The sequence below is a fragment of the Parasteatoda tepidariorum genome, chromosome 1, assembly GCF_043381705.1.
Source record: "Parasteatoda tepidariorum isolate YZ-2023 chromosome 1, CAS_Ptep_4.0, whole genome shotgun sequence".
In the NCBI taxonomy this organism is placed as follows: domain Eukaryota; kingdom Metazoa; phylum Arthropoda; class Arachnida; order Araneae; family Theridiidae; genus Parasteatoda; species Parasteatoda tepidariorum.
Window position 1 is genome coordinate 60,626,187 of NC_092204.1, and position 124,416 is coordinate 60,750,602.

Consider the following 124,416-nt stretch of genomic DNA (forward strand, 5'->3'; position numbering starts at 1 on the left):
TGGATGTAATAATCTTAATTTTTGTTCAGTTATTAAAAAAAAAAAATTTTTTTTTAATTTTAACGGTTTTTTTAACTGTGGAAAAATTTGCATTTTGACAAAATATTAAGGAGAGAGGCACCTCCGATGCTACGCCTATGGCTCTGAGATCTAAAGAGGTAACCCAAACTAAATTACAAACTATGAAGAAGTTTCCAATTTGTTATAATTTGCACAATGTTGTGAGCAGGTGATTTATTACATATTTGCGCAATAAGCTTTATAAAATCGACCAAAAAAAAAAAACTGCCATGTTTCAGATTTAAGTTAATCTTGTATATGTATCACAAGCAACAAGTTTTACCCTAAATATAAAATAACATGTCTAATAAGGCATGGCACAACAAGTGTCGTACTAAATAATATTAAATGTAGGAAGTTTTTTAACGTTATAATATAATGCATGCTTACTTATGTATATGCTTTAATGAAAGTAAAGTTGAAAAGTAAAAATCATATTTAGTTACAGCGTCTCAAAGAGGACACCATTTTCAAGCAAAAAAATAAAGGCAAAAATATGTTTTGAACTGTATTGTTACCTCATCTTATTGCTAGACATTAATGTGGCTCACCTTACCTCACCTTAATACGTTAAATATTAAACATTAAAAATTTATAGCTTACCACAAAATCTGCCTTTTATAGAATATTTTATCTTAGCTAAACAGTAAACTGAAATATTTTTAAAATACATTTATACGATTTTTCTTGAATCAAGTTAATAACTAGTCTGCAAATGTAAATAAACTGTGGTATTCTGTAGTTTAAAATAAAAGTAGAACAGTTTAGAGACTATTGTTAGAAAGAATAACAAGTGCACTGTAAAAAATTCCGGAGGATGCACTGTGAGTGCATCATTCATAAAATCCATTTTTTCTGTAAAATATTATACTGTAATTTTTACAGTAATATTTATTGTAATTTTGAGCCCAATCCATTAGTAGCCGTAAACCCAAAAATTGGGTCGGCTGTTCAACGACAGTTTTTACAATAAAATAAAAAAATTTGAAAAATTAAAAAATAAATAAAAAGATTGACATTTCTAATCTATACCTCAACATTAGAAAATAATCACTTCCATAATAAATATAATTTGAAATTTTTGATCAATGTGATTATAAACCGAAAGCTAATTTTACATGATTTTTACAGAAAACGCAAATATAGAATTAACCCACAACACTACATTTAGGAAACAACCGACTTAATAATCATCTTCTGCAATGTGTATTGAACTATAAAATTTTAAAGTGGAAACGAATTTTCGCATGATCTTTTTTCCAGAAAAAGTAAACATAAAAATTTACCTGTAAAGTTAAATACTTAAAGAATCTTCTTACTGAATCTGGCTTGCTTAAAATGCACCAACCTATTTTAATCAGAAAGTTATTGTAAAAATTACAGTCAATGTAGCGTTAGAAAACAATTTGTTTTATAATGATAAGTTTGCTTTCAAAATATTTTAATTTAATACCAAATCATTTGCTTGTAACAAAAGGAGAAAAATGAGAAGTTCCCACTCTTCTCTTAATATTAGAACCATTTAAATATTTTTGCTGCTTTTTTTACTTGTTTTCAAATGACATTGTTAGAATAGTTTAGACATAGCATACTCTGAAAATTCTAAGTCAGGAAACTCACCCATTTTAACAGAAAAGGTGCAGATATAGTTTGTGTAGGAAACATTTTAATATTTTTTGCCATTGTTTGCAGTCTGTCTGTGTGCAATGTGATTATAAACTGAGTGCTAATTTTGAATGATTTTCATAGAATAAGTCGTCGCACATCGTTCGCAATCGATAAACTGAGTAGTATTTTCGAATAATATTTATAAAAGGGGATCGTCTAACATTAGAAAGCATGTTAAACATCGTTTGCAATATAATTATAAACTCAAAGCTAATCTTGAACAATTCTAAGAGAAAAGATGAATGTTTAGTTTTTCTAAGCATTAAGAAATATTTTAATAAACATCGATAACAATCTGTATTCAATGTGATAATAAACCGAATGCTAATGTAAAATAATTTTTATAAAAATGTATATCTCTAACTTTTGGAAAACTTTAAAAATCGTTTGCAATTTCTATACAATGTGAGTATAAACTAAATGTTAATTTTGAATTACCTACTTTTGAAGAAAAAATGATTGTCTAGCTTGCCTAACATTAGGAAATACTTTAAACATCGTTTGCAATTTGTATGCAATTTGTTTATAAACTGTGTGCCAATTTAGAATTAATTTTATAAAAAAATATGAATATATAGTTCATCCAACATAAAGTAACTTTTTATTAAATCTCGCTTGCAATCTATACGCAATGATACTGAATGCTAAATTTGAATAATTAAAGTTGAAAGTTTGCATTTAAAGTTTGTCTAATATTAGGAAACAACAGCCTAATATCGTTAGCACTTTATAATAAATATAATAATAAATATCGTTTGCACTTTATAGTAATAAATATCGTTTGCACTTTATAATAATAAATATCGTTTGCACTTTATATTCAATATGATTATAATATTCGACACAAGATTTTGATTTTGAAACTTAAATATTATTATGCGAGAACGAAAAAGAAATACATATAACAAAATCAATTCATGTTCCTCAAGACCCTATGGGGGAGAAGACTATATTTAATCCCCATATGTCCTCAATCAGAGAGAGCGATGAAGCATGGTGAATGAAAGTAGGCATCTGACTCCTCCATTTAGAGTCCTAAATTGCCCGATGAATAGTTACAAAATGAAAACAGCAAATGAACGAGGGAACAAACGGGATGACTGACTAAATCAGTTTTGTTTCCCTCCTTTCTTCTCCAACTTCAATGAATTTATGAGCTGCAAGAATAATTTTTTCTAATCCATACGTCGCGCTCCGCACCTGTTTGGACTAAAAGTGTAATTTTAGGATTTTTTTTGCTCGCAATCGTGACTCAACTGGTTATTAAAACAACTGTTCGATACATTGATGAATGCTTTCATAATTAAATTTACTTGGATTTTTTCCATGTTTTTAATGAATTGATTTTTTGAGAGCAGCAGTTGTGTTCAATTCTTAATGCCTTGTTCATATTAACAGCTTGTTAAGCAATAACAAGAAATATGTAGGCCTACTGTTGCAAATAGAATTACGAAATATGTTTCAGTGCTGTTGTTCCGACATTATACAAGGATAACATTATGCAATGCCTTCCATGAATTATTGACTATTATTTCGTTAATCACTTTTAAGAAAGGCTTAGTTTAACAAATTAAGTTTTAAGTATTTGCTAAAAGCACAATATAATGTTTAAAACTATTAAAAAAAATTATAATGTTTATGTAAAAGTCATAAAAATTGGTGAAAGGGTTATACAGTGTGCAAATGATTAGAAATCAGTAAAAGAATTATGTAATGTGCAAATGATTTGAAGCCAGTGAAAGGATTGCAGAATGTGTAAATGATTTAAAGTTATAACATGTTTTAGCCAAAAACATATAAGTGACATGACATCTAAAAATTATCTTTTCTGAAAATGATGTTTCTGCTTCTTATATCACTTATCAAAAAAATATTATTTAGTTTTGAAAATCATATTTTGAAACATTTGTTAAAAAAAATGTTTAAAGTTTAAAAAATAATATTTTTGTGCAAATGATTTGAAGTTATAGAGTGTTAAAATTGACATAAATCATATTGCGAAAAAAAAAGCCTAAATGGCTTGACGGATTTTATAAATGTGTTTAATAAAAGTAAAATTACTTTTTAATGTTGCGATAGTACTTTTTTTAAAAGTTAGGATGTAGATGAATTTTATTTTTACATTTTAAATAAGGAATATATCAAAGATGGTTTTCAAATTTCACATAACTAAAAACAGAGGTTTAAAAATTTAAGCGAAAATTATGTGAAATTGAAATGTTGTATTTTTCCATTCTTTTATAAGCATATTGAGAAGAAAAGTGTGGTCAAAATTACCAGGATATGATAAAATTTATGTGTTTCTGGCTCTATGAGAACGCCAAAAAACCCGGTAATTTTTACCGAAGCTCTTCGGTATGGATTTTAATAAAATTAACAATTAAATATCATTTCATGTGTGTTAAAATTTGCTAATTTTATTATTATACTTTAGTACTTGAGATAAAAACCACTTATCCACGTATACATTTTTATATATTTACTAGCTTACCCGTTCTTCGCGCGGGGCGAATAAAAAATAAGTAAAGAATAAGTAAATCATTTCTGAGAAATACTAAAAAATCAAACTCAAAACTGAAAAGCATATAACAACACAGTTAAAAAACTTGATGGAAGGACCAGGTAAGGAAAATTTCTAGGGCAATTAATAAATCAGAGAAAATAACGAAAAGTGGTTGCATCAATATGGATGTGTTTAATGAAACAGAACTGTTTTTGCCTTCACTTTAATTTTAACATAACTAATCCACATCAGTTTTTAGTATGCTTACATGATTTCTATTTGAAATTAGGCAGTGATAAATAAAATTAAGCAAAGATTTATTTGTCTTGCCTTCTAATAAATTGGTAATAAAATAGTTAGGATACAGCTTTTTTTTCGTTCTGAAAATGTCACTTACATGGTTCTTCCACTAAGTTTTTCAATTAATGTAGCTAAAATAATTTCATTTTTTTTATTTGATATTATATGTCGCACTTTTTGGTGGCTTACGTTATTGAAGTAAGCAAAACTCATTTTTTGCAGTTCATCCCAATAAAATAAAATTCAAATAAGACTTGGCATGACTCTATTGCTCGCAGCCAACAATAGTCAGAATTTACCACTAACACGTAATTTTTTTCAGCACATATGCCTTTGAGGGACCGTAAAACACTTATTTCCTAAGTATTGGTTATAAAACCTGCTTAGCATAGGTGCTGTATTAATAATCACCAAATATATCAAAATAATATTCAGTACCTATATTAGTATATTTGGTACTGGTTACATAAACCTTCAAAATTTGAAATTTGTGAGAAATACATTTGTCAATGACAGCCAACTAAAACCTAATCTTTCTTTGAAAAAACTGAATTCTGATTAGAACTTGATAAGAATTTTGGAGCATGACTATTTCTCTACCTGACTTTTAATTTGCTGTTAAAATATTTAGAAGTAGTGGTGGAACAAAGTTCCTTTAATTTCTAATTCATTAAAATATTTATACACTATCTTTATAACTGAAGAAAATATTTTCTGAATCTACAGAACCAGTTGTAGAATTCTTATCAACTGCACCAATTGCCATATTACCAATAGTGCATATTGCCGTCAGTAGTACACAATAACTAAACCTCATCCATGAATGGCGATTTTCTACGGTTTTCCGAAGATTTTCTAATAACCTTTTCTCCTTTAACTTTGCTCTTAACTACATAGCTTTTTTTTTCAATTAATAAATATTGTAAATATTAATAAAGCATAAGTGTCAATAATAATATGGTGATTTTATGCGGCTCACCAAAAGGAATAAGTATTTTGCCTCCATTATTTTTACTTTATTTATTTGATTACGTTTCTACAATTGTTTTATTTAAGCTTAGTCATATTGCTGAACTTTATAGTTATTCGATCCATAATAAATTAATTACAAACCTCATTTTCCGGATTTAGGAGCGTTTTCTGAAATATTTTTATTTCTTATGTTAGTCTGCAACTTCACTGAAAAATTATTCCAAAAACTCAAAAGTTTGCTAAAATGTTACAGTTACGATGTTTTTAAGTGTATTGTAACCTAATTTATATGCTAATTTAACTTATTTAATTAGATTATTATTTTATTTCAATTGTTTATTTGTTTGCTTTCTTTACACTTAAGAGAGAGAATTAATATTAATAAATTTCCGGTCCTATCCTGTTTTTGGTGTACATGGGAGAATATTTTACTGACCCCTTTCTTTGTTCCATTTTTACCGACTGAGTCCCAATTAAGAGGTATATGATAACCTATGACTAGATAGGTCTAAATGTGTTGGTAGAGCATTAGAGTTCCCCATTTTAATTCAAGATTGATGAAAAATATTTTAGTTTTTTGGTTGGATTTCTACTCTTAACTTAAGGTGATTGATTTTTGACTTTTAAGGGATGGGTTTTTGTAGCATAGCAAAAAAGAAAGGATTGCTAGAAATGAGAAAGAGAATTTTGAGGAGTTAAGTCGGTTAATCGAAAGTTAAAACAAAAGTTAAAAAATAATCAAAGCAAAGAGTGTGAGTATATTAAAATAAAAGAAAGAAAATAACGTAATGGTGTAAGATGATCTTCGCAGATATAGAACTAATCATTCTCTATTTAAACTTCTCAACTCATGTTTTCTTTTTAAGAATTATAATTTAGTGTATATATAAGCAATATAAATTTGATATTTTCTCCTTTCTTGGGATTGATTAAAATTGAAATAAAATGTATATTATTTCCTTTTGTGAAGTGAAATTTTTACGTAATCTTTTATTTTAACCACATGTACTTGCACGGCTGGCTACGGGATAGTATTCATTATGGTTGCATAACAAATACTAAAGGAATTCTGACATTAAAAGCTAGAAAGAAGAAATTAAAGAATTTATTTGAAAAATGCTACATAACAGGCTTTTTACAATAGAAAGAAAGAAAAAGAATATCAAAATATGTTGACATCCTTCCACAGTATGCCATTTTTATTTTGAATTTTCTTATTGGCTGTTTCATTCTTTATTTACATATTGCTCCACTGAACTATAAACTATAGAGCTTTCTAATACCACGAATCTATTTCTAAGAATTTGTAAGTTAAATATATATAAATCACAAAAATCCTGTTTAAAATAAAAGAAACGGTACTCTTTTCCAACTCCCAACTCGCGCCCATGTTTTATTTTTGTTTCACTTCAGTTAATGTTTTGACTCGCATGCGTGCTCGCTTAACGCGTCGCTAAGAACGACGCGTGCAGCCTGCTGGTATCATCAGTTATTAAATTAACTTAGCGTTTCAGACAAATGGAGGGGATGATTCAATGGTTGTGTAATGGTCAATTACTGGCACTAAATGATGACCAGAGAACTTCTTTTTTTCCTTACAACCCATTATTTTCTCAGCATCGTCAGGTGCAGAGATTTTTTTCCCTTCACCTTTTGTATCCATAAGGTATGACATGTGGTTAACTGGGGATAGAAAGTAGGGTTTCATGGTTGGAAAATTCCCTTCTTTTTTTCAAATCTGTTTTGTGTTGAAACTCTTATATTTGTACTAAAAATTTTATTTATCATATTATTTCAGGAAATCTTTTAAGTCCTTGTTTTTAAGTTTTCAAGTTAATGGTATTTGCGTACGTAAACATTTATATTTGTTTATATAAACTGCGGAAATTTCTTCGGAAGATTTCTTCAGAAGATAATAGGTTTATGAGAGTAAATATAAAGGGGAAAAAACGAAAGAAACAAAGAAAGGATATGTGATGCTTAATTAACTATGCTTCTCGGAACTTTATTTACCCCAATTTCTCAAGAAGGTAGTCAAAACTTAAAGTCTAGATATTAAATATTTACAATTTTGTCTTACTTTTGACGTCAATTTTCTTCTCTATTCCAATCGAAGTATTTTGCATTTCCCGTAAAAACGCAGGATGGCTTTTTTATATATTTGTAAATGAAGTTTTCCCTTCTTATTTAACCTTTGCCAAAAAAGGAAGTAAAATTCGAAGAAAAAATATGTGTAAGTAAATGAGATAACGAAGTGATTTTTTTATTCTTAAAGTAAAATATTTTACTAACACTACTAAATATTGTGCTGCTTTGAATATATATATATATACATACATACTACATTACATATTGTTTATGCAAAGCTTGAAAGAAAGAAAAAAAAAATTTGAGAAATTTTTATTTAATTTATTTTTCTTATTATCAATAACCAGCAGGCTACACGCGTCGTGTTTCTGCTTATTTATTACTGAATTTTATTAAGGCAGAGGGTGCGTTTCTTCTTTTTCAGAGACGCCATCTATAGCTAAGAATACGACTTCAGCCACAGATACACGTCACAACCCATTTAAAAGGGTGAACCCATTCATACATTCATTCATTCATGCACACATAGTAACTTTGACCTGAACAACTCAGTACCACCAGAGGTATTGAAAAAGTAAAGTATATATATGTATATACAAAGCTTTAAAGATTGAAAGAACAGAATAATTTTAGGCCATTTCATTTGGTGCATTTTTCTTTTTATCAGATTTAGTTTACAATTTGCCAAACTTTGAACCTTAAAATTAGGTATTAATAATTGAATAATGCATTGTTGTTAAATTTACATATTTTAAAACTTTTAATAATTTACTTCTAATTTCTGTACTATTTTTTTAATCGTTTTTTTTTCTAAAGAATGAAAATGGACTAAAATTTTTTATCTTTAGTTGCATTTCAACGGACAAGTTTGGCCAATACATTCTTTTTTCTTACTTCAAGTTTAACAGTAAAGTTTTAATAATTCCAGAATTAATCATCGAATGTTGAATTTTTTTTTTAGTCCATTGTACTCCTTGTACAGTTTTTTACACACCTTTGTGATTTTTGAAGCTTTTAGTTTTTCCGCAGCAAAACAAGATGTAACATATACACACAGATGAGCACCCGAAACATCTTCTGTACTTACGATTTTATAATATAAAGAGATAGTTAAAAATGACCTTTTCTTGTGAAATCTTTATTTCAATCAAAATAAAGATTTTCAATATACATTATTCAATTTTCTTTGAAATGAATATTTTGAATTAAAACTAATGATTAAAGTAAATTGAATCTCTCTCAGAATACCTTTGAGTTCCAGAATTTGATTTAGTCTGAGATAAAAACAACCTTCAACATATGTTTAGTATGCAACATAATCAGTTTTATTCATAAATTACTCATTCTTGGAATATTTTTGATTTAAGCATCATTTGTTCTGGATCAAAAATTCGAGCAACTTTCAAAAGTATAATGCTAGTTGCTGAAACTTGGGCTCGCGTTTTACACTACGTTTGAAGAATTGAAATAGGAAAAAAGTTGCAGGGGGGAAAAAAACGTAAAGATACACCTTTTTTAACATTTTTAACCAAATTTTTAAAATTGATTCGAAATATTTTTAGTAGTATATTTATTCAATCTGAAATAAATCATAAAAGGAAAGAAAAAAAAAAGATAGATATAAGAGTTTTACTAATTAATTTTTCTTCCCTGTTTGCTCTTCCAAGAATGCTTCAAAGATTGCTGCTGCCATCTATTGTAATAAATAAAAACTATTTATTTATTTGGTTAAAATGCTTAAAAGTATTACCATATTGCATTACTTTTTGTAATGGTATTTGAAATAGCAAATTTCAATGTTACGTTTCAAATAACTCAAGTTTTTAGATTGTCTTATTTTTTTTTTTTGCTGTCTTAATTCTTGATAATTTAATTATTGTAATTTTAATATTTTTGCAAAAATTCCGCTCGCATTGTGTAAGTAAAATATTAAAATTGGAAAAATATATATAAATTACACGAAATAAACATTTATAGCACAGACCATAATAATGTGAAAGAAAACTACAAATAACAAAAAAGCGTGCTTAACCTCGCTTTATTTTTTAACACTTCGTGGTTTGAAAATTTTCAAACTTCCGAAATTGGAAAAACTGTAATTTTTATCATTGTTAAGCTGATTTTGACGATTTTTTTTCTCTATTTCGGGATAGGTAACTTTTAGTTTTGTGGTTATCAATGTTGGCTCCAAAGCAGCAGAGCCGTCGAAGGCGGCGCAGCCAGTCATATCCACAGGGCAACCCGTCCGAAACCGATTTCTTTTTTTACTAAAAATCATAAATATATCAATTTAAGAAAAAAAAATTCTTTGCGTTTTTGTCTATAGATAGTTGCCATACTGGTCAGGAATAATATTTGTTAGACGAGCATAACACGCAGAATAAAAATGAAGGGGGGAAAACAATACTCTTAAACGTAATTTGTCAAATAGAGGGGATTCAATTTATCGACTATGTCAACTTTCATCTATTAAAAGGTACCTCTGGTGCAATCAAGTTAGCATGTCTTATATACTAGTGATTTGTTATTTAATATTTGTAGTGGTAGTTACGCCACATTACTCTCCTTTTAGAATTTTATTTGTGATAGAATTCGACGAATGGATAACACTAGTTGATCATGCTGTCTTAATAATTTATATTAATTTTGCTCATTATATTTTTTTTTCTTCATTTTTTTTTTTTTGTTTTTTTTTGTTTGTTTGTAGCAATTCTCTCATTATAGCATTTCGCTCATTATATTTTTTTTCTTCACTTTCTTGTTTGTTTTTTATTGACCGGGAAACTTAGTTTACTTCACCGGATTTTTTTTCCTTTTCATTTTTCTATGAGCAGTATATTTTTAAGCAAATCAACTGTTTAAAGTGGATCATTCATCGAAATTGACATGCTCTTCTCACGTCCGGGTCACCAATGAAGGGGTTTATTTATCGTCCATGTCAACCTTCTTCTATCAAAAGGTACCTCAAGATGCAATCAAGTTAACATGTCTTATATACTAGTGATTTGTTATTTAATATTTGTAGTGATAGTTAAGCCACAAAATATTATTTTGAATTTTATATATTGTCTAAGCCTAAATCGTTAATGCCTATAGACTTTAGTGAAATATAACTAGTAGCTGTAGGGGCTGAAATTAGACATACGACAGGAACTTTAAAAGAAGCTTTAGTGACTGACAATAGACATGCGACAGGAACTTTGAAAGAAGCTTTGATTAGATATACGACAGTGATGGCTGATATTTGACATATGACTGTGGAGCAAAGGCGGCTTGGGCGCGGTGATGACCACATTACCACAATTATGTGGAATCTTAACCTCCATGACCAATTTGGCCCAAAACAGGCTATTGCGCGGATGTTTTTTTTAAATTTTATGTGTACTTTTAATGGTAAAACTAACACTCTTTTTCGAAAAGAGAAAAAAAAAGCTCTCTATGTGTGTAATTGTTATAACGCCATAATATTAATTGACTTTTCTTTTCAGAAACAATCAAGTTGTGAGTATAATGTTAGAGAACAGAAGCTTTGAGCGTTATAGAAGAGCAGAAATTTTTTTCTTTCTTTTTCCTCTTTCAGCTAAACATAGGCGTAGCGTCGAGAAGAGAGCACATGGCTCCTCAATAATTTTTCAAATCTTCAACATTATTTAAAAGTTATTTATTTTAAAGCCAGAAAATTTTTCTGTTTACTTAATGTAAGATTAATAATTTTGGATAGTTTATAGGTAAGTCAATGTAATAATTCTTTAAAAATTCAAATTTCCAAACTGAAATTTCATAACATTTTATTGTCTAAATGAAACAACACAATAAATGAATATGATATGTATATTTACAATGAAAAGAAATATTTACATGCATATGTGTATTTACAAGATTTTATGCTGATTTCCTTACAATGAATTTTTCAAGAACACAAAAATAAACAAATCTAAAGTTATCAATACTTTTAAACAACGTTAATTCTTTCTTTTTCAGCGATTCATTAACCAATTCTTACAAGAAAAATAAAATAATTACATTTTCGCCATCCCCCTTAAATTCGTCAGACATCACTAAGTAGTACAATATCTGTTTTAAAAATTTAAATCAATATCTATTTTAAAACTTTATTTTAAACAACTGAAATGAATTATCTAGATTATTAATACTTTTTTAAAGTTTGGCACGTATAAGAATGTTTTATCTTCTAGGGGTAGGTACAAAATTCTTTATCTAATTTGCATGTGAAACGATGCGCACTTTCAAGAAAACGTTCCCAAAAGATGACTCATTTTGGAAATCAGCTGCAGAATATAATTAGGTGAGGACCAGCATAAAGATTAAATAAAAAGTTAAATTGAATCAGTATTTGCTAACTCTCAGTTGCAATGTGTGATCAAAAAGCTTTCTTGTACCGAGTCGTTTTTAAAACATGAGCTCTTTGAGTAAATTTGATTTATGAAAATATTGTTAGCAAATAATTATGCAATTTTATGAAATGTTTGTTAATTTGCTGTACGTGCTGTTCTCAACAGCTATTATGTACTTCAAAACAAGATTAAAGACAATTATTAAATTATACAATATAAATAAAAATGTGAGAATTTAAATTCAAGCAAAACGAAATCTAAAGATAAACATGTTAGCAAAAACAGCACTTCATCAGGGGACACACCGCCTTGCCAACATGCTGATGCCGTTTTGGCTAACATGCGCATTTTTAGATTTCGTTTTGCTTGCATTTAAATTCTCCCATTTTTATTTATATCGTTTAAGTAACACAATTTTGGTTGCAGCTGCTTTTTAGCGCTTTCCCATTTTGATTTACAGCTTTTAAATTAAATTTTGTTCTTAATTTTTGTTTAATTCTATTTTCATACTTTGATCAACGAGTCTCCAAAATCACGAATTCGCCACCTTATCAATCAGCTCTTTCGTGGCAACGATACAATCTTAATTCCATGTATTATTCTCTAAAATATTCCAAAGGGTTTAAAATACAGAATGCAAATATAAAGTAATATTTACACCCAAATGGATGCTGATTTGTAAGATTGAGTTATATATCTCATTACACGACATTGATAAAAATTAGATGCAATCTAATTGTAAATAAATGATACAGGTTCTGTTCAAGCAACGGCGGCTACTTCCATAGGAAACCATGGACTTTGTAAATGACCATTAACCACATAGATGGGCGGAGTTGACTCTTCAGCAAATTTTTGGTACTTGTAGAACTTCTTTGGCTTTTCAGATTTCTCTACATTATTACTTTCTGATGGTACACGTCCATAGGGGAATGATCTGACAGGTACTCGACCAGAAGGTGTTCTTCCATCGGGTATGATGTTCTCAACTCCATAGATGGAAGCATCGTAGTCGGATGGGGGATCAGCAATCATCAGAACATCAGCGGGATTGGGCATATCCATTCCTGGCTCGTTGGTTTTGATGGCTGCCCGAAACCCTAGTTCGTCGGCTATGTACTTGACCTCACGGTGTTGGCCATAATTATCGATGTAGCCATATGAACCGTGGACTTTTCCCAATCCATCGCTAATTTCCGATCTCCATTGATCGCCGTCTTTGTCATGAACTTCATAACCAAATGTATAAGGTTTGGGGATCTAAAGAAATTTAAAGATATAATTTTTTTAAAAACAAAATGCCTTTTACTTTACTTTGAGCTTTTTTTTTAATAATAATTGTACTGGCATATCGAAAATATAAATAACTATAAAAGTACAGAAAATAATTGAATTCTTTCAAAGGTGTTTCTAAGCTACCTTAAGCTTTATTGAAAACTTTTTTACAATAACTGAAACTCGTGCAATTTTTAAAAAAATTTTTTTAGAAAAACTAGTATGTTTGTTCGTGAGGTAAGAAATTATAACCGTCGTTGAACAGACGACCCAATTTCGAGTTTACGACTACCAATGTTCAACTCCGTAGCTTTTTTTTTAATATATATACCCGTCGTTGAACACCGTACCTTTGTAATTGTGAACCCAATCCAGAAGACAAGGGAACGTCTAGATCAAGCATTGGGATAAAGTTGTCTTCGTGGAGGACTTTTTCATGGCACTAACCTGCATTTGCGTTATATGAAGAGGAAAACCACGAAAATCTCCCATGGACAGCCTGATGGCAAGGGGACTCTAACCCATGATCCATCTGCAACTAAGGATATTTTTATGACAGCACTGTTGTCGGTGCGAACCGGGTGCGGAATTCGTATCGACTAAGCATGACTAACATCAAACCCGGGTCACCTCGTTGGAAGGAGAGCTCTCTATCCCCTGAGCCACCACGGCTATGGGGTAAGATAGAAAAAAGTAAAACTAATATTCATAGTGCCCAAAATAAAAATATTGCACTGTGAAAAACTAGAGTCCAAATGATCGTATTACGTACTGAGATGCACTATATGGTTCCATAGATACAACTAAAGTATCTTAATGCTGACTATAACTTAAATTACAAAATCAGACATAAAACACAGTAATCTCTGAGAAAAGCAAGATAGCTTGCTTTTACCGTATTCAGATAATTGACCTTTAAAATCTAACTAGGGACAGTCTCAGTACCTTTGAAGTTGGTGAATCGATAGAGAAAAGTAAAAATAAAAAGTAATCTTATGAATGCAAAATGTGCCCATGTGGAAAAAAAAAAGACATAGATCTACATTCTTAATGAGATTAGTGAGTTTAAGATCAACCAAACCAATCCGAAAAGGGGTGTACAGTTTAAACCAAAGTTAAAGTTCAAGACATCAAAAAATGTTTGGCCATCACAAAATAGGTCATCAATGACCTCAAGGTTACAGAAGTAATTCCAACGAAGGGAAACCCTCGGAACAGCGAACAATCAAAGAGTCAACTCAGAGTATAAAAGAATAAAAATTTTAAAAAGTAAAAAAAAAAAAAAGTATAAAAAATGTTCAACGGATCTTAAAATATCTTAAAGAGTGTATTGGATTTATTTATCGACTGCGTCAACCTTCATCTATCAAAAGGTACCTCTTGATAGAATCAAGTCAACATGTCTTATAGAATAGTGAATTGGTATTTAATATTTATAATGGTATAGTTAAGCCACATTACTCCCCTTCCAGAATTTTATCTGTGATTGAATTCGATGAACAGTTTCCACTAGTTGATTCATGCTGTTTTTCTTCTTCTTCTTTTTTTATTTCCTTTTGCTCATTTTATTTTTTCTTTTCTTCATTTTCTGTTTATAGCATTTCGCTCATTATTTATTTATTTATTTTCAATATTGTTTATTGACCCGGAAACTTTATTTACTTCTCCTTTTTTTTGGGGGGGGGGGCAGTATTTTTTTAAGCAAATCAACTATTTAATGCGGACCAGCCATCAATGATGGCAAGTTCATATCATGTCCTCAGGTCACCATTATTGGAATTTATTTATCGACTACGTCAACCCTCATCTATCAGAATGCACCTCTTGATAGAATCAAGTTAATATACACTAGTGAATTGGTATTTAATATTTATAGTGGTAGTTACGCCACAAGTAAAAGAAAGTAAAAATAAGTAAAATAGTCTATTAAAAGTTCCAGAGTCACCTTTCAAGGTAAAATGCTACTCGGAGTAAAATATTCTAAGGTATACTAAACTTTCTCTGGGTAAGGTATAATCCAAATAAGATAGAAGACAAAAGCAAGGGTGCTGAAATCCTCTAAAATTCATAATTTCATTTTGGGTTAAAAGGTTAGGTTTTTTATTTTATTTATTTATTTATTTTTCTTTTTATAAATAAAAATTCGTAAATGAATTTCGGAAACCAACATGCTAACAAAAAAACATTTTTAAAAAATATAAGTAGATAGTTAAACGAGTACGTAATTCAACAAACTATGAAGGTAATAAAACTAACAACTTACTAAATCTTCAGCTGTTAACGAAGAAATCTCAGGAATCACGGCTGAAAATAAAATGAACAGCAACTAAAAAGAAAAAAAAATATGATACTTAATTTTATAACACAGTGAAGATTTCTGAAATTTTCTTTAATTTAAGCCATTTATTGTAATATTATCTATTATTTAGTGTTTTTTAACGTAAATCAGCGAAATTTTATTGAATTCACCAGTTTTATAGATTTCGTTTAGTCATGTAATAATAAAAGTTTCGTAGCTTAAAGTTATTTTTGTAAAAGGATTTTATAAAAATAATCTGACGAAAGCAAATTTATTTTGAAAAAAAAAAATAAATAACTTTTACTTTGAAAGAAACTTTTTTNTATATAGATGTCGTTTAGTCATGTAATAATAAAAGTTTCGTAGCTTAAAGTTATTTTTGTAAAAGGATTTTATAAAAATAATCTGACGAAAGCAAATTTATTTTGAAAAAAAAAAAATAACTTTTACTTTGAAAGAAACTTTTTTTTTACTTTGGTAAAAATAATAGAATTTTAATTAATTAATAAAAATGAAATAGATGAAGATAAATGCAAGATGATAAGATGTTATGTAATATTCATTTCACAAAATAAGTAATAGGATAATGTATCCCGATTGATAAAATATTTTTTTTAAAAAGTTAAGTTGATTAAAAGAGAGCTTTAAAATTAAGTTGATATATCTAAATTATTAAAACCACATCCATCTGCAATCAGTTAATTTCAAATGATAAATTGTTAATTTGTAGCATAAAAAACCCCATACAATCTACACACTATTTAACAAATACGCTTTAAAATATAAGCAGAAAATATATTCAAATCAATTAAAAAATATTAAAAAAACTTTTTAGGTCAGAACCCCATTTGTGTGTCCAAGTTATCGCAAATGATTTTAAACAGCTGATTATTTATTTATACGTTCATAAAACTTACAGCAACTACAATATCAAAAATAAAATCGAATGTAATAAAACCTTGATAAGTAATTAATTGTAAACACTTTATAAAAGTTTTTAAGTTGTTTTTTGCATCAAAATAATTTTAGTTTTTCGTGTCTAGTTTGATTTCATATTTTTTCCAAAGAGTCTATCATTTTATAGGAATTCGTGCTCCTGCGTTCGACTCAATTTTTTCTTATAAATATTTGTTCTAATAAAACTATTAAAGAAGATTTTTGTTATCATAGCACAACATTTTTTTTTAAAAATACTACTTTTTAACTACTAAATGAGTGTTAGAAATAAAAAATTATATAATACAATTTCTTGTGTATTTAAAGTATATCTATAGTCATTTGATTTAAAAACCTTTGGAATTCATAGAATTAGGATTCATGTTGTAATAAATTTGCATAAACTGAATTAAAAATTGTGTTGATTTACCAAATAATTCCATTTAATATTCACCATGTTTAATACATAATCCATTTAATTGATCTCATATGAAATACATGCTTCATTTTTCAGGCATTCATTTTATTTAAAATTGCGCTATTTGTTTTTTTTTTTTTTAATTATTTGCATAAAACTGCGATAAGCTAAACTTTATACTTCTTAAAATTTCATATACTTTCAGTCCTTTATTCATTAAAACCAACGAGCTAGAAAAAAAATATTTGTTTGTTAAAAAGAAAAACAACGTGAGTAAAACAGAAATCAAGTACAGTAAAGGACAAACTATAGTTTCAGTTCTCTAGACAAGAACCTTCCTCAGTGTCACCAAAACATACCTCAGTGTCAAAACAAATTTAGATTGAGAACAAGAACCTTTGTCAGAGCTTAAACACCAAAACATAGACACTAGGGTAGGTTCTTGTTTCTAGAACCGAAACTCTGGTATGCCCATTACTGTGCTAGATTTGTGCTTTATTCACGTTGTTTTTCACTTTAGTCTATGTAGCACGAAGTATACCTTATCCTTTTAGATATTCTGGTATGAACTTGCTTATTAACACGTTATTTTTATTGATGGTATCATTACAGAAAAGTGCAAATCGAACATCATGTCACATTATTTTCTTCTAACAATCTTGAACCTCTGTGTTTTTAAAGTGAACATGAATGAATCGGCCAATGTACCTTTCTTTTCTTAATAGAAAAATTCTTTTAAGAAAGGAACATGAAAAGATTATTTTTAGAAATCCCAATTAAATGTGACTTTTTTTTACTACCGTGCCTTTTATTCCTCTTCTATTTAAAACAATATTATCAATAACATCAATAGCTATTGCCCACTATTACACTTAAGTCTTTTTATTGCTATTTTAACGTTAAATATATGTATATATTTGCTTTAAATGACGGAATCGCTATAATAGCAATTTTACCATAAACTATCGTTATAACAGACTTTTACTGCACTTTGTACTTTTTAAGCTACAAAATATAATTAGTACAATAATCAATGAAAAATATCTTTAAAACTATTTCTTCTTTAGCTATTACTTAATATCAAAGCAATCAAAATATAATAAATAAAATAAAACAGTATATTTCCAAATTTGCTAGTAATTTTTTCAACAGAATTATTTATTGTAAAAAGAATGAAGGTACACATATTTATGAAATAAATTTCTGTAGTTTTAATAAAAAAAAAAACGGAATAGAATGACAAGTATAAGTAAACCTCAGATATTGCCACAAATTAAATCATTTATAAAAAAAAAATTTCGTCGTTTGAAAAAAAATTCGTAAACAAATAAATAAATAAAAACACCGAGATGACAGGTTAAACCTCAAATGTATTTAATGGCGTTTTAGGTACGTGTAAATTGGTAAACTTACTTGAAGTTCCATTATTCCACAGAGCAAAGGCAGACGATTTCAAACGAGAGATGAAAATTCAAAACTGAAAATGAAAACGATTCGTTAGATGTATTTAGTCTTTAAATAGACATTCTTCCTGCTCCAATGGCCACACACGTTTAGTTGACTGATAGTGACGCCCTTGGCAGTGGAAAGGATTAAAATATGAAGTGGTTGTTGTCACTGTGAATTTAAGGAAACGACTACATTTTGGAAACAGATGAAATATGACTGAGAAGTTCATTGCTATGCGTAGTTTTACACATGGTTGCATTTAAGAGAAAGTAGTATTAGTTCTCAACAGGTAGTACGTTTAGACTTATAATGTCAGAGAGTGTGTAAATACCTTTCCCTTTCTAATAAAAGCCGCGGGGAAATAAAAGTAAACTACTCAAAAATAATGATACTATTGCGTTATTATGCTATCATTAAAATCCATTCAATATCGTACTTTTTTATTTCAGCAAACGGGACAGTAAAATAGCCAAGAGTTTCATATCGTAACCTATCTTTTTAACTTTCGCCAAGGAAGTTTTTTTTGGGTTTTTCTGTAATTCAGTGTAATATAAATTGAGTTGAAAATAGTAATTTATCACTGCGTCAGTTAAAAAGCGATTTGTGACACTATTTTGGTATAACCATTTCTAAGTTTCCTCATAATAAAAACACAATTATTCAAATTATTCATGATAACTCCATATATTGGAGAGAAATAAAATTGTGTCGATCAATGATTATGATCAAAGATTTGACGGAAGGCTATGATTTTGCATATGGAATGTCCCGTAATTTTGTATTCATGAAAGTTGCTTTAAAACATACAAGTTGCCTTAAATTGAAAATCTGTTTCCTTTCTCAAAATGCATAAAAATGCCATGATCTAAGGAAAATCGAAGATCCAAGATATAAATTTCATAAAGAAAAATAAAACAAAGTAAATAATGAACAAATTTCAATGAGTAAAAAATAAATAAAACAAAACAAACATTTATCATGGTTCCAGAAAATTAAAGTCATGGCTAAGATATTCACTATTGATATCCACTATAGGTGAATGAATCCACTATTTAGTATACTCATATTTTTTCCTAAGTTATTAAAAGAATTTTTTATATCAAACTTAAATTTTCCTTTTTTCAAAATTTAAGTTAAATTAAAAAAAAATTAGGTTATTGTAGTTTATTTACGTCGCATTAGAGCTGCACAATGGACTATTGGCGATGGTCTAAGAAACATCCCTGAAGATGATTCGAAGACATGTTATCACAATTTTGATCCTCTGCGGAGGGGATAAATTTTTTTAGGTTCTTCAAGGTAAACATGTATATAATTTGAAAATTAGGTACTAGCCAACATTCCATGCGCAATTTGGTAATGGCATAGAATTACATTATGTTATGACTAGAACACATGAACCGAATCTTAGGCTTACAGGTTTCGCTTGTTTTTTCTCATTTTTTAAACACTTTTCATTTTTAAAAATTTAACCCCCTGTGCAAGTTTGTACAAAAGTTTCTTTTCTCAGTACAATTTATTTTCTGCAAATTACTAGTAGATGTCTGCATTTGGTAATTAAAATTTAGATTAATCTCATAAGACCTTTTCTTCTTTTTTTTTTTTTTTAAGTTTTCAAAGTCTATTGCCCATAAACACCACCGCTTTGTAGAGGAAAATTCAAGACTCTGGTCAATGAAATTCAGTCACATTTTTGCATAACAGATCATTTGAAATTTTTGACAAAATAGTGCACTGGATTTATATATAAGTCAAAATATAAGTGCTAAACCACACTGGCCATTTACCCAATATGCTATTAGGTACATAAACCTATATTAAATAAATAAAAAATAATTATAAAAAATATTTGTGTTTTCCTTGAAATTACTTGTGTGAGCTTTGCGACACCCTGAAATATTTTAGAATTAATATTTTTTCAAAAATTAAATATTTTTAAAATTAGAACTTTAATACCCAGTTGATCTCAAACTAAATTCATTTGATTCAGAAGCTCATTTAAAAAAAATTTTTAGAGGCATATTCCTCAAGGTCTAAGGCTATTTTTTATCTAGTAATGATATGTTAAAATATTTCTTGGATAGAGATTGATTTATAAATAGAAGAGCTTTTTTTCATGTGAATGTAGAAGGGATTTTCAAAATTCTACCACTCGCGACAATTGGCCATAAAAGTGAACTTCTCTGCCTATAAAAAAGTGAATCTATTCATTTTGTGTTTAGAACTACAAACAGGACCCGGCATAGTAATCTCGGGGCCCTGGGCACAAAATCGCTTGGGGGCTCTCTAAAAGAGTCGATAAGCTTCAGTTAACATGCATAGTTTTTAATCATAGAATCAAAATATATAATTTTTTCCACAAAGGCAAATTGTAAACAACGTGAAGCCTAATTTAGAAGTACATCATACACAAATTCAAAATTACATTTCATTTGCCTAAACTATGAAGATGAAAAAATACTAAAATAAAATTAATTTTCAATATATCTATTAAAATTTTAATGTTATAAAAATTAATTTTAATATATNATATATATATATATATGGCAAATGGCATCCCATCGACATTTAAAAATACGAAATTAGTGGTAAGTTCACTTGCCACGGCCTTATAAAGGGTTACTAAATGTTTTACTATTTTAAAAAGTTCTAGTTTCTACTCCGTAAATTGCTTTCGCATCAACCCGCGTGTTAAACGCTTTTAGTTTTCGTATTCGAAATAGCAATAAAAGGCGATCTATTAAAAGAGTAAATTAACACCAGTTTCAAGCGAGACAAATCTTAATTTTATAACTCTTTATTAAGGAAAAGGTGAAAGCATAGCAAACAACGAAAGTGTAATTTATCAACGGGTTGTATCTTAGGCTTTCATTATCCCCACAAGCGTGTCGGCTATTCTCTCAAAATAGCATCCTTTCAACATCATCTTGATCCGCTTTATTAACTTAGAAGGTTAGGACGAGTTAGTCAAGTAAAAGATCTTTTTCCGCTACTTATGAAGAAGATGGAAAAAAAATCGAACAAATTTCATGCGGTTTTTAAGGAGGGTTCAAAGACCAGAAAGCAATGAGGGGAATATGCCATTATTTGCCCACGAAATTGTCATATTCTCATTCTGTCCCCTTCCTCCTGATCTCAGCAACTATGCTGGACTTCTGGCATCCCATATTCATGGAAATTAAATGTGTATTGAAGTTCGAGAACATATTTTCATTGATATGTTTCATCATCAATAAAATATTTTTGTAGAACTCTTTTTTATGACCGGTGTTGAGCAGCGAACCCAATTCTGAGTTAACGACTTAGAATGTTCCACTACGTGATATTGTAATTTTGAAAACCCAGAAGACAAGGGAACTCCTGGATCAAGTATTAAGCCTTCGTGGAGGACTTTTTTTATGGAACTAACGCATTTGCGCTTCATGAAGAAAGATACCACGGAATTCTCCCGTGGTTAGCCCGACGGCAAGGAGATTCTAACCCATGAACCGACAAAAATTAAGGATATTTTTCGTAATCACTGTGGTCGCTGTGAGCCAAGAGAATTCGTATCAACCAGACCAGCCACTGCTGGGAATTTGACTTTCACGTCAGAGGGAGGTGAATTAGGCAGCATCCTTCGATACCGCGCACAAAAAAAGGCCGCCACCCAGTTAGAATTTGAAATATAAAGCGCGGTATTTATATTTTCTATGATTTTTCTGACAAAATGATGCGAATATAATTCCGTAATCAACAGTCTGTGATAAGGAATTAAATAGTGAACAGTTTTAAATTTTTAAAAGGATCTTTGTTTTAATGCTATTAGTTATAAAGTGATTTTTTTAGCGTCACCCATATCGGTGTTCATCAATTTAAATCAAAATAAAATTAGATTTAAAAAAATCTATAAACTGAGAAATGTGTGGTTTTAAATAACTAACTCAAAACCACAAATTGCATAATTTCATTGCTTTAAAGTACTGAGGAAGAATTCATAGAAGTTCTAAAAATTATCAAGCATAATAATGCACTATGCCTTTCGTCTAATAATACTAATATTTCGACTAATACTAATACTACTAATTATATTCTGTCTAATAATACTACTCGTATATCATCAAAAGTTTACTAAGCACAAAAAATATCGAGAAAATGCGAATTAAAAATTTAATTTAAAATCCAAGATGGCGAGAGTAGAGGCCTCTTAAACACTGTACTTACGATTTATCGAACAAAATTACACACCACAATGTACTTAATAGATAACAAGTTTTAGATTAACATAAGTAATTTTATTATTTGTTACAAACTCAATTTTCTAAAAGGGGGCATTAATTAGGTAATTTTTTTTTAAAAATTCAAAAATGAATCATTAAATACTCAGATTAAAAAAGATTGAATTTTTTTTTAATAAATTAGCAAATCATGTTATAAAATAATTTTCTATCTTTAGCAAAAATAACGAAATGAATAAATAGTTTTTTTTAGGAAATTTCGTAAAATAAAAACCAGTTTATTTTTTAAAGGCCCCGTATTCAAGCTTTCATTTGATAGACCCCACATCCTCAGTCCGTTCTTAAGTTTTCGGATACTAAAAAACACACACACACACACACAAAAAAAAATTTAAAATGTTTCAAACGATTTCCTATAATGCGTTAAAAATATCCGCGCAAATTTCAAATTCTTAAAACTTTTACGCAAAATGTTGAAAATAAAATACTTAAATGGATTATTAAAAAATAAAAAACACTATTTCAATGGAACGACCCATCGAACAGCTGTAGAATTGTATATACAAACTTTATAAATATACAGGCGTTCCGTGATAACGTCTCTTAATAATCTTTGCAAACAATTAAAAATTAATTAGGTATGAAAATGGTAGTGAAAGTTATATTGTGTAAAACACCATGGGTACTCTCTCCCACTATATTAATTTACTCACAAGTTGTTAAATATTTCTTTGACACTACTATCTCGCTGAACATAGCACGTACATTTGACGAAATATCAAATGTTCACACCACCACATTTGACGTCATAAATATTCATTTTTTGAACGTTAAATTTGTAAGCCTGATCAGAGACTACCAGCTCACTCGCTTCTGAAAAACACTTTTGGATTAATATTATCTTGCATTTACGTTACATAAAACAAACCTCTCATGGTTAGCCCGAAGGCATTCGGAATTCTATCAGTGGGGATATCTTATCAGCACAACATAGTCACCAAAGGTTATTGCACTTTAAAACTTATTTTATAAAATTTCCTTTCTCTTTCTCACTGAATTCATGGGATTACGTAGTTCAAGTATCTACCCTTAAATAAGCTAATTAATTTGTACATATTTTAAGTTAGTAAATCAGACAAAAAATCCTCTAAACATGGGGGGGGGGAGCAAAGCAGTTGCCACAGTCTAAAAAAAAGAGAAAGATAATTTCGTGCAAAATATAATTTTCAAAAATTATTTATAATTCTTTACAGTATAATTTAATAATGAAAATGCTTGAATTTAAAAAGTACACAAATATTTTTCTCATTTGAAATTTAAAATAAGCAATATCAAATTAAAAACGTAAAATTTGAATAAAATAGGTCGAATGATTGAGCAAGTAAAACTCAATCAAGTATTGCTTTTAAATATTCACTTCTCAAGAACTATTCTTCCGATTCTGCCCAAATTTCGAATATTGTCGTTGAAAATTTATAGTTCAAAATGAGCTAAAACTTGTATATTTTGCAATTCAAACTCTTTCAAACATTATTAAATTGTTTAGTAAATTGAATAGTAAATTGAATAGTAAAATAAGATATAATTTTAAAAAAAAAATAATAGAAAACTGCTTTATTTTCGAATAAACGAGTTTATTATATTTGTGCATCAATTTTTTAATCATTTTAATACTTTCTAAAATATATATGGCGATATATAAAAAAAAGAGAAATTAACCACTAATCAACATAAATTAACATTAAAGAGAGATCAACATTAATCGAATTTTCAACCAAGCTCCTGATCTCTTAATAAATAAAAATCTAATGTACCATAATACAGCTGCTGAATACTATATTGTCTCACAAACAAAGGTAGTTAATAATTAAAATCTTATAGTTAAAATTTAAAACAACCACAACGTATTTAAAAAAACAACCTTTATTTAATTATCTGAATTAAAATTTTCCAAAAACACAACACACAAGTATAAATTAGTACATCCTAAAACATTTAAATATATGCCACAAAACAAAATACTGAGCGTATCAAAATCACAGTCACAAAGCAAATGAAAGTTGAAATCGAAACTTCCACTCATATGGAAACGTGCAGCATAAAAACAGATTCATAAAGTTTCATTACAATATAATAATTGATGATTAAATGCTACAAAAATGCAATAAAGCTAAAAAATAAGACATTCCTGCACTTATCAATTAAAAACTCTTGACTAAAAACAACATTAGAGACTACATTAGTTTTCTTGATAATAGCTTTATAATTATGAAACAGAATGGCTCAAATTAGACAACTTCCGCTACATTTTCCTATGAGATGTATAATATTCTGAAAAGCATTTACTTTGCCAGAAAAGTAAATTAGAAACAGTAGCAGAATTTCTATAAATATTGGGACTTTTGGCAATAAAAAACTAAATAAATGTACTAAATTAAAATTTTGCTATACTAAAAAAAAAAGAAAATATATACCTAGAATGTCCCATATCCGTATCGTCGAGATTTCAGCAAGTTTGGGAAAATAGACTTTTCTTAACAATAAGTTTTTAAGGTAAACAAAGATCAAAACATGCATTATTTAATTAAAAAAAATAACGAATGGAAGATAATTAACGGTAATTCAATACCATAACGTTCTCTTGTAGTTGAAATGATCTTTGGTTAACTAAGAAGTGTTTTGTGATTTTCTTTAGTTAACTAAGATTGATATATACAGGGAATAAAAAAAGTTAGGAAACGGTCAAATATCTCAAGAAATATTCAAAAAAGTGAAAACTTTAAAGGTATTCAATGATATAGAACTCAATCTTTCACCCGCAATCCCTTAAGGCGAGGTGGTGGGAGCAGCTTTGACATTTTAAATATGAGCTTGTATATTTTATAGCAAAATTCAGATTCTCCAGGAAAAAGTAACTCTATTTGAGTCTTAGTTTCATGCATTTTGCTTCACAGATGGCGCTGTAACCAAGAAAAATTAAATAGGGTACAAGCTGTTTAAAATGGCAAATTTCAAAATCCATCAAGTTAAGAAGATAAAAATAGATACGTTTAAAAAAAATTTATCTTTTTTTTTTGGACAAAAAAATACCGAATTTTAATTTATTTATTTAGCAATCTGATAGGTCTCTAGTTACCAACATTTTAAACAGTTTGCAGCCTATTTTAATTTTCTCCGTTACAGCGGCACCTGTAAAGCAAAATGCATAAACCTACAACTAAAATAAAGTTACTTTTTCTTGGAGAATTCGAATCTGGAATAAGAAAAAGGGGTTCATATTTAAGATTTCAAAGCTGTCCCCAGCCCCACAAGGGGATGGGGGTGAAAGATAGAGTTTAGATCAATTCTTGAAGTAAATTTAATAAGCAATGAACAGAATTGTGAGTAGAGTTTTTAATGGAAACATTTATAATTTAAAGGGAAACAAAGAGCGTCTCATAATATTCTTTTCTGATAGTAAAAAAAAAATTTTTTTTTTACTAATTCCTTTTTTAACGCATTGCAAATAAATAAATAAATAAAGATGAAAAGAAATGTATGCATTTTGTTTGTTAAAAAAGTGGGAAAAAATAGTCAAATAGATGTTTATAAACCAACATCCGGATATGGAACTTAGTAGTATATAATATAAAAATGCATTTTATATAATTTGAAATGAACAAAGCTTCTAACTTTTAGAAGACTTATTTATTCAATGACAGTAGCATACAATTCCATTTTATTTAAATATCAAAGTTTTATTTGTTAAGTTGTTAATTAGTTATAAAGTTGTTAATTTATTCAAAACAGATTAATGATAGTAAAAAGTTTATTTGACTTTTTACATTGTACCTACTCAAATAAATTATAGTATTGTAATGTATGTTCATAACGAAAGAAATGTTTTTACTTGCCCATATATAGCCATGTATAATATGTTATTTTATTTACTATTAGGTATTGTTATTTAAAAAAAATTTAAATAAATAATTTTTTGTAATAAATAGAATTTACTGTTTTTAAAATCGAAGAAATATCATGATGTGCAAATGTCAACATGTGAAAGATTATTTCATCATTACTGTAATGAAAAACAAAATTGCGTTGATGCTGAAAATTTCCACATTAATAGCCATCAACATATAAACAGCGCAGTTGTAAACATGTTGATGACGATCTTTCAAATTATGATGATTAGATTATGACAACAAGAAGACCTCAAAGGAAATCATAGAGAAATTTGAATAATTTGCAGTCATTGTATACTTGTAACTTTTTGATTTCCCACTTTATTCCATGAGCATATTAAAATTAATTGCAAAATTTAATCTTCATGATTATTTCTTCTACACTCTGAGGAGTTATTCGATGAATCCATGCTATCACGATCACGTATTGATGCTTGTAAGGCGATTGGACTCATCCACTCTTGAGGCAAACATTGTTGTAAAAAAGGAATACAAGAACTAAAGTAAGCTAATCTATTCACCCAAGATGGAATATCTTGCCCACAAAGTATCTGTAGGAAAATCAAATTAAAAACCAAACTTTAATTTAATATCGTTAATTCATATATAAAACCTGTTAATCAGTAAACAAATGAGGTTGAAATTAAGTTAAAAATCAAAGTTTAAAAAATTAACAAAATACTTTTTTAATAAAAAAAAACATAAAGGTAAAAAAAATACTTAGCAACCTATATATTTTAATAATGAACATTAAAATTAGGGTGATTAGAACAATGCAAAACAATTTTTATGATTAAATTATCCCATAGAAAATCATATTGAAATTTGAATAATTTGCAGCCAATGGTATAAACTTTTTGGTTAGAATATTTAATAATAATAGGAAATTTAATCTTCGTGTTTGTTTCTTGTAGACTCGGAGGAGTTATTTGGTGAATCCATGCTATCATGTATTGATGCTTGCAAGACAATTGATCTCATCCATTCTTGAGGCAAACATTGTTGTATAAACGGAATGCAAGAGCTAAAGTAAGCTACTCTATTCACCCAAGATGGAATATCTTGCCCACAAAGTATCTACAGAAAAATAAAATTAAAAACCGAAATTTAATTTAAGATAACAAGTTCAAAGAAAGAGCCTGTTACAAGTAAGTTAATTTTAAGAAGGATTAAAAAAAGGGGTTGTAACACAAAAATAAATAAGATCTCCGGCAATGTTTGATTACTGAAATCTGTCTTTTTTTTGTGATTTGGTAAAGTGATCAATTAACACAAGATGGCAACTAAATATTGCTACATTCAATATAATTCAAACTTATTTTACTGTTCAAGAAATTTCTTATCCACTTGTTTATTCAAGTGCTAACTTTTAAATACTTCAGACTGTTCATTTTTAGATATTTAATCTAAAATTATAAAGATGATTAAAACAAAAAAATAAGATGATTTAACAAATTTTGATCTTTAAAATTTTAGAGCAGTTAAAATTTCCTGGTTTAAATGGAAGTTAAATCCTACATTTATTAAATCAAATGAACAGGCTAAAAGCAATGGTAAAATAATTAGGAGAAATTCTTAATGTTACTTGCATAAAAAGAACTCCAAAAATGTATTATTAACTTATAGTTAATTATTACTATCACGATATGAAACTGATATAACCTTCAAAAAACCCAACTGTGATCATTGTTTTCAAAGATTAAAAAGAAACATAAAATTATATTATTTGCAATCCGTTATTTGATTTTAATCCTTTGTCTACATTAAAGAGCCAGACACTTAATCGCAATTTTAGACCAAGAATGAATATCATAACTCAGACTCAAAGTCACAGTTCAGGCCAAAAATAAATATGAATCAAGAGTCTATTACTGACCATATAATTTCAATTGATTTATTCCTTCTGAACATAATATTTCATTTCTAAGAAGTAAGGTATCTGGAATGTTAATTACCAGCTATAATATTTTTTATTGAAAATAATTAAGCTTTGGTTAAAGGAAATTTATTAAAAAAAATACATTCTTAAATATGTCAAAAATCAAATAAACATGCTAAAACATTCATTAAATAATCCCAAGAAAATGAAGTGGTAAGACATTACATGTTTAAAAAACTCCATTGCTTCAAAAATGTACAGATAGAAGATAACAATCCACATGTTTTAAGCGCTCAAAAATAGGCACCCATTTTAAAGATTTGCCAAATGCGAATGATAAGAGACAAAAGTGATTTCAATTGTAAAATGTAAAGTTGCCAATGAAAAAAGTGAGAAACAAAACTAGAGAATCCTCAGAAGCTGAGTAAAAAACTCAGTAACCTTTTATTCCCTCTTGGCTACTGAGGTTTTCCTAGTTTTGTTTCCATTTTTATCTTCCATTTTTTTATTGACAACTTTACATTTTACATTTAAAATCACTTTTCTTTCTTCTCATTCGTATCTTTCAAATCTTAAGATGGAGACCTATTTTTGAGGGCTTGTAAAATGTCGACTGTTATTTCCATTAAGTAAATTTTTGAAGCAAATTAAATTTTTTTAATCAGGTAATGCTAAAATGTTATTAAAAGCTATTTTCTATTTTGTACGAAAAAAGGTGGAAAGGTAGCAACAGTCTGGTTAGCCTACATGCATGTATGTTTCTCCTAAAAAATATCTAAGTATAAGTATATTTATCTAAGTATTAATTATACTTATATTTTATCTATTGTACAGATGGTTGTTTATTGAATATATATAACAGATGTCTGGAATAATAAAATTCAGTCACTAAGTTTTATCTTTGAAAAAATTATTAAAATTCTTTATTTTCTGAAGTTTCCATATTGATTAAATTGATTTATTGATGATGCATAATAAAAAACAGCTATATACCCCTAACAAGTACTAACCATAAAATTACATCGTGCAAAAAATCTGGGTTTGAAAACTAGGGTTAAAATTGAAAAGTATAGTAAGTAAAAAAAAAAACTATTATATACTATTAAGGAAAAATTGTCTTCAAACAATCACAAAATGGATTTTCAAAGCAATTGGGATACAGGCCAAAGAAGAGTTTTTTTGAGTCTGTGTATCTAGTTTCAAATTTTCTCAGAAAATAAAATTTAAATCACTAATTAGTGAAAAAATTTATTTATTATTTTCCAAATACATAATGTAATTTTTATACTTATCTCAACGAGTTTTTGAATTAATAATATTCTTATACATTTCTTATAAACTCATTATATGTAAAAGAGTTTGCCATGACATAAAAAAACAGACATATCAACTTGATAAACATAACAGAAGTGTATATTTTGATTCATTAGAGCAGAAGTTTTTTTTATTTTTTTTATTGAAAGTATCATATTTGTTATATTCAAAAATGCAATGTATTTTGGGAAAGAAAATTTATTTTAAGTGCAACATCAGAGTGAAAAATTTGAGAAACACTAAAATTGAGTTATGGATTAGAAGTAATGTAAAATTTAAAAAAAAAAAAAATCTTTTTAATATTGCTGGTATTAAAAAATGAAATAAAAAGATCAAATTGTTAAATTCAATCAATGAGTAAAAATTTATTGAAATTAAATAACGCTAGCAAATCTCAGCCTCTCTTAATGAGACTAATTTTTTTTTTTTTTCAAATATAAAATAATAAAGAGTTTAACGAAAAGGTTAACAAACAACATTGTACTTATTTCGTTACCTCCAATTTGATATTACTTTGTTAGAGCATAATTTCCCAGGCTAGACAGTTAGATGAAAAAGAAAAAAGAGGCTTTAATTGCTATTAGCGATAAATTATAGTTCAAAACTTTCAGAAAGCACATAAGACAAAAAAAAAATTTCTGATTATTCAACAACAATAAGTTATAAAAGTTTTTGAAACATACAATATGCAATATCATACCGTAGTTAATCGTCCACAAAAATTATTGCAATTCTTATTCATTAAATGATAGCCATCTCCTTTGAATTCTTTTCCCAGCTCTTCAATTACACGACGAACTTCTCTTTCAGTAAACTCTGTATAACCAATCAGTATGGCTTCCCTAACAATAGAATTAGTTTTCATTAATAAACAATATGCAAAATTTTTGTATCTATTATCACAAAATTTCAAATATCACAAAATTATTTCTATTATCACAAAAACCAAATGTGGTTGATTTTTATTAATAAATCCCAAAAATTTTTTCTAATACTAGTCGAATGAAACATTATAAAAAATCACAAATGTAATACATACATGACTGAAGAAGATCAAAATAGCAACTTTTTAATTTTTAACATGGTAACTTAGTTAATTTTCTTCTAAAGTTAAACATTCACATAAATACGTTTTTTATTTCTGAAATTGATGAAATGCATTCAGCTTTTTTTTTAATAATCTAATTTTAAATTTCCATATATCACATCAATAGAAAATATGTTATAGTAAAGTAAATTTCCTCATTAACTGCAAAATTAAATGATACAATAACCAGAGGTAAATAAAAACTGCAGAGATAAATGGCTAAAAAATATAACTTGTATTGCCATGTTGGAACTTATCTTATTTGTTGTTGGCATTCATTTCTTAAATATGTTATCACTGAAAAAAAATCTCTTTAAAATTAACAATAAAAAAGTAATAAACACATTATAAAAAATCCTATTATATTAGAATATTAGGGGACAAAAATAAATAAGATATAAATAGTTATAATATTGAAAATGTTAACAGAGCCATATCAATCATTCCATCAGCCTATTTAGCCTACACCCACAACTTCATTGTTAAATAAATATCTAATTTAATATAATTAGAATAATCTAAGTAGTCATAACATACTTTATTGAGATACAAAGGTATTTTACATTAACTTTCTTCAAACATATGAAAATGTATCATTTACTTTCTACCAATTAACAAATAAAAGAAAATAAATTAACTAAGCTGCATTCTTATAATGTTCCCCCACATCATTAAGGTTCTTTTCAATGCTCAAAAGAAATAGAAATTTAGTACCTAATCAATATCCTGTAGATATAATTAATAAAGTGTAATAATTTAACAGACCTGAATTTAAAATGATCACCTAGGTCACCAGCATCTCGAGGAACTATTTCAAATATCCCAGAAAAATTAAAGGGATGGCCTCCATATGCAAATTCTGAAAAGAGAGTGAAAATTTTGAGAAAAAACTATGGATTTTTTTCCAGCCAAATTACATACCTACTGAAAAGTAATAACTTTATAAGATTTTATTTTTCATGAAAAACGGGAATATTACAAATTTAAATTTATTGAATTATTACTTTGAGTACTTAAGTCTCTCTAACATGTGCATTGAGAAAAGGGACTTTTGATGTACGATTTCAATGATCATCCGAGTCTTGTTATAATTCATTTTATTAATATATTAATTAGATTTGTCTTACTATCTATAGTGCTTAGAGTTTCAAAAATGTTTATCATTGTTTTGCTGTTTTAGGTAACGGTAAAGCCTATTGGTAATTTTATTTTATTTATAAATCAGTTAATGCACCTGAAAAATATTTTTTTATCATTTTTTTAAAATTATTTCTATTAGTAAACAAAATTTTATCTAAAATAATAAATTTAATCTGATTACAAAATTCTATATAATATTAGTACCTACTTAAAAAAGTGAAAATTTAAAAGTGATTTTCATAGGGACCATCTAATTATAAAATAAATAAATAAATCATCGGAATACTACTCAGAGTATCTAAGTCTAGAATTAGGAAAAATGAGTTAATGAAATGCTTGTCACTTTTGGGGGGGGGGGTGGAGAAAGGAAAAGTCAAAGGTGAAGCTATTCATATAGACTCAGATTTTTTCCCCAAGAAAGATAAAAGGCAATTCAACAACTTTAATACATTAATTTACATTTTTAATCCTTAGCTTGGTGACTATTGGTAGTTACATCCAAAAAATATATAATGTTTTTCATGGAAATAGCAAGAAATTTTCATGCAAAACTTTGATAGTTATTTTCCTTAAAAATACTGAAGAAAGAACAAATATAAAAATGAGCTTGAAGAAGAAAATAGCAATACATATTCTCTCTCTCTCTTGATATATATAATTTTTTTTTTAATAAAACGGTATTTAAACATTTTTTCCTTTAATTACTAACATTAAAAGATGAAAGACACTTTTAAAGTGAAAGAAAATTCAAATATATATGTAATATTTTAAAATATAAGAAACAAAAAAAAAAATTTATAGAATATCTCTATAAATTTTTAAAAGTTTTTTAAGTGAAGACCTAGCTTCTTTAACTGAAACTAAATTTGTAAAATCAATAAACTTCTAAGAGATGTAAAAAAAAAACGTTTCAAGATATGCATCAAAATAGATGGTAAAATTGTATAAGAAAAAAATCCATCTTAAGTTACTTTTTGTTAAAGGAGCAAGAATTTCTACTTCACTCATTAAATTTCTTAAAAAATAACATGGGTAGAAACAAGTTTTGTAACTAAAGAAAGCAAGCAAGAAATTCTAGGTCAAATAATAATAAGTTAACTTTTATTTTGTAAAATAATCTGTTCTGTTTAATAGAACCAAAAAGTTCTTACGTCGTGAGCTGCCCTTTTTTTTCAGCTTGTAATTTTTAAAACACTCACTATTTCTCATACAATTTAGACAACATTACAAAACATCCTCTACCTTCCTACATTCCAAAAACCATGCAAACCTCATGAGCCACCTGAGGGAAAAGATTCCTAAAAGACTATACAACACAAGTTTTCCTCCAGGTATAATATGGTTCACATGGACTTAAGAATACAAAAAAGTAAAGGATGATCTAGAATGGCGTTAAGAATGTGAGGCAAACGCTACAAGATTTTTAAAACCCCAAATTGGAACAAGGTACCAGTTCATTGCCTAAAATAAATTCATAACTATATGCAAAAATAAAGAGCAAAAACTGTTAAAAAATTAAACGGAATATCCCATTAAGTAATATATTTAAGTTATAAATATATTCTGTTCTCTGCATAATTGAAAGACATTTTTATATCCTTATTAAAATTTAAAAACATTATTTTAAGAAATAATTAAAGTAAATGAAAACAATTTTATGGCAACATACCAATATCATGAACTTCAACTCCTGAATGAAACACACCGATTCCTAAAGGTGCTGTATAGTCATTTGTCCAGTACTGAAATAATTTAATCAAATTTAATCAATCCAGTACTGAAAAACAAAGTAGATATATTTTGCTATTATGAAATTTTTTCATTAAATCAATATTAATCTACATAATGAAAATAAAAAGAAATTAATAAACAAAATTTCTACTAAAAATGTAATGTTTTAAAAATGAATTCAAGAATAAGAACGTTAATCCATGAAGATCAAGGGAGAAGAATGATTTATGCCCATTTTTCACAAAAATAATGATTTTTCTAACCATTTGTTGCATTTTCAGGACTACTAGGTTTCAACAAATCAATACTTTAAAAAATTAGTTTTCTTTGAGAGTTATTATACAATGAGGGTGGGCAATGCTGAGGAAAATGGTTCCAGACTGCCTTGAAATTTGTTTTTCTCAGAATGAATTCATACACATAAACCGTTCTTCTCCATTGATCTTCACATATTGTCAAAAATACTCTAGAATACTTTTCATTACATTAAAAATTAGAAAAAATAAAATTTTAATTAATTTTCAGAAAAAAAATTTATAAATAAATTAAAATTAAGAAAAAAAAGGAATAAAAAAAAATTAAGGGCAGTTAGTAATGTGGAAATGATTTTTTGTCTGTAACTAACTATACTTTGTTCAGTGAGCACTGAAAGCGAAGATAAACAAAGCTATCTGACACTTGACATAACCTTAGGCTGATTCACACCAAGGTTATGACAAACAACATTAATCTGGCTATTGGTCAATAAGGAAAGAATCAACAATTCACCAATGAACTAGCAGAAGCAGGTAATGTTAGCAATAAATGGAAAACCTTTACGCTTGTTTCCACTATCAATTTTCACTGTAAGTATAATACAGAGATCTCTCTACAAATATAAAAGGGCAAGGTGATTTTTAAAAAACAAGGGCACGTTCACTATTAAAGGACACTAATATCGCTAATTATATTAACTATATCTAGCCAGATTGTTGCCTTTAAAGCCAAATTAGAAATACTAAAATAAATTTGAAATACTTAAATAATTTGCAATAGTTATGGTAATCTGAAGTTTCAGGTTTCTGTGCTACTGCATTCTCTTTTCTAATAATTGCTTTATGTAAAATTTCAGATAGAAAAACAAAAGACTAAGTATTTTATTTTATAACCCTCATAAAATGGTAGACCCAATTTTGAGTTTACAACTTCCAACCAACTCCCTAGCCTTGTAATTTTGAACCCAATCCAGAAGACAAGGGAACTCCAGGATCAAGTATTGTGAGTAATTTTTCTCTTGTGGAGAACTTTTTGATAGATTTAGTCCACTTTTGCCTTACATGGCGAAGGAAACTGCGAAAACCTTTGGTTAACTTGAAACAGTTAGCCCGATGGCAAAGAGATTCTAACCCATGTACCAATCTAAAACGTTGGATAATTCATGACAGCACTGTGGTTGGTGCAAACTGGGCACGGAATTCATAACAACCAGCCATTGAGGGGATTTGAATCGGGTTCACCTCGTTAGGAGGCTAATGCTCTATCCCCTCAGTCACCACAGTGCAGTCCTTAAATATTTTATTTTATAATCATCGTGGAACAGCTGACCAAATTTTCAATTTATGACTACCAGTGTTCAATTCCGGCCTGCGAGAATTTAAAAGATAAAACATCACAGAAGGAAACCAACTTGATGGGTAGAAACTATTAGCAACGTTTAAAAATTTCAACATTCTACATATTTTCGTTTTTAAATTTCTATAAGTTTAGAATTTCTTTGGCACCTTACCATTTGTGGTTGGCAAAATTAGGTACTGACATAGAAATATCCATATTTTTTCAATAATAAATATTTGGACCGTTTCAGGAAGGAGGGAGTATAAAAAGATGTTAGAGTTATTATTGCAAAAAGTAGCTAATATAAGTACTTAGATAATCGACTTATTGTAACTATATAAATACCTCACAACTTAATATATGTCATGTTAAATATAGAAAAATTATTAATGCTTAAAAAACATTTGATTAATCGTGTTTCTAAATTAATTTAAATAACTTCAACTATTTCTAACCCTGTATTATTTTAAAATACCATAATTCAGTTTAAATGAAGTTTAAGAAATAGAAATTAATACCACTATGTTTACATAAGTATAATCCCGCGTGCAGAAGCAAAGTTAGTTATACGGAAAAAAAACTGTTTGATTAAATTGAATAATCAGCAACTGAATAATAACATTTATACTTAAAAATTGCAAGCATTTCTATTTTTCGAAATGAACTGCACTCGTACATATGGAAATTGAAAATTCCCAAAGTTCTCAAAAAATAATGCACAAAATATTAAGCAATATAATTATAGTACATACCATATCGTACACGTTTAATATTACTGGACTGCTAGGCATTCTACTCAAGCAATGAAAAAAAAATGGATTACAAGGTTGTCAGCATAAGAATGTATTATTTTTGATAAGAAATTAATAAATTATTGGCAAATAAAAAATATTTTAATCTATAGCCTCATAAAGACGATAAATGATACTAATCATTTTATACATTAATTTATAAAAGTTTATAAAAGAACAAACTAAAATATCGTGAACATTAGAAGTTCAAAGTCGTACAAAAACCCATCAAAATGTCAACAATAAACAAAAACTACATGTGTTGTTGCCAATAAAATTTTATATCTAACTTTTATTTAATCTCAAACCACATAGCAAATTTTGTACAGATGGCGCTAAAATCTTTAAAAAACAGATGCCAAAGATGAATGCAATGCATGCATAAAAGATTTTTTAACTTTAATTAATCTCATCAATAAACCACATTAATGGAGATTAATTTCATGAACTTTCATAGAATAAAATATAATTAGCTTCATGCAATTAACATGAGCATTATTGAATTAATAATATCACATTTTATTTATAATTAGTTGTTGTAAATAACACTTAAAAGTATTAATGAAAAATGCATTTTTCGAAAGTTATATTCTAACAAAAAATTAAATTTGAATCATTAATTAATTTATAATTAATTAATAAACTAATTTGTGATTAATTAACAAATAATTAATTTGGATTTATTTATAAAATAATGTATTAAATTTGTGAATTAATAGAGTATCTTTAGAGTTAAATAATACATTTTAATTAAATAAAATATGTGTTCGATTGAATTCCTTTGTAGTCGCTTAACACAATAGTCATAATTATAAATTGTTTTACTGTTCATTAAAATAAAGAAAAATTGTACCGTGCATGTTTTGAATGGTATTGCTTCGTTGATTCCAGATACTCCAACTAAATAAATAAAAAAATGTGGAATTGATTTATTAACAATTTATCTTGTACTTGAGTGAGTTTTGAAACCTAACAAAAATAAAACATTATCACTAAATCAAAATATATACATTTATTTGACTTTTACAGATCCAAAACTATTGAATGGGTAGTCACGTATATCCGAAGGTTCAGTAAATATTGGAGAAATAAAGTGTCAATAGGATGGTTATTTTTGAGGTATTGGATATTGCTTCGTCATCGCTAGTTTGATATTGGATATAGCTTAAATAAACTCAAAAGCTGAAGTTTTGGAGTTGTCTCTACGCTTTTGCGTCTGCAAGACACAAGTTGTTTCCCACAACCTTTTCCACTTCTTTTTTGAAATTTGACCAATGGTTCAAGCAAAACAGATATTCAAGAATGCCAGACTAATTTTTCAAACAGAAAACAAAATTTAGCAAATTTTATTAAAAATTTAAACAATTAGATATTGCAATGAATTTTTATAAAAAATATTGATGTTAAAAACGTTAATAATAACTTTCACTTTGGCCTAATAGCAAAATTTTTAAAGCAAATTTTTTTTATGTTGTTGAACAGTAATGAAAATTGTGTTATTATATAAATAAGAACTTGATCTTATTTTACAAATTGCTAATTTATTCGTCCTAAATAATGCAATATCACATTATAGGTAGTAAATTTAATTCATTACTATTTTCATAGTTGTTGTTGGTTGTTGTTAATTTACGTCGCACTAGAGCTGCACAATGGGCTATTGGCGACGGTCTGGGAAACATCCCGGAGGATGATCCGAAGACATGTGATCCTCTGCGGAGGGGATGGCACCTCCGCTTCGGTAGCCCGACGACCTGCGCGCGAAGTCGAGCACTTTACGGTAGCACAGTTTAACGAGGACCAATACCGCACACCCTCGGTCCCTACGCAGACTGATCCAAGTGGTCACCCACCCGCACACTGACCGCAGTCAGTGATGCTTGACTTCGGTGATCTGCTGGGAACCGTGTCTTAACGATCAGTCCACTGCGGGACCTATTTTCTTAGAATAAATGCCATGAACCCTATTTGTAAAAACTGATTAAAATATTATTGATATTTACATAAAAACCCCAGAAGAATTTTTTAAAACTTTGTTTTAAGTTGCTACATTGTCAAAGTGAAATTTCCGCTGTCTCACCCATGTGTGAAATAGATAAACAATGTAAAGGCATTGAACCAAAAAGATAAAACTGTAACTAATATAAAGAACTAATTGCTTGTGAAAAAAAAATTCTGAAGAGGTCAGATATAATGGAGAAAGGCCATCTTAGTAATAAAGATAAGACTGCAACCATAGATAGTAAAAGATAATGATAACTTTTATAGATTCTTCTGAGAAGTAACGGAATTCATTTCAGAGAATGATGCTTTGATACAAGCTATATAAATAATTTATTAAAAACTACTTGTTTTAAGTTAAAAGTTTCTCAAAATTTGTGCATTATTAAAAAATTGCATTATATACATATAGTTCTAATCAAATTTGAAAAATAAAAGGATTTTAAGTACAAAATCTAAGTTTTCTAGTGATGGTTCCAGTTGGAATAGGAAATAATTTGATATACTAGACTTATTAAAAATAATACGATTTAGAGATTATTAAGTTTAAACACAGAAGCACAGCAATTATACACAAAAACTATGATATAATATCACCACTTATTATTTTACCATTTAATATGGAATTAAAGTAATATATTCTAAGTATTAATTACATGCCCTTTTCTCCCTGTGTCGAGCTAATCCAATGTCGCAAGTGCAATGATGAGCCAACTCGTTACCAGTCAGCTGTGTTTGGGCATGAAAAGACAATTTAACACATCATCTGTCAATGATTTAAAGTGTCAAAGTAATATAAAAAATGTTCTAAAAATGCTTCCGGAAGATTATAAAAAATGCGAATGAAAAATATATATGCCAGCATTTATGTTAGCTTACTAACTTCACAGAAAAATTAAAAAATTGAAATTGATAATTATCTAGTGATGCATAACAATATCCAGTTGTAATATATTAAGCCAATTTTGTTAAAAAAAAATCAATTTTTTCAACATATGTGCACAGAATGTTCGTTGGTTTTAGTTTCACAATTTCACGTTTAGTTTTTTTTAACATATAACTTTTTAAGAATTATATACTTTTGCTTGCAATTTTGTCCATTAAAATTTAGAATACATTTTATCAAATTGAATATCTAATGATTGCTGAGTTTTATATAATTTAAAATATAGAATATAATAAATGCAAGATTAGTCATTTACTGAATGTAAAATAATGCCTTAATTACAGAAATTATCCATAAATAATTTATTTTAATATGATGATTTCATTATTCCTCCAAGTATAAAAGACAAATTTTTTTATTTATGAAGTAATACTATGTTCCAGAAATTTAAGACCAAAGGAAAAAGAATTGTCAACAGCAAGATCAAATACAGATGATTATTCATTTATTTATAAATTGTTACAATAAATACATATTCAACAAAAGGAAAGGCAAAAAAATTATTCAACAACTAAGCAAAAAATAAATAAATAAAAGTAACATCATGAAAGTAATTTATTAAAACATATATACAAGAAGATACATCAATTTATTAGTTAAAACACTTAGTCACTGTCACTGCCAAAGATTTCTTCCTCATCTCTCTTATTTTGATCTTCATTCTCATTTTCAGCTTCACTTTCACTACTAGAGGAGGAAGAAGATGAGGACGATGATGATGATTTGGAACTTGAAGAGGAAGCTGCTTGTTGAGTTTCTGTTTCCTTCTGTTCTTCATTATCTGAATCCTCTTCCATCTTTTCATCTTTTTGGTTTTCAGTTTCTGCTTCACTTTCACTGGAAGCTGAGCCTTCTGTTAAATATATAATAATTTGCATTAATAGAAGCTCACTCAGGAATTAATAGAATTGTATTAGTAAAAAATTAAGAGTGACAGGAAAAACTGTAGAAATATTTGAAAAACAATTAAACTTTTTTAAAACTACATGCTCATTATTGGTTAGGGTTGTCAATGAATGCCCGGTTGTACTAGTGGCTTGCAGATTATTAATATTTTGATGTCCTGCTGAATCTTGTAATTCAGTTAGACAAGACAATGAAAAACATCATAGAATGACATTTCAAATGGTAACTGGTAGTACAAAATTAGTAGATGATACTAATGAGAATAACAAATGAGCCTGATTATAGTGTTTGTTTATTAATTTCTTAAGACCGAAATAATAAAACACAAAACTTATTAATGAAAAATAAACGAAAAATTCGGTCAACAAAACAGGGGTGCTACTCAAGGCAAAAAATAAAATTCCCTGACTTTTTCAGGACTTCCAGATATATTTCAAAAAGACAATGAATTCTAATATCTTAGTATTTACAAGCAGCGCTACGGAAAAAAAACATATAGAACTATAAAAAAAATTATATTTTACACTTAAACATCATATTATGTATTTTAATTTAATTAAAAATAAACTTCCTTTTTCACGGCGAATGGGAAAAATAAAGCTCTTACGCAGGTAATGTGTTACTTAAGAATTGTTAGCACTAACATTACAGACTTGGTATTCACCAAATCAAATTAAACTGAAAACTTAGTACATTACACTAAAATTATTGTTATATCCCCACCTACTAAAACATTTCTTTCACTTTATTACATTATAAAGCATACATGTGGCCCAACAGGGAATTTTGAATTCATTTATGAGGCTCCGTGACGCGAAAGATAGAAGAACCCTACGATAGTTTCTGTTTACAATGCATTTTTACAATGAATGTTTGAAATAACTAAATATCTAGTAATATTATTTTGAATTAAATTTAAACGTATAAAGCAATACTTAAAGTACATAATGTTCAACTAAGTAAACTACTAAGGAGGAATTATTATGTTACTTAACAAAACTATATTTTCAATACTGTAAGGTTACAAAACATTGCTCCAATGTGTTCTTTCAAAAAATCATGTCCTGTATATTTTATATACTATTATAAATATTAATTTTCCCACAGTGCCTAAAAATTACCTATCTAAATTCTATAAAATTATTGAGCAAAAGCAAGGATAGGGCATAAATTTAAAACTTGTGATGCATTTTCATTACTTGAAAAAGTTGATTAAAAAAAGTTATTGCAGAAATAGATTAACTAAGTATTTAAAGCGTCTTTATAGTTACACTTTTTACAACTGATGACAAAGTGTCAGAAAACAACAAATTTTACTGGTTATTATTTTTTTAACATTACTAATTATTAATTTTTATTATTAATTCTTTTAAGCACTCTACATTTGATCAGTAAATCAGGGATAATATATTAAAGAGATACAGTCGAACCCTATAATAATAATAACTTCTGATTTAACTTGAAGTCGGATTTAAAGAGGAAATCAAAAATACTTGGTTGGTACAATGTTTAGTCCATTGGAACATAGCTCACTTTTAAAGAACAAACCCCAGATTTAGCAAGCAATATTTTTGTAGTTCATAAAATTTCTACAAATGACAACCTCTCAAGCGCAAGTAATCTCTAGTAGGAAAACTCTGTAAAACTATAACACTCAGAAGAAAATTGTATGCTTGTGATAAATCCTAAATCCAGGTTACTTAATTTTTTTTCTCCGAAAGTATGGGTGAAAATTACTATTTTGTATTGGACTATGAGTTTTATTTTAAGAAAAATAGCACAACAAAGAGACAATAAGACGGTTCAATCAAAGCACATTAACTAACTCACTAATTTTTGTATTGTATGGAAATAAGAATTTTTTATAATTGCATGAATTTCTCAGGACCCCGCATTTTACGAGCACTTGGTTAGAATAAGAAAATAGTGTGGTCCCTTTACACTCATTGTAAGCGAGTCCGACTGTATATTATTATTACATAAAAACAAATTCAAATTTTAATGCTTGATTTTCTTGCTAACATTAAAATGTCAATTACATTGTTTCATTTCCAAAAAAGAAAAAAATAATAGTTTTAATTAAATAATGTTTTAAAAGATTTTTACATTGAAATTTCAACTCTTTTTTCAATTTTTCTAATATTAATATCAAACCTTTCTCTTTCTCTTCTTCTTCATTTTCTTCTTCAGCTTCATTTTCTCCTTCTTCATTCTCTTCAGCCTCATTTTCTTCTTCTTCATCCTCTTTTTCATTGTTAGCTTGAGTTTCTTCTTCTTCCTCCTCCTCTTCCTCTTGTGGTGGTTCTAATTGTAACATTCTTAATTCCTGAGGCAAAGAAAAATAAAAATGATTGATTTGATAAAAAAAAAACAAAAAAACATTGTCTTAATGCTTTATTGAAATTTAATCTTTAACTAACAATCAATATGAAAAAGTGAACCATGAAACAAATTTAAAAGCAAATGCTACAAAAGTTTTAAAAATAAGACAGAATGAATACATAAAACAAAATATATAAAATATGTTGGACTCAGCCTTTCATCCCTTCAGTGGGTCGATAAAATGAGTACCAAGCATGCTTAAGGACAAAACACAGTTTTTTCCCCGTTTGGCTGACTTCCCAACCGGAACATTTGCTCTTGCATCCCAGAGCCTAAGGTCAAGAAAACTAAGATGGGCACAGTAGACCTTGGCCCTCTTTGGGCTGTCACGCCCCTGAGAACTATATTATAGAAGATAACTAATCATCCACATTTAATCCTCTCTTAAATAGTGCGATAAAAAAAAACAAATTACTCAAATTTGGATTCTAACAAATGTTTTATAAACCTCTTTGTAATCATTTAATTGTACCAATATTAAAACTTTACTCATATTTATTTAAAATAATTATGAATTTTAGTAGTAGTAGTCCGGACAAAGCTTGAAGGCTTTTGTATCCCCCCACTCACACAGTCAATTATATTTATAATTTACTAAATTATAATTTACAAAATTCTTCTGATTATTTTTTAAATGATTAAATTCAGCTTAACTACATTCCTACTTTATAACTGAATAAAAAACAGCCATATTTTAATCGTTTACGCATTTCCATTTCACTTTTTTCTTAGTAAAGTAAAGGGATACATTTTTCTCCTTCTTCTATTTAGTGATAGGCATGTGCAATGCATTACCCCTACCTCATTGTAAATCAAAGAGAAAATTAAATCAGCATGCCACTCCTTTATGTTTGAGTGACAGAAGCTTATCAGAAAAACAATGATTCTTTCACACACAGGGGAAAATAAAACATTCATATCTTTCCTGGTCCTTCTCAATCTAAAGATATTCAAGGTCACAGAAGAAATATTAAAGTTTTCTCTAAACAATCCTGAAGAAAAATAGTCCCCTCCCCACATTCTCCTCCACTCAACTTCAAGGATGAGCCAGTTTCCGTTTCCCCCCTCAATTGTTCTAGTTTAAACAGAGCAAAATTTTTCCCAGTTTTCTGGATATGTGAAAAATGGTTCCATGCAATAACATAATGAGTTGTTAAGATAACTTAATTTTAAAAACATTAAATTTAAAAAAATTTTCACAGCCCCTTTACAAGGGGGTTGCAGAAAACAAAATTTTGGCTTTTAAGTAATTCAATGTAATTACTTGTTATATAAGTCAGTAATAAGATATTTATTCCTTTTTTCAAAAATAAAAATAAAAAAATTTTAAAACAAATCAATGCGTGACACTTTTGAATTGAAAACCTTTTGCAGTTTGCACATTTTGTCTCCTTCAATAAAATAAAATTGGAGTAGATTTTCAAACTTATGGGAGAAAAATTATTGTTATTATTTGTTAACTGTGCAAAAACTATTCCCATATTTAATTATTAAATAAGTCCAAGTATATTTGTTTTGAAAATGTTTCAGTTTAAAAAAAAAATTTCTTAAAAGGAAATTAAAAGTTTATCAAAAATTTACATTTTTTTTACTCTTTAAATAATTAGTGTCAATATGAATGTAGAACAAAAGTATCTCTACATTTTAGAATTGAAATTAAATAATCTTTTTCAAAGTTTTTGCAATTAGTTGGAAGAAAAAGTTAATTTCTTTTGTCAGTCAAATAGTTTTATTTAATTAATTTTTGATTAAAAGCCTGAGGAATCCTAGTATATAAATATTAAAAAATTGAGCACTTAAATCGGTAAATTATTAGGTTTTCTTTTCAACATTAAAACCCCCTAATAAATTAAAAAGCAGGTGGATTTCATATATGAAATAATGACTATATATCAATAAAATGTTAGTATGAATGCAATTTAATTTAATAAATTGATTTGATAAAAAACATTGTTTTATTGAAATGTGTTATCAACATAACGTATGCCATTATCCGAAACTGTATTTTAGATATTTGTTTATCAATATTATAATTAATGAATACAGATTTGCTAATATTAGTAAATTATACTCTATTGTAGTGCTACAAATAAATCTACATTCATTGTTAAAACAATAAAAACTTTATTTTAGCACTGACAAAGAAAATTGAACAGTAAAATACCTGTGTCTTAAACTCTACTTCATTTAATGTTCTATGCCTAACCACTAATTTTGAGTTGGAGTTTGGTTGTACACCTGGTTTTAGTCTTCTCTTATTCAAACGAACTCTAAAAAATAATAAAATAAAAAAAATAAACAACACAAAACAATGTAAATGTTTTGAATTTAACAGAAAATAATTGTTTGTTATAACCTCTATATTTTTTTAAGTAAACACTCACCTAGTTTCTAACTCATTATAAAATACTTTGTTTTCTCGAAAAACAAAAAAATAGTTTTCTTCATAACCTTTGGAAGCTTTGTTTTTCACATTCCAATTGTACTCTCTAGCCATTTTGTATTCATAGCTGCAAAATCAAAAGAAAACAGTGACTAAAAAGTGAAAAAATAATGGAAGTAAACAGATTTGAGAAGCAAAAATCTGAAATGTAATAATTTATTTTAATCTAGATGCAAAGATCTGTTTTTGCTGTAAAGAATTGCATGATGCCGTTAAAAATTTGTGTATTGAACTATTGAACTCAATATTGTGTTCAATAGTTCTAAATAGATTTTAGAACATTGCAAAGAAAAGATTTAGAAATTATTATTTCCTTTGTAACTAATTATTATGAAAACTAGAACTTATTCATTTACAACAAACATAAAAAAATATATACTTTTATTGATGCCAATGATACTTAATTAATTTAGATAATAGATGCATATTGAAAAAAAAAAGCAGTAGACTATGTACTAAAAAGCAAAATTAATAGTGTAAAAGGGAGGAACTGTAAAAAATTGCCATGCTATTATTGACATCAATGAAGCTGTATTAATGATACTAATATATATTAAAAGTATATATTAGTATCATTAAAGTTAAAAATTAACCTATGTGCAAAAAAGCAAAGCTAATAGAGAAAAGGCACTTATTGGTTTTCGGGAGTGTAATTAATTTTAGTGATATGTACTACTGGTATTATGGTATTATACTATTATGGTATTAGATTATATTACAGGTATTACAGTTTTAATAAGAATTTTACAATGGATTTTCCATAGTTTCGGAAAACATTTTTTCCAGTGGAAGCAAAGATAGTGTATTAATATTTTAATTAAAAGAACTTTTTTTCACCACTACTTATAAATATTTTAAACAGTATGTTAAGGGTCAGATAGAGAAACAGCCGTAGCCTTTTGAATGATTAAGTCTGACTAGTTTTGAAAAATTGCATTTTATAATTTCTGTAACATTTCCGGTAATTTTAATTTTATACGATTATTATTATTATTCATATTCCTTGTGCAATTCTTAACACATATTTAGCTCTAATGGTTATATTGTTTCTTCGGTCACCCTCAGTCACTAGGGGGATACTCTGCGGCAAATGAAATTATTGCCAAGCCAGAATAAAAATAACGAACCTTAGAGCAGAATGACCAGATGATCAGAACGTTTTTTCCACTGTGGCAGTGAACATGAAAAGTAAAGCAATAAAGTTTTGTTCTTTGCCAAGAATGTGATTTTTTTTAAAGAGCAAAATGCTCACTTTGTTAAATCTTTAAAAGACAATCTAATATGGAATATTATTTAATTATCCATAATAAGATTCTAAAACTGGAACAGAATAGAATAGTGTAAAATTCTGAGAAATTTTCTCCACTCATGTTGAATTTATAAAATGATGTGTGAACAGGTTTGATATTCAAAGTGGTTTTATTATTGAGATTTGTATTTAAATTTGCACATAATTTTATCATTCATAAGAATTTTCTGTATTTTAGAAATTCTACAAAGTCGCAAGCCATAAATCAACTTAAGGAAATTAATAAGTGATATAAATAAAATAAAGGGGTTTAGAGTGTTATATTCTATTTCTTACATCTTCAGCTAAAGGTAAAAGGATTTATACATTGAATAGTAAATGGCATAAGCCATATTGTAAACAGTAGAAGTATAGTAACAATACAGGATTGCATGTTCTTTAAACTTGGACACGTATATAAATCGGAAATAACACAGAAGTCTGATTACAAAATTTAACCCTTAGCATCATTTGTCCTGAGCTTTATGGGGTGCTCAATCCATGGTTTAAATTACATACGATATTGCAAATTAGTAAGCATAAATCTCAAATCAACTATTTGCCTTAAACATTTATAGTTTGTTACCCCAGAGTTTCTAAAGACTTTTTCTACTTGAGATGACTTCGCACAGAAAACTTTTATACAAATGCAAATTTTTTAATGAAGTATGTTGTAGTCATAGATCATATGTTTAAGATTGACATTATGGTGCTTGTAATTACATTCTTTTAATCCAATAGAAGCCTCTATTCTGGCCAGGTGATAAAAATTTCAGTAATAATCAAGTTCATGTGATGCATAGAAAATATGATAACTTTTTTTTCTATCATATCATTTTGATGTGATTTATGATAAAAATAATTTATCACCTAAGTCTTTCAGTGAATTTCAAAAAAGGATTTTCTTTAAATTGCCTCGTTTACCCCATTTAATTCAAAAAAACTATTAGATTTTGCTGGCGAAGATGGAGTAAACTTAGTGTTATATTCAGCTTTATTTTATAAAATTCAGTGCTTGATCTTAGAAATTTTTTTACGAAATCATAGAAATTTTTTTGTTAAAACTATTTTAATTACAAAGAAATAAAAAAATAATTATGAGGAAAAATATTTCTAAGTTTTCAGTAGAAAAAAAAGTTTAAAAAAAAAATCTGAGATATTGAAATTATTTCAGCCAATACGAATTTCATTTCTGAAAATACTAAAGTTCTATATAGAAACATATTTTTTTTTTCGTAGCAAACAAAAACTTTGTAACTTCATGGAGAAAGGAAAAAATTCTAACAACTAAATTTCAGAAGCCTCCTGCTTCTTACATTGCAAAATATTAGATTATTAAAAATGTTTCTCATGACAATACAACATGGACACAGTATTTAAGAAGCTCTGAATAAAATGATTTAAAACTTACAAATCTTCGTCATCATATTCAACTTCATTTTCAGCATCTCTTTTTCTTTTTTTCATAGTTTCTTCAGTTGGCAAGAAATAGGCAACAAACTGCTCTCCTTTTTCATCCATTACACCTCTAAAAGAAAGAGTTTTATTCTTTAAAATTTTTACTTTATTTTTCATTAACATATACAGCCAAAAAAACTGATATAGAAAAAAAATACTACTTAATAGCCACATTAATATTTTTAGCAATGTAAAGATAAATAAATATTAAGTATTAAGTAAAGAATTCAAAATATTAAAGCAATTAAAAATAATAATAATACATACTATGGAAAAACGCAGTTAGCAGCAGTGAGCCCAAAAGGAATTAAACCAATGAGACAATTGAAAAAATTGGAAAATATGACAACCAAAGCTGATGTCTTCAGGGGGTACCAGCCTTGGATGTCATAAAAGCAAAATCTTTTCTATCGAGAAAGCAAGAAAAAATTCTAAAATTGCTACCCCTGAAGACGCCAGCTTTAGTTGTCATATTTTCCAATTTTTTTCATTGTCTTATTTAAATGATATTTTTTATAATTGGTATAATAATATAGTACACCAATGTAGAAATAAAAATCAAGGAGTTGACATTAAAACTAAAATGGAAATAACACTTAGCGTACTAATGCATGTTATTCTGGTACTCACAATGCATTAACCAGAAAGAAAAAAAAGACTAATAAACATTAGGCTTAAGCTGACTGATCTTTTTATCTAAGAACTTTATTTGAAGCAAAAAAACATGAAAATTGTACCTAATCATAGCTTGCGACATTTCTTCTGTCATTGTGCTGGCAACTGGTTCTGCATCAAATATGACTTGGGCAAAAGGATAACGCCAAAGCTGGAAGATTTAACAACATAAAGTAGTAAGCTTTAATAATGTCACAATTTTTACACTTAAAAAAGAACACAAGACAATAATAAAAAATATATATATTTCTGCAATTCTAAAAGAAATATATATTCCGCAATTCTAAAAACATATGTTATATAGTTTCGTATAATGTATAAAGTAAAAAAAAAAATTGGTATCAAGAGATTTGCCACTGTTGATACCAAATTTTTCTTTTTGGAAGGGTTTTTTAATTTTGCGTAATTGTAATTTTCATAACTTTTGGAACTCATAAGCTACTTTATGAAGGAAAATAAAAAATTTTATTCAGGGTTTCCAGTTAATTACAATAAAAAAAAATTCCTTGTTATTTTCTTCTAGGTATATTAGTTAAATTCAAACATAATTCCAAATCATATTTTATCAATGCAATTTTTCATGATTTTTTTTAAATTTAGTTTTAGTTTTAAACATTAGATTTTGTGAGCAATGAAATAACACTTAGTAAGGATATCATAAAAAAGTTTTACTGAAATGCAGAATTTTTACAATGAATAATTGTAATAAATGCTAGAATTATTTAACTAAAATTTCAAAATTTGATTACTGTTAATGACTGTTCTAATATTGGTTGTTTTCCAGATATGCAGTTGAAATTTTTAGGTTTTCGTGAAAAAAATTAAATTTTTTGTCACTATTCCCTGATTTTAAAAGTCCTAACTTACTGATGTGATCTGAACTTTCTGATCTATGGGAACCCTGCTACTAATTTAATTTGCCAATGAAGACATTTTTAATGGATGAATTGAGATCCAATTACTTATTTATTATTTTTCGACCACGCAAATCCAATACAATGGAGATGAACAGTTTCAAAATATTCCATAAATCTTGCTAGTACAGTGAAAAACTGAGAAATCATTCATAAAATTAATTTTTGCGCACTATGTCCGCCATCACTAGGACCTTCTGAAATACTTCTTCAATTAAAAACACAAGTTTTTGATAAAGAATTATTAAACCCAATTTGAAATATCTAATAGAAGGTCATTCCCTAATTTTAATTTGTAAAATTGCTTTCTGTAAGATTTCGTTTGTCAGCTTTTCACATCATAACTTAACTAATTTAGAATAATAATAAGAAAGATTATTCATAGTAAATGTTTCAACCATTGTGGTATGTAACAAAGTCATAAGAAATTTTTTTTGAAGAGTATCAGGTTAAGTTTTGAGTTATCAATTTATAATGAGATAATTATGTAAACTTCAATCAAACATTTTAACTCTTCCTTGGATTTCTTTTTACTAAAACAACAATAGATTGTACAGTTTATTAAAAAAAAACATTAAAAACAATTAGAATAGAAATATTCTATCTTAATTTACAGAATAGAAATATTCTATCTTAATTTACAGACAAATATGCAATTCTCTCACTCTTTTTAAAATATCCAAAAATATTTGATAATCTACAATATTGTTTAATGAATTAATTTTAAAGAAATATTTATTTCAAAATATGGCAAATATTATACCAAAAAAGAAGTAAATTGAATAAATATTTGCTCAATCACTATATTACTTAATGATTGTCGTCCTATAAAAGAAGGCAGTCATTTAGTAATATATGTGTAGTCATTAAGTAATATATATGTAGGCATTAAGTAATTTATAGTAGTATGTGAGAAGGCATTTCACAAATGTTTTTATCAAAATAACACAGATTTTGGTAAACACTGTCACTTAGAAAATATATTTGGTTTCTCAAATTACTTAATTTTGCTGCAGCTGCAGTATCATATAATACATATTGTGAAAGAAAAATGAAAATAGCATAAATGGGAGATACTTCCTTCTTGCTTAGAATGGCAAACAGAAGTAAAGTATGACAGTACAATAGCAAAATCAACCATTAACAATTAAAAACATACAGCATAAATTAAAAATTATATTCCGTATCTACCACTTGGTTTATATGTTACTATGTAAGTATTTGAAGAAAAAAAATTTAAAAAATCACCACAAAGTGAATGATACCATAAGAATATAAACATAAATTTTACCTGAAAGTCTGCAAAAACTGGAAGGCTCTCAACAGCATGAACATTTGGCTTGCTATAATGTTCAGTAATCTATAATAATAATAACTTTTCAGAAAAATATTAAAATGGCAAAAAAAAAATATCTTCAATTGAATAATTTTTTTAAAACTGGGTTTAAAAGCCTGCAATTAAAGCTTTTAAAAAAATAACAGATTTTAAATAGCTTTATAGCTTAAGTTGAAATTGTATCAAGTTTTTATCAATTACTTCTATCTTTATTTCATCACAAAAGAAAAACAGGAGGTTAAAAAATTAAAATTAATTATACAATACTGAGGTATAATAACAAATTGGGGTCTGTTAAAGAAAATTCTGGGTACATAAACAGACCATTCCAGAATTATTTCATAGTAAAAGTGGATCTTTAACAAAATATATTTTAAAAAATGACCCTTTTCAATTTAATTCATTTTAGAAAAAGAGCCTGTAACAATTTTTTCTTTGAAGAACACAGCATTATACATCATTACTCTGCATGTAGCAGAAGAGGAGATAATTCCTGTGCGAAACGTTATACTTATTATTTGTAACAAATATTAAATAAACTTATTACTAATAATTTAATTTAAAAAAACTTTTCCAATAGTTTATTTACTCTTATTTTAAACTGGAATTTTTATTTTAGAGGGAACTAAATAGCCATGATGATACCAAACCATAGGTTATGACAACATGACAGCATAATGGCATGCCCCATGTCTTAAATATTACAAAAAGAATCTTTTTTATTCTCCTTATTTTTTCAACTAAGGCATTTTTTGTTTTGGTATGTTTGGAACTACTATGATAAAATGTTAGAGCAATGTAATAATAAATTAATTCAACTGAAAATGTAACTCTTTTCATCGTTAAATATTATTTATTATTATTTTTCTTCATTTATGTGTAAAAAAAAATTAATAATAATACATTCTACAAAAAGTCTTAAAAAATCCCTGCAAATATATTATTCAAAATTATAAATTTTCTGTGTTTATGAAAAGGTTAAAAACTGCTAGATAAACATGGAGAAACACACAACTCTGAATCTCATGAACAAAACCAGGAACATTTATATTTTTAAACATTAAATTAAATATGGGAAAAGGATAAAGTAATTATCTTATAACACCAGGCTTATTTTAAACGAAACAAAATAAAAATTAATCAGAAAGATAGAGTGAAAGAAGTCTAAAAAAGAAGAAGAAAATTTTTTTTTTAAAAAAACTAAATTACAAAGGGAAACATAACACATTACAGTATAAACTTACAGGAACTTTAGCATCTGAAAATGTTTTGTTGATAGCAGCAATTTGACTCTCTCTATCCATGTATAAGTTCTCTTCCTTAAACAGTTTTTTAACATTATACCCAACTCTAAAAAAAAACATACATTTTAAAATTAAAAATAAAACACACACAACAATAAAACTGCTAAACATAATATGTACAACCTTCAAAGCACATTATAAAATGCATCAAAGTTACATTACAGGGGTCTGTCTAGGTTTTTCTGAGAGGTACCTATTTTGTGAAAATTTAGCCATAATTCGTGAAAATTTAAAATTATATTAAAAAATCAATACAAAAATATGGTAAAAATATGGATTTATCATTTCTTATGGGATACAAAAATAAAATTTTCAGAAAAAGTATTTAGTGAAATTTCCTAAAGTTGGAATTTATGAAAGTACCGCTAAATGGTAGTAAATTTGGCCTACACAGACCCCTGGATTAGCAAAATATCTGTTATTATTTAAAAAAAGAAAGAAAAAAGAAGCATGTTTTACTGCTAAAAAATATTCACAATTAGCAAAACCTATAAGATAAATAGAACTATAAGAATTATATCTATAAGATTAATAGTACAGTAACACATAACACAGTAAAGCCTCGATAATCTGAGTTCTGTAAAATTATGCTGGCGAGAATACAGGAGTGTTATCAGTCCCTTAACATTGCGAAAAAGAACCACTACGGTGGAGGTGTTCTGGGTAGCATCATTGCATACCAACCTTCATGTGAATGCAACCGACACATTTTTATCTTTAAAATTATCTTGCAATAATTTTATTGCAAAAATTATCTCGTTGTAATATTCTTGTTATAAGTTGTATTTTATAAACACTGGTTTTATGATACTAGGCTTTCTTTAATATAAATATGTAGAACAACAAAAACCATTTAGTTGCAGGCAATACATACATATATTGTTATGATACTAAAACAATATAAGAATCCAAGTTAGCCAGATGATTTTTTACACATGAATCTTTTGTTAAAAGCATTATTTAAATAAACTGAATTAAAATGAGGGGCAGTACTTACGTTTTTAGAAAGTAATACAAGAAATAATTTATTGTCATAAGTATATGTTTTATTGCTTCTCAAAGTATTCTCCTGCAGCATTGATACATCTTTGCATTTGAATAAACTAAATCAATTTTCAAAGCATTTATGCATTCCGAACATGGCACAGCAAAAACGTGGCATTTGTTAGCTGCAACTGTCTCTTCCCGGTTGTTGAAATGTAGACCATGCTTTTTATTTTTTATAAAAGGAAATAAAAAGAAGTCATTTAGTGCTAAGTCTGGAGAATAAGGACAATGAGAACATGGACATGGACAATATCATCAATTTGATTTTTTCATGCTTCAAATAATCTATAGTTAACGAAGCTTTGCGTAAGCTTGTATTGTCTTGGTGCAAAATGATGCAACATTTTGAATTGTTTTTTCTTACCTCTGCAACTATTTCCGGCAAGCAAATTGTGGTATACCAAAGAGCATTGATTGTTCTATGATCTTCTAAAGGAATGGATGCAACATTTACTGAAAAAAGAAGCAATAATTGTTTTGGAAGCACTCCTTGAACGAACAACTCTTGGAGGCTTAGGGTCATCTAAAAACACCCAGAGTGGATTGTTGTTTTGTTACCAGTTCATAGGAATAAATCCAGGTTTCGTCACGTGTTATGATATCATACACGTTTTGAGGCACCCGAGATTTTTAGATTTTCTTGGCACCATTTTAAAGAGCGTCCTTTTGAGCTTGAGATAAATTGTGGGGGATCCATTGAGAACACATCTTTTTCACCTTTAAATGATCATGTAAAATTGAATGTACGTGGATCCTCGAAATGTTCAAAGATGTTTCGATTTCATCATATGTCATGTGACGATCAGAAGCAATTAGTTTTCTCACAGCTTCAATGCTTTTGCGAGTCACAGCACGTTTTGGTCAAGCCTCTCAAACATTGCCCCCGAGATCTTTACGACCTTGGGAGAATTCTTTAAGCCAGTTGTAAATAGTTGCTTTCGATGGTGCTTCACTACCAAACATCGATTTCCCTTCATCATCACACTGTTTCTGTGTCAAACCTTGCTGTAAGTCATAAAAAATCATGGCTCTGAATCCTTTTGACATAACTCCGTAACTACTTAACACTATGTTTTTTGAATAATCACAGTAAATAAAATTTCACAGCTTTTAATGTTCCAAAAACGCAGACGATCAATGTTTGAATTTTAATAAAAATGGTTTGCACTGAAAGTAGCTGTGCTTTTGTTGCCAGATTCTAAAATTTTAAGTACTTACCCTCATATTCTTAGAACTTCGAAATAATATAACCTGTTAAACTACTTGAAAATAAATGTAAAATATTTGATAAGATAAAACAAAAACTCATTTTTCTAAATATCACAAAACATGGATAAAAAAGATATAACTATAAATTACTTTGTTTCTGTTTTCTCATTAAGATTTCCATATCTGTTGAACTCATTAGAGATATATTCTGTCTTTTTTAACCAGGGTACTGCTTTATTATGATGACGTGATCTAAATATAAAAAGTGATACGAGTTATAAACAAAATTACAATATTTAAAATACAAGAATTAGAGTATCTTTCGTTTCTTGGTTTTCTTAAATTCACATTCAATATGAAATTGTGTTAAATTAGAGCTAAAATTATAAAAAGCTTTCAGAAATATTTAATAAGTTACTTTATTTCAAATACAATATGTAATATCAATTTTAACAATTTTATAAGGTCATACCAACAATCACGAAACATACAAGAAGGTTAAAACCATCTTTGCATAAGTTTTCTGATTAATGTATACTCATAGTTTGATTATTATTATTCAGTTTACAGTAATTTATTTATAAAAGCATGTATATTAATAAAAAATTTTAAAGCTTTCATTTGCAACGAAAATGTAAGTTTAATACTGTATATTTTGATCAATTATGAAATTTGGGATAACTTTTAAATCTTGGGAGTTACCCAAAATTAAACTGATATAAAACTTTTATAGCTAACAATAAAAAAAATGTCAAACTTTGTGAAATTAAAGATTAAAAAAGTATTAAAAGATTTTTTTTTTCTGCGTGAAATTCCTTTTAGATAAATCAGTTTTTGTATTTGGGTCAATTACTTCAACTACTTCTAAAGATTAACATTTTTGAAAGCTGGTTTAAACAATTTTTCAGGAATTATTCTATGTTTTACTTCAAAAAGAATTTGACTTATTCTATGTAATCATTATACATTTGAACAACAAGCAAATTTGCATAATCATGCAAGAAATTAAGCAACTAACTGTTATTTTAAAGCTTTTGTGATTAAAGCAGTTAAAAAAATCTTCTATGGGTCACAGACATTGGCTTAAAAATAAATCAAAGGAATGATAAACAAAATAATATTGCACTAGCTTAAGTACATTAAATGCAAAATATGTAATGCATAATAGGTAAGTTAAAATGCATATTAAGTTTGTAATTTACTTAATTTTTTTGAAATAACAAATTACAAGTACTCGTTATTAAAAATTTTAAGAACTTCTTAAAGAATTTCTATATTGCATTATAAATCATGCATTAGCATACATCAATTTCATAATGATTTTAAGATGAATGTTTTAAAACTGTTCAACCTTTTAGAATCTTGTGGAGTTAAAGCATCTTCTTCCAATAACCTTTCATCATCAGGATGAAGAGTGGCTAGAAATATTTAAGATAATATAACAAAGTAAAATACTTTTCAACATAAGATAATAGCAACAAAACTTATTAGCTAAAATTTAGATTTCATCTTTAGAACAAAACAATACATTCTAAACTGATCAGGATCATATAGAAATTTGATCATGAACACAAAATACGATGTTTGATATGAAATCGCGAAAATACATATCCTGATGTAAGACTTAAATCGTGTGAATACGATGAGCATTAAAATGATTGTTGTAGTGACACCGTTAGTACAAAATGTTTGTAATTAAATTTGATAATTTTTATTAATATGTATTTAAGTTTTAACTTAAACAATATTTCAGGTGGGGTAGCAGGCATGGGAATTTTCTATAGACAGTTTAAGTGTCCAACAAGGAATAATGACTGTAGCTTTATAACTTTTTATTAGACACATTAGTTGCGCGGGGGTCTAATCAATGACTTATAAATATATTTATGGGTATGGATATTCAAGATGGTTTGCTAAGGAATTAAGGAAAAGAATATAGGTTAAGGTTTCAAGGAGGCTTAGAAAAAGAGTGATCATCAGTTGAAAAATGGCTTTGTAAGGTGAAAAGATGGTTTTCATAAATGTTAAGTTAAAGATGCTGTTGAAAAGCTTAAAAAAGTGAAGTATATTTTTTAGTATGTGACTATATATAATGTTTTGAAATATGTGGAACATTTGTTTACGTGTGAAATTTAACGAAATATTAAACAACAAATGTGGCATTATTTTCTGATGTATTTGCAAAGGAGACTCCCTCCTGATGGGATCATTTTGTGAGAGTCATTTTGTTCTTTATTGTTTACCCTATTGTCCAACTATTGGCTTGCAATATTATTTAGTATTTTATTTACTCTAAATAGTATTTTATTTACTCTGTGTTTATTTCTTATCAAGCCTTATTCACATCACCTTAATCCAACATCAAATATGACCTGGGTAATTATTTATTATTTTGTAGTAAATGCTTGGTAATTTTTGTTTAAGATTTGTATTAGCATAGCACAAGATACATTTATCTATTCTACAACTACCCCTACAATATATGGTGATTTTTAAATCACGTAAATATGAATTGTAATGCTTGATTTTAAAGTTGCATGAATGTGCAAAGTTTATAGGTAAATGAAATGCAATTGATGTGGGGACCCAGAGATAGCAAGTGTGACTCGTAAGTTGAGAACAAAACGTCGTTAATCATGTAAATATTAATCACAATGAATATTCGCAAATACAACAGACGATTTTAAAACTCCAAGAAACATAACATATGGTGCCAAAACAAAATGCATACACAAAAATTAAGATTATTGCAATGTCAAGAAAATATTGTTGTCATAGATAAGAGAAAATGAAACTTTTCTTGAAGATTGCAGATTTTTCACAGTTTAGCTAGTTTTGTTTTCAAAGTTAGTTTCAATTTCTTTAAGCATTTGTGCAGTTTGAAGAAAAATGTTGTAAGAAAGTATAAAATAAATGGTTATGTCGCTAAATGTTGCAAGAAGTAGTTTTCAAGCTCATTCTTACAGCTGTATTATCCCTGTTATTAATGAGTAAACAAAATTTAAATATACTTTCTTTAATATTTAAAACAACAAATCTTGATAATATATAAATTTTTTTAATAATGGATCGTAGAATAAATTTGATATAAATTTTAATATATTTTTCTTAAGTTAAGAAATTCAGATAAAAATAATTGCAACAATCTTAATATTTTTCAAACATAATATTGTTATCAAGCATATTTATTAAGACTTTTAATTAAAAATATAAGATGCACNCACAATTAAAACTTTTAAAAAAATAACAGATTTTAAATAACTTTATAACTTAAGTTGAAATTGTATCAAGTTTTTATCAATTACTTTTATCTTTATTTCATCACAGAAGAAAAACAGGGGGCTAAAAAATTAAAAAAAATTATAGAATACCGAGGTATAATAACAAATTGGGATCTGTTAAAGAAGCATTTGGGTACATAAACAGACCATTCCAGAATTATTTCATAGTAAAAGTGGATCATTAACAAAATATATTTTAAAAACTGACCTTTTTTAATTTTATTCATTTTAGAAAAAGAGCCCTTAACAATTCTTTCTTTGAAAAACACAGCATTATATATCATTACTCTGCATGTAGCAGAAGAGGAGATAATTGCTGTGCTGAATGTTATATTTATTATTTGTAACGAATATTAAATAAACTTATTACTAACAATTTAATTTCAAAAAACTTTTCCAATAGTTTATTTACTCTTATTTTAAACTCAAATTTTTATTTTAGAGGGAACTAAATAGCCATGATGATACCAAACCATAGGTTATGACAACATGACAGCATAATGGCATGCCCCATGTCTTAAATATTACAAAAAGAATCTTTTTTATTCTCCTTATTTTTTCAACTAAGGCATTTTTTGTTTTGGTATGTTTGGAACTACTATGATAAAATGTTAGAGCAATGTAATAATAAATTAATTCAACTGAAAATGTAACTCTTTTCATCGTTAAATATTATTTATTATTATTTTTCTTCATTTATGTGTAAAAAAAAATTAATAATAATACATTCTACAAAAAGTCTTAAAAAATCCCTGCAAATATATTATTCAAAATTATAAATTTTCTGTGTTTATGAAAAGGTTAAAAACTGCTAGATAAACATGGAGAAACACACAACTCTGAATCTCATGAACAAAACCAGGAACATTTATATTTTTAAACATTAAATTAAATATGGGAAAAGGATAAAGTAATTATCTTATAACACCAGGCTTATTTTAAACGAAACAAAATAAAAATTAATCAGAAAGATAGAGTGAAAGAAGTCTAAAAAAGAAGAAGAAAATTTTTTTTTTAAAAAAACTAAATTACAAAGGGAAACATAACACATTACAATATAAACTTACAGGAACTTTAGCATCTGAAAATGTTTTGTTGATAGCAGCAATTTGACTCTCTCTATCCATGTATAAGTTCTCTTCCTTAAACAGTTTTTTAACATTGTACCCAACTCTGAAAAAAACATAAATTTTAAAATTAAAAAAAACCACACACAACAATAAAACTGCTAAACATAATAAGTACAACCTTCAAAGCACATTATAAAATGCATCAAAGTTACATTACAGGGGTCTGTCTAGGTTTTTCTGAGAGGTACCTATTTTGTGAAAATTTAGACATAATTCGTGAAAATTAAAAATTATATTAAAAAATCAACACAAAAATACGGTAAAAATATGGATTTATAATTTCTTATGGGATACAAAAATAAAATTTTTAGAAAAAGCATTTAGTGAAATTTCCTAAAGTTGGAATTTGTGAAAGTACCACTAAATGGTAGTAAATTTGGCCTGGACAGACCCCTGCATTAGCAAAATATCTGTTATTATTTAAAAAAAGAAGCACGTTTTAATGCTAAAAAATATTCACAATTAGCAAAACCTATAAGATAAATAGAACTATAAGAATTATATCTATAAGATTAATAGAACAGTAACACATAATACAGTAAAGACTCGATAATCTGAGTTCTGTAAAATTATGCTGGCGAGAATACGGGAGTTGTTATCAGTCCCTTAACATTGTGAAAAAGAACCACTATGGTCGAGGTGGTCTGGGTAGCATCATTGCATACCAACCTTCATGTGAATGCAACAACATATTTTTATCTTTAAAATTATCTTGCAATAATTTTATTGCAAAAATTATCTTGTTGTAATATTCTTTTTATAAGTTTTATTTTATAAACACTGGTTTTATGATACTACACTTTTTTTAATATGAATATGTAGAACAACAAAAACTATTTAGTTGCAGGTAATACATACGTATATTGTTATGATACTAAAACAATATAAGAATCCAAGTTAGCCAGATGATATTTTACACATGAATCTTTTGTTAAAAGCATTATTTAAATAAATTGAATTAAAATGAGGGACAGTACTCACATTTTTAGAAAGTAATACAAGAAATGATTAAGTATATGTTTTATTGCTTCTCAAAGTATTCTCCTGCAGCATTGATACATTTTTGCATTTGAATAAACTAAATCAATTTTCAAAACATTTACGCATTCTGAACATGGCACAGCAAAAACGTGGCATTTGTTAGCTGCAACTGTCTCTTCTGGGTTGTTAAAATCTTTATGACCTTGGGTTGTTGAGATCTTTACGACCTTGGGAAAATTCTTTAAACCAGTTGTAAATTGTTGCTGCCGATGGTGCTTCACAACCAAACATCGATTTCACTCTATCACTACACCGTTTCTGTATCAAACCTTGTTGTAAGTCATAAAAAACCATGGCTCTGAATGTTTTTGGCCTAACTCTGTAATTACTTAACACTATGTTTTTTGAATAATCACAGTAAATAGAATTTCACAGCTTCTAATGTTCTATCAATGTTTGAATTTTTAAAAAAATTGCCTGCACTGAAAGTAGCTATGTTTTTGTTGCCAGATTCTAAAATTTTAAGTACTTACCCTCGTATTCCTAGAACTACGAAATAATATAACCTGTTAAACTACTTGAAAATAAATGCAAAATATTTGATAACATTAAAAAAAACCTAATTTTTCTAGACATCACAAAACATGGATAAAAAAAGATATAACTATAAATTACTTTGTTTCTGTTTTCTCATTAAGATTTCCATATCTGTTGAACTCATTAGAGATATATTCTGTCTTTTTTAACCAGGGTACTGCTTTATTATGATGACGTGATCTGAAAATAAAAAGTGATGAGAGTTATAAACAAAATTCCAATATTTAAAATACATGAATTACAGTATTTTTCTTTTCTTTTTTTTTTAAAAAAACCCCACCTTTATGAAACTGGGTTCAATTAGAACTAAAATTATTCAGTTTAGAAAGAGCTTTCAGAAATATTTAATAAGTTACTCTATTTCAAAGACAATATGTAATATCCATTTTAACAATTTTATAATGTCATACCAACAACCACGAAACATACAAGAAGGTTAACTTTGCGTAACTTTTGTGATTAATGTATACTCATAGTTTGATTATTATTATTATTCAATTTACAGTACCTAATTCATTTATAAAAGCATGCATATTTATAAAGAAATTTAAAGCTTTCATTTGTAACAAAAATGTAAGTTTAATACTGTATATTTTGATCAATTATGAAATTAGGGACTATTTTTAAATCATGGGAATTATCCAAAATTAAACTGATATAAAACTTTTTATAACTAACAATAAAATATTTTTTCAAACTTCTTGAAATTAAAGATTAAAAAAGTATTTCATCCTTTTTTTTGCTTTTTTTTTTTTTTTGCATGAAACTACTTTTAGGTAAGTCAGTTTTTGTATTTGTGTCAATTACTCCATTATTTCTAGAGACTAACATTTTTGAAAGCTGATTTAAGCAATTTTTCATGAATTATTCTATGTTTTACTTTAAAAAGAGTTTGACTTATTCTGTATGATCATTATATATTTAAACAACAAGCAAATTTACATAATCATGCAAGAAATTATGTAACCAACTGTTATTTTAAAGCTTTTGTGATTAAAGCAATTAGAGACATTTTTTGTGGGTCACAGACATTGTCTAAAAAATAAAACAAAGGAGTGATAAACAAAATAAGATTGCACTAGCTTAAATGCATTAAATACAAAATATGTAATGCATAAGTTAAAATGCATATTAAGTTTGCAAATTACTTAATTTTTTTGAAATAACAAATTACAAGTACTCATTATTAAAAATTTTAAGAACTTCTTAAAGAATTTCATTATTGCATAATAAATCATGCATTAGCATACATCAGTTTCAATTTCATAATGATTTAAAGATGAATGTTTGAAAACTGTTCAACCTTTTAGAATCTTGTGGAGTTAAAGCATCTTCTTCCAATAACCTCTCATCATCAGGATGAAGAGTGGCTAAAAATAGTTAAGACAATAAAACAAAGTAAAACACTTTTCAGCATAAGATAATAGCAACAAAACATATTAGCTAAAATTTAGTTTTTATCTTTAGAACAAAACAATACATTCTAAACTGATCAGGATCATATAGAAATTTCATCAAGTACACGAAATAGGATGTTTGATATGAAATCGCGAAAATACAAATCCTGATGTAGAACTTAAATTGTGTGAATACGATGAGCATTTTTTAAAAACTGGAACATGAATCGTATTGTTTGATTTTAAAATTGCATTAATACGATTGTCGTAGTGACATGGTTAGTACAAAATGTTTGTAATTGAATTTGATATTTTTTATTAATATGTATTTAAGTTTTAACTTAAACATTATTTCAGGTGGGGGTAACCTTTTATTAGACACATTAGTTGCATGGGGATCTAAAATACCCTTCATTCTAATCAATGACTAATAAATATATTTATTTGGTATGGATATTCAAGACCAATGATATTTATGGGAGTGGATATTCAAGATGGTTTGCTAAGGAATTAAGGAAAAGAAGATAGATTAAGGTTTCATGAAGGCTTAGAAAAAGAGTGATCATCAGTTGAAAAATGACTTTGTCAGGTTAAAAGATGGTTTTCATAAATGTTAGTTAAAGATGCTGTTGAAAAGCCTAAAAAGGTGAAATATATTTTTCCGTATGTGACTATTTAGAATGTTTTGAAATATGTGGAACATTTGTTTAAGTGGGAAATTTAACGAACTATTACAAAAATAAAAATTTGACATTATTTTCTGATGTATATGCAAAGAAGACTCCCTCCTGATGGGATTATTTCGTGAGAGACATTTTGTTCTTTATTGTTTACCCTATTGTCCCTAAATCTAATTATTTTCATGAGTTTTTCTCAATTTGTTGATATGTTGCATCAAAATAGTATTTTACTTCCCTATTTTTTTACTCTAATGTTGTAAGAAGCTAAATGTTGCAAGAAGTACGTTTTGAAGCTCATTCTCGCAGCTGTATCTTCTCTGTTATTAATGAGTGAACAAAATTTAAATATACTTTCTATAATATTTAAAACAACAAAATCTTGATAATATATAAATTTTTTTAATAATGGATCATGGTATAAATTAGATATAAATGTTTATATTATTTTTCGTAAGATAAGAAATTCAAATAAAAATAATTGCAATAAGCTTAATATTTTTTAAACATAATATTGTTATCAAGCATATTTATTAAGACTTTTAATTAAAAATATAAGATGCACCAAATAATTAAATTTGTAATAGCACCTTACCATGAGGATCTATGGCATATGCATCAGGATTAATTAAATCAATAGTAACCCCTAAGTCATGTTCAGTCAGTAAGTCGTGTTTGTAATTTCTTTCTAATGATGTCGGTTTAAATTCAACAAATCTGAAATAATGATCAAATTTATTAAAAAATTTAAAGCAGCACTGTAAATATTAGCATTGTTCTAGCAAAATGACTTTAAATTTTCAGATGACATTATTTATTTTAATTATCAAACAAAATAAAAATACAACTTAACAATAACAATTATATAGTACAAACCCAAAAGCAATCAGTAAAATTAATGTGATGTAAAAAAAATAAATAAATCTATAGTTGAAAATTAACAACAATTTATGATAAACGACATACTTTTAAGTTGAGTTTAAATTACACAATCTTATATTAATTGAAAAAGCTAGACAGGGTTTTTCCTCTATGATATTGATAAGAATTTTATTCGGCAACCATAATATGTTGGAGTTCTGGTAAAATTTTACAGCTGAATTCATTTTCTAGGAAAAAAAGAAAGCGATACACAGTTCTATTAATAGTTTCACAATAATTACCAAGAAGGGTAACGTAAAAAAATAAAAGATAGAAATAATCTAAAATTGCCAAATACAATATCAGTTGAGAATAGAGGAAATTACTTTCAAGTAACAAAGCAGCTACAGAAATTCAGAAAATTTGTTTTACCAGTCTTTCCTTATTAACAAGATAAATTCTTTTAACAAGATAAATTCTTTATTAACAAGATAAATTCTTTTCAAGATAAATCTTTGACTACCTTGATCTACATCATTTATCATTATTTATGTAGTACACAAAATGTAAATACATCAAAACAAAAATTTTTTAAGCTAAACTAAAATCTAGAATTTTTTTAATATTATGACAATCTAGCAGCCAGCTTAGCTATGCTCTAACAAAACTAAGCATTATTGAGAAGGTTTCATAAGAATAAGAGGTGCTTGACAATGATAATTATTGAGTATGATGTTATTAAGAGTCAGGGTTGGCAGGTTTTTGACATGTGACAGTTTTTGACAGTTTAATCCAAGGTTTAAACCGTCTTTAGTCAAAAACCTCACTGTCAAAAATGCCGAAAATGTCAAAAACCTATATTCATATGTGAAATTTAATTAATACATAAAATTTACATATTTTTTATAAAGGATAGTGTTTCTAAATATGTTCTAGAAAAAAATAAATTTAAAATTTTGAAGAAACACTTATATTTTGAATAGTACCAAAATNAATCATTAAAATCCAAAATAATCATCTACTAAAAATGTAAGTATCATATTATAAAAATTAGACCCCTTTCTTAGTTTTATGTCAAAACTATAATAATAATAAATGTGTAAAATCCCTTTAAAAATATATTTCTTTGTTTTTAATCCATACATTTTATAACAAAAAGTTAGATAAAATTTTCCAATTTATAAAATAAAACTGATATTTAATGCTTAAAAATATATTTTTTTTCATTCACACAACAGTTATTTTTGTTAGAATTGATTTATTGTTAATCATTTCTGAAAACAAATAAATATATTAAGCATTTTTACACAATTTAAGAACATTTAATCTAGACAAAAAAAATAATAATAATAAATAGTAGAAAGTAAAAAATTAGTAGAAGAGTAACGAAAAAGTGTCGAGAAACAGAAGGAAAAAAAACCTGTCATCGTCAGAAGTGATCAGCAAATCTGGGCCTAACTGTATGAGTCATCGTTTTGCGTCCTTCGGCTTTCCTCCCATCTAGGAGGTATTGGCTTAGCTGTGCTCTAACAAAACTATGCGTTATTGAGAAGGTTTCATAAGAATAAGAGGAGTATGACGATGATAATTATTGAATACGATGTTATTAAGAGTTAATACATTATTATTTAGACAACAAATACATTGCATAACATTGTAAAATATTTTTCTTTGACAATATAAAAATTTGCTACTTTATTTTCATATTGACCAACGTTGAAAAGCAGCTGTCATCACAGGGTGCAAATAATCGATAAATACATACATTTCTTAAGAGAGGCCGAAGAATCAAACATTTTAACTACATTAACTTAATCTAAACACTTTTCCCTAATATTTGGATAATTTAATAAAAACATACTTATATCTTCCTTTAAGTTGATAAAATTCCCTGCTCGTATGGCACCTTGTGGTAGATATTTTCCTTACACTCATAGGATTAAGTATTATATGATTAAAAGCTAGAATTTCGGAATGAAATTTTGTCCTTGAAACTAAGAAAATAAGAATTATTGTTATTTTTTTAATATTTTCTCAAAAAAAAAAAAAATTTGGGTATTTCAACTTATTGACAATGCTAAACAGAGGTTTTATGGGCCTCAGGTTAAAAGTACTATGGGTTCCTAACTCTGAACACCATATAACTTTGAAACACACTAATTCTGATCTTATTTTCATATTTTATAGAATTTGCATAGAGTATTTGTTCAAAATTATAGTTTTTATAAAAGTATTAAACAATTCTCTTTAGCTTTCTTTTATAACCTATATTCTTTGTATCGAATTTAGACTGGGTCCTAGGACAATTAATCGCTCCTCCCTGTAAAAGATCTTGCTTGCCAACTACATTTATTTTTTCAAAATTTGTCTTCACCTGAAAACTATTTATCAAAAGCATGTCAGGATCACCAAAAATGAAAAAACCTTTCTATATGTCTTGATATAGTGTTTCAATTCGCTGATAGATTAAAAACAAAGCATATTTTTGTGAAATTTTTTTTTCTAACAAAGCTAAAATATTACATGAATAATCAATACACAGGTAATCTAGTGAATATTGATTCTATATTTAAGGAGTAAACAAAGTATTCTAAGATTCAATCTTGGGAAATAAATAGAATATTAAGCCTAATAACTACATAACAGAAACTATGTTTATTGATTTGGTTGTTAACATTGTACTAGAGGTACAAAAGGCTAAGTGCATACTTAGATATAATGAAAAACTTTCTGTGAAAACAAACTCTTATATAAAAACGTTCTACAAGCAATTTATTGATTCATGTACTTAGTTTCAACTCTTAGATTACCACACGTTCTGACGGCATAGGTTTGTAAAACATAAATTTTTTTTAAGTGTATTGACTTTCTTAAAACTCTACATAGGTTATTATATACCAGCATATATTTCCTTACATTTAGCAGCTTTTTAAAGACATAAAGCTAGTTATTGACTTACCAAATTAACTGTTGTTTCCTAATTTTGTAAAATTGATTGCAAGATTAGCATATGGATATCAGTGTAAAATTTCTGCAGTGGTCAAATTTTTATCTAATGGCATATGTATATTATGCATGCCTGGGTAATAATGGTGGTCTGGGATTCATCCTTAGCTAACTTATTTAATAAAATAATTGCAAGAAAAGTTTCTTAAAAGATCACAATTTTTTTTAAAACAGCCAATAATTAAATATATGTTTTATAATTTATTCTGGAGAATAAGGATAACTTTTTTATGATGACAAGTCATGAAAATTAAATGTATCATATAGCCTAACGAAGAAGAAATTAGAATATAGCTGCTTTAATGCACATATTATTACAGAAAAATTTTATCAATTTAGTGGGAATACAACAAGTTACATACTGCCAGATTTTACTAATACATTATAGAATATTTGATTCACGCAAATACTCACCGACTAGACGAAAATGGATAAGTGATAAATTTAGGATCAAAAGGAATGTCTGGCAAGGTGTTGCAATATTTTACCCTGCATACTAAGTCAGACCTAAAAAACAGAAAAATAATAATCAGTAATTGTGCTATTTCTAATATTCAAAACAAATACGAAAATATCTAAGATGTAATATTATTTGAAAAACACAAAAAAATTATAAAACGAAGGGGGGAATATATCGACCTGTTCATAAAAATGAATATATAAAATCTTATATAAAGTATAGAACAAAAATAGAAAATACTACATAAAATAAATCCATAATGAAAGCAATCAATAACGGAGTCTTCATTAAATCCAAACATAAGTAGAACGATAATGTTAAACACAATGAACGAAATTGGCCACCATTATAAATTTATAATATATGCAACATTACCTTTTTTCACCAGGTCTCAATTTTCGATCACGATCAGCACCAGCATTTCCTGCTTGGACAGTTGGAGCCATTATTTAATCTCCCTATAAGAAACTTAAATAAACAATACCTGTTTATTATTCAAACGCTTACGCTTAATTTCTCATAAATAACAAATCTATAACTATCACTGAGTTTTGTGTATGTTTGTATCAATAAATGCGGCGACTTTGGATGCCTACTTCTACTCACTCTATAACCTGCTTCAAATAACCCAATTAAAATGGTCCCTAAATTAGAGACCATTTTCACTGCCAGTAATTTTCTCTTCGCGCAATCAAATTTGTGAAAATTATACATTCGTGAAATCTCGTATCATTTGCATACAATCTTTTCGTATGTAGAGGGTGAATACTTTATTTACCGTGCGCTAGAGCTGCACAATGGGCTTTTGGTACTGGTCTGAGAAACATCCCTGCGGATAGGCGATCACAACGCTCGAATACGCCATCTGGGGTTCTCCCTTCCCTCTCCTCCTCTTTTCAGTTGCATAGGAATGTACTACATTTTCCCTTTTCTTAATATTTTTCCTTTTTATTAAATAAAAATATTTTTAAAATTTCCGTGATGCTGTTCTTTAGAACTATGTTTTATGTAGTTTGCAGTTCCATATAGTTTTCCAACTTAAAAGATTTTAATCTATATGAAAATCAAGAGAGAAACTAACGTACTTCCTTCCTCTAAGACTCTCCACACGCTAGTGGAGAAAGCATATGAAGTGTGGCCATGGGTAGAGAGTTCTGTTACGCCACCTGCAGCCCATTTCGATCGCCAATGATTCGTAGACATGCCATTACAGTTTTGATCCTCTGCAGAGGGGATGGCTCCCCCACTTTAATAACCCAATCACCTGCGCGCGAAGTCTAACACTTTACGGTAAAACAGTTTAACGAGGACTGATACCGCGCCCTCAGTCAAAGTGATCACCCATCCGCTTACTGACCGCAACAAGTAATGCTTAGTAATCGATCGTTAAGATAGATCTTAGACCTTAAATATGGGGAACTGCGTATTTACGATCAGTTCACTGAATAACCACATGCAGTGGAAAGGACCTATAACAATTTTCAAAAATAAATATTGGATACTGGAACTTCCGACTTCTTTGCAAAATAAGAATTTTATGAAATGCCGTGGTTGGTGAATTTAGCGATCATTTCGTTCTCAATAGGTGATTAAATTTAATTTTCGTTTTAAAAATCGTACATTTAAATATACGTTTTTTAAAATTTTCATAATAGGAATATTATAATGCATCTGATCAGTTGAGACTATTTCCACGAGATCCACTCCCTGCTTGCTCATTTTAGGAAAAAATCGGCACCGGTACTAAGCAAGTTGATTAGTTTTTACGAGAACTGGCAATGCCACACGAGAAACTAATACAAAAATAAAACATCGCAGAAAAGACCAATTTGTAGTCAGTCCTGGGCAAACCACTAAATACATAATTTTTTTAATATTTTGCAAGTACAAAATATCCTTTGGTGAAGGTAGTTGGCCCAGACAGGTTCTGATATGGAAATATCCACTTCATTTTAGATTAACGGAACTATTTCTCTTTAATGGATCCTTATTACCGGAAAGATTTCTGTACAGGTTTCTGCTCCAAAATAATTCAGAAATGATTTTCAAAAGATGAGAATCCATTAGTTAAGAATTTTTGTTTATGTTTTGCACCTATCTTCGTTAATACAAAAGCTATTTGAAGAAAATAAAAAAAGCAGCACATTTCCGTATCGGAAATTTTCTTTCAGAGATGAGTGGCTATGACCTATGTCTTCTGGTTACTCACGTTCTATAATTATCGTGAGCCACAGCCTGGAAGTTCCCAACACTTCGCTGTTCGGAACTATTTCTCTTTAATGGGTCCTTATTTATCGGAAAGGTTTCTGATCCAAAATAATCCCGAAGTTCTGGGAACTTCCAGGCTGTGGCTCACGAGAAACATAGACGGTGACTAACCAGAATGTATGAGTCATAGCCACCCACCTCATAAAAAAATTTCCAATGCGGAAATGTGCTGCTTTTTTTCTATTCTTCAAATAGCTTTTGCATTAACGAAGATAGGTGCAAAACTTAAACAAAAATTCATAACTAATAGATTCTCACCTTTAAAAATCATTTCCGAATTCCAAAGTTGAGTTAGTTTTTTTTAATGAATGATAAGAGTCAAAAGTAGCTTTATCTTTTCCAGAATCTTTCATTCTTATTTAAAATTAATACAATGAAACAAAAGCTAGCATCATCCTAAGGAGTTTTTTACGTTTTTGTTCTTATAAAAGCACCTTGTATCTATAAAATATTGCACAAATCCTTAAAAATTTACATTTTTCGGCATATATCAAGCCCAATGGCCATGTGGTATACTATAGATTACAGAGGCTTAAGTCGGAAGAATTTTAATCCTAGAATTTTTGTACCTGAGCCCGCTCAATAAGCACAGGTCAGATTAGATCCATAATCCACAAAGCAGAAAACCAAATAAGATATGTTGTCAAAAGAATCATTTTGGATCATGATAGATTTAATTCTTCATTAACTTTTATTCTTGGTGATTTTTTACATTCTTCTGATGAAAGTTATTTCAAATGACGCAAATTTTTATTCCCTTGGGTTAAGACTAATTAGTAAAGATGTAATTTAAAATCCAGTGTCAAATATAGATAAAGTAGTAAAGATTAAGAAGAAAATATTTATGGATGCTTTAATGGTTACTCAAAATAAATAATAATCTTAACAAGATTAAAAAAAAAAACATTTCTTTTAAGAAAACACATATATAAGTTTGAAGACAAGATTAAATTTTAAGCAAAACAGGGATAACTTTGTTCCGTATTTAAATCAAAGTAAGGAAGAAAAAAAAATGATAATTTGGGTACTAAAGCAACTTCTGTAGTGAACAAGCTGCTTTATTAGGTACTATTATATTTCTGTTTATAAGAAGAAATATAAGAAGAAATTCTGTTTATAAGTAAGTAGAAATTGCTATAAAAAAAGATTTAACATTTAATAAAATATTTTTATAAGCAATATGTGAATGATTTACATTAACACTATTGGTGAAATATTTAAGCTCTCACAACAAGAATCAATTAAATACAAACTTAACATAAAATAACTCCTAATCTTAGAAATGAAAACTTTTAGGATATAAAAAACGAAGTACAATTAATAACTTTATACGCTAAAAAAATATTACAATAATAATAAGAAGGCATTTGTAGTATATCTACTTTATATATAACAATCAAAAATATATATAAGATGAAGAAAAATTAAAAGCCGTGTGAATAGTTTGAAGTTTGAATAAAAAAAGGAAACAAGGTTGTAAAAAGCATTATTTATTAAAATAATATTTACATCAGAAACAACTTAAAATAGCAATAGCACTTTTCTTTTCTGCAGCAAGGCATCTGAAAATAATAAAAAATAACAATAATGACTAATGTAAACTAATAATCATTTCAGTGTTCTGAAGTTTACTTTAAAAAAAAAAATGAAAAATTCCTGGCATTATTAATTAAATGCACATTTTAATATTATTGTGAATAAGAAAATCAAAATTTTAATAAACAATAAGAGCATTTTCCAAAGAATTGTATTGTTTTACAATAAATACACCACAAAAAGAAAAAAAGTCTTTAGTGACAAGATGCAGTGAGTTTTCTGTTTCATAATGATACTCATCATGACGATGGGACTCATCAGTGTTGAATGCCATCATTATTGTTGTGAGCAGGAAAATGATATTTTTTTTACTTAATTATCAATCACATTAACTGTTTTGTATGTATTAGATAAGTTATCAAAAATATAAAAAAAAGATGCATTTAGGCATTTAAAGATCTAATTTCTAGGGGAAAAGTTACTCAAGTGTGACATTTCATAATTTATTCAGTGTACTTATTTATTTTTATCTAACTTCATTGATCTAATTATTTAATATTAATCTAGAATATGTGCAGAAGTATAAAGACATACAGTGAGCCAAAAACAAAACAGATCACTTGAAATAACTTCTGATGTAATGACCGGATCTTCACGTTCTAAGACTCAATCTGAATGGTTTGAGGGGATTACCTCAAATATGCTAATTTATTAGTACAGACGATATTTTAAGTTACGAAATCAGACACAAAAACATACTTTCTCTGAACATGCCTTATTTTTTACAGCTTTGGATTTTTGACTCCTAGCTGCAATCTGAGAAATAGGGTCCTAATAGTTTGGTCAGGAGAGTGGTCCAAAGTTTGAACCCCTTAATGTTAATTCTATTTTTTGATTATTTTGTCACATCTTGAGAACGTTTTAAGCGAACTTTTTAACAGTAAAGGGTCCAAACTTTGGATTGCTCGCTGGACCAAAACCATGGAGACCATATTTTCCAGATTGCGGCTACTCCTATATTTTAAGAGTCGAAAATCCGAATCCACCGAAAAAAGTAGAGAAATAACGAAATAGGCAAAACATGAAATTAACATTAAGGGGTTCAAACTTTCGACTGCTCTGTTAGTTAATTTATTGGGACTAAATTTTTCAGATTGCGACTACCCAATATTTTGAGGAACAGAAATCTATATCTGTTGGTAAAAAGGTATGTTTATTTGGAGAAAGTACGTTTCTGTGTCTAATTTCCTAACTTAAAATATCGTCTGTAATTAATTAGCATATTTGACGTGACCCTCTTGAACCATTAAGATTGAGTCCCAGAATGTAAAGGTCCGATCATTGGATCAAAAGTTGTTTAGGGTGGTCTGTTTCTTTTTAACGCACTGTACATATGTATAAAAAAGAAGAACATTTTTAAAGACATTTAATGAATATTTAATATTTAGGTGCCTGCCATGCCATTATAGGCATTACATATTTCCTAATTTTTTAACTTCTTTATTTTAAAAAATGTATAAAATTATTATTTCTCAATCCTTTTTTGAATAGATTAAATTAGTTAATTAATTTTCATTTAATTTCATAAAATGCAAATAATTTCATCTTTTTCCTTTCCCAATAAATGTAACAGTTAACATATTATTCAGTTATTATGCATAATTAATTATTTTCCAAGGTTATTTAACTAAGTATGAAAATCTATTTTTAATATTCCGGTTACAGGGCTAGATTAAATTCTAATGATTGTTTTGGTGTTTAAAGAGTATACCAAATTATTTAAATTTAACACTAGATAATACCAGTTCAGTTTTATTTTTGGCAGTGTTATTTTACGATAAATCCTCAGCAATGGATTTTTTTCATGCATCTAAGCGTCAGTTAAGAGTTTGCAATACACTTTTCCTTTGATAACAGCGGCTAAGGAGCTGGGGGACTTGCAGTCCCATGGGGCCTCAGTTTGATGGTTGTGAAATTTGTAGAAATTTTTTTCTTCGAACTATCTTCTCTTTAATGGGGATCTGCAGATCTTAAAAAATGTGCTTTGTGTGGGTGTGTGTACTTGGTAAGATGTAAGAAGCAATTTGTGTCGTAAAATGGCTCTATTTAAAATAAAAACTTTTACTCATACCTTTCCAGAATTTTTTTTTTAATTCTGCAAATTTCTAAATATGAATTTTTAAAAAATATTATTTTTTTTGACTGAGGGGCCATGGAACGCCAATACTGCCTAGTGCTGCAGCCGTCATTATCAAACACAAAGTGTATGTTTATTCTATAACTGATGCTTGGAAAGAGATCAATTACTAGCGATTTATAGAGAAATAACACAGCCAAAAATAAAGCCAAAACCGCATAATCTAAAGTTAAATGTAAACAATTTGGCATACACATCAACTGCGAAAATGACAATTAGTATTCAATGTAGTCTGGTAACTGAAACAATATATTTTTACGCAAAAATAAAATTAATTTTAAGAAAGGAAGTTTAAAAATATTTTGATACTTATTTAAATAACTGTGAATAATAATTTATTATGTGATTCAATTAAATTAAAAATTAGCCATTATATTTATTGAGAAAGAAAAGGAACATTTGATTTTCATGAAATTGAATTAAAACTAATTAGCTAATTTATCTATCTAAAAAAGGTACAGAGAAAAATTAAAAATGAATATAAATTTTACAAAATAAAGAAAATTAAAAAGTTATGAAATATGAAAATTTCTATGATGGCATGACAATGCCATCAGCTTGTATCTTTTATGTTGTTCGCAAATCAATCATTATTTCTGAAGACACTTTTTGTTATTCAAGTTACACCATACATAAACATCTGTTAAAAATAAAATAAGTAGCACAACTATCAAAATTTTTAAGCATGTTTACTTACATATAATTTCACCATTCAACAGCAATTTTATCTTTATCAGAAATAGAGTAGAAGGATATCTGTCTCAAATTATTATTCAAATCAGTTCTTTGAGATGTATCCTATAAAAGAATGACTTTATCACCAAAAGTAAAAAAAGAAAAAAAAATCATAAATTTTCATCAACAATTTAAATCTAATTCGGGCATAGTAGGGGGTTTTAAGGTACGGCGCTCGTACAAGATTTAAAATTATCTCACAGCTCTCCAGTCATATATTGATAATGCATGAAACAGGTATGAAGGTAGTAAATGATGAAAATATAAACATAGTAAATACAGTTCACACTTAAAACCCACTTAAGTATTTCAATTGTGAGAAGGTATTAATAAGATGTAATATTATAATAACATATTAAAAAAATATATGTATATACGTATATATATATACGTATATATACATTAATATATATGTGCGTGTGTGTATAGAGATATATATATATATCAGAACGTCGTCAAGAGGTTGTAATAAGCAGGTTTCAGGCACCAGGCTATACGTAATTATTATTTATTAAGACCTATTCATGAAGAGCTAGCATCGAAGTGACACAAAATTGTAGTGCTCCTCAATGAAAAGTTAGGGAGAATGTTGCAAAATAAATCCGTAAAAATGTTTTGTTTTAGGGAATAAGGGAAATCTTAATAATTATAATTGGTCTATTAAATAGGTCAAGGGAAAAGGTCTTTCTCAGGAGTTTGCAAAGGGAAAAACGTTAAAATTGAATTAAAATGCATACTTGAAGCTTTAAGAAAACACNCTGTGAGGAGGGTATTCAAAAACTGGTACAGCATTATGACAAGAGCCTCAATGTTGAAGAAAATTACATAGAAAAGTAGATTAAAGTACACGCTTTTATGTAAAAATAAAATTATTGAGATATCTTTGCACGTCTTTTTTTTAATTTCAAAACTGTACTTACTTAAAGAACATGCCTATATATATATATATATATATATCAGAACGTCACCAAGAGGTTGCAATAGGCAGGTTTCAGGCACCAGGGTATACATAATTATTATTTATTAAGACACATTCATGAAGAGCTACCATCGAAATGACACAAAATCGAAGAGCTACTCAATGAAAAGTTAGGGAGAATCTTGCAAAATAAATCCGTAAAAATGTTTTGTTTTAGGGAATAAGGGAAATATTAATAATTATAATCGGTCTATTAAATAGGTCAAGGGAAAAGGTCTTTCTCAGGAGTTTGTAAAGGGAAAAACGTTAAAATGTATACTTGAAGCCAAAAAAAGATTAAAAAACAATAATATTAAAGTGTAAAATATTAAAGTGTGAGGAAGAGCATTTAGTTTCAAATAATATATTAAGAAAAGGATTTAGATAAAAGAATAACATAAAAAGATTAGTTGAAGCTTTTTATGTTACATACATATATATATATATAAAGAAATCCCCATCCGCACATGAAAATATTTTGTATTTGTTAAGTGTGATGGGTGCACTTGTTGTTCATTGTATAAATTTTCAAATCGTAGAATAAAGCTAAATATAGCTTTACAAAGAATAAGATATCATTCCTTGAGTGTAGTTTTTTTTAATATTTTTCTTTCGGCATATTTTACTCTTTAGAATTGTCTTGAACAACAACTACTGAGTCTCTGAATGAAAAAGGGGGGGTTAGGTTCATCGTTTGCAGCCTAAAATCATTCACCAGGAGTTAGACACATGGCAGTGATAATTAAAAATTCTGAGTTTAGAGAAAAGTTAATCGAATTAATGATGTGGAAAGAACTCAAAAAATGATCATAAAAAAAAAAAGATTTAACATTAAAATTCCACCAATCACTCGTTCAACAATTTAAAAATATAAAAAAAACCTTCTAAAACTGCTATGAATGCATGAACCCTCATTTAAAAAGAATGAAAAAGTGTACCTTTTCAGAGGTGAAATCAGCTGTTTTTAAATGGTTCCAACAACATAGGAATTCAGCAATCCAACAACATAGGTTCCAACAACATAGGAATAATGCAGTTTCCATAAGCAGGATTTTTCTTCTTGATAAAGCAAAGAATTTTGCAGCTTTGATGAAGATTGGGAATTTGAATGCAAGCTCTGGGTGTCTCGAAATGTTTATAACTAGACATAGCATCATTTTTTAGTCTACAGTGGAGCTATAAATGTCTCTAATGAAGTATGTGAAGAGTGAATTAACGAAACCCTAGCCAATTTGCTTTAAAAACACTTTAAGAAAGAAGTTCTGAAATTGGGTTTTTGTTTTTAAAATGTATTCTTAATGATGTTCAAAGATTGCTCAGGAGGCAAAATGAGCAAAGTGTGCTGAACATTCCTAGTCAGAGGCAATGCATCCGGTACCAAAAAATTGGCTTCTATTGTGACTGGAGATTATCAAAATCCCTGTTGTTTCAAAAATTTGAAAACGTTTTTTTTTTTTAGAGTATAAATCTTGAGATCTTGAAATCTTTGTGAGGAAATTAGATAGAACATTTCATGCTAAAAATTAAAAAGTTATCCCTTTGTGGATAAATGTACTGTGCCTAGTTGGCAATAAACTTTCAGTTTTAGACAAACACAACAATGAGGCAGCTGCTGATGGATCAGGGCTTCATAAAGTGCCTCAAGCAATATTATCACAGAAGCATAGTCTAGAGAACAATAAACCATATTAAGAACAACTTTTCTATTTAGAGTGATATGCTTGAAGCTAGGAGATTGGTTTCCTGTGCTTGGAATAATGATGCAAGTGAACAACACTGAAAAATTATTTTCCAAAGTGTGGATTTTTTTTAAAGAAATCAACAATGAGAGAGAGCCTTTGCCAGTGATTATAGAAGAACTTAATGGAGAGTGAATGTGTATATGTGTATGGAATGTGAATGTAACATATCTGTTTTGGTAAATAAATTCTTGAAACAGTATATGTTTTTCCTTTTTACTTTCATAGTTAGTTCAAAAGAGAAATACTATACAAAAAAACATTTTAATATTTTAAAACATTAATATGATAAAAGCACGTAACTTGAAAAAAATAAACTATTTCTACACAAATTTTAAGTGAAATCTAAAAGGTAATTATTTAAAAAGGCAGAAAAACTTACATCATTAGATATAATGGATAACTTAACTTCAAGAGAAGGTACTTTGAATAATCGCTTCACAAGAGCTTTTAACTTCCCAATGGTCATTTCCGCTTGAAAAAAAAAGGAAAGAAATAGGCATGAAAAAATTATGCACATAACATATATTTAACAAGAAAATTGATGCACTTTCATGACATTAATAATCTTCACAGTAAGATAATAAAATTTAACATTTTAAATTAATTTCAGCAAAAAAAAAACTAGCCTCAAAAGTTTGTGAGCAATAGATTGAGAATTGGTTTCACATTAAAAAAATACATAATATTATAAAAGTTGAATAACAGGAAATTGTAGCATGTTTTAAAAGAAAAGTAATGTTTATTATATTTTTCTTTTTGCTTATAAAAAAACTGGGTGATTCAAAATTTCTTTCCACTTAAAAATGTATCAAACTGTAAAATCTATACACAAACTTGAATTGTGTCTGTTTCTAAAGGAAGTTTCATACAATTAAAAAATGAGCTATACACTAAATACAAACATAATTCAAGTCAACCTATATATTTTACACTTTTTTGATAGGTTTACTCACAATCACACTATAGTTCTAACAGCACATTAAATCAAGTTTCTAACAACAGAGGCCAAAGGTAGACTATTTTATATATTTAACCAGTAACAGTTTAGTGTGATAAGTGTTTACAAATAAAGAAAGATAATTTGATTTGCAGTAGCTTCTAAAATAACAATTAGGAATGCTGAAATAAAACATTTCTACAATTAGAAAATTCATATGTCATACCAAAAATCAAGAAGACAAGGGTTGATAAATAAAACTAATTTAAAAAAACTTTTACATTTAGTGTGTGATGCCTTTCCGCTCTATTGGTAAGTTTTTATTTATTACTGCCTTCTTAAACTAGATAGAGAATAATAAATTCCCCGGTGACAAAAGCAACATTTTCAAACTGTTTAAAATAGTTTGTGAATGCAGAGATTAATTTTGGATTTTTAACTTAATACCCATTTTTGAGAAAATTTTTAGCGAGATTTTATTTTCGTGAACAATTTTAGCTTGTCATAATTTTCTGTGAGAAAATATCTTCAAAAGTAAAAAGAAAAATAATAATTTTGAAGGAACTATTTTCCTTAATAATATAAAACTATTAATATACTTACTTACAACTTTTGATAAAGAATTTAACATGACATTTACTATCGTGGTATCTCCAGTCATAGGACTTCAGAAGATGCATTATTACCCCAACCATGAATTAACAGCGGCCACCTTAAGTCTCTTTCCTTCGAGGGTAGTATTAAAATCTTCCCAAACTGCCCGAGGTGCCACAACATCCAGGCTTCTCCCCAACATATGGACAAGAGGGACATACTAAATAACCCAATTTTGGTGGCCGACTTCCTCCAGGTCATGAATTTCATGGACATTATTTAGCCCTGCTAATTTTGGGGGATAAGGAAGAGAAGAGACTATCTTGGTTACACTATTTTACAATTAAAAAATTTAATAATATACACATTATTACCCAACATATGATCATATATAGTAGAGTTAAAAAGTTCCCGGAATAGGTCAATTACAAATTATTAAAAAATAAACAATGATTTTATTTTATTAGCCTTCAAAGTACTTTCCTACTGCATCCCCACACTTCTTTCAGTGATCATATAACTGCTTTAAACACTTCTGGAATCCATTTTTTGAAAGTCCTTGAGTTTCTTCATCGCATTTACGATCACCTCATCTGAATCCACAAAATGGTGCCCCCTTAAAAATTATTTTCAGCTGTGGAAACAGGTAAAAATCCCTTGATGCTAGGTCGGGAGAATAAGGAGGATGTTCTAGAGTGGTAATGCAGTGTCTGGTAAGGTACTTTTTCATGATCAAAGCACGATATGGGGGAGCATTGCGGTGTCAAAGAAACCAATCGTTAGCTCATTTTTCAGATCGTTTTTGTCTGCTTGCATCTCATAGTCGTTTAAGGATCTCCAAGTAAAGTTCTTTATTGATAGTTTGGCCTTCAGGAACAAATTTGCAGTGAAAGGCGCCCTCATAATTTAAAAACACCTTCATCACTTTCCCTCGGCTTTTGTGCAAATGAGATTCTTCCTTACACAATGATGTTTTGAAAAAAAGACAGTTATTAGACGTTTTGACACAATTACAACATTAATCTTCGTAATATGAAAGTCCAAAAACTTAGGTCACATTTCGACAGCTGCCTCATAACAGTTAGATAAAATCAAGCTATTTATTTTTAAAAAAAATTTGTAATTTTAAAATTATACATGTCATAAATATATTTCGCAAATCAGCAAAAAAAAAGTATTACCATGAACATAAATTACCTGGTAATTTTTTTGAAAGTTGAGGTTTGCTTGGACTTGATGGGCAGAAAAATTGAACAACTACATTGAGTTAAGAAAGTAAAGCAAGAAATTGTCTTATATTCTAAACTTAAAATGATAAGAATATCAAAACAAAATAATGTAACTAGAAATAACGTAGAACTAGAATTTTAAAATAATGTAGTAACTAGAATAATGAAATAATGCAAGAATACAATAAATAATGCAACTTTTAAACATGATTTCAGATAAATGCTCTTTGTTCATGTTTATGAATTTTTTTCCTTCATAATTTATACATTTTTGTGTTAAAGTTACCATATTTTACCAATTAAAGAAAAGGGTGTAGTGGTATTAAAAAAAAGGATACAGACTAAATTATCTTTTATTAAAGTGCTTTTAACTTTAAATTCACTTTCATCAGGAATACCATGTTCTGAAAAAAATAAAATGAAATATTGATTATATATATTTAATAAACACACAAATTAATATGTAATCTAGCATGCAATTTAAATGTTGCAATCAATTACATTTTTAAAGAGCATTTAAAACTTTTAGAAATGGTTATATTTGTACAGATGAAAAAATTGAACTAAAAATTATAAGTGAAAAAGTTTAAAGTCTTTTTTTAACAAGAAAAGAAATACAATAATGAAAACATGTATTTTTCCCCTTATGAAGCTGAAAAATACTTTTAAACCAAAATACATCCATTTTTATTACATGAAAACTGGAAAATTTTCTTCCCTCATATTTATTAAATTATTATTATAAAATATTAAAATGAAATTATTTATTTTAATGAATTACATATATTTTATAATCTTTGAAAATCAAAACAGGGACTAAGTCTTAACTTTCACTTATAATTGTTCTCGTAACTTTTCAATGAACAATTAATTTATTCTGCAACATTTAAGTTTTAAGCCCAATCTTTCAAAATGTACAACTAATAATTATGATACGTAAAATTTTTGAAGATTTTTCTCTTTCTGCAAAGAAAGAGAATATTAGTGCCATAAAGTTAGCTAGGCACAATGATTAAACAGCTTTTGCACTATAACTGTTATAAAACAATAAAAATTCCAAGAGCTATATATTCATTTAATTATAAGAAAATTTATTTATCTAAAAAACTTAAAACCATTTTATTATTTCACTAATTTCATTTTACTAAACTTATCATAAGTGATAAAAATTGCAGAACACTTTTGGTTTTAATAATAAGTTTAATTAGATAGTTTGTAATTATTACAATTAAATGACAAAGGGAATCTTTACTTTAGATAATTTATAAAACCATGATGTCAGAATTTTCTGCAGCTTTAACTTCATTATCAATACAGCATAAATTAACTTCATATTATCAATACAGCATAAATTAACACATAATTAATACAGCATTGATATTAGGGGTAAAAAAATATATACATAGGTTTAAAAATAGTAAAATGTAAAATTCCAAGAATAATAATTCATTTGTAAAAAGACCATTGTAATAATTCAATTATAAAAAAATAAGTTTGCATTATTTAATAAATGGCTAAAATTAAAGTTAATTTTCAAAAAATATGGAAGTTATTTGTATAGTTGAAAGTCAAAACATTCAGATACCATATCTTGTCACTGCATTGAAATAACAACATAGATTCTAATATTTTATTGTTTTTCTTCCCTCCGTCTATAATTCTAGAGGAACAAAAAAGATTCTTTTTTCTTCTCAAAATTACATGAAAATCAAGGTTTACAAAAGATAAGAGAGATTAATCGAAATTATTCATTAAAAAAATCTAATTTATGCAATAAAAAATTGTACATTTTGAAACTAATAGACCCAAGAAAAAGCTTGTTTTAATCATGAATCTTACAATTTATTTATTAGAAAACTCATTAAATGTCAATAGTAAAGAAAGATTTAGAAATATACTTTTTCTTTCTAGATATATATACTACACTTGGCTTTTCTTAAACTCTTTTTCACTCTTATCAATTTTTTAATAAGCCAATTAGGTATATATGTTAAACATAAAATCTGCAATTTTGAAAAAAAAATTTAGACACTGACTTATTACCAGAAATAATTTCATAGCTTAATGTTTTGCTAAAAACAATAGACATCAACTCGAAACACACGTAATGCACCAAGTAAGTAAGAAAAAAGGGAGGATGTACCAGAAATAAATTTTCTAAAAACTAAAAAGTTCCGGAGTTGTTATAAGGACATTTATTATATATACATATTTTTTTTTTGTCTGAAGAGTCATAATATACTTGTACGTGCAGAAGTTTACATTCTAGTAAGAAATTTCATAATTAAGAATTAATTATGAGAAAAAATAAATAAAAAATCCTTTTTCAGTTATTAGAATACCGTTTTTAATTGATATAAAAGATTGTATTGAGGATTAATACAAAATTAAATGATAGGTCAAGCTTGAAAGCCTTAGCAAGGAGAACAGTACTTGGTGTAGAAATATTATTCTGAAAACAAATTAATAAAAAAGAATAGCAAAAAGAAATTTTTTCAAAGCAAAGAAATTTTTTTTAAAGTTCAAATAAACATTCCAGTAGTGTCACCATTTGTTGAAAAAGTTTCTTTCACGGACAATTTATATTTTCATTGCAATATAAAACAATAATTCTTTACTTTTGAGTAATTCTGGATAGGTTGGATGCAAAGTTAGAAATGGAGATGTTGATTTACTGTGTATTTCACATTTACTACAATCATCTAGAAGCCAATCTTTGTAGAATTTTTTTATGTAATCCAGTTCAGCTCCTCGTCTCTCTGATCTTTCGACCTAAAATGTATAAACATACATAAGTACCCTAACCTATAACATGCATAAACCAAAGGAGTATATCTTCTAAGGAGCATATCTAACCAGATCCTAATTTTAAACATTTTGATAATCAATGATCTAGTAATTACTTTATTACTAGGTCCATTCATTCTTAAAAATATTACTATTTACAGCTAATGATAATAATTTAATTTTCAATTTTGCAAGATATTTCTTCATTTGGAACAAAAAGAAGTAGAAATTAATAAAAATTACAAAATAAAACTGAATAATTCTTCACCATAAATATGTTCAATACTCTGAGGAAAGAAGATTCTAAAAATAAATCAGAATCAACAAAAGAATTCGTTCTTAGAATTGTTTTAAAAGTTTTATTTACCCCTTTTTATAAAAATTTTATTTAAACAAGTACTATTAATTTGCTTACTTGGAAAAAAATTATTAGAATCCTTTTTCAAAATTGTGTTTGAATAAGAATTTTATAATTTATTTAGTGTTATAAAAATCTATATAACACTAAGGTTTATTCAACGTTATTAAAATTGTTGTGTAACGTTATTTATGCTCTTTTATAACTGTTGACAAGTACCCATTAGCAAAGCAACTTCCATGAAGATTAAAAACTACTATCGAAAGTCTGTGTGAAATAAATTTATAATAATAATTAAGATCCAGATTTTGATGACATTTGCAGTTTGTTTTATATATTTTTGCACAATGTTTTCCTTTTAAGGCATTTTTGGACAGTTTCCTCGCGGGCAACGAATTTCTCGAATCTGGTGTCCGCACGGACAGCCATTTTCCCGTTAATGTTCGTGATACATTTAAATTTTTGTTATCTTACAGGAGTCTACCCACATTACAGCAACATACTGCGCATGGTGGAATTGATGTTTTCTCTGTCTGGGAGTACTGCAGTGGTTGAAAGGGGTTCTCCAGCAATGAACTTACAAAAAACACATTACATACTAGTCTTAAATAAGAAGCGTTAAACGCAATTGTGAACATCTACCTAAATGGAAAACCCCTTTCAGATTTCTGTGCAGAAACCTCTGTAAATCATTGGCTTGATTGTGGAACTGGTAAACGTCATATTTGATTCATTTAAAAAATGCAGTACCCTCGGATAAATTGACATTCCAGATAACTTACTTTTGTCATTTAAATTATTTCATAAAAGGAATAAATTATTTCATAAAAGAAATACTAGGTTACTATTAGTAACCTAGTTTTTCTTTCATTGCTGCATAATGTAATCCTAGTAACTACTAATTCATTGTGCAATTTAATAATAATAAATGATTTGTAATAAATAAGAGAAAATTATATTTTTACTTATTTAGAAGCTACGGGTTAGTTTCAAAAGAGGAGGTATATTTTTGGACAAGCCGTCCTCAGGGACGGGTAAAATTTCTGAGTCTTTTCGAGCCCTGATATATATATATATATATATATAATTTTCATTTTAATATAAAGAAAACTCAAACAAAACAATAGTGTACCTCAGTCCTACTAAGTCTTTCCAGATTTTGAATTTTGGCAATAATGTATTGTCTGCAAGTTTCAGGACTTTCCAATGAAAGAACAGGATTATTGGTTACAACAAGATTTTTCAAACTGATAAGTTTATTCAATTCACTAATATCTTGCCACTAAAAACAATCATAAGTAAAAAAAAAAATTAATCAATGTTGAATAGTCTTAAGTAACAATGCATAAAATATGTAAAATCTTAAATATCTTTTGATCCAGAAATCAAACTCTTACAAATTCTGATGTAGTCTTCAAGGTTTGAAGTTAAACAAGATATGCCAATTGATGCAAATAATAGTTTATTTTATAAAATCAAATACATAAAACACAATACCTCAGAATTTTCAATGGAGTTAAGATTTCCCAAAATAACTTTTAACTTGAAAATATGATGCCAATAGTATATTCAGGAGACCAAACAAAGGTTTCAGCTTTTAAATGTTATATGCGGCTGTTTTCTCACATCATTAAAACTTATTGTGCACAGCAAAATATCTTTGTACTTACATAAAAAAATCATCTACATAAAGATAATTTAATGCAAAAATAATTTTTAATAATCAGACACTGTTTTTGTTTTTTAGTTTAATAACAATCATAATAATTTTAATTATAAGACATACAATTTTTCAAGCACTAAAATAAAAAGTAATTTTAAATATCAAAATCTGAAATTCAATAGATGTTAAAGAATAAAAAATTCAAAAATACGACATTTTTTAATTATTTTCCCAAAAACAATTATTATCCAGTTTCATTCAATAGTTTTTGGATTTTTTTTATTATAAAAAATATGAATAAATACAAAAATTAAATTAATAAAAACATGTTTAAATATTAAGAGCAAAAGTATTTTTACTGGTGTAAATAGTTGCAGAGATAAGGAGAAATATGAAAAAGCATTAAATAGAACAAACTTTCTAACATTATGTTCTAAATAGTAGCTACCCTTTTATTTATCTTGTAGGATAGAAATTTGAATTCTGCAAGAAAAATGAATGTTTATTCCGAATAAGTACATTTCCATGCCTAATTTTATAGAGTATTATTATTTATGGAGTAACCGCCACTAATAAAATCATTATGTCGTAAAATCATCAGCTTTTTAAAATCAAATTTGCATGAAAGGCATCATTACAACAAAACATATCAAAACCATCCCTTTATAAAATCCTTATCACTGTTTCATAAAATCAAAAGGAAATATTTTTAAAATATGGAAAAACTTTACTTTTTCTTGTTCAATTAATTAGAATTTTCTATTTTTGAAGTTTTGAAAGCATATAAACATTAAAGTTCATTCTGTCCTCTATGAACAAAAAGAACTAATTGGCATAGATTGCACTTCTTAGGGAAATTAAAGGGCGAGATAAAAAATTATAAAATGGGACTGTAACAGAATCTAAAACAGTTAATGAATTAAGAAAAGTCATTGACTGTCTTTCATCATTCAATGTCAATGATCATCATTCATTGAATAACCTAAATCTACCTGCAATAGATGTCAGAAAAACGACAGATATTTTAAAATGAACTGTACCGCAAAGAAAATAAAATACTGAAAGTTACAAAAACTTTTATGAACTTTCAAACCATATTTAAACTTTAATTTTAAATTTTAATAATTAAAAAAATACGCTACTATTTTAAAATCCTTCTGGAAATTAAAAAATGTTGCTCATTTTTATTAAAAAGTAGATTCAGAGGAAATTAAATTTAAATATAGTAATCAATTTAACTTTCAGTGAATTCGTAAATTGTAATTCTGATCTTTAACTTTTTCATTTATAAAATCAAATGTCTTATAAAATTATATATTCTAAGAGAGAAAGTGATTTTCATGGGCAGTGGTACTATAATATATTTACTGTACTGTAATGCTTGCACTGTATATGGACACTGTTCTGCATTTACTTGAGAGTAATATAATTGTATATTAGAAAGGCTTCTCAAACTATTAAGATTGCATATGATTAGATTCAAATTTATTAAAAGTGTAACATCTTATATTTCTCACCCTATATATACACAGAGTTCTCCTATGGATAGAAAAGGGTAGGGAGCTTACTCTCAGAAAAAGGCACTTTGAGTTTTGAAAGAGTTACACTTAACACAGTTAAAATTTATCAAAATATGTAATATTATGCAAAAACTGAATTTGATCATTAATTTTTAAATTACCCTTTTATAATATTTTATAAGTATATTTCATAAAGTAATTTTCACTCATTATCAAGGTAACAGAAAAAGTTTAAGCGTTTAAAAAATAATTAAAGGCAAGCTAAAAAACAAAGCAATTTTCTTCAAAAAAAAAAAAAGGATTAATTGATGAACAACTTTAAAGCTTTTACTTACATTTTAAACTGAAAATTATGAAAAAATAAATATTTAAAGGGGCATTTTTAAATAAAAACGCATTTATTAAAATTAATTAAATGGTAAAGTGTAAAATATAATATTAATATACCCCCTCTCAAATGAAAAAGGAGAATATCTGCCGAATTTCATGCTAACTTTAGCTAACTAGACAACGTAAGAAAAATCTTACTAAAATGAAGAAATGAAATTAAAGTTAAATAATTATCAATAACAAAATAAATCAGAGCAGGTGGTTAAAAATAAATCTTTTCCGGAAATAAATAAATAAAAAGACAGTGCTTTTAAGGGATGGCGGCTTACTTTTACAAAATGGGCAAGGATGGAGCATTTATAGACATCAAAGGGCAGAGGGGGTGGGCCACCCTTCTAAAACCGGTTAGGGAGAACACTGTATACACATAATTGTCAAAATGTTAGTAGACATTACATAGATTGCAAATAAATGTCTAAAACCCATACCTTTTTTAACCAATTATTCTTTACAAATAAAGACTCTAAATTTCGAAATAATTCTGTCTTCTCTAATGGTGAGACAGCAATAAATTCTATAGAACATAATTCTATATTATCTAACTGCAATTCTTTCAAGCTAAAAAAAAAAGAAATACACACTTAGTATAAACAATCACTAAAAAAACAAATTCAGTGCATAAATTCTAACTAGCAGAGATTAAAACCAGGGTTGGGGTTTTGGACATCCTAAACTGGTTTTGGACAGGACACGTGGGTTCTACTGTCTAAGGGGAGTCGGTACCCTCTATACCGACAATGTTAAAACGGCCAACTTCGTGTACCTTTTTCTGAGAAAGTATCAAACATAGAGCTCTGAAATTTTTTATGGTGATTATATGAACACTTATACATATACAGAGGTGAAAAGTTTATCCATACACATTGTTATTTTTTTTAAAAAAAATAAAAGCTGAGTACTACTGAAAAAATGTCATTTTGCAGTATGTTTTTAACAGCCACACATTTATTTTTATGAATAATCATAAAAAGTTCACCTCAGTATATGTATTAAGCCCTTAATAATGAGCTGTAAAAATTTTAAGAATTTATCTTCAGTAGTTTTTGAGAAAAAGGTACACGCAGCTAAAAAAAACACATTTTGAGAAAAAGCCAATTTAAAGTTAAAATTCATTATTACTAAAAAATTCTGGCACTAAGTACAAATTTTTCACATTTATTTCATTTGTACAATTGACTTATTTATTTTTAGTACATTTGTTTTTATTTATTTCCTAAATTTTATCTAAAAAAGCTTAAATTGCATTATATCAAGTATGTTACACATTAAGTCGACAATGTTAAAATTTCAAGTTTTTCACTATGTATTACAAATAATTCCTCATAAGACATAATCTATTATAGCAAATTCATGAATATGTATAATATAAGTTCAAGTACAAAATTNAATTCATTGAACAACAAAAGTGAATACCTAATCCTTTAAATATAAATATGCTTTTAATACTGATAAATAATGTTTTTGCATAAGGATAAATAATGCAATATTAAAAAATAATAATAATTTTCTAAAAAAAATACTAAATTTGTTTAAAATTAACCTTTCATTTTTCACAATATTTTTTAAAAAAACTGTTATAATTTCTGCATCACAGGATGATAAAAAAAGACATCTATTTTTAAAAAAATTGTTTTTAAATATAAATATATTAGTTTAAATAAATATAAATATATTAGTTTAAATTGGAAATACAAAATAACTGAAAAAAGTATTAACAGTTTTGAAGGGCGTAACATCAGTTTCAGTTGCTGACACTGGTGATGTCCACTATGCTAAAAGCATCGAACATGAATGAAATAAAAGTATTCTTGAATAGTACTATAGATAAATAAACCTATTTATGACTAACCAAGCACTTAGTCCCTAATAGCTTAACCTGTATGGCAAGGTCAAACTTCAGTTATGTACTATTGAATGAGAGGAACAATTGAACTTGATTACTGATTAATCTTCCTTTGTTTAATGTTTAAATTGAAGAGTCAAACAATATTAATAAAACATTATACTTTTAAAAACAAATATTCTCTAGTAGATTTAATTATCAATATGTTATTAGTTCTATGTTTATTTTACCTTTTAAACATTGTTCAAATAAAACTGTGACATAATTTGAGTAAAAGGGTTTTGGATAGGAAGGTTTAAACCATGGATTAATCCACTCTGTCCTAAACCTTGCAAACCCTGATTAAAACTAATAAGATGACGGATAAAAGCTTTGTTGCCCAGAAGTTACTATAAGAAATATTATATTGAAGTATGAAATATAAATTGAAAGAAAATAAAATCTTACCTTTGTAAAATGCCTAATTTGCATATTTCACTCCAGCTAATGATACAATTATTGTTCAAACTTAAACAGCTCAAATTAGATAACATGGAATACAATGGACAGTCCAGGTTAGAAATATAATTATCTTTAACAGATAGGTTTTCAACATCAGGCCACATCATAGCACAAGTAAGTATCTGAAGAAGTAATAAAAATATATATTAGAAGCTAAATAACACAAATTGTTTTACAAAAAAAGATTAAACACTAAAATATTAAGCAGATTTCTACAAATTGAATTTTAGAACAGAAATGGTATATATATAAGAAACGAATACTAATTCTCATGCATATGATTTATTGCAAAATTGAAATGCTCAAAATTAATTTATGTAGTTGAATGAAAATTAGATAAATAAATATAATTTAATGCTTTAATCTGAAAAAAGTATTACAAAATGACAGAAATATATTTTGTTTATTGTGGTCAAAATAATGAAATAAAATGTATTACACCAAGCAAAGCCAAATTATATATAATAAAATACTAGCAGATATACAATTGAATCCTACAATAATGAACCTGCCATATAGTGAACATTTGGTAGTAGTGCACTCTTTTGGTTATCCTGACAGAATTCCCACTTTACTAATGTTATTAACTAATGTAATTTAATTAATGTTAATATGCTTATAGTGAACAGCTGAGAAATAGGTAACAGACTCGAATTTCACATGCATAGATTTTTTCCTCCTCCATTAATTTTAAACTTGCAGGAAATAGAACTACAAGAGACAGCCTTTCTTTACATTGTGCAAAATGTTATACTTTTATCTTCATCACCGTTACCTACAGCAAACAAGCTGTTAAACAGCATATTCTATTGATTCTCTATCCCCCTTCAGATACAGAATCAGAGCTCTATTCTTCCCTATCAGCAAATTTTAAAAAATAAACTTCTGGCCACTACTTGTTAAGCTGATCTACTAAATCTTGGAATTTAATTATCTCTACAAGCCCCTATTATTTACAAACCACCGCTTGAAATTGAAGAGTTAAAGAATTTAACTGGTTTAACAGTTGCTCTCTTCATATTATTACATATTCATTTGAGGTAGGTAGGAATTTTCCAAAATAAGCGAAAAGGAAAAATTTTGTAAAGAGAATAGCTTTTTCGATTGAGTATAAAGTAAAAATTATCAAACCTATTAAAAATGGAAACATCCAATTGGCACTTTTTAAGGCATTGTTCCTTTGTATCCAAAGTTAAACAAAATAATGTTAAAAAAGAAGAAAATGTTGAAGAACTAGAAATTTTGGCACCAACTACATCGGAAATTATCCTGAACGTTTATTTTTTCCTACAGAAAATATAGATCAGAAAATTTTGGACATTTTACTGACTGTTGATTTCAAAAAAATGTAGAAATCTACTTAAAATTGATTTGTATTCAATTAAAAATCACTACTTTTTTCCATAGAAGGTAAAATTAAAATAAATTTTTAGTTAAGTATTTTCTTTTCATTTTTTGATCCATTATTCATTTAATTATAAGCAAATTTTGCGACATCATAATAATTTATTTCCAGCAAAATAACTGTCATTTATTAAAAAAATTATTTTTCAAAGAAATTCGATACAGTGAATTATGGTTTACAGCGAGCACATTGATAAATCTGATTTTGGGAATCCGAATTAAAGGATTAAACTACATTAATTACAATATTAAAGGATTAAACTAAATAAATTATGTACATCATTAAAATAATATCAAACACATTAATTTTTCAATATAAATGGTATACACATGAGAAATGAATCTTACCAAATTCTAAAAATCTATTTAATTTATAATTTTAGAAATCTATATAAAGCAAAAACAATAAAATGCGCAATAAATTTACACATTTATACCATACTTGTGTAAATGGAAAAGAAACATGGCACTAACAACACATATAAATACCACACATAATACTTAATTTCAAGAAATGCTAAACAAAATTAGAACAAAAATAACAAGGTACCATATAGGATTTTCTGGAAAATTGAATGGAAATAAATAAACATACTTTTCGCCAATCATAAGCCATATCATTTATCACAAGTGTTTTCACATTTTTATAACAATCAAGGTGTTCAGGAGATTCAGGTATCTGCAATCTATTTTTACTGAAAGAAAAAAAAATAAAGAAAGAATTAAATATACCTATATACTATTAATGTAGCTAGGCACTAATACAGTACCATATAAAATCACAAGAACCTTTTTAAACAAATTTGTCCAAATCCAGAGTTCATACATACAATAACTTTATAAACGTATCAAAAGAACAATAATAAATTGTGCTGAAGTAGAAATTTCTCTTTTAGATATAAAATTTAATTTATATTGCTTCAATTTAAAAGTTGAAAATAGAATTCTTCTCAAAATAATAAATATGTGAGAAAATTTTCAATTCTCTCTATTTTTTTAAATTAAAATGAATGTATTGCACAGAAGTAATTATTTTAATATTAAAAAAATTAAAATTCGTTTTAATTTGATGAATTAAAGCCTAAATAATTATTAGTAAAGCCACAGTAAAAATGTCAAATATTTCACCTTTTAGAATTTTCATAACTTTATTTACATTTTTTTCCTCATAAACATCATCGAAAAAATGAATTAATAAATTTACCAGCAACAAGAACACTAAAATTTGAATCATGAATGAACAAACAAGAAGTTTTTTTTTAATGTATCCAATATAATTTTTGGATTAATACAGTAACCACTTAAGATATACAAGAATAAGATTCTTAAATTTCAGATATCTTTTACATACTATGTAGATGTATTTAATATATATATCTAAACCTTGCAAAACCTCCAGCAAATACAAGATACAAGACCATGGAAAAAATGAAAGGGAAAAAAAAAATTGTTTTTAATAAATATATTAAAAATTTAATACAGATAACGATAAGGTAATAAATAAGATGAATAGCAAATAATTAAAAAAATAAGTAGCAGAAAAAAAATTATATTAATAGTTTGCTTGTTAAATATATAATTTTCATGCCAATCTTCGCAATGGAGAACTTTGATAAGCAAAAATGCTAAAAAGCAATACGGTGCCAAAAAAAATTAAGAGTAAAATATGTATATTAATAAATATCACAATTTGGATGAAACCTTTACAAAAGCTTTTAGATAGAACCACAATACAAAAGTAGTGAATTTAGAGATCAAAATGTTTAATTATGCTTAAATAACAATGTTTAACTATGTTGAATAACAAAATAAATAGCATTAGAAGCTTGTTAGATTAAACATCGCAGCAGATAATTGAAATGCACCAGCATAATCTAAACTGGAATAAGTAAAAAATAACAATGGTTTGTTTTACATTGTTGTCTGACGATATTGGCATGATATAGTACCATCAAAACATGTGTGATTCAATTGAAATAGCAATTTGAAGTAAGCTTGAAGTAATAGTAATAAAGAAAAAATTTTCTTCTTCAAATCAATTTATCACTAATCTTACAACTATGGCAATGTGTATCAAGCTAAAACAATTTTAAGAAAACAATACATAAAGAAAAAAAGTATTACTTGAACTTATACAATTGATATTTCAGATTAATATATAACTAGAATTTTTTTGAGCTATTAGACATTTTGAATATGTAATTTGAAATCTCTATAAATAAATATGGAAAAAGAAAAAAAAATTTTTTTTTTCATTCCACAAACAAAGAAATAAAAAAATTTTTAAGAAAAAAAAAGTTTGATAGCTTCAACTTACGAAAGGATGAGTGTATCAAGTGAAGGTAATTGTTCAACTATCTCATTAACAGATTTCCAAGATGAAAGCAGATTCTGAGATAAATCTAAGTCACGAACATTTGGTATTAATTCTTTCAACTCATTCACTTCTCCTGGATCATTAATTAGCATTTTTGACAGTACAACATTAGTCAAACTATGGAAGTTACTGAAAACATATTTAAAAACGATAATCAAATAAAGATATATTTAAGACTCATTTATATTTTCAATGACTAAATTATAGTAACACAATATTGCAATAGTATAATTACATTAAAACTGCATTACAATATATAAGAAGCAATAGGTATTATAAGACAGCATTAAGATTGCAAGAAATATTAAATAACAAAACTTGCTGTGGGACCTATAAATATATTACAGTTGACTAAATTTGCTACCTTTCAAATAATTTATTTTTTTATTTTAATTTTTTGTTCCTATGACATATTATTGTTTCACAATAATGTTTCAATTATTTGATTAATATTATTTCTTGCAAGGCATGAATTATTCAAGGCTATTACATCGATTTTCTTCATAAATCAGCTTTAAAAACTGCTAAAAGCTAATGCAACAAAAAATTTAAAATAATAATAAATATAAATACTATTAAAAAAATGAGTAAACAAAATGATTTAATATAAAAAAAAATTACTTTCTAACATAATAAATATGAAGAACAACACATTTTCACATTATTAACCCCTTAACTGCCGCGGGCATATATATACGCTTTCCCGAAGTACGATGCTTTGCATTGCGCTGCTATAAATAGAACCACCACCTACTTCAGAATGCAGTGAAATGATCTTGAAAGTGTTTGCTTTGCAAATGTATTACTAATTTCAGAGGAGGGGGAATGGGAAAATTATGTTATGGAAAAGTGATATCATATTATTTGTTTGCTTGTCTCTTTTTGAGTAAGGTCGGGTTTATTCTTTTTTCTCTTTCGTTTCCCGTNATTTTTGACAGTACAACATTAGTCAAACTATGGAAGTTACTGAAAACATTTTTAAAAACGATAATCAAATAAGGATATATTTAAGACTCATTTATATTTTCAATGACTAAATTATATTAACACAATATTGCAATAGTATAATTACATTAAAACTGCATTACAATATATAAGAAGCAATAGGTATTATAAGACAGCAATAAGATTGCAAGAAATGTTAAATAACAAAACTTGATGTGGGACCTATATATACATTACAGTTTACTAAATTTGCTACCTTTTAAATAATTTATTTTTTTATTTTAATTTTTTTGTCGCTATAACATATCATTGTTTCACAATAATGTTTCAATTATTTGATTAATATTATTTCTTGCAAGGCATGAATTATTCAAGACTTAGATAATACTATTACAATGATTTCCTTCATAAAACAGCTTTAAAAACTGCTAAAAACTAATGCAACAAAAAATTTAGAATAATAATAAATATAGCTGACGTGCTCTTAAAAAAAATGAGTAAACAAAATGATTTTCTATAAAAAAAATTACTTTCTAACATAATAAACATGAAGAACAACACATTTTCACATTATTAAAAGAGTTTAGAAATCCCTGTTTAAAAATTCTGTTCAACCTCAGAAATGGGTCCTTACTGATCTGGATGTTTTTGAGTCCAGACCAAATCCACAAAAAGCACACCTTCATTAAAGCAAAAAAACAGTGTAAATAAATCACAAATAAAACTACAAAAATGGATATACTATAGTTTTGATTCCATAAACAAGAAGCTTCTTTAGTGTTTCAACACAAAATGATAGAAGTAAAAAGCAAACATGTGCAAAAAGGTTTAACCAATAGGGACAGAGGGATAAGTCTCAACAAGATAATAAAAAAAGCGACCAGAAACAGGTGTGAGGGAATTTGGCATGATCTCAAAGGTGCAACAAATTAATTATAATAAATATAAAAATATTGGAAAATGGTGAGATACTAGAGAGATCTTTAACAAAATTTTTCAGAAGAAGATTTTTTTTCAGAAGAAAGATCAAACCTGTGATAAGAATTCCAGTTATGTAGAGCAACGAAAGATAGGTTTATGTCCTGATTTTGGACATATCTCTCATGTTCTTTAAATCGAAATTAAAAAATGCATTTAGTTTGTTCAATATACGCAAAACCCCATTGGCACAAAATGTGATACATACCCCAGCTATTAATATCAACAAAAGGATCTTTAAGATAGATGAAATTTTATTTGCAGAGGAAAAAACGGCTTTCAACTCAAATTTATTCAAAATCTTAGCGAATTTCAGGTATTGATTTTCAGATAAGTTCAAATTAGAGAATTCAGTGCATTACAAGATTAATTTTCAAGAGAAGGAATTAATAATATTAGAAGGAAAACTGTAAGTCATGGTTTTTAATAATTTAGTTAATGATTTTTCTACTATTCGACAGTTTCTTAATATTTGAAAGTCTATTCTCTGTTGCACCCTGAGGCACTCGCCAATCCAAATCTCCTTTTGCATGTTTCTATATATCCCCTTTTATCTTTTATCATTATTTGGTGTTTAGACACAGAGGAAGGTTCTAGTTTATAGAACCAAAACAAGCAGGTCCCTTTCTGTACTTTATTAATTTGTGATTTATTCACGTTTATTTACTTTAGTGTATCTTATCCTTTACAAATATACCCAATCCCTTTTGGACCCACCTTTATTGTCAACATTAATTAGCCTATTTAGTGGCCTAGACTAAAAAAGATCATTAATTAGCCTAGACTATAAAAGATCTTGAAAACAACTTTCAGGGCAATATCATTGGCGGATGAGTGAATCTGTATTCACCATGAAGAAGAATGACTCTTTGTTGATCAGAAACCAAATTTTAAAATCACTTTATGCACCATCAGGCAGATTACACATCACCAATGACAATACAAGATTTCGAAGCTGTCTGAATCTTCATGCTGGCATGCAAAAAAGTAATTATGCCATATAATTTTTACTACTTTATAGTATTTACTATATAACGTTTGGTAAATAGCTCCTTTTGACATAAATTGTTGTAGTTTTATTGTCTATCAGAGGTTGAAATAAATTACTACTCTGAAATTTAACATTCATTTTAGATAAGTCATTATCTAAAAAATTTTTTATTTGTAGTTATGAATTATAAATCACGAAATGATTAATAATCCTGTGAAAATATAAGTAATAATTTCTTTTAGTAAAAAATAAATGTTCAAAATCAAAAACTGCTAGTAATCTTAAGGCAAAACTTTCATTTAGTTTTGGAATATTGTAATAAAAGTTAAACATTTAACAAAATAGCTACCTTTGTTTTCCCATAATTTTCTTCATTCCAACCATCTCAACATGCCTTTCAGGTCCACTTTTCTGTGGCAGATAAATATAAGTTGGAGTTACAGAGGATGCATCCTCATGACCATATTTTAGCCTCACGGCTTTTGGACAAGAAATTCCCAAGTCTGCTTTGGATTGACGAATGAAACTGCCCGCATTGGGAATACTAAAATAGAAATTGAATATAGAATAGCGGAAATGAATAATCCTAAGAAACTGATGCGGAAAGGCACAGTACTTGTTAATGGAAAAACTTAATTTACTTTAAAATTACATAAGGTGGACAAAAGAAAGATAAGAATGCCACAGCAGCTCATCCTGATGCTCTAGAATCTTGCTTCATTCATATGTCAATTACCAAGAAAATGATATCAGTACCACACTTTCTTCATTTTGGTTTGAAATGTATTCTGCAATGATTGCCTCGTTTGGTTGATGCTGGCTTTCTTGTTATATTTTTCACTTTAATCTTCTTTTTCATTTTTTTAATCGGTAATTTTGCATTTTTATTTTTAAAATTAATTTGGTTTTCATCATTCACATGTGATGAATCTAGAGAATGTTTAGAATGCTCAAAACAGGGTGGCTTTTTCTACACCTTAAGTAATTTTAAAGGTAAGTTTTTCTATTGACAAATATACAATAGATGGTTGAAAAAAAAGTAAAAGAATTTTATAAGTAACAACAGAACCATTTTTTAGAAAGACTTTTAGACTTTATTTGTGATATCCATAAAACAAATTTAAAAAAATAATTTGGAAATGAATGGACAATTCAAGACTGGAAAATTTCGAACCAGATAAATGATTACTTAATTTTTTCATTCTAAATGAAATTTAAAAAATAAAACACAATAGAATTATGCCTACATAGTTTCAGATTATCATGCAATTATATTATTTTTTCTTGATACATAGACAAAAAAAAGTCAATTTGAGCTTGAACAATAATTTCGTTCACACAAATACAACCTAAAATGCAAATACTTTAAAGCTCTTTGGAAAAAAATATACTGATATACACATTGCAATTATAAAATATTTTGATTATGGTTTAATTATATTTTACTGAACTATTTTCAACATGCTTTTAAATATTTTAGTAAAAATTTGTGTCAAAAGGGAAAAATTTGGTAACAAAAATATCCAATAAGAGATATTGTCTAATAAAAGGATACACAACTTTTTTCTGCTTATTGACAAAGGAAAGCTCTGAATACATAAAAATAATGCAGATCAGGCAAGATTTCTATAATTTCAATATTAAAGATCTGATAAAAATATGTCATAACATAAATTCTGAATTTTTCTAAATATTTTTTTAACTTCATCTGTTTAATTTAAACTATGTTTTTGTAAACATAACTAAAGATTTTCAAAAGTTTAAATCTTATGTACATTAGAGTCAACCAAGTTTTATGTTTTCTTTTAGGAGTTTTACATACTTTTAATAAAGAAAAGTTCTTTACTTGTATTTAAGAATAAATAAATAAATATGATTAAGCAATTTTTTTCTTAAACAAATAAATACATAAAATTTAACATGGAGCCATAATATAATATGCTCTTAGATGTAAGTAAAATGCTTAAAGAAAGGGAGGGAAATTGTCTCTTTGAATAACTTTCATTGAAATTTTAAAATATAATTAAAAAAAACTGTTTTTCAATAACTTGTTATCTAAATTTAGAGACTGTAACGTAAGAGACTAATTATGGTTTCTAGTAAAGGTTTAAAAAAATATTTTATGAGTAAAATGATTTGAGAAAACTAGATGAAAACACTCAGTTTAAAAACTTGTGTTTTCATATAATTTATTATGAAATTATTTACCTTGTTTGAAAATAATTAATATTATTGTAACAACCACTATGCTTTCCTCTTGTTAAATTGTCCCATTCAACACCAAGCCAAGTTCCTAAAACACAAATTGAATTAATCTTTTTATATGGGCAATAAGTGCACTGTCATTATTATAGTTTTAAACCAAAATGAGTGATTATTATAAAATTTTATATAAAAGGAATCAAAGAGTAAACCAATAAGTATGGTCATTATAGGTTATAGAAGTTTCAATGTAAAAATAATGCTTTATAATAAGTATTTATTGGGGACCTTGCTTTTTGTATGCTTAACCTACCAATCCCTATGATTGCTGAACTATTTTTACTTCTTATAATTAAAAGGATTGCTATATCTAAATTAAAAATTATTCATTCAAAAGAACATAAAATTATTTATTACATATTTGGTTCCACAAATTTAGTTTCCAATTTTATTGGGATGAAATTAAACCTAATCATTTCCTGCAATACATTTGCAACTTGATCTAATTTTTTTTTCTAAATAAATATTTCATAATTCATTGAAAATTGAATTATGAAATATTTGAAAACTCATAAAATATTTATGCTGATGACAAGCAAAGAAATCTGGATCTCAGATTAAGGATCCTATGAAATAATTTTTGTAGCCAATAGGAGTAGGTCAACAAAATGAAAAAAGATTTTAGACCATTAGCTATTTATGTTATTAATAATAAGAAATAAGATAAATATAGGAACATAGATTATAATGTTTAATACTTTGATAACAATTAATACATCTGATGGACCAGGATAACGGATATTGTCATGCTAAGGGCCATATACAAAAGGTTAAATAAAATTAAAAGAAATGGTATGAATTTTTATAAAAAATGAGCAGGAAATAAACAATAACAAAAACAATCCTTAACATAGTATATATCAATCTATGCAATATCTGGTTATTTCTAAATTATCTTGCCTAAAATTACACCCTTCAGTGAGAGATAGCAAAGTCCTAATGATGAAGAAGAACCTTTTGAAATCCCAAAATAAAACCCATGTTAACCTAGAATTTATTTTGATTTGATGTCATCAAGTATACTCACATTTTATCAACCAAATAGTTTTTAAAATGGATTTTTTTTTCCTATGCAGAAGGATATCTAAGAAAAAAAAATCACTTGTAAGTAGATTTATTAAATTTGTTTAAAGAATCTTCCGAACAAAAATCGTACAATTCTCCTGTTTGTAACTCAGACTTATGTTACATATATATAATACATGTGTGACATTTAATGGTTGGTTTGAATTTTTGTTACTCAATACTAAAATTTCATGTCCTGCATCAAAAAATAAATTTTATGTTATCTATGAATTTTATGTATGAAAAAACACAATATTAAGACGAGTGAAATCAGAAAATACTATCAGAGACAAATACATTAGTAGCACTTGCACACAAATAGAGTAATTTAGAGTGTATCCAGTTTGTCTATTCAAGACATAGACAAATTTATTAACTTATGTTTTTTAATTAGTGGTTTAAGAAATGTAAGAAGAAAATATTTAATTTGTCAAAAGGTTTTTACTTTAAAAAAAAAAAACGCAACTATCGCAACCATGCCAAGTTTGGAGATAGAGCGATAAACTGGAAATCCAAAAAGAGCTAAAGTAGCAACCAAATGCTTCTCTTTCGAAAAAATTTCCTTCCTTTTTGTGTTTGTTATATATCTTCAATGCAATAGAAAGGGCAAGTATTGGAGTTGTATGGGATTTATCGAACAGTGAAAAAGATGGCGTGGTCTTTATAAAAAAAAAAACACAACATTTTATCAAACAGTCTGGAATATCCTCGTGGATGAAAGTTTGCTCATCAAAAGGAAAAATAATCCATGTCGAGTATTTCCAGAACAGTGGGTTTTTATCGCCATGTGTAGAGAGCCCAAAGAAATATTCTTATCAACTGTTCCTAATAGAACTGCAACTACTCTTTTCAAATAATTGTTGAAAACATTTAAGAAGGAAGTGCAATTTACTCTGAGAGTTAGAGAGTATATCAGATAAGCAAAATGGAAATTGCTGGATTTCATCATAAGAAAGTCAATCATAAGTAGAACTTCGTCGACACCCAAACAATCGACAGAGCATGGGAATCCGCCAAATGACGGAATAAAAGACAATGTGGAACATTGTGACATCATCTCGAATCATACTCATCAGAGTTTGCTTGGCGCCAGGCTCAATAAAAAAATTGTTTCCATTCTATTTTACAATCTATGCCTGTACATTTTCCACCAAAATGTAACTAAGATCATGCCAAATCAGTGTTTTATTACTTTTCTTAATTTATTTTCCTTAATTTATAATTTTTCCTTAGTATTATTTTCGTTATTTTTTTCATTCACTCAATTGTTATTATTTAAAATTGCATTATTATTTATTAGAGTTAGTTAGCCGGGCTAGTTCCGCAAGCATTTTTCTTTATGCTGACTGTTATGCTGCCAATATAGTTGTGATAGCACACAAGTATAAAAAAAAACCCTACAACTGAAAACTCAACATAACAGGTATGCCAACATTTTAATTTTTAAGAAAATGAGTAAGTTCACAATACCTAAAACAAATATGACTAGCTAATAAAACATCAAATATACTACCAACTTTTATGAACTAAAAAATGTTTGAAACTTTAAACTCATTTAGTAGTTCATAAGGCAATATTTTTGGTTTAAAATAAATTTTAATAAATTACTCATTCATAAAACTTTTCATATTTAATTGATTTTAACTCTTCTTTAAAATATGAAGAAAAACTCACCATCAACTCCTTCAATTGGACCAACATAAAGGACAGTTCCAAATTCTCCTTCAAAATGTACTCTACAACCAATTTCAACAGAGGAAACACCCATAACCTACATAAAAAAACTCTTTTTAGAAATCAGATAGAAAAAAATATTTATAACAAGTTTTAAACTGTTGTGCACCCTATTATTAAAAAATATCTTATCTTACCAAAAATTGAGAGATTTTCTTATAGAAAAAAAATTCCATTAAAAAATAATGAATGGCTATAGGGAACTTCTAAATTTTTGTTGAGTTTTTCTACCTTAATATTTGTTATTTTTCTTCTTAATTTTAGAGGCAAAATCATTTATAAAGTAAATTTTTCCAAGTATTTTGTTTTATAATACAAATGAAGTTGAAATGAAGTATTGCTACAATGATTTAAAGTATCAAAATCTTATCCTTTTCTATTATTATTATTTTTGTCAGAAATTTTCACTCGTTTTTTTCCACAATTTTAATTTGAAGAATATAACAAAATTTCTGTAAATTATGTAGAGGAGGATAATTTTATATCAATACCTGTTTGCGCCAATTATAATTACAAAAGGGTTTTTTGTACTTGTAAAAATTAAGTAATAAGTAGCAGCTCACTTGAAGGTGGCTATGAGTTTATTACATCCTTATATTTACTTTATCAAGCATAATAAGTCTTGCAGTCTAATACAAAAAAGAGGTATCTTCAGGGATGGAGAGCCACATAAAATAAAAAGTGCGGGCCTTTTGGAAAGCAGTACAGTCCCACAGCTGCTCGCCATTCATGGCAACTTGTTCCCTACACAAAATGCTGTCAATTGCTGCAATATTGTACAGATAATTGATGATTTGTCGCATTTAAAATTGCTTGAATATTGTTTACCCTTTGAAAATTTACTTCCCAAGGCGAGAAGGTTATTTGTGCGAAGATTTTTAAGAAAATATAAATTCAAATCACTGATTTATAATTACAACACATGTCTTTTTGCGTATATTCTATATGCGGCTGCATTTCGCAAAATAAAATGCGTAATATAGTCACGTAAATTTATATTTTATTCCATTTACTTAGGAATATTGAAACCAATGAAAGTGACTGGTAAAAAAATTATAATAATAAAAAATTACTGCTTTATTTCTGATTAGCAAAACACTGAGACTGTTTGAAAGAAAATTAATATAAAGGAACGAAATAATTTTCAACCATTAACCGGTTTCAACTAAGTTCTTTATGTAAATTACCACCTGATAAATTATTTAATTGTCCATATTGTTTCAATTAACTTGACTATTTTTTAATTTAAATGATGTTTTCAATTTTAAAAAACATGCTATTTTTTTAAATCAATTATATTACATACTTTCAAAACTTAACTTTATAATTAAATCAAAACTAAATCCAGTGGGGAAAATATATATAAACAAAAGTGATGTCATAACTGATAACTACAGTTACAGTTATCAATAAAGAATAAAATAGATAGAATTTTAAGGTATATTTTGGCTGCTAAATCACGGGAGCATTCTCACTGCATAAGGTTGCCACATGTCTGATTGCCTGCTGGAGAAAAAAGGCACATTCCAATTCGCACTGGTGACACTGATTGAAGAGTACCTGATTGGTGAGTTTTTCACGGTAAAATATATTTCACTAATCAGATTCTCATATTTCCTCGACGGTGATCGGAGATGAGTAAATTAAATGCAATGAGAATGGACCATGATAATATGACTACTGATAATTGTTATTTTATCAAGACTCACTGATTCATAATTGTTATCGCAATTTCCCCAATATTTTTGATTTCCTCCTCATATTATTTACCATTTGTCTCAAAGTGCCACACGTCACCATATCCTTACGCCCTCCCCCTTTGAAAAATAACAAGCTATATAATAAAAACTTATTAGCATTTCAGAAACAAAACACATGTTATAAATCTTATTTCAAATTTTATTTTTATACTATAACTTAATGATTTGTTTTAAGTGAGTTTGAGAGTAAAACAATAATGATGAGATGTGTATATATCTTGATGAACAATGATAAATACAAATGGCATATTATAACACTGATATATTTTAAACGCTGATTATAAATGTTTTTATTTAAGCAAAAATACGGCAAGTCACACTTCCCTTTACTCCTCCCTCGTTCTTTCCCAAACTTATATAATTTCTTGATTCTCCTCCCATCCAAGCAGGGCAATATTTGTCGATGGCTTCTGATGGGATACAAAACATTCAAGAACAACTATGTTTAAAAAATGTTCCCGGTTTATTAGGAAAAAAAAGAAGAAAGATATTTTAATCAAATATATAGATATTACATTAATTAAATTGGGAATTGGGATTAATGATTTTTTTAAAAATGTCATAATTTTTAAATAAATTTGAATTTTTCAGATAATACATATTTTTAAACTTTCCTGTTATAAATGTACCCGGAACGCCGTCATTGGTTGCACAGGGCGAAAAAAATGGAGAAAACTTTTATACTAATGAGTTGGTTTTCACGTATTAGGACTCAATCTTAAAAGTTGTTAGTGCCTAAGCTTAAACATGCTAATTAATTAATGCAGACGATATTTCAAAATACAAAAATCAGGCATAGCACACATTTTTCATGTTAAACAAACGTTTATTTTGACAGATTTGGGCTTTTGACCCTCAAAATACAGGGGAGTGCGATAACTGTAATCTGGAAAGTAAGGTATTCATAGTTTTATCAGGAGAGTGATCGAAAATATATGGATCACATAATGTTATTTTCACTTTCTGCGTACCTCTCTATATCTCCGGAACTCATTCGCTTCAAAAATATACAAATAGAAAATAACAGTCGACATGTTTCAAGCGCTTCAAATATAGGTGCCCATTTTCAAGATTTGCCATACGTGAATGTAAAGAAACAAAAAAGATTTGTAATAGAAAATGTAAAGTTGCCAATGAAAAATAGGAAAATAAAGGTGAGAAAGAAAACTATAAAAGCTATAGAAGCCGAGAGAGAAAAAAAAAGAAAAACAATACAAGAAAAACCTAAATTCACATCTGGCAAATATTTAAATTGGCACTTATTTTTGAAGCGCTTGAAACAATTCGACTGTTATTTCCTATTTGTATATTTTCGAAGCAAATGAAGTTTTAATCAAGAATCATCTTAAAGCTTACGTTTTTTTCCGATTATTTGCAAAGTATGACATTTTTGTTACGAATAATAATAATAAAAAAAAATGTAAGTATATGAAAATACATTACTTACGTTCAAAATGCAAAGCAAGTAGTAAGTATTAGTTTTTTATTTCGTTATAGTATTCCAGAAAATATTAATCTCTCTTTATCATAGATGTTTACAACGATGAGTAGATAATAGTTGTGATAGCATAACAAATACGTTATAAATTTAGAATAGTGTAAAAAATTTCATAAAATAATTTTACACACTATATTTTGTACATAATAACAAGCAAACAAAACAGCTAAATTATTTTGGTTTAAATGTTTAAGTTTTTCATTAAATTTCGACGTACTTTCAAACTAATAATCATCCTGTGTCATAACTATTTCGACTATTTTTTTTAAATAAATACTAATCAATATTTCAATATATCTAGTGCATGGAATAATAATAAAGACTCAAATATAAGCATATTATGTTTAAGATGTTCCATCCTTGTTATTAGTGTCTTAAAGTCAGATATTTGAAGGTAAATTACGCAAACATAGTTTAAAAATGAACTTAGAAAAATATTCAGGAAGAAAAATTATTTCAAGTTAACCAACAGCAACAATAGCAACAATAATGATAATAATAATGGCCTTAACACTAGATTGCCTAAGGAAGTCATTTTGACTGCTTTTTATTTTCAATTAGAAAAGCAATGATGTATATAATGACACAATTTCTTAGAATTTTGTGACTTTTTGTACAACATATAATTTTTTTTATTGTTAATATTTACTAATAACTTGCTATATATTACTAATAACTTGTGGTAAATAATATTAAAAATGTTAAAAATTAATTTAAAAAAAATTTATTTACGCATTCACAATGCAGTTATTTTGACTGCTTTTGGGCAATATAGGTATATACTAATTTTCCGTCTTTCTAGTGTTAACAACATGCCAAATTTTGTTTTAAAATGCCAAATTTTAACTCTCCAACTGCATTTATTCTTCAGTCTAGGCGGTAGAACAAACAGGTGGTGGCAATAGAACAAACAAGTGATAACAACAAACAAGTTTAAAAAAAATTTCTTCTCCAGGTCGCTTTTAAACTACACGTTTAAAAAGTTTTCATATTATTTCGAGCAGTTTTCTAATATTTCCAAATGTTTACTTTTGGAGTGAAATAACTAAAAGAGACACAGTTTCAAGAATTCAAAATAACATGTTTCTTTTACTTTTTTCTTCTTCTATTTAAAAAAAAAAAAGAAAAAAAAAGAAATTGTTGATAGTTAATAGTCAATCCATCTCTTATCCTCTTATGAGCTTAATCAAAAATAATTTTATCATGGCAGGTGTACATTTTATCATGGCAGGTGTTTTACGTGCTTCTAACTGGAGCCAGGGGATAAAATTATTAAAAAAAAATGACCCATGCATTTTTTCCAGATTCAAGATAAGGAGTTCGTATTGTTATTAAATTGTTTTGATTTAAAAAAAAAAAAAGACGAAAGAACTATGAGGAAGTCTTGAAGTAATTTTATACAAAAAGTTTAAAAATAAGTAATACGTTTTGAAGTCATTAAAACCAACATTTTTTAAGTATTTTAAAAGAACTTGAAAAAAACTAAAACTACATTTTTTAAATCAGATTCTTATTTAATATACTAAAAATTATCCTTAATTCACAGAATAAGGAAAAAACGACTGTTATCTGAAAAATAGATCTGCGCATCGTTTGGCTCTCTAATAGTCCCAGTACAGGCACAAAATTTTTGGAAAAACCTACACATCTAGCTCGAAAAATTTTATCCTTGATCTTTCAAACGAATTTCAGTAAATTTAAGAAAGAGCTAAAATTATAACAATAAAATATTTCCGAAATGTAAAAGTACTAAGGGTTTTAATCTTTCGATAGTTCCATGCAAAATTTCCTTTTTGTAAAAGTTTACTAGAACATGTTCATAACAAATGTAGATCAAAGATTTAGTTATACAGAGAAAAGTCGGAAATTAGTTACCATTATCTAAAATTAAAAATTTACTGTAATTAATTTCTTTTTTTAAAAAAAAGAATGAAAATACAAAGTGCGCAGAACTTCAAATATTTCTTCTTTTAATTCGAAAACATTACCCTTATAAACTTTGAAATATTATAAACAATTTGCTGTACTTTGTCTTTTAATTTTTTAAAGCAAACTGATATTATTATTATAACGCTAAAAAATATGGAATTTACATAAAAATTCAATAGATTGCAGCTCCCAAACAATCTTTTTTCGCCAATTTTAAAAAAGAAGTTTAGCATTCTTAGTCTAAAAGCATACTAAGTTTAATAGTTCTTTAGTAAATCAATCAATTAATTTCTTCTAAGGATTTCTTTTAAATTAAAAAAAAAAAAATGAATGAATTTATTAAATTGTGAATGAGTAAATAAATGGGAATTAGAATTTGAGAATTGAAAAATTGGGTTTTTGAACAATTACATGTTTGCCTTTTTCCTTAAAATTGTTTATTTTTTATTTTACTTATATAATGAAAGATTTCTGTGACTACAAACAAAATTTAAATTAAACGTTTATCTTTCATTGCTCATTAATCCTAGCTCAGTAACCAAACTTTAAATCAAACTTAGCAATTGAATTGGTACATATTTAACCAAGCAATTCGTTTTTTAACCCTTTCGGCTCAGCAAATTTTGATTGAAAATTTTAGATAGGCAGCACATTAGCAACTGCGATCGTACACCGAAACTTCTAAGTAAGCAGATATACCTAATCTCCATGTTTTTTTTTTTTTNAATTTTTTTTTTTAAAAAAAAGTCTTTTCTCAAAAAAACGGTGAAAGTCTGGAAACAAATATTTTTCCATATTTAGTGGTTTACTTGAAATATTTTTTGAATAAATGTTGCGAGATTGAGCCGAAAATGGTTAATGATCACGCGGGTGGAATAAATAGTTTTTAAGGTAGCACAACAAAATAAATAAATATATAAATCTAATTTAATTTAAACATAATTACTAGAAACAGAGAAAAGAAAAATATTTGTGAGACTATACGAACGTTTCCCCGCAAGCATAATATATTAACGGAAAAACAAACTTTACAGGGTGCAAATTAGAACTGAGATTCTTTAATTGCTCCTTTTTAGAAGAAATGAAAATATGCAGCTATAGGAAAAGCAAACAATTGGTTTCAAAAGTAAATCAGATTGCTATTGGTTCGGCTAACTTTTATTTCTGTATGACAGTAATAATGTCATACAAAATTTTATGTCGTGTAGTGTCAAATGTCACACAATGTCCATTTTTTTTGTTTCAGTCATCGAACTGTCACGTATTAAGAGGCAATCTTAATGATTCGAGGGACTAAATGTAAATATGATATTGAATTTGTGCAAATGATACTTTAAATTACTAAAACACACGCAAAACCGTGATTGTTCTGAATAAACAAACATTTTTTCGATGGTTTGGATTCTTGATTCTTGAAGGAGGGGGTAGCTACAATTTAAAAAAATTAATTCTAATAGTTTAAATAGGAGAGCAGTTGAAAGTTTGGTCTCCTGGCGTTAATTTCTTCCTTTACGTATTTCGCGATATCTCTGAAACTAATGTAAAAGAGAATCAAAAAACTTATTGTTCACACTCTTAAAACGGGCTTATCCAAAGACAGTCACTCGTTAGTGCGTGTTAAACATATATATTTTTTATTTATAAATTACACATTTACTTTTACGATTTTAAAAGTGATTAGAAAATTTTGAATAGTAAGCTATAAGAGTTCTCACAAATTTTGCAATTAAATAATTTTTAATGATAAGGTCTAAAATTGGAACGGAATAAGTCGAATATTTCAGGTGAAATAAAAAATTAGCTCACAACGTTTTTGAAATTCAGTTATTCAAAAACTATCCCGCTGATCTCGTTCAAATTTTGTACATAGTCATTTAATATAGCATACTTCGGAATCAGGAAAAAAATTTGCATACGTTACAATTCTAGAATTTTTCGACCATTATTAAAACAAAGAATGCAAAATAATAAATTATTATAAAGGACCATTTTTGAATATAAATTTCGGCAAACAAGTCTTATAAATGTGTCCAAGATTTTTTTTAAAATTTTCTTAAATTAAATGTGTATTTATTTATTTATTTTTATTATATCTTTTATTTTCTTTGATATGATGAATTATACAAAAATTGGAATAAAAATTATTGAGATCATGATCGTTTGCTATTTGCACTATTGAGTCCATAATTTTCAGATACCAACAGATAGTCACTAACCCGATTTTTTGATGGTCAAAAATCCAAATTTAATCAAAAACTTATGCTAAAATAATCCGAAACTTAAAATATCGTCAGCAGAAATTAATTAGCATATTTAAAGTTAGTTCTTTTGCACGATTGGAGTTGCATGTTGAAACGGAAAAATCAGTATCAAAAGTTAGTAAGGCGTTATGTTTTCTTATTTCTTATTTTTATTTTTAATTTTTATACACATTTCATATTCTAACAAAATGATTGCTAGTGGGTAGTTTTATAAGAATATTATTATTAACCGGCTAGTAAGGGAAATTTTAATAAGTATAAGAACGGAAAGTTGGGTAGATTGGGTAGCCACTGTCTCGATTTCCTATTATTCATAACTGGTAAAGCATTCTGGAGATGGAGTTCGGGTTCATTTTTGGAGATCTGCTCCGGCCCAAGAAAGAAGAATTTTAATCCGAGTCCAAGATACATAAGATTTTTTACAGTACGAGTCCACCAAAGCCAGAGTTATACATCGGATAAAGGCCAAAAATCTCTGCACTCAGCCTTTTTTTTGTCCAGATAAGGAAATAAGTCTGTAAATCATTTTTTATCATTAACATGTAAAACAAAAAGTAAGGGGGGGGGTCTAAAATTGAATGTTAAAGAGAAATGTCGAAGAGTAGTTGTCAACAACAGTAAACAAAGTCATTTTTTTTATCGTCTGTAAGATTCCTTATCATAAATACTTATTGGAAATCGTAAAGTTTAAGAATTATTTTTATTTCTAACTGCTTCATCAACCGCATTCAAGCTTTTTTCAATATTATAAATACTTACATATTGCATAAAGACAAAGATGACTTTGATAAAAACAAAGTGCAATACTTAGAGGCAGATTTTTTAAAATTATTATTACTGTTTAAGCTTTTATGAGATTTATCAATGCTTGATTTTATTGTTTCGTTATATTTAATTGTAACTTATTCTTTGATCATATTTGGGGCCTCTGAAAAATTTTATGAAAATTTCGACCTCGAAACCTTTTTTCAGTAAAAGATGACGGGCTGCGTCTGAACCGACTGAGCCCATTTCATCTCTAAAGCATTTCTGCAACAGCCCGTTGAGGGCCAGGGGTTCATGGAGGTTCAGAAGACTTCACAATTTCGTAATCAACAGCACGGTAATGGCAATGTGGTCAGCATTGCGCTCAAGCTGGTACCCCATCTAGCTGGGTGTGCTTCAAGTTGCTAGGAATAGAACCTTATCCGTTCACAATGATTATTCATAATTATTTTATGTTTATTGGCAGCGATTAGTTATTCGCTTATATTAAGGATAATGCAATATTTTGTAATATAAAGTCAATTAATCGAAAATAATTTAACTATTGCACTGTGTTTTTAGTTAATTTTCTTGTAACAGTTAACAAAATTAAAATTTTTAATAAATATTTTTACTTTCAGAATGTTTATTTTTTTTTTACAAGAACTATACAGTAATTACATACTAATTAACTGTAAAATTACCTTACTATACAGTAAGGTAATTTTACAACAAAACATTTTCTCCGTGTATGAATTTGATAAATAAATATTATAATTTAGGGCAGTATTTTTTTAGTAAGTCTAATTTTACACCGTTTCAATTATTTAGCTAAAATTACCAGTATAATTTAAAATAATACTATATCGACGCATATTCTACAGCTTTTTTCTCAAACATCTAAAAAATTTTAAATCTGAAGCCATAATTTTTGTAGTCAGATAATTTCAAATTTAACTGTTGATTTTAATTTTGACCCCCTCATTTTATGGAGAATGTAAGCATTTTAATGGCATCATGATTAATTTTCTTTAATGAGATAAAATTTAGTGAGATAAAATTACCTTTTCTCAAGAGGAAAAGTATGTTATTAATTTTTATTTTTATTAATTTTAATTTCATTTGGTAAATGTGGTGAAACTATGTAATTTTTCATGATACCTTAGAGCATGGCATGTAAACCATTTATTTGGTGGAATTCGCTTTCAGTTTTATATTTCTTACTAAATGTGTGGTAAAAAGAACTATAATTTTGAAAATCAGAATTTCCAGTAAACCTTTCCCATATGAATAGAAAATGTAAAAGGTTTAAATACCGTATATTTTAGTTTTATTTAGCAAACATTATGTTTTTTTAATTTTTTTTATTTATTTATTATTTTTTTTAACCAGAAATGTCATTATCATACAGAACGGTAATTTTAATAGAATGTTTTTCTCCATGTAGAATAAATTCATGTTACTACTCAGTAAAAGTATGGTTTCGAAAATAAACAGCGCAAAATCGGTGAATATAGAAACATAAAATCGTGGAAGAAAAATTTATGAATTGTAAAAATGACCTGGTGCTAAATATTCAACGCATATTAAATAGTGCTGAGATGTTACACAGTTGAATTGTTTGACAGGGGGAAAAACAACAACTTGATGGAGTAAGTTAATTTCGTTTCCTTACGTAAGTTGTGAATCTGATACAGAGCTAATTTTACAGAGTGCTTGTTTGAAAAATTAAGGCTGACCTTAGTTATATCAAACTTTTCTCAAATTCTGCCACTAAATATTAAAATAAAGGTTTTTCGCAATAAATAACTCATTTTAATCTTCTTTTAGCTAGAGTCTCTGTTACTCTGCCAAAGGATATTTGTATAATAAGAATAATTGTGTAAAAATAGCTAAGGTCCTTTTTCTTTTTTTCTTATTTTTTTTTCCGAAAAAGAAAGCTTTACAATTGAATAAGCATTTTTATGACATTAAGATTTTTTTCAGCAAAATCATTTTCATATCCGAGAAGAAAAATAAATTGAGAGAATTTAAAAGTTTTAAAAAAGATAAATTTCCTCCGTTCAAATAAAATCGATAAAATTGAAATACTGTTTTATATCAATTTTAATGTGTTCAATAAAGTTTGTATAATATATCTAATGTAGATTCAATAATCACCATGAAATCCAAGTATTTTTAGGCAATTTTAGTAATTTTAATTGTATTTCATCAAATAAAATAAATAAAATATTTTAAATTAATAAAAAAATCAAAATCTAAAATCAGTAGTGGGAATTGTACTATTTTTTGTATGCTATAATATCTGTAAGTATTGCAATTTTGCTTCTAATCTTTTGAAATAGGACACTTTCAGAAAACAAACAAACACAGAAAAAATACTCAATAAATTTAAATATTTCGAACAGCCTCGGCTTGTTTCATAAAATCAACTAATCAATATTTATAAACAATTAATCAAGATCAATATTTTTAATTATGAAAAAATAGATAACAATAACAATTATTATTAAATAAAATATGAAATAACAATGCAATGGTACATTAATGTATTCGAATAAATTCAACTTAAGTATGGTTTATTCGATTTGATGTAAATAGTTTGTTTCAAAAGTAGTTAATTGATAAATAATTTTATGAATCTCTATAAGAATATTTTTTCGTGGGTGTTCGAGGTGTCGTTGCTTATAATAGTTTTGCTTTTGGATCATGTCGAAATAGGACACATTCATGAAGTAAACAAATAGGAAGTAGTTAGCAGAAAATTTTCGATAGAAAAACATAAATATAAAGGCTTTTGTAGCAAGCTTTAAGCATTTTTAATCAATTTCAATACGTTTAATTAAATTTAATGAAACAAAGCAAATTACATATTTTAAAATAATTCAATAAATTTTAATGTATTCCATTAAATTCAGTAATATTTCTAATTGTAATCAATTCAAGTTTTAGTTATTCAAAGTATTGTTAGATTATTGTTTCGAGGTTAGTTAAAGGGTAAGTTATCTTATATGGGGTACTACAAAACAATATTAAATTGTTTTTGTATATTGATATATTCGTTTTTGAATAGTAATTTTGCTTCTGGATTGTTTTGAAATAGGACGCCTTCATAAAGGAGTGGATATAAGAAAAGATTCTCTAGTAGAACGGCGAAGGATGTTTTTGCGACAAATACCAAAAATGCCTTGCGGTCCAGAAAGCCGCAGAACAAGTCAAAAATGAAGCTCCAGAGAGAGAAAACAAAATATGGCCCGGAGCATAAAATTTGTGATTGGAGTCACACACAGAATGAAGGTAGGAAGTTAAGTTTTTTTTTTTCTTGAAAAGATAGAGGTGGAGCTTAGGAGCATTTGTGAAGGTCGACTTGTTGTAGGGCATGCGATTTCTAGCTAGCATGCTGACTGCCTTAACTATGTGGACAAGCCACATATTTGTAGCTTCTAAAAGTGACTTAGCAATTCCGATTTCGTCGTATCGTTCTTGAATCCACTGCCTCGCACCTGCCTTGTTTTTTCCTCTCTGTAGATCTTTCGTAACCACCTGTATATGCCTTCCTCAATCTCCTTTATCCCCTTGATGATGTTGTTGTTATTTGGGATTATTGCGCAATAATCCCTCGACGTCGCGTTCCATCTATTCTATTACGTTAGTCGTCTGTTTCATCGTTTTCATTTCACAGACAAAAATGTGAGATTATCGCTTGCATTTTATTATTCTTATTTTTTATGAAATATAGCTGCGGTCTGATTTTAGATTTTATTTTGTGACATTTCCTATTTATTACTTTATCCTGATTTTTTATTGTTCGTAAAATAGAGATATGATAGAAAAGATTAGGTTAATCTTTTATTGCTTAAAAGGATAATCGTTTGTAGGGAAATAACATTTTTAAAAGCCGAAATTCAAAAAGATTCCACAGATTTTTTCGCTTTTTTCTTTTCTTCTTTTTCTTTCAATTTTTTTTTCTTTCTTAGTTTTGTTTAAAGCTTATATTCATAAACTATTTTTTGACACCGTAGTCTTTGGAATGCAGCCTAACACGTTCTAAACTTTTATCTCAATGGATTAAATTTGATATAATTATATAATTATAAAAATTTATTTGCAAAATGAAGTGATGAAGGAAAACTAACTCTTTAGTAAAGACCTTTGGATTATTTCATTTATGATTCAAGATTCATTTATTGATAAAAGTAAGTAATTTTAAATTGCTCCTTTAACCTTATTGTATATTGTTCTTTCTAATTGTTCTTAATCTTCTATTTTTTAGTTTTGTATAGCGTATTTTATAGCTTCAAATATTGAATTATTTTCTTCTTTAAACCATTATTATCTGAATTTACTTAAAAGAACATCTTTGAACATATTTTAAGGGTTAAAAATTGTAAAAAAATTACTTCGTAGTTCGAACAAATTTACAATTGCTCAAATATATTCATAGATCATAAAATATTAATTACTAAAAAACGAAATATGTAGCTAGGATTTTCAAGATCTAAAGTTTTAACACATAGAAAGAGATATCTAATTTTAGTTCATTTACTTTTTTTCTATGACTTGTTAGCATAACTGTATGTAACACAATGCAGGTTTTTAATTTTTTTTAAATTTTTTAAAATAGGTTTAAAGTATTTGTTTTTAAGAACAAAGTGTGCAAAATCAAAAAGAATAGTAATTTCAAGCTGTAAAATTTAAAATTAGTTTTAGAATTATTTTATTTTGTTGAAACCTAGAACTATTGCTCTATAAAGCATAGTAATGTATATAAAGAGCTTGAAACAATATTGCGCCAATATGTAGGCAACATCTAGGCCAGACTAATAGGAGAGCAAACTTTTGGGAGAAAAAAAAAAAAACAATTTCCATATAAGTAATAGTATTTTCTGTGTATAGTGATGTTATAATAAAATTTTGGAAATTTTTTTAAAGTAATACCAATCTAGGAACATTACCAAGGAACAGTTTACTGTAAAAATAGTCACCATTGAGGAAATTCTATGACTTTTAATTAAATTGGCCTGAGCCCTTCGTCTGTTCTCGCTTTCCTCTTTTTATTTTCTTTCTTTTGTCAAAACATTCTTTTAGTTCACTCTGAATCGTACGGAAAGTCATATACTTCCAATAACTTTTCGATTGTAATCTAATCAAAGAATTACGCGCGAAAACAATTTTCTTTTAAAATTCAAATATCTCATATGGAAAAGTTTCGAATCTCGTATTTATCTTAAATTTTCCAGGATATTTTTCTACATCTAAATTTTGTTGCATTTAAAATTCTTTTATTATGAATTTCATTTTTTCCTGAGGCATAATGAGTAGCTTTTGAGCTTCTTTTTTGATCGTCACATGATTAAGCAATAAATCAGGCACGTTTTTTCCCCCAAAAGTTTTATTATTATACATTATTTATAATCATTATTATTATTTTGATGAAATATATCTGCGGTTTAATTAAAAAACAACTAATCAGAATCTAAGAAATATACAGTTCACCTTCCACTGAGGTGACCCAGGTTCGAATTATGATGATGGTTAATCGATTTGTATGTTGCTGCCTTCTGTGTTTACGCAAAATGTCCCTAGGGGTAGATGTATTGTGGGATTTAATTTCCCTTCCATCGAACTAGCCACAGGAAATTTTTGTGGTTTTAATCTTCCTGTAACGCAACTGTTAGTTTTACCAAAAAGTCCTCCGTGAAGGCGAATCAACTGTATGCTTGATACTAGTTTCCTTTTCTTTTGGTTTGGATTGAAAGTCACAAAGCTACAGAGTTGAAAACAGAGATTTCTGCTTTTTTTACGGATTAAAGTTTTTTTTTATATATACTAGACGCATTTTTTTATCTAAGTATTTTTCATGTAAATTGAAATCATGTAAATTTCATGTAAATTGAAAACTTTTATCTTTTAAATTATGAACTTTAACTAAAATATATTAAAAAGAGTTTTTCGCATTTTATTTGCAAAAAAATTATTTCCAAAGGAATTTCATCGATTTTTTTTAATGATTTGAAAGATTATATTATTGTTTCATGCTTATTGTGAGTGATACTTATTATAACTCCCCTAAAAATTTTAAATTCCTTTGAAACCAATTCCCTACTCCTACAGATTTACTGAGTCCCTTCATTTTATTTCAAATACTGGAGCGTTTGTGGAGAGGGATTACTATATATATTTAACTTCTTACATTAATTTCTTGACATTATTGAGCCACACACATTCAGATGTTTAAAAATTAATTTATAACAGTGTTTCTGTACACAGAACGTTAATATTTATTTAATAAAGAATTGTATTTTTATAAAGAATTGTTTTTTTTTACTTTATAAATCAATGAAATTTCATTACAATAGCTGCTGACCTTCATTTGCCCTTGGTTTACTGCGATAAATGAATTTCTAGAAAGGTAATACCGTGATATGTAATGAAAACTTAAAACTGATAGTAATATGTAATCAAATACTAATTTAATAAGCAGAAGTAGTAAAATGAACATATTTAGCATCTATTGGTCTGGTTAGACAGAACCTTAGCCAAAGTCAATTAATAGCATTTGTCATTTATCATTTTTCATGTTCATTCATGTGCATGTTCAATTATTTATCGCGTTTTATGCGAGGTTATTTTTTTAAGATTTAACTCATTATTTAGTACCCTCACCTGGTTATTTTTAAGATTGCTTATTTTTAAATTACAGTGGGACTTGCTGCATATAATTGTCTCTCAGCGTCACTGTGGCAAAATTTATACTATCAATGTTTCCTGACGTATAAAGACAATAAAGGAGGAATAGGAATAGAATAAGGAAATGAAAGAAATGAATCAACGTATCCGCGAATTGGCTTTTTAGTGAATGCGCGTAGTTAGTTGTATTTGTGAATCGTTGTACTAAACTAGTGAATGGGCGAATCATTTAACAAATTGATATAAAAACTTCTAAAACAATAACTTTTGATGGAACAAGTATTGTTTTTTATTCTCATTTATTTATTTACTTTATTTTTCTTTCATTCATTTTTAGCCAAGATTAAATGCATCGTCACAAACTGGGAAAGAATAATTATAATTTATAAGGAATACTTGACGAAACAAATTTTTTTTATTTTTTACTTTAAGAAAATATTATTTTTTTAAAAAAAGGAATCTAAAATATAGTTTTTGTTTCGATGAGAGGAGTAATAAGAGGCATCAATGATAGGAATCCCTCAAAAGTGTAAGGAATATCAAACTAGGTCTTCTCAATTAATGATGAGGACGAGTTAATGCTAGAAGTGATAATAAGTGAAAATATTTGAAGAAATGGGCAAAAAGTAACCGTTTCCGGACCAGTAGATCGCGTGACAAATGCCAAAATACTTAAATTTTAGATTTTTAACAAGGAAATAAAATTTCTATTTTTCAATATTTTGAAACTTTTAGGTTGGCAGTTCTTGCATTAAACAATAGAAATATGACTCATTACATAAAAGCAGCCTTACATTTATGCAAAAAATATGTTTACATTATAATTAGAATATTTAATTTTTATACATTCTACAACCATAAAGACGAATTCACTTTTTGTTCATAATTACTTATGAAAATGCGACATGTCTATAAGCATCCGTAATTTCTGGTTCTTACTAGCTCCTTAATGATTTCCTTTACTACGGAGGTAAGGAAAGACCCGAATTTAAATTTTAAACATTTCGGCTATTTATTGCAAATCTCATTGTAAACGTCTTCTTACTACTTTTCATGCATATAACTGGAAATAAATAAATTATAGATAAAATTTATTTGTAGGTCCCGATTTATAAATCTGCGAAGTAAGGAAACAGCAAAATGAGGGTTGAAAGGATTAGAATGCCAATAAATCAATGAGCGAATCAATAACTAAGGAAAAGGGTAGTGAATCAACTAATTCGTTAATTTGCAGATTCATTCAATCATGGATTTATTAATACGCTACTTCGATCATTAATTGTTTCATTAGTATGTTAAGTTACTCATCCCTTGTTTCATTGCTGTCAAAGTCGATAATTTTGGGAAAAACTGATTAATCGCTTCACTGACTCGTGGATTCATTGGCTTTTTGATTCGTCAATTCAAAATCATCCTTGACCAATTGAATTGCTCATTCGTCAATATGCTCATATATTCATTTGTTGATTTATCGATTTTCTCCTTTAAGGATTTATTTTTAGATTTATTTGAACGATTCAATTTCTTGCTGTTGCACGAGTATTGTTGTGTACTGTTGTATGAACAGGTTGCAATATAGTAGTAAATGCCAGAAATGAAACTTTGATTCGGGTCTATATCCTAACTTCCATCGCAAGAACGCGAAATAACTGTTGCGGGTGCTCCATATTAGACGCTTTGCAATTTTATTAGTAATTAGAAAGAATTTTGGCTATTTTCAAATGTATAAAATATAAACTATATTTCTTCGTTTGGATTGTCATTTCCCTTGTAACTCTTGACACATTTATACATGTTTGAATTAAAAATGCGTACAAGAATGGTATTCTGCTGAGTCTTATAAAGTAAAAGTCTCATTAATTAAAATTCCTCTTTGAAGGGTGACGTATTAGTAAATTCCTTTTCTTTGCGTGGGCTAACGTAAATTCGGGTTTTAATCAATGTATAATGTAATCAAAAGAATTTGATGCCGACGGTCTCCTGCAGGCTGCATCGAAGGATCTTACGAACGCAGTCAAGGTAACGCGAATGTGGGCATACAGCCTTCGAACTCATTTTGCAACTTCATCAGTCAAAACGTGTTAACGGGTCACTAATGACCCTTGCAAAGAGTTCTTTTGGAAGAAAAAAAATAAAGCTTCATGATATAACTTCTTACAATCAAATAATTTATTTATTAAAATTTTAACGATGGTTTAATATTTATGTTACAACATCCTATTATCAGAGTATCATTAAATTTTGCAATTTTTACTTTTCTGATGAAATTACATAGCTACAACTTAATAGTTTATAATATGTTGAGTAACTTATTTACTGTAAATCAAGACATTAATTAAGTCGTTTGAGACTTTTGATAATTTTTTTTTACATTGAATTGATATAGAACATATTTAATTATTTGAAACGCATTTACACATTAAAAGGTCAACTTATCGTTAATTATTAATAATAAAAAAATAATTATATATAAATAAAATAAAAAGACAAAATAAAAAAAAATCCTCATGTAAGCAAAAGTTAGAGGAGCTGAAAAATTTAAATATGAAGGATCTCTGTTAAATCATTCTGATTCAAAAAATATTGTTTGAGAATGTTATTAACTTACTTAGTTTCAACTATGATGATTTTTTATTAATTAATTCCATGATTCCTTTAAGATTTAACGTATGAAACACATTGTTAAAACATATAGTCTTATTTCTATCACCTATCTTGGAAAAAGTGATTATCAACGGGCCACTTATCAAATCAGGAAAATCTTATTTAAAATATTCAATTTTGGCAATTTCATACTTTTGTACACGTTGATATTAATATTACTTTCCGTACACCACATAATTAAATATAGACTTAACAATTATAAAAGGTTAAGTAAATATTGGAAAAATAAACATAAGTGTCATCGGTCCAATTAAGGAAACAGGTTGCTTTCAGTGAGCCATGCAGTTCCTGTGAATTGGTTGTTTGTAATTTTATTTTTTCAATGCAGTATCTAATGTAAATTGTATTTAAAACTGTTATGAACATGATTTGTAAAAGTAGGATGCTGATTAAGATCACATATATTAAAACATGTTATGATTTGCAACATTTAGAAAAAATAAATCAGATCATTTTCTAATTATAGATTTGATTACACTTGTTATGTTTTCAATAAACCAGATACAGCGATACTTTGGAGTAAAACTTGGAAACTTAGAAACTATTAGTCTCGATTTGTTTTCAAAAATTGGAAAACCACTTTATTCGTAGCAATTCAACGTGGCTCATTAAAGGCAACTGTAATATTTCCGTGACTTCAGTTATAACTAAATAAACATCTATTGTTAAGCTACGAGTAAACAATGCTGATTTAACACAGTTTTAAGCATTATCAGTAAAAACTAAAATATTATTGACATTAACCGTATTTGTTGAAATTGAAAAACTAGTAGAAAAATATAAAAGTCTTATCTTCTTGGATAGGAACTTTGTTTGAACGTAAATTAAATCATGGCCAAGAAGGGGATTTTTCGATTTTATTAAGCACAGTCAAACGATAGAAGCTGGTGTTAATTCTGCGCTATTTACCTTCTCTTGCCTCAAAAAATAATGAAACTGCTACATTATTATTTACATATAGTTATGTGTAGTTTTATATGAATTTAAATATTTTAATTCATTGAATATTTTAATACTGTTTTACAATTTTCTTAACAGTTTTGGTTGGTAATGAGAAATTAAAAGCAATTAAAGTATTAACAATAGTATATTACATGCGTATTAATTTTTAATAAACTTATGATAGTAATTGAAGATCCTGAGAATAGTAATGGACTTGCATACTTCATGATAGGTATGAAGGTTGAAAAAAAACCTATGACCGCACTAATGGGCTTGCGTTCTATCATGAATGGTACGAAGGTTTAAAAACCACCCCCTCATTAAAATTTAATTCAACTCTTGAATATTTTAATTTAAGATATCTATTACTGTTAAGTCTGTTTTACAGTTGATAATTTCATGCAGAGCTTGAGGCAATATAATGATATAACCTGTATTTTCGAATTGTGCACAACAACGTTTCTTAAAAAAGTGTTTTTGGGGAAAATCACAATAAGCAGTCAATTTCTTTGTAAACTATAAAATGTTTCCATGTATCGCGCTTTTATTAAGTGAATATTCAGGAAGCTTTTAAAGCTCGAGGATGGTAACTATAGTGAAAAATAAGTGTAAAGTAAAAAAGCCGTATTTGGAAAAAGTGTGGCTTAGCACTATGCTAACCCAAGCTCTTTATCTCTACGAAATCAAACCTGAACGAAAGCCAAAAAAAACGAACAAATCGAAAATCTCTTTTTTTGTGTGACAAATTCTGATTTTTTGATATTTGAAATGGAAAGAAAAAAAAATGCCAGCTACAATTATGTGATTATGGATCAGCATTGATGAGTATAGCCAGGAGAAAAGTCGAAATCCAATCCTTGTAATGTTCTCTCCCCCCCCCTCTTTTTGATTCACGTTATTTATTCCGTCGATGAGGATTTATGGAATAAATTGCGTGAATCAAAAAGCTTTTCTTCACACAATTAAAGACTGTTTATTGAAAGAAAAGGTTATGCAAAAAACAGTTTTTAGTAGTTTATTATGTTAATTTGATTTACGAATGTTAAAAAAAATGCGAAATAAAAGGTATACAAGATTTTACATCCCTTTAAGCTGCGTCTTTTTAAATGACGCAATCTAAATTTTAAAATAAATTGGATGAAAATTTCCTCTGATGTAAAATTTTTTTTTTTGTTCATTATAAAACTATTTCATATTTTTATGTTTCACAAAGTTTCCATAATTATTATATTAATAACTGAACTATTTTTCTGCAGACAATTTTCTTTGGATAACAAGTTATATAACTGTTTGCTTGAAGCATTTGATTCGCACTATTATTTCCAAAAACATAGTGAAAAGCAAAATAGTTAAAATTATCGGTAGGTTAATTTCTGACCGCTTTTCTGACTTAATTGTTACTGTCACTAAAAAGATTTATCTCAACGGATCCTAATTTCAAATCGAAGTATAAATGAATCTTTCATGGAAAAAGATGCACAGAAACTCCATACAGGCTATATGCTAAAATTGTCATATTCGAGGGATATTATTGATTAGAACGAGTAATAAGTTTAATTTTATTTATTTATTTTGCCTTACTAGGCACTCTATTGCACTAGATCAAAAAATAAAAAACTGTAGTATTATTGAAAAGTCTCTCGGAAACTGGGATTCCACGAGTTTTTCCAGTAATCCGCACAGTTTCTTTTCAAATAGTATTACAGAGAGAATAGTATTTACAGTAAAGAACACATAGATTTCCTTTGTAACCATATCTAAAAACTGATATCGCTTTCCTTGTATGTTTACTAAAAAGCAGTTAGTACTTTTACTAAGGAGCGTTTAGTAAATATATAAGAAAAACACCAATAACTCTTCTAAGAAACCCTTAGTAAATCGTAAAAATCTTTAATAGGAAAAAAAATAATACAATGCAAATGTATTTTATGCATTGGTACCTATACATATGCTGGTTTGTGTACTCAATTACTTAAGTACGGGTTACAAGTCTTTGTCAAGTAGAAAAACAGATAGCACAATTCAGAAAAAGACGGAGCAAAGATACTTACAGAGTTGCGGCGGGATTAGAACCCGCTACCTCAATGCTATAGAGCGTCTGGTGGGAGATGTAACTGGGCCAGGGAGGTCCCTACTATATGAAATATTGCAAACGATATACAAAAATTCTTTCGCCTTTCGGAAATTAAATTTGAAAGAATAAGTAGTCTGTAATGCTATTGAGCAATTTCTAGTAAATTTATGCAAAATTTTTGTTCCAAAAAGAAAAAAGAGCATTTTGTCTATAACTTTTACTGCTCGAAAGTTTTAAAGGCGCGTCAGTTGTAAAACGACTTTATTTATTCAAAGAGTAACATTTTTATGGAATTACTGTCATAATAGCACCCATGGTTATGTAACATTGTTATTTTTTTTAAAGAAAAAGAACGTCTGACTTGGAATTGATTGTCAATGTATTAGTCACAGCGACGTTAGAGCCTATTTTACATATTATTCACCTTTCGGTATGTCGTAAACACTCTCGAGCTACGAGATTTCGAAAAAAAAAAATATTATTCTAGACAGGCGTTACCGAAGCGTGAATGCTAATTATAAAAAAAAATATTAAAACAAATCCGTTTTCTTAAAAAAAAAAAAAAGCATTGCAAGGTGCATACCCGCAGACTTTGTACTGAATGAACCCTCTGGTTATGACTAATTTTAAGATATTTGGGTGGGTATTGAAAATTTTCTTTTTGGGAGGAGTGATTACTTTTTTGGATCACGCCTACTCGACAGAAAGAAAAAAAAATTAAGAAAAAATATTATTTTGGTTGAGTGATCGGAAGTTCGACAAACCCAACAGAATCGGAAAGTTCAAACGGACATTGACAATAAGTTCTAAGAAAACATGGAAGAAATTCATTAGCTTTCATATTCATGTCCTCTGAAGGTTACATGTTTTTAATGGCAGCACTCATTTTTTTATGTACCTATTAATGGGAACTGTGGCTTTGAAATGAATATTTTCAAAGTAGTATGGGAAATGTGGTACACCATTGTGATTGTCAGAAGTGGTGCTAGGCATTAAACTATGTATGAAGAGCTGTGATTGCGGAATACCCTGTATAGCAATATATTGTAAGTTGTGTAAATTCTTAAAGATCATAAAATACAGAGTTTTACTATTATTTTAACGTTAGAAGACTGAATATGCAAGAAAGATTATCAGGCAGTTGTTTTAATAGTTTACAATGAAAGTAAAGTGTCTAAAATGATAAGAATTATTGTTTTGCGATTGTGAACAGTGAGTTTCAATGCTTTGCGATTTTCAAAATCGTCCCCTTCTACTAGTGATTATATCACTAGTATATAGTGACACAGAGACGTTATGTATGATGCATTTTTAAAGTTTATTAGGCCTAGTTTTCTAATTACTGGCGTAATGTCTTTTAACTGCATTATTATTCCTTAGTTATTTTTGTTACTTAGTGCAGACGTTTTTACTCAGTTTTTAAAACTGTGTCCAAGTATTTAAATATTATGCTTAGTTGCTCACTGAGCATAATTTAAAAACAAATTTTTAGTTTTTTTTAACTGCAAAAGTTGCTTAATCTTAAAATAACATTTACAATTTAAAAAAAAATTAAATTTGATTTAAAATTTTGTTGATTTTGCTTAGTTAGATTACTTTCAAATAAAGTAAAATTATTTAGCTTATAAAATGTGTTTTCATTCCTAAAGTTTGTTTAAAAGCAGATATTTTTAATTGTTTATGCAGAAATACTCCCAAAAATAGATATATTCAAGTAATAGTTTTATGTTAGTAAATATATTTAAGTATATTCTTTTGTCTTTTAAGTATAATTTTTATATAAAATAAAATGTACCATTTACTATTTTTTTGTATTGTGATTATTAGTTTATAAATCGTGTAAAACTTGTAAACAAAATTTGAACTATGTTTTACAAGAAATGTCAATACCTATTTTGCGCTATCTTTAAATGATAAGAATAGGCATTTTAAAATTAAGTAACTATTTTTTCTCAATGTTAACAAATCTTAAATGAAATCCTTGTTTTGGATGTCCAGTACATTTTACGTTACATTTCATTCTGTTGCACACAAACTATTATATGTAGGAACTTGAAATTACTATGGTGTGTAGAAGAATGTATAGGGAGCACAATAAAGTTTAAAAAATTTAACGTTCGAAGCTTAGTTCGAGAATTATGTACAGAGAGAGAATGTATAAGAGAAATTGGATGTTCCCGGATATAAACCTTAGCATTTTTAATGATATTTTTAAAAGTGTTAGGTCTTAATTCACGAAACAAATACCATTTCTTATTTGAATTGTTATAATGACATAAGTCTCATTAAAAAATAAATTACTTGTTATTAATTTCTTTTTATTATGTCTAACATTCTGTATTCTTAACGTTTAAATTTTGTTTTCTTTCAAGAACAATTAAAAAAAATTGAAATCCAGGTAGTCGTCCATTTCTTTACGATTATCAACAAAATGTTGCTACATAAAATAATAATACAATATTTTACTAACAAATGTTCTTCGTTTATGTGAAAAATCTCGACTTTTTTAAGAAAAAATAAAGAGAAATATGAAGCAATTTTGGGGGTTTGTGAGCGTAGTCTTCTAATTTAATAAAAATAATACTTTTAAATATTTCACTAAAATTGAAAATGAAATTTTTTTGTAATCAAAGGGACTTAAAATTTAAAAACTTTTAAAACACTTTTCAACTTAGATTTAAGAATTAAATCACCCTTTTAGAGACCAGCACGCAGGATGCCGGTATTTTTTACCGTAAAATCCATTTTTACCGGAACAAAAAATATGATATAACGTAATTATTACCGTAAAATTACTGAATAACTCTTAATATAACTGTAAAAGTTAGGGTATGATATTTTACGGTAAAAATGGATTTTAAGGTAAAATGGATTTTACGGATGGTGCATCTAAAGTGCTGATACTTGATACCATTAGTTGATCCGGAATTTTTTACAATGTATGAGATAAATATTAAAGTGATAATGTAAATGGAGCCTCAGTGCAGATAAATTTTAAATATATTGAATAACTGAAAACAACATTCTTTTGCAATCTCAAGGAACTTAAAATTTTAAAAGTTTCGAGACACATTTAACGAAAGTTTGAAAGTGATTTAAAACTTAAATCATCTCAAGAAAGTTGTCTTCAACCCTATTATCACACAATACAAAAACCGTAATTCTTATCTGTAACAATACATAAACCATAATTCATCTACATAATATACAACTTTTAAAATCTTATCTTTATTTTAACTAAATGATTATGTCTTTAAAAATCAGACAAATAAAAATAAAATAAAGAAATAAGAAAATCCCCAAAAGTTGATGTCTCGGAATATTTGACTTAAAAAATGTCATGGTCTAGGTATGCGATAAATGTTTTATCTTAAGCGAGCTGGGTAAAAATCCAGAACCGTGTCGAGATTAATCCTTATTTACAATTGCGGTGCTTGACTTGTCTGCGAAACATGCTGCATATTTCTTGTGGGGAAGGATTTACGGCATTCCAGACCTGCGTCGGCAAATATTTCCAGATACGTGTAAACTTGTGAACAACAATCCTTTTGAGTGACAGATGGCATTACTTCCTGGAAAAGTCATAGAAAATGATGGCAAGCCACTCTTAACAATAATCCTACCTACAAAGATGCAAAAAAACTTTTAAAAAATATTTAAATTTGAGCATGAATAGGAAGTCAATGAGAAGAAACAAAATTTTAAATGGAGATGATGATTGAAAATAACATATAAAGCACACATTAAATAGTAAAAAGGGACAGACAGCTGTTTCGATACTCTTACTAGCACTATGTTAAAAAACAAATTGAAGCGAACCATACGTTCTCACTGAAAATAGGGTAAAATGATATAGAAAAACATCAACCTTAGACCGAGGATCTAAAAAATGTATGAGCGACCAACTTATAAAAAAATTTCTTTAAGAAAAACGGAAAGACATATAAATGTATGGTTTATACAAATGAAAGACATATAAATGCATTCTTCTCAAGAAACCAGTTCATTTATTCTCAGAAAGTTTCAAAGTTAGTTTTTAAAGTTCACAACAGATCACGATGAAAACTTAGGAAATTACGTTTTCTGCGGCGTGTTTGACCATTTTAACATAAATATTTGTATGGGCTACTGCTATTTTAGTCCTCAGATTGCGCCACATTTTTGCTGTAATTCGCGATTAGCTAAAAAGGGCCGTTTTATAGCCTTCTGTTTATGAAATTCTTGAATTATTTTTAAAGTTAGAGGAACGCTCTCCAGTTTTCTAAGTAACCATAAAATTAAACAATGTGTTACCATATAATATAGGCACGCATTAGTATCAGTACCTAGAGACAAAATATTTATTATTTTGAGTTTCGGTACTACTGTAGGCACTTGCTTTCTGTAACGAAACGAACATAACTCTTTGTTATTTGTACTAAAAAAAATTTTCAACCAGCGCAGAAAAAAATTCCTCCTAGACTTTTTCTCTCTCTCTCTTTACATACTCTTTATTTATATATATATAAATGATAAGAAT

General features: G+C 27.6%; 4 protein-coding genes across 11 annotated transcripts; all 4 read right to left on the reverse strand.

Moving 5' to 3' along the window:
• Window positions 1-11,362: 11,362 nt before the first annotated feature.
• Window positions 11,363-18,680, reverse strand: LOC107454161 (uncharacterized). Its single transcript, XM_016071234.3, has 3 exons — window positions 18,288-18,680; window positions 15,485-15,547; window positions 11,363-13,206 (listed from the first exon to the last, which is right to left on the reverse strand). The coding sequence occupies exons 1-3, from the start codon at window positions 18,297-18,299 to the stop codon at window positions 12,709-12,711; spliced, it is 573 nt and encodes a 190-aa protein (XP_015926720.1). The 5' UTR covers window positions 18,300-18,680; the 3' UTR covers window positions 11,363-12,708.
• A 5,767-nt stretch (window positions 18,681-24,447) lies between these two features.
• Window positions 24,448-36,286, reverse strand: LOC107454182 (deubiquitinase DESI2). 2 transcript variants are annotated; one of them, XM_016071278.3, is made up of 5 exons: window positions 35,984-36,286; window positions 33,577-33,649; window positions 31,533-31,626; window positions 30,381-30,522; window positions 24,448-27,038 (listed from the first exon to the last, which is right to left on the reverse strand). In XM_016071278.3, the coding sequence occupies exons 1-5, from the start codon at window positions 36,020-36,022 to the stop codon at window positions 26,844-26,846; spliced, it is 543 nt and encodes a 180-aa protein (XP_015926764.1). In that variant the 5' UTR covers window positions 36,023-36,286; the 3' UTR covers window positions 24,448-26,843. The 2 variants fall into 2 exon arrangements, with proteins under 2 accessions (XP_015926764.1, XP_015926765.1); XM_016071279.4 differs by having other exon boundaries at window positions 24,448-27,564; window positions 35,984-36,282.
• Window positions 36,287-39,397: 3,111 nt separating this feature from the next.
• LOC107454157 (RNA polymerase II-associated factor 1-like protein antimeros) lies at window positions 39,398-66,923 on the reverse strand. Of its 2 annotated transcripts, none has more exons than XM_071180972.1 (13): window positions 66,697-66,923; window positions 66,276-66,368; window positions 62,590-62,711; window positions 61,224-61,290; window positions 59,999-60,100; window positions 58,280-58,385; window positions 50,327-50,395; window positions 48,184-48,272; window positions 47,400-47,516; window positions 44,642-44,767; window positions 44,422-44,527; window positions 42,030-42,201; window positions 39,398-39,822 (listed from the first exon to the last, which is right to left on the reverse strand). In XM_071180972.1, exons 1-13 carry the CDS (start codon window positions 66,765-66,767, stop codon window positions 39,575-39,577), a joined length of 1,488 nt encoding a protein of 495 aa, XP_071037073.1. In that variant the 5' UTR covers window positions 66,768-66,923; the 3' UTR covers window positions 39,398-39,574. The 2 variants fall into 2 exon arrangements, with proteins under 2 accessions (XP_071037073.1, XP_042895225.1); XM_043039291.2 differs by lacking the exons at window positions 58,280-58,385; window positions 59,999-60,100; window positions 61,224-61,290 and adding exons at window positions 51,616-51,721; window positions 54,082-54,183; window positions 55,283-55,349 and having other exon boundaries at window positions 66,697-66,911.
• Window positions 66,924-70,063: 3,140 nt separating this feature from the next.
• On the reverse strand, window positions 70,064-100,751 carry LOC107452643 (Tubulin-binding cofactor E). 6 transcript variants are annotated; one of them, XM_071180981.1, is made up of 15 exons: window positions 100,642-100,751; window positions 99,276-99,372; window positions 96,483-96,567; window positions 94,624-94,818; window positions 91,301-91,489; window positions 89,579-89,678; window positions 87,526-87,701; window positions 85,664-85,793; window positions 82,795-82,944; window positions 81,136-81,289; window positions 78,856-78,921; window positions 78,486-78,545; window positions 76,137-76,228; window positions 73,020-73,120; window positions 70,064-70,151 (listed from the first exon to the last, which is right to left on the reverse strand). In XM_071180981.1, the coding sequence occupies exons 2-14, from the start codon at window positions 99,367-99,369 to the stop codon at window positions 73,028-73,030; spliced, it is 1,584 nt and encodes a 527-aa protein (XP_071037082.1). In that variant the 5' UTR covers window positions 99,370-99,372; window positions 100,642-100,751; the 3' UTR covers window positions 70,064-70,151; window positions 73,020-73,027. The 6 variants fall into 6 exon arrangements, with proteins under 6 accessions (XP_071037082.1, XP_071037089.1, XP_071037087.1 ...); XM_071180988.1 differs by having other exon boundaries at window positions 100,656-100,704; XM_071180986.1 differs by having other exon boundaries at window positions 100,526-100,669.
• Window positions 100,752-124,416: the final 23,665 nt, after the last annotated feature.

Coding starts and splice junctions, on each gene's coding strand:
- LOC107454161 (XM_016071234.3), bottom strand. Junction 13,207..15,484: donor CGTTAACAGCTGAAGATTTA/GTAAGTTGTTAG, acceptor AAATTTCTTTAG/ATCCCCAAACCTTATACATT.
- LOC107454182 (XM_016071278.3), bottom strand. CDS start 36,022: ATGCCTAGCAGTCCAGTAATATTAAACGTGTACGATATG. Junction 30,523..31,532: donor GGTGATCATTTTAAATTCAG/GTCTGTTAAATT, acceptor TTCTATTGTTAG/GGAAGCCATACTGATTGGTT. Junction 27,039..30,380: donor TTTGTGGACGATTAACTACG/GTATGATATTGC, acceptor ATTTTCCTACAG/ATACTTTGTGGGCAAGATAT.
- LOC107454157 (XM_071180972.1), bottom strand. CDS start 66,767: ATGGCTCCAACTGTCCAAGCAGGAAATGCTGGTGCTGATCGTGATCGA. Junction 44,768..47,399: donor GAATATGATGACGAAGATTT/GTAAGTTTTAAA, acceptor TTGATTTTGCAG/CTATGAATACAAAATGGCTA. Junction 44,528..44,641: donor TATAATGAGTTAGAAACTAG/GTGAGTGTTTAC, acceptor ATTATTTTTTAG/AGTTCGTTTGAATAAGAGAA.
- LOC107452643 (XM_071180994.1), bottom strand. Junction 94,819..96,482: donor ATTAATTATTTTCAAACAAG/GTAAATAATTTC, acceptor TTTCTATTTTAG/TATTCCCAATGCGGGCAGTT. Junction 81,290..82,794: donor AAAGACTTAGTAGGACTGAG/GTACACTATTGT, acceptor TATACATTTTAG/GTCGAAAGATCAGAGAGACG.